We start from the raw sequence: 144,179 nt of genomic DNA, 5'->3' as shown, positions 1-144,179 counted from the left end.
CATTAATTTGTAGGATCCTTTACTATAGATAATTTAGCTGATCTGTAACAATAACATCTTCATGCCTTATATATCATGTACTGTAGTACGCCGCTAGATTAAAACTGACGAGGAAAGGTAACACACGGCCAGCGAAAGCTCTTTTTTGAGAGCCCAGGTGGTCGTGTGGTCTAGCGGGACGGCTGCAGTGCAGGCGATTTGGTGTCACGATATCACAGTAGCATGTGTTCGAATCCCGGCGAGGGAAGAACCAAAAATTTGCGAACGCAAATTTACAGATCTAACATGGTTGGGTTGATGTTTAGACGAGTTGTATATACATTATGTACACAGCCATGTATCACCATCATTGATGGCGATCCGATGGATACATCTGTTGTAGAGTTGTCACTGACTCAGACGTACTTATAAATATAATTATTTTCTGTGACTGTATATTACATTAATTTGTAGGATCCTTTACTATAGATAATTTAGCTGATCTGTAACAATAACATCTTCATGCCTTATATATCATGTACTGTAGTACGCCGCTAGATTAAAACTGACGAGGAAAGGTAACACACGGCCAGCGAAAGCTCTTTTTAGAGAGCCCAGGTGGTCGTGTGGTCTAGCGGGACGGCTGCAGTGCAGGCGATTTGGTGTCACGATATCACAGTAGCATGTGTTCGAATCCCGGCGAGGGAAGAACCAAAAATTTGCGAAAGCAAATTTACAGATCTAACATTGTTGGGTTGATGTTTAGACGAGTTGTATATACATTATGTACACAGCCATGTATCACCATCATTGATGGCGATCCGATGGATACATCTGTTGTAGAGTTGTCACTGACTCAGACGTACTTATAAATATAATTATTTTCTGTGACTGTATATTACATTAATTTGTAGGATCCTTTACTATAGATAATTTAGCTGATCTGTAACAATAACATCTTCATGCCTTATATATCATGTACTGTAGTACGCCGCTAGATTAAAACTGACGAGGAAAGGTAACACACGGCCACCGAAAGCTCTTTTTAGAGAGCCCAGGTGGTCGTGTGGTCTAGCGGGACGGCTGCAGTGCAGGCGATTTGGTGTCCCGATATCACAGTAGCATGTGTTCGAATCCCGGCGAGGGAAGAACCAAAAATTTGCGAAAGCAAATTTACAGATCTAACATTGTTGGGTTGATGTTCAGACGAGTTGTATAAACATTATGTACACAGCCATGTATCACCATCATTGATGGCGATCCGATGGATACATCTGTTGTAGAGTTGTCACTGACTCCGACGTACTTATAAATATAATTATTTTCTGTGACTGTATATTACATTAATTTGTAGGATTCTTTACTATAGATAATTTAGCTGATCTGTAACAATAGCATCTTCATGCCTTATATATCATGTACTGTAGTACGCCGCTAGATTAAAACTGACGAGGAAAGGTAACACACGGCCACCGAAAGCTCTTTTTTGAGAGCCCAGGTGGTCGTGTGGTCTAGCGGGACGGCTGCAGTGCAGGCGATTTGGTGTCACGATATCACAGTAGCATGGGTTCGAATCCCGGCGAGGGAAGAACCAAAAATTTGCGAAAGCAAATTTACAGATCTAACATTGTTGGGTTGATGTTTAGACGAGTTGTATATATATATATATATATATATATATATATATATATATATATACAACTCGTCTATAGATATATATATAGAGTCTATAAGAATCTACCAACCAGTAAACTTAATAGGTATTGGATCATCAAAATTGACAATACAACACAAACAGGAAAAATTATATTATATATATAATTCATCTGTCACTATGCGTAACAAAATATGCCGCCATAATGAATAATTCCTTTTTGACACTATTTCCACACTTGTACATTCTATTCATTACTTTTTTACTACGTCTTGTCATGTTGATGCCGCTTCTATATGTGATTTGTTTCTTGATCTTTTTGATTTGCATTTGTCTTATTGAATGGGAAACGATAATGTGGTTAATTTCCACCATTAAAATAACTCTATAATTCTAACTCATAGCCACCCTATATGAACCTAGAATGAAACAAGCATGCATCCAGTTTTATATCAGTTGTAAGAATGTATGAAAAATGTAAATAGAAGTGTTAGTGACCACTTATCATGAAGAAGAAAGTGTGTATTTCAAGATTTCTGCAGTATTTCGTTTTACACATTTACTTGTGAATTAAAAAGTCTGTCAAGAAAATATGTTTTGGGTATTCTTAGAAGTTTGATTTTTTCAAGTATTCTATAAGACATTATAACAAATTAGTTGGATGTAATCAAATTGAAAACACAACTCAGATTTGAAACTGCTTGACAATAACGGAGTAAAGGTTGTAATGTTGCAGAAATGTCATATACTTATTTGTGTGTGTACATACTGCACTTAATGAAAGGTGTGAAAAATAATAATCTGTATATAACTTTATCCTGATGTTCAGTGGTTGTCGTTTGTTGGTGTTATTCACAAATATTTTTCTCGTTTCTGTTTTTACCTTTATAGATAAGACCTTCAGGTTCCTGTTCGAATGGTTTTACACTAGTCATCTTTGGGGCCCTTTATAGCTTGATTTTCGGTGAGGCCAAGACCAAGACCGTACTTTGACCTATAATGCTTTACTTTTACAATTATGATTTGGATGGAGAGTTGTCTCATTGGCACCCATATCACATATTCTTGTATCTATTATCTACTCTATCATGTACCCTTTGTTTTTAAAAAATAAACAAATTCATCCTTATCTGTCTGTAAGTATTACTTATTAAGGTTAATTCATAAATTACAGCGTTCGACATTCACCGGGGGAATTTATATTTGAGCCTAGGTTAGACAATACGGATATATCGTAACAGATATGTTAAGGTGAAACCAGTTGAGCAAACACCAAAAATATCGATAGAAGCCACGGTTGGGCATCTTGAACTTATGTTTGCTATCATTTTACACAATCAATCAAGGACATCTGAACCTAGTAATGTTTCATCCATGGATTTGCAATTGGTAATAAAAACGAAATTAAAATAAACGAAGCATACTTCCGCCAGGTACTAAGTGAATCGAAATAAATTAAATTTTTACCAATAAAATGTAAATGTTTACTTGTATTTCCCAAGTTTTAAGTGCCTTTATTTGTCAATTAATGAAGTGATTCCTGTTATCAAAGCTATAATGTGAGTTCACTTTATTATTTGAAGGTCTATAATTGTATCTAGACAAAGTGCTTCGCCATCTGCTTTCTGTGATACATTTTCACCAGATAAAAATCTCAACGCATTACAACGAGAGTAGTATGACTGATAGCACAAGTAGAGAATGAAATGCTTACTCCTATGGGACATCATAATTTACCTCCAGTTTTCCTGGGATTAATGTTGCTAAAAATTTAGTCTTTTTGTGTCGTTTTTATGGTCCTGTTGTTTTGTTTATGAAAATCAGATATCAGCTTATACATTTTTAAGTATTCTAAATATTATATAATAGCAACAGTTACAAGAAAAGACATGATAATAATAGACACACCTAGTTGTGTAGCAAGATTCATTACACAAGGGGAAAAAATAGGATGTCTTAATTTTTTTTTTCTTTTTTGAAAAACTTATGAAATTTGAAACGTTTAGTTCCTTTTCAAATTGATTCATTGAGTCCAGCATTATTTAAACTATTTTATTACATTACTATATTTGGTATTTTTTTTATATGATAACAATATGTTTGATGACAAATTATTTGTAAAAGTATGGTTCAAAGTCCGAGAGAACTTTGGCAATCCGACAATTTAACGAGTGTTTCACCAAGTTGAATTGTGTTAATTTTAGCTGTTTACAAATCCTAACTGCCATTTTGCATTTAATGTTATTTCCATTTAAAACTGTTTTTATCTAGCACATTTGTATAATTTTCCAGAATATCTTGTACCGGTGTCTCTTGAATTATTAGTTGATTTGTGTCAAATTTTAGCTGTTTAGAAATCCTAAATGCCATTTTGCATTTAATGTTATTTCATTTTAAACGTTTTTATCTAGCACATTTGTATAATTTTCAAGAATATCTTGTACCGGTGTCTCTTGAATTATTTTCGGTTCAAATAGCAATGCTCCCCTCATACCGGAATCGTGGACTCTTCAGGGAATAAATATACCTCTATCGTTCAAAGAGTTCATCCTTGTAGACTTTTTGAATCAATAATTTTCAATAAAGCAACCGCGAACATGAAGGTCGTCTGTTATTTTGTTTGTTTACCTAGGCCTTGTCTAATGATTGTGTAAAAAAAAAAGAAGTAGACCCGATTTTAATTACGCAAAACGTACGTGCTAAAAGGTCTTGTGATTCCTGTCCGTCTCTTCCTTAATTACAAAATGATAAAAATCAATCGTATATGTTTTCATTTATTGGTCAATTATCATTGAATTGAGATTAGTAGTGGAAGTCAAAGTTAAAAGAAAAAAGATGATTGTAGACTTTTTTATTTTGGTTTTCATATTATTTTTTTACTTCGCCCTAGAAACTATATGCTTGTCTCAAATTGCAGATATGAAAACAAGAAAATTTACTCTAGTGGAGTGCTATATAAAAATATCATTTATTAGAGATATCTACTTTTCTCCCCCAAAAAGTATGGCACACCACCATAAACGACCTAATGTGGTTTGTATTGAGTCAAATTAGGTATATGTATGCTATTTCAAAACTTCAAAGAAAAAATCCGAAGGACTCCAATTAGAAATTTGAGCACCCTATTGTTAGAATAACATCAATTTCAGACATGGTGGAGAGGTAGTTCAAATCGTTTTGATGTCTTTACAGGTTAGTATAATATCATAGCCTTTCAAGACGTCATACTTATTTGTACTAGATGGAGAGAAAAACCCTTCACAACAAAAATATAAACAAAAAAACAAAACAAACCTGTGACACTTTTGCATTGATTGGTACCAAATTTGTTAAATATGAAACCAGTAATTACTCCGCATTTTCTTTCTGAAACACTGAATTTTTATACATAAAAAAAAAAACCCACAATAACATAAAATCCTAGGTAGCGATGTGAATGTATGTGTTAATTAAGAAAGTTGGTATACTTTAGATATCAACATAAAGCTGAGTATTAGGTACAACAAAATGTATAAATATGCAATTGAACGTTTAAGCAAAATTTCATGTTTAAAAAATAATGTAAGAAGATACAGAAAGAGGACAAAAATAAAACATCTGTCCAAACAAAACTTCATAGACACTTATAATTGAGCAAAAAAACCGAGTCCCATTCTAAAATTATCTCAGAATTATATGATAAAAAGCTATAATATTCGACTTCTGCATTCAATTTTATATCTATATATGGTGCAGAATTTTTTAAGGTGTCTTCTATTCCTTCTGACATTTTTTGAGAGAAAGTAAAACCTAAGATTAGAATCATTGTCGAATCTAAAACTACATAATAAAAAATTGTAATTAAAAAAGAACACGACATTGTTTTTTTATTTTATCATCTTTATAGTCCTATTTCGAAAAGGTTATGCATTTATTTTCTTCTATTGTTCTTGGTTGTATCATTCAGTAGCAGTGAATGAATTAAAGTGTAATATTTTTATGATCACGAGTTTCAAGTAGAAAATCTGACACTTGTTAAACTGTCATTTAAACTCGCGTATGGTAAATGTATAAAATATTAAAAAAAAAAAAGAAGATGTGGTATGATTGCCAATGAGACAACTATCCACAAAAGACCAAAATACACAGACATTAACAGCTATAGGTCACCGTACGGCCTTCAACGATTAGCAAAGCCCATACCGCATAGTCAGCTATAAAAGTCCCCGATAAGACAATGTAAAACAATTCAAATGAGAAAACTAACGGCCTTATTTATGTAAAAAAAATGAACGAAAAACAAATATGTAACACAAACAAACAACAACCACTGAATTACAGGCTCCTGACTTGGGACAGGCACATACATAAATAATGTGGCGGGGTTAAACATGTTAGCGGGATCCCAACCCTCCCCTTAACCTGGGACAGTGGTATAACAGTACAACATAAGAAAAAGTTCATTCTTTAATAGGTTGAACAAGATACAAAAACATAAGTTCTATTTTTTTTCTAATTTTAAAACCAATGTCATTTAATTTTCATAACCTGTACAAGAATACTGCTAAATTCATCTCTATTGCCTATGTTTTATAAATGCTGTTATGTGCTTCAGTTTAATTGAGTTAGGGAGCTGACATGTCAGTGAATTCTAATTGTCATTTTCATATTTATGTATCATTGTCATTTTGCTTAGTTTCTTTTGTTACATATATGTCATCGGACTCTGACTTCTCTTTAACTTATTTTAAATGTGCGTGTTGCTATGTGTTTCTTTCCGAGGTGACATTTTGCACTTCTCAGTGTGATGAAACATACCAAATAAAATGAGCAAGTACTAAAACAAACTGACAATGCCATTTCAAAAATCTAAAAACCACCTAAATTTGTATAAATGAAGGTGAGAAATTTAATGAAGATCATCGAACGATTCACATTAGTATATGTTTTGTCTAGATAGTTTGTCATAACAGAAAAAAAATGTTATAGATAAAAAAAAACGAGGCAAAATGATCTTAAACACTTGTTCAATGTCCATAATCACATTGCAAAATCAAATAACAAAACACATCAAAAACAAATGGACAAAAACTGTCGTATTCCTGACTTGGTACATGCATTGTTAAATGTGCCTGTCCCAAGTCAGGAGCTTGTTATTCAGTGGTTGTCGTTTGTTTATGATGTTTTTCGTTCATTTTGTTTTATAAAAATAAGGCCGTTAGTTTTCTCGATTGAATTGTTTTACATTGTCATTTCGGGGCCTTTTATAGCTGACTATGCAGTATGGGCTTTGCTTATTGTTGAAGCCGTACGGTGACCTATAGTTGTTAATTTCTTTGTCATTTTGGTGTCTTGTTGACGGTTGTTTCATTGGCAATCATACAACATCTTTTTTATATGATAAATAAAATAGTCAAAATATGGGTACATCAGTAATCATCGTGTTACAATATTAAAAGGAAAAATTTAACAGAATATAAAAACATCTATCAATGGTGGATTGGACCTGGTTTTATAGCTAGCTAAACCTCTAACTTGTAACTAGTTATAAATGAAAACATTATCGTTTCTTTACATGATACGTTATATGTGGGATTGCTTATTTACCTCGTTTGTACTCTTTGGAACTTCCATGTTTAAAATGTCAAGTTTGAACTTCGAAATGTCAAGTTGGATGTGTGAAAATTCAACTTGAAAGAAAAAAATGTCAAATGTTTTGTTTAAGGTGGTTTTTAGATTTTTTGAAATGGCATTGTCAGTTTGTTTTAGTACTTGCTCATTTTCTTTGGTATGTTTTATCACACTGAGAAGTGCAAAATGTCACCTCGAAAAGAAACACATAGCAACAAGCACAGTTAAACTAAGTTAAAGAGAAGTCAGAGTCCGATGACATATATGTAACAAAAGAAACTAAGCAAAATGACAATGATACATAAATAAAAAAATGACAACTAGAATTCACTGAGGCTTTTATATATAATGTGCGCAATGAGTAATTATCATTGATGAAGGCCGTACGGTGTTATATAATTGTTTACTCTCAACAGTATGTGGTATCTCTTTGGAGATTTGTCTCTTTGATAATATTACCACACCACATCTTTTTTTGATATTGTCTTTCCTAGTCTTTCAAATAGAGTTTTGATAATAACATTTAACATTGGGCAAGTGTATGTGAATTAAAAGCAAGTGATCTACGTTTTATTGCGATGACAGCCGGTTACTGCTAAGAGACCGTTACTAATCCGCTATTGCATGATCAATTACTAGTCAATATATGTCTTATTTGCGTTCTCTTCTTTATAGAAGCACATTTGTAACATGACGGGTTAATAAAGATTTGTGTACCCTTCCGAAGTACATGAGACCACCGTAAGGTCATGGTAGTATTCGTGTTACTCGTTAAATAGTTTTCTCTGTGGTGTTTGAAATCTTGTTCGTCTATTCATCGACTTTTGCACTGGTGTTGTTAATTTCACTCGGCTGATGAATTTTTAATGTCTCATTGGCATCTTTCGTCTTTTGTTTTTAAACAAAATGTAATGCCTGTCTAAGATAACATGTATTGGGGTTTCAGTCGTTTATTGCTTATTAATCAACTTATGTACTATTTAAATAAAGAGATGAAACAACTATCCGTCAGTATTGAATGATTTAGATATATTTATCAACAATATAAGGTCACGATACGGCCTTCAACAATGGGAAAATCCATACAGATTAGATTTATAGAATGCCCGACATGAAAAATCTGAAACTTTTTTCAAAGTCTGAGTAGCAGCTGCAAGCTCTCAAACATGGTATTTGTTGAGATGCCCGACGCTCGAAGATTGTTGATAAGGTGCGGAAGATATATAATTTAAAATGTGTTTCTCATTGATTCTGGTACAAAGATAACGGCTGCGGACAAACTCAATGTACACGTAGATGTAAAATGAGGAGTTGGAAGTTTTACAGGTGTTCTGTTTTTATTCTCTAGAACAGCAATGATCAAGTTTATCTGACCGTCTTGTTTTAACAAGTGTCTGACAAAATTTCGACTCAAAGGAAAATATTAAAAAGTCAACTATGAAAGGCAATTATCTTGTGCCAGAGGAATGCCGACAATCTGCTGAAAATTCTATCACAAACTTCGATAAATACGTTGTAAATGCGAAAATTGAGCATAGTGACCAGTTGCTCTTCTGTGTAGTATGTTTTATCCTCTGTTTTATTCAAAATATGCCTGAATGTATTAAAAAACAATAAACAATATACCTGGTATACAGCTACCTAGATTCATTAGTATAGGAAAATACAAAGCGCTACTCATCCACAAAGACCAAATTGTAGTAAATCCTTATGCTAAATGTAACAAGTGTTTACAGACGGGACACAAACAGGAGTCCTGTGACAATGACTGGGTATGTAACTCCTGTGGCAAATCAGGTCATAAAGCCAAAGAATGTCAACAACCGATGGACGATCCAACAGCAGATCAAGATCAGAATGCTGATTCGATTGTTACTGATAGTGTACCTGAAGCTGCTAACATTGATAACGCTAAAGATGAAACTAAAGATAAGCAACCCACAAGTGAAAGTAGTGATGATTCAAATGATGACAGCGAAGATGATGACCAACAATTGGTAGTCCACAAAGAACCTGAACAAATTACTGCGATCAGTGAGCAGACAAACAAAAGAGACAAAAAGACAAATGGAAAAAAATCAAACAAAAATAAATCAAACAAACAAAATCTTCCCAAGTCAGCTTCTGGACCCTTGGATCACTATATGAACTTTAAAGATCCGAAAACTCCAAGCCAATCAACGGGGAAAAGGCAAGCAACAACGCCGACTGATGAATTACACAAAAGAGTAGTCGAGCCGACAAAACAGAAGACAAATCCCTAACCAGTGTCCTAGTTAACTTTAATGTACAGTAGTGTGATTTTCAATGCACAGTTTTTGTGCTTGTGTATATATGTTAGTAATATTTTTATCTTATCTGAAAAATGTGAAAAAAATAATTCATTGTGTGATACAATATTAGAGTGTATACACTCTGTAAAGAAAAATATATTAAATGTTGATATGAAATATTTTATTTATATGAATATCATGAAAACAAATGAATATGATCAAATAGTTGATTCATTGAAAGTTATTATCATCTTTTTATTAACCATGAATCAATTCAAAACACCTGTAAATCCCAATCTGAATGGTGTCAGTTTGATTGGTAAATTGACTAACTTTAGCTGCCTTCCATATCACTTAGTTGATGAAATCACTTCTTTGAAATATAAAATCCATGTTAATAAATGTGTCAATTCCTCACATACATGTACTAGGAATAACTTTAAAACTGCTCAAGATCTGCCATATACATTATCTCACTTAGTTCACCAGGATACAGATAGTATCAATTTCAACGATTGGCATATTAAAAACACCACTATTGCTTTAGGTATCCAAAAACTGAAAATTAGTTCCTCCTATATAGTTCACATATTTTTTGTACAAGCTACGTCCACATCCATGGTAACTACCACTCTAAAATACCTGAAAAGAATTGATACATATGTAAATAAAAGTTATGTGTTTGTTCTTTTACAAAATAGCTTATATCAAACACTCACATCAATAAACAACTATTTAAGTAGGTCAATCAATGTAATCATTAATGTAAACATGTATCTGCAACTATTTTTAATTGTTCAAAAATACTTTCTCTTTTTAATTTACATTATCGTCATACATGTGACATACCTAACTAAAAACAGTATAACTACAGTTATATTCATATGCATGCTGACCCGATTCCAAAAACCCCTAAATTTCTGGGTTTTCACCGTATCTAAAAATAGATTACTCGATAAAACAATTCAGAGATCAAAGAGAATCATGATAGAATCTTTCCTGATTATTGGAAAAGTGAACAGTGATTTGAATGATACATTTGTATATTTAAATACAATTAGGCTTTGTTATTCCTGTATGAGATACATAGTATTGATATGTAAACAAACAAAATTTAGCTCGAAAAGGGTTAACATAATCAAACCCGTTATTTATGTTATGTTATACTGTTATAATAGTAATTTATTGCAAATATATTTTTTTATAATGATATTTTTATTACTATATTGTGTCTTTGAAAATAAGAAGTTAGCCGTGCATTTAACCTTGTGTATATACAAACATGTAAATAATGTAATAAGACATGTTGTTCTAATAATAGTCTCATTAACATGTACTAATAAGTGGGTTATTACATATTATGAGAACCAGAATTGTACAGCTATATTTAATGTATAAAATTGAATATTCCTTAGGTAAAAACAATGAGTGACAATATACATCTTATATCCTTAAACTGTCAAGGTTTAGGACAGAAAGAGAAAAGAGAGAGATTATATTTATGGAATAAACATCAAAAATGTAATATATTATTTATACAAGAATCCCATCTAATAGAGAAAAATGAACATATTATTAATAGTGAAGTAAAAGGTAAATTTTTTCATAGCTATGGAAGTTCCCAATCAAGAGGCGTTTCAATAATGATTAAAGACAGTTTAAATTATAAACTAATAAATGAAGTTAAAGATAATGATGGCAGAATTATTTTGCTCAACATTGAAGTTAACGATAACATTTTTACCTTAATAAATGTATATGCCCCAAACATTCATACTAACAGAAATAAATTTTTCAAAAAGGTAAATAACATCATAGAAAATAATCGATTAGGTATTTTAATTTTAGGAGGGGACATGAATGAAACCCTATTAAAAATAGATAGGAAATCAAATAGCTCTCATAAATACTATAAACCAGTAAATAGCCTTAAACAGCTCATTAAAAAACACAAATTAATAGATATATGGAGGGAAATAAATCCAAACAAAATTCAATTTACATGGAGAAGGAAAAACAATACGAATATAACAAGCAGAATAGATTTCTTTTTGATCAGTCCAGATATAAGGCCACATGTAATCAATTCTGATATAAGACCTGCTATGATATCATACACTGATCACCAAGCCATTTCGTTAAAAATAAGACAAAATCACCATGGCAGAGGAAGAGGTTTCTTTAAAATAAATAATAGTATTCTAATAGATGATAATTATAAAAACCATATAAACAATCTTATTCTAAAATATAAAGAAAAGGCACTTACCAGAGATTCAAGAGATATATGGGATATCTTCAAATCTGAAGTAAGGGACATAACTGTTATGTATTGTAAATACAAGTCATCTGAAAAGAAAAATAAAATAAAAGAATTAGAAATGAACTTACAAAGATTAAATAATAAAATTAATCCTTCAAAAGAAACTAAAGATGAAATAGAAAAAATTGAAAAGAATCTAGAAAATCTTTATAAAGATAAAGTTAAAGGTGCACAAGTAAGATCTCGAGTCAAATGGTTAGAAGAAGGGGAAAAAAACACAAAATTCTTTTTAGGTTTAGAAAAATCAAGACAAACAAAAAAAAATATTTCGGCATTGAAAGATAAGCAAGACAAAATTATAACAGAACCATCAGAAATTTTAAATTTAGAAAAATGTTACTATGAAAATTTATATAAAAGTACAAATCCAGATGTTAATAATATTAAGCAATATGTTGAAGAAACAAAAATAGATCATAAATTAAGTGATGACGAGAAAAGCTCTCTAGGCGGCAGCATCTCAATAGAAGAATGCACAGAAGCCATTTTTAATATGAAACTAAACAAATCACCAGGTATAGATGGTCTAAGTGTTGAATTCTATCGCACATTCTGGGATAATATAAAAGAACTAGCTGTAGAAGTTTTCAATAGGTGTTACGAGAAAGAAGAATTAACAACATTACAAAAAATAGGAATAGTATCTTTATTGTACAAAAAAAATGACCCACTATCCCTAGACAATTATAGACCTATAACTTTACTAAATGTAGACACCAAATTAATAGCCTATACTTTAGCCCAACGGTTAAAACCTGTTTTATCAAAAATAATAAATAGTGATCAGAATGGATATGTAAAAAATAGGTACATTGGTTTTAATATCCGACAGATTCAAGATATCATAGACTACTCTGAAACTTTTAATATAGATGGTGCTTTGTTATTTATAGATTTTTCAAAAGCTTTTGACTCGTTAGAATGGTCATTTATGTATGAAGCTCTTTTAAAATTTGGTCTCCCGCAGTCGTTTATTAAATGGGTTAAAACTTTATATAATGGTGTCAAAGGTTGTATGCTAAATAATGGGTGGATTTCTGAAACCTATAACATTTTTCGTGGTATTAGACAAGGGTGTCCCTTGAGTTCGATAATTTTTGTTATAGCTGTAGAGATTCTGGCATGTAGAATAAGACAAGATACAGGTATTAAAGGATTTCAAATCAAACTTGATTCTAAAACACATAGTCTTAAAATATCACAACTTGCATTCTTAAATCAAAACAAGAAATAAGCCTGGCATTAAATTTAATTGAAGAATTTGGAACTCTTTCTGGTCTAAAACTTAATAAGTCAAAAACTGAAGGAATATGGCTAGGTAAATTAAAACATTCTAAAGATAAATATGAAAACATTAGTTGGAATAAAAGCCCCATTAAAAGTTTAGGTGTATATTTTGGAACTAATAAAATTGAATGCCATAAATTAAACACAGAAAATATTTTGAGGAAGTCAGAAAAAGCAATTTCAAATTGGAAGAAAAGAAAGCTTACAATGATTGGACGAATAACAGTAATAAAAACATTAATTATACCAAACGTAACCTTTTTAGCATCAGTAACTAATTTATCGAGAGACTTTCTAACACAATTTAAAAAATTAATATTTAACTATATATGGCAAAACAAAAATGAGAAAATCAAGAGATCTACTCTATGTAATGATTATCAGGATGGAGGTTTAAAAATGATTGATATAGATAGTTATATAACATCAATTTATATATCTTGGGTTAAAAGGTTAACAACAGAAGAATTTTCAAATTGGAAGGTTATACCCTTATATTACTTTAACAAATTTGGAGCAAACTTTGCTCTATTTAACATGAACCCTGAAAATATATATGACATACCAAATTTAAAAAAAATTATGCCAGAATTTTATTTTGAAATTTTAAAAAGTTGGTATAAAGTACATAATAGTTCAAAGATAAGCAAGGGGTTAAATTTCAAATGTATAAGACAGCAATTTATTTGGGGTAATCAATCAATTAAATTAAATGGTAAAAGTCTTGTTTTTCCAAACTGGATAGAAAGTGACATTCTTTTTATTAATGATATCATAGATAAACAAGGAAATATCTCCCAAAAAGTAATCTTAAATAAATTGAAAGAAAAATCAAACTGGATAGCAGAACTTTCTAAACTGAAATCTGCAATTAAAAAGGAATGGAAACTCATGTTAAAATCAAATCAATCAATTTCAACTAAAGTTCAAATAGATAGAAATCTTTACTTAGAAACAAAAAACAAAGCCAAATCAATTTGCATTAAAAAATTAAAACCTAAAGATATATATAATTATATCAAAGGTATAGAGAGTGACACACCTATTGGTTTCATAAAATGGAAAAAAAATTTCAATCTAAATTCCTCAAATCAATTACATGATATATTAAACTTTACATTTCACCAGTTAATTGATAACAAACTAAAAATGTTTAGGTGGAAATTGATCAATTATATATTGCCATGTAAGCAACTGCTTCATCAATGGAAAATAATGAAGGATAATCAATGTCATATATGTCACCAAGAAGACAATTATAATCATTTTTTCAAAGAGTGTGAATTTTTACAAGAATTTTGGATTAAAGTTGGGTCATTACTAGATAAAATAAAAATAGGTACACATATTTTATCAATGCAAAATTTAATACTTGGATACAAAATTCATGACAGTTCATATTTTGATATTAATGTGTTGTTAACAATTGTTTTATTTGCTGTTTACAAAAGCAATTATGCATCAGAGTTAAAACACAAGTACATAGATGTATACAGGGTTTTTAAATTAGAATTCTTAGAATGGTATGAAAATAGTATACTCTTAGAAAGAAAATGTAGTAAATTTTTGAAAGAAACATTTAAATATATATAATTCACAACAATGTAATTCAATAGCTGAGGCGTACAAGTATTTATGATTGAGTAGTTGTGTGACAGAGAGTGTGTGTGTGTGTGCTAGTTTTGTGACCAAGTTTGTGTGTAGGCACATGTGTGTGTGTCTGTTTATGTGAAAGTTAAGACATTACACTCCATGTACTCGCAGAGCAATATTATGTTTTTCATTTATGTTTTATGTATACTGTTTCTCTGTTTACACGAAACGATTGTCAATACTTTATACAAAGTATAAAAAAAGTCTCATTCTTTATCCATCATGTCCATGTTTTGACCATGTTAACTTTATACCATCAGAATGTCATCAATGTTTGATACTCATAATAGGCTAATGCATCAAGTTTCTCAGTATTCTGTAGCGCATTCAAGTAATCGTTAAAGAATACAAAACAGTTATTTCATTAAATTTAAAACTTACCAAATTAATTAAGAATATTCCAACATACAAGAATGAATAAAACGCACGTGTTCAAGATACATAATAAACATCTATACCACGTGATATACAATTAAAATAAGTAGAAAAACGTAAACAGAGAGAACGTATGTTTTCCGGATTTTATTGCTATGCAGTTTTTGTAAACTATATAGATTGTAATAATATATTAACCACTTATAATAAGTTTATCTTGTGAATCCCCTGGTTCATTTGATAATTCACACACAGGGATAAACCTATCTGGGATAGTTGTACCTTTTAGGGTATTTGCTAACAACCAATAGTGCAATAAACTGAATAATTATTAAAAAAAAAAAAAAATGGTAGAAATGATATGATTTTAATAGCCTTTTTCAGAGAGTGATTTATATTATGACAAAAGCCGATGGAACATGTTTTGACAGTACTTATTTTGTTAATACTCTTTAAGCATGCATCAATACTGTAATAATACAAAGAATTTTTTTCATATAATGTACCGTAACTTTTTAAAATCTTAACATTATGGACTCTTGTGTTCAAAACCATTTTTTCCTAAGTTGTTAAATCTAACTTTTTTCTGTTATGGGCAATTTACTAGTATCAGTTAATTTTCTTTTATGCTAGCTTACTTGACCCACAACTGGGTTTTTTTTTGTAAAATAATAAAAAATAAATGATTCTGTAATTCAAATTTTTTATTATGATATAATAAAAATCGAAATTATTATTCACGAAACTCAATTTTTATATCATATTATAGGTTCTAAATAGTCATCTTTATCGAAATGTTCTTTATATGAATTTCTTTTTTCTACGTCTGCTGTTGCGTAGTGTACTTCCACATCCGGAATAGTATGGTAGTGCTGTTCCGGTACCAAATAACCTTGGTAATCCAACGTGTCTTCTGATGTATCCATTATCTCTTCATGACGGTTTGCTGTAGGTTGTAAAACGTTTTCAGACAATTCTTTATATCCAGAATCATTCAGCTCTTCGTTAGTATCTTCTATTCCTGTGTAATTTGAAAATTCGGTACCAGGTAACCTTTCATTAACACTCTTTAAAATTTCTTGATACATTCGTATTCTGCAAAAGTATGATTGTAGTAAGTCATTGGTACCTTATTTTATGTTAATTTCCTTAAATAACAACTAGAATGAAGTTAAAAAAAAGTTTTATTTTGATAAACAATGGAAAAGTTGAAATAAAAAAGAAAATACAACTTCACGAATTATAAGGTAGTGATTACTAAACATCAGAAAAATACCATTTAAGTGACACACAACACTGTAAAATAGGGCAAAGATAGCACATGTGTAAGCTTCTCAATATGTAATCCCAGATGAATTATTGTTCGTTTATTAACTTGACATACTTACTTTCGAAATGCTTTGATACTGATTATAATCATTGCAGATATCAGGATAAAAACAAGCAAACTGACTGCTACTATAACTAAAATAAAATAAACATTTTACTTAATAACAGCAATAAATGAAATTATTTTAAAATTTAAACACAAAGTGTTACTCTTTTAGGAATTTTGTTTTGTTGTAATGATAAAAGACTGATTATTGATGAATTTAGCACTACAGTGGGTTTTCTTATTTCTACGTGAAAGCCAATTGTACAATTGTTAAACAAAATGCCTTACACCTATATGGTTAAAAAGTAAAATCACAAAATTACTGATATCCGAGAAAAAGAAAAGTATCTAATCAAATGAACAAATCAAAAGCTCGAACACATAAAACGGATGGATAACAACTCTCACATTCCTGACTACTTGGTACAGATATTTTCTTATGTAGAAAATGGTTGATTGAAACTGGTTTTATAGCTAGCTAAACCTCTCACTTGTATGACAGTCGCATTATATTTACAACGATGCGTGAACAAAACAAAAAGATATAATAGAAGAAAATGTCAACAATATGGGCACAGCAGTCAACATCGTGTTATAAACAATATGAATCATCATTAGTAGAAAACAATAAATTACTGTAGACACCATATTCATACTCATAATTGAGAGCGTTTTTTTTTATTAAAAAATTATATTGGTTTTAAATATATATATTATAGGCTGCTACACTTATCTTCGAAGGCTGCTAAACTTGAATAATAAAAGCAACAGTGGTATACAGTTGCTCAACGTTCGTGAAGATTTGTCTCTTTGGCAATAATACCACATCTTTTCTTTTTATATATTTATAGAAACTAGATGTCTTATCAATTTGCAGAAATCTCCAAAACAATATTGTCAGCGTGTTATAAAAAATAAATTATAATGTAGGTGCTATTTGAACGGTTTGTATTTTATAATACGTTAACAATATTGTTTTCGACATTTCTGCGAATTGATAAGACAAGATAAAGATAAATCTACTCAGGATTGTGACGTCTGATTTGTAGTAACATAGACAGAGATACAATGGCTAGAAGATTGGAGCTTTGAAGCCTTGTTGAGCCCTTCCATCCCGAAAAAACAATAAGAATTAGTCTCTTCTTATGTATTAGCCATTAATATACCACTGGATTCAGTTAATTGGTTTATATGGTTGTTAATTCAATTCTGCCGCTAACGTCTTTTGAAAAAAAATCAAGTTTATTTCTATCATTACACTAACTAGATTTCGTTCTTTTTGAAATCATTTGTTTTGATTTTTTTTTTAGTTATTACTCTTAAACCCAACCAATTAGTTGTTTGCATTGTATTCGATTATGATTCTTTAATCCCCCTTTGCCATTTCGTATACATGTGCATAACAACTTACCAGCTATAGGAAGAGTTATGAAGCGTGGACTTTTATTGAATGTACTGTTCTCGATTGCGTTCCTTTTTTCTAAAAATATAAGAAATACTTTAAAAACACTTAATATACATTTTTCATGGATATAATATATGAAGAATGTTGAGTTCATTAGCTATCTTATATTGTCCATTCTTTACACTAACATCTGTTCCCTTACTTGTGAGTTTAAATCTTATTTTGAACAAATTTCTAATCATATTTCGTGCATTTAATGTTCAATGAAATCCCAAAAGTTATGTATATATTTATGTTTATAAAAAAAAATGTTCCGTTCCACATTATTTTTGTAGATAATTGATGAGAAGCTATTTTTGGGTTATTCAAAGTAACTATTGGTATGCAATAATATAGGGTTATTGCATGAATATTGGGGAATATTGTCCCGAGTAGAATTTTATATTGCACGAGCTTGCGAGTGCAATATATGTTCTACGAGGGACAATATTCACCAATATTCATGCAATAACCCTTTTATTGTATAGCAATATAATATCTAAAAGTAAAAATTGGTTTAAACTAAGATTTTGTCGTTGATGACGTCATGAATTTTGAAGATTTATTGCACTAGTGCAATATTAGAATTTATTGCACGCTAACTTTTGGTTACTTTCTGTGGGAAATATTATATTGCTATACAATAATATGCTTTTTCCTTGTGTATGGGAGATAATTTGCTACTGTCAGTTCAGAAAATGTCATTTACGGTTTCATAAGTTAAGATAGCTTATTTCCCACTGATTCCGAAATTATATGGATTTTATATACTTTTTCTTCAAATAAAGGAGATGAAATGCTACTTCCGGTTTAAAGAAGGCGAAATCCGGTGTTAAGGTTATTGTATGTCTGATTTGAAAAATATATAGTGTATGAGTATTGGTTCCTTGAGTGAGTTCTCTGCCGGTTTAAAATTAAAACCGAGGAAAACAAATCAAATATAAAGAGTCCTCGAGCTCGCGACAAAGTAAAGCTTCATTTTTTGTTTACGAGAATACATAGACATATAACAAGATGTAATATGATTTCCAATGAGACAAATTTCTACAAGAGAACAATTGACACATGTATTAAAACTAAAGGTCAACGTACGGCCTTCTAAAACGCCTGACATGACAAAATGTAACTGTTTTACGGACAGAATAATGAACAAAAAACAAATATTATATAAAGAAACAAACGACAACCACTGACCAATGGTCCTGACTTGGAAAATGCACTTACAGAAGGTTGCGCGAAGTTAAACTAGTTTGAACGCGCCAGCTCTTCCCTAACATTGAATAGTGGTGTAACAGTACAACATAAATACAAACTGTATATAATAATCAGATGAAAATGACTGAACTCATTAATTGGACAAAAAGTAAACATAATTTAATAAAAAAAAAAAAAAAACACACAGAGAGGACGAAGCAAGGTACTTATACATCCCAGCCACAAAAATACACAGAGAGTACTCTCAGTTAAGTTTGAAGCCAATAACAACTAAGAAATTAAAATAAAACATCTCAGACTAAAATATTGATCAGTACACATCCACCATCTAAATGATTTAGTGTAAAGACGGACCATAAATGTGTATGTGTATGGTAATATAATGTATAGTTTGAATTTGATCTACTGATTACAAAAACAATAGTAATAACAAGTTTGTTATTGCTAAAATGTCCCTGATACTTGATCGTAATATTTCTGACATACAATGGTACGACATAATGACCGAAAAAACGTTAGTTTGTATTTGCAAACATTACACTCGTAGAACAGATAAAAAATAAAAGAATTATAATTTTGGACGCTACACGCTGGTTTCGTAGAATCAATTAAAATTAAATGCCAAAACAGTTGTGCAAAAAAGATCTATGTCAATATAGTCCTTGATTAGCAAAAAATTAATGGGTTGAATTATTCAACATTTTGTAAACAATAGATTTACATTAAAGGAATATGTCAACGAAAATTCATGTCAGAACAAACACAAAGTACAGACTACTGAACTGTAATATCCTCTGGCTGAAACGTCTACAAGCAGAATGTTGTTGGGGATACCAATCAACTCACCCTAAATATTTGATATTAGATGAGCTTGGTGTTTTAAAGTCTCAGTGAAATTTGTCTACTTCAACTCCCCCTCCCCCAATTTCTAGGTGTTTTTTTTATAACTAAATACATGCTGTGTACATTAGAATTCTATAATACATTTTAGCAGCAATACATACTTGCAGGAAATACTTCTGTTGAATTTAAATGATTGTTTTATATCCAATATCTCAAATGGATTTCAGTTTCATAAAAAAATTCATTTCGCTAATACAAATACTCTCACACTACTACATAGTCATGATTTACAATTGATATATTTAAGTAAATATCATAAGTATACATAATTGTGAACTTTTTTCTTTATATACATTTAAAGTCATAGAGAATTAAATTAAAAGGAATATAAAAGTCCTGTTCCGTAGAATATCTGCATATTAATTACTGATTTGAATGATTATTTCCAGATACAACACACTTTTATTTTGATTTCGTAAGGGTCATTGCTAGCTTATGGCAGTGTTTAAATGGTTAATTGATGATGAACAAAAAAATAATTAAATAAATTGGATTAGCAGTCCCTAGAAATGGACTACATAAGACTAACAGTAATTACGCTTTACATACAAAAGTGGAGCTTAACATTTCGAAACATGGTAGGAAATTCAAAAAGAACTTACGATTTCCTGAACACAAGAATGGGAACCTAGATGTACAATTTTCCACAGTTAAGTAATTGTTCGTTTCCACTGTCGACACTGCAAGACACGATTCTCTATCTTCTTTGGTAAGTTTACCTGCACATATGAAAATATTATTATCACCGCATTTTTATATGCAATGAGCCACACGACAGATGAGCTATGGAAAAAATAATTATAATCATGATTCCTGTCTTATACTGAACACTCTATTTATGTTATATTCCTTCATATTCACCAGAAAAATATTATCGGTCAGAATGGTGCATTAAATAGTAAAAAGATTAATTTTAATATACTTGAATATCATTGGCATCACAACAACTGTAATAAAAACTAAAAAATTTCCAAAAGATGAATCCAAGAAAATATATTTTCTTATGATAATTAATGGCAGCACTGACAACCATTGGAATATGATTGACAGAAAAATGTCGAAGCGTGATTTGAACATTTTATTCACAATAGATTGAGAAACAAATAACTAATAATTGGTTTGAATTCGTTATCCACAGTAGATTTAGAAAGAACAAGAAAAAAAGAATGATATGCATTGTTTATTCACAGAAGATTGAGAAAGAAAAATACAGAAGAATAATTTGAGTACTTTATTCCCATTGTATTCAAAGGAATAAGTAATCTTAAACATCATGAATGAATCCATCTTATCTTTGTTTGTCAGATTAATTTGTATGTGTGTTTGAATGTTTAAGTTAGTTGTGTTTGTACGTCTATGGTTAAGGCTGCAGATCATAATCAATTCACTCTGTTCGTGGTGTAGAATGATACTTCCTAGGAAATACATGGGATTTTTACTGCCAGAGTTAATTTGTTACTCTTTTTGTTTTTGAAAAGGTGACTGTATAATTTGTGGTCCTGCTCGTTGCATACATATGTAAATAAGTGAAACAAAATTAACTGTTGACAGTGAAAGTAGTGAACTGGCCAGTGGGATGAAATTAGCCGTATTCATTTATTTATGAAACAAATCTGAGAGAAAATGGCGTTATCAGTAAGGCATATGGATTTTTTTCCATTGTGACGTTAATTGATACCGTTTTTCAAAAAAAAATAAAAAATAAGGCATTACGCGAAAACCAGCATATTTTATTATAATTGATATCGTCTATCAGCTGTTTATTTCATGTCTAAACCGGTTTAAAATAAAAAGCAATAGTAGAATATCGTAGTTCAATAGTAATAAAAAAAATCTGGAGTACAAACTTAATTTGAGATAAAAAAAAAATAACTATAAGAGGAAAAAAACGAACAGAAACAATAAAAGTCAAATAAAAAAATACCGATCTCCGAGGAACGGCAACAAATACAAACCATATTCCTGATTTACATGACATTATTTTTTAAATATTAATTTTTCTATAAAGCATAGTAACCAATAAATAAAAAATGAAAAAGGCGCCATATTTACACAGTTTTGGCTGTTGGTTCCTAACTACTTACTTTTTGAAAAGTTTATTTAAATTCTAAATTTCAATGAATCAACTGTAAAAAAAAAAAAACAACAAATCTTGTTGACGTCTTTTTCATATTTATTTGTATGTTTGTTTTAATTTTAAATTTAGTTATGTTTGTTAGTATGTGTATATGCTTAAACAGATTTTGACTGCTTGCTCCCTGTATTTGTCACGTTACCCAAATATGTTCAATTTAGTTGCCCTCCCAAATGTGTGTTTATAACTGAACCATAAACTACTGTCATGAAAGGTTTGGCTAGCTGAAACATGATATATAGCAAACAGGTCAGATTAGAAATAAGTAACTTCCTTAGTAACATATCAGACAATAGTATGCAAGACAAGACAACACATATATAACAAAATTACCAGTAACAACTGTATGTGTTCTAAAAATCGGAGTCCAATAATATGTTTCTGCAGTAGCCTTTTTTGGTAGTGTATCTTTTCTGTACAGTATGAAACTATTCTCTTCCAAACATTTCTCTTGATATGCATACCAAGATAGTTTTATTATTACAACTACAATAAGCATTAAAGAATCAGAAGTATATACAATGTATCAGACTATCAAACAAATTTTAAATGCAATCATATTGATACATTTATTATCAACTCCGTACAAGTTATGATACGATGATGTGCTTTACAAATAATAGTATGTAAGACAGAAACAAAACTTGAGTGCCATATCTTTAAAAACCTATAAAACTGACTCACTAACACTATGTAATACTTTTAATTGAAGGCGCGTTAAGCTGTGTCGCGTATTTATGCACATATACAGATAAATTCCAAATTACACCACATCTATCATGAAACAATTACTTTTAAATGTTACTTACAAATGATATTACCTTGCCATATCCATAAATGAAAATTCGTCAATACAAACTCATCGCATTTAAAATTCTTTTCAGGGTCGTAGTCTAGTCAATTTAGTGATCAACCTGCACCTTATTGCAAAACATATTTTTTCTCTGAAAAACAAGTCTGTTACTATTTATGAACAACATACTAAAACTATATTAAAATATATATTGCGGAAAGTGTTGAAACTCATGTAATAAAAGTAAGGTTATATGAGTTGCCTCCCCTTATTTGAAAAAATTGAAAAAAATTAATTTATACAAAAAATGTTCTGCATTTTTTAAAACTATTGTAGCAATACTATTAGTTACATAGTGTGCTAGTGACCTAATACGGTATATATGGGGTCAGTAAATTCCATATGGGGTGAGAGCGAAGCTCGAATCCCCATATTGAATTTACTGACCCCATATATACCGTATTACGTCACTAGCACATTATGTAACGAATTTATCTTACCGACTATCTAAACGTGTAAAATTTAGACTTGTGATCTATCAAAATGAGGAAGCCAGTCTTCAATACTGTTAGAATTAAGAAACTACTTCCATTGATCCTACAAGAATAGCCAACGATAACAACTTGTTGGGTTAAATCTGTTTAATGAATTTATTTCAATCTTAAAAAATCAATTTCTTCGTCTGTTGAAACCCTTCAGATTTTTCTCAGTTCCGTTTTATATTTATTAAGTGACGTTACACCATTACTAACCGTGTATGAAATAATCCCGAACTTCCTACTACCTAATATGGAATATAAAGGGACGTAACTATAGTACTATCCGTGTATGAAATAAGCCCCGCCTCCCTACTAACTTAAATCAAATATACACGGTCTTCACACGGACGCTTTTAACCAATCACATTCCTAGAAATGTATAGGAGGTAAGATAAAATACAATACATAATTATCTCAACTCAAAAGAATATTATTACAAATGCATCACTTTCCTGTCTTAAAATTTGTATATTTGAATAAAGATATAGACCGAGATTGTGTTCTGCTATTATACAATTCAAGAATTTAATTCTTCCCCACAGTATTGGTAAACATGTAATCTATAAAGCTAAACATTTATATTCTTAAAGCATGAGGTGTATTCTTTTAGATATTTTTCTGTTTTATTTCAAATGAGTTAAGAAGGTCACAGGTGCAAAAAAAATCGGCAAATATTTAAACATTTTTTTTTTTCATTACAACTTTTATTTACTACACTTTTAGTTGTTACTTTATGATATGGTACAAAAAATCAACCAAAAACATCAATTTGATTTGGCCACAGATGATTTTTAAAATGTTTATATCATTGAAAAAGCTCGTAATTATCTGCCTTTGTTGAAAAAATGCCATTATTTTGCATTAAAATGATTTTTTTTTTAACTTATTTGTGACCTAGATTTTTTTTTTCAAACAAGCTGTACTTCAATTAACTATTGTAAAATTTTTGCGATTTCTGTAATTTAGTTCTTTTTTTATTTCGATATTACCTTTTTTCTCCTATTAGTTCAACAGAAAAAAATAATAAACAAAAATGCATGCTTATTTTGAAGGCAGATTGTGAACTTAAATCAACGGTGACCACATATTTTTGTTTTATGTTTCTACTAGTTAGAAGATAAGTTTATTTATAGAAAAAAAAGCGAAATCCTATATGAGAATACTTATACACGCGAGCCCCCTTAAATACAGGCCAGTCAGTACATTCCGTAAACAGAAAACGGCGTCTTTAACATTGATATTTCTTTATTAGAGTATAATTATGAATAAAGAGAGATTTGAGGTTTTCAAAGTCAATGAGAGGGCAACCCAAACTATTAACAAAAACCAGTAGACATAATTTCAAATTAGATAGACTATCTAACCGCTATCTCTAGTCATAAGTCTCCTATTTGTTTACAGTTCTTAGGCTTAAGATGATTACCTTTTATTAAATGTTTTCAATGGGATATCTTAAAATAGTTATCAACGTAACCAGGATTATTAAAGAAGGAACTTGGTAATGCATTTCTTTGTATATAAATGCATATATAACTTTGACCATAATATTTTCATACAGCAGACATCCCAAGTAAGTTCTTTATTATTATCATTTAATAAATGTGTCAGACCACCACATACAGGTTTATAGCATACACACATAAAGTGGTGATACTATCAACACTTCCAACAGAAAGTGATCCCATCAATTATTCAACAGTCTTTAACTTAGTTATCTCATTTTCCACATCCACAATTGGACCACTTTGGTACAATTACTAGTTAAATTCAAGCTCTTAAGAGTTGTTTCATTAACCCTCATACCTCATATTCTTATATCTATATCTTGAGGTAAACTTATCATCATATTGACACAATTTTCCTGGAAACTGTCTTAAACAATATCAGATCTATATTTTATGCTAGTTCAGTGACCTAGTATATGTTCCCAAATTTAAAAACCTTATATATCTGAAATTAAATGTGGAAATTGATAGAGCTTGGTTAATAAAATTGGTCTGTGTAACTGTGGCGTATGCAATTCGAATTTTGATAAAGTAGCTAATGAAAAAATACACAAAAAGGACTACAATCAATGACAATGCAAGGACACTAGAAAAAAACTCTTCTCAGTAATTAACATGACAATTTCAAAGTCAGAAACTAAACTGATGTACAGTTATTTTTTAACACAATCAATTCTTTGGTTATTATATCTAAACGTATAATTACTATACATACATAACAGAAACATAGGATAAAAGAGCAAATGCACTTCTTAAAACTGAGTTTTACTGTGTGTTTATTTATTCTACATTGTCTAGAGAAACTAGCGGAGGGTTGAGTTCTCACACAACATGTTTCAACCCAGCAACATTATTGCACCTATCCCAAGTGAGGAACCTCTACCCGTTGTTTGTCTTGTGTGTTTATTTTATAACTTTGGTTCATTTGTATGTATTTGAGTTTCAAAGATGGTGTCCATTTTGCCGAACTAGTGTACACAATAATTAAGGGGTCAGCTGAAGCCCACCTTTGTTTGCCGGATTTACTTGCTATGTTAAAGACCCATTATAGTGGCTTAATGTTCTCTTGGACATATTCCCTGTTTCCATTCTACATTTTAGGTTTTTATAAATCAGACTGGAACTAACCAAGATTTTTTATGCCCCACTATTAGGGATATTGTGTTTTTCGGTCTGTGCGTCCTTTTCTTCGTCCGTCTGTCCCGCTTCGATTTAAGTTTTTGTTAAAGTTTTTGGTCAAGGTAGATTTCGATGAAGTTGAAGTTTAATCAACCTGCAACTTAGTAAACATGTTCCCTATGATAATTGTAATGCCAAAATTAGAGTTTTTATCCCAATTTCAGTGTCCACTGAACATAGAAAATGATAGTGCGGGTGAGGCATCCGTGTATTATGGACACATTCTTATTTTATAATTAGTTCGTAACATAAAATATTTCACACAACAAATTGGATATTATTGATATCCATAACAAGAGGAATGGTCATATGCATATAGACATAAGATACTATAGTATGACTATAAAGATCCCAACTTAAAAGTTTTGATCATGAATAATCGAGCTGTTTTTTTTCCATTTTCACATTTTTCTCCACAAATCGCATTTTACAAACGAATAACAATTTGGTTAAATACTACTAATTATGTGAATTCTTAAGATAAACATCAGATAGTATTTTATATGTTATATTTAGATCCCGATTCAAAAGTTTTTGATTGAATTTTCTGTCTTAAAACATATATTCAACCAAAATTATTACCCAAATATTAATAATTGATACATACAGGACTTCACAAAATAAACATAAAATAGTTTGTTCTTTTTTCTATATAGATCATATTTCAAAAATTTTAACAATTAACGGAGATTTTCTACGTTTCCAGTTTTGACGTTTTTTCACTAAAAAAAATCACTCAATTCACCTCAAAACTACTTCAATATGAAAAATAATAAGTAGAGGACATCATAATAGTCTTTTAAGATACCATTTCCTGTCTTCAACAAGCTTTAGGTAAAACGAATGTAACATTAAATAACAATTATTCTTCTTTACCAGTTTTCGTCAACTTTTCTCTAAAAACCACATGTTTTACCCCAAAAATAATCGTTACCGCAATTTATATCAATGTGCAGTTTAAGTATGTTGTTAGTATACGTCTATATTATAATTTGCACCAAAAAAAACTTGTGTCATAATTTATTGGATGTTGAGTAATTTTAGAGCTAAATTGACTAGGCTGTCGATCAAAACACAATATTTGATGTCAAAAGACGTATAAAGACAGGGTTTGCCTAACAAATGACGATAGAAAGTATTACTAAGTTCATCGTAGATCAACCTTGAGTAATGAAGTTGGACCTAAGTTTAATAATAGTTTTTCAATTAATCGATAGATAGTTTAGGAAAGGTATGTCATTAACTTTGTAAGTACTGAAGCTCTGACGACTGGTCTAATAATGCAATCGGTGACTTATAGTTCACAAGCACCATAGAGGAGACTGGTATTTTACATTTAAAGGAAAACTTATAAATATGGTGCGTCAAATTTTAATTTACCTTTACCAATAACAATCACAAAAATTTGAAAACCAAGAGTGATCAAGATTCTTGAATACGAAAGGTTATATAACTTAATAATAATAATAAAATAAATCTCACATGTATTGTTGCTACATCCATATAAATAGTTTTCATTGCAGTCACTGACAACATACTTGCTTTTGTCTTGGGTTGTTGTAAGACACTCGTTTTCTATGTACTTTTGTGTTGGGTTCGTGTTTAAATCTGCAAATAAGATAAAACAACATTTAATTATTTTCAAAGGTGTTGTCGATTTTGAGTATCGAGTAAAATTGAGAAAAATTAAAAAGAGTAAAACGGTAATCGAATAGAAGTGATTGCTATGCAACTTCAATCATATTGATGTTTACCTTCAACAAATGTAAACACCAGGGCTGACCGACCGGAACTACAAGGAGTGTGGCTGGCGTTGGTACATGGCCTCCTGCAGTCATTTATATCACCGTTGATTTCAGGTTTATAAGTAAGGCAGTAGCAGGTAGTGTCCTAAAAAACAATGTTTTAACTTACAAACTCAAATGTAACCCAATCGTTGTGAAAGAAAGAAAATAATGACTTCGGAAAGTCATAAAAATGGATAAACGATCGATACTACTCTTAAAAAGTAAACAGTTACTAGTAACAAATTACGTTTAGCCTACAGATTGGGCGATTTATCCAAAATTAATCTGCGAAGCGTTTGATATATATTAAACAGTGACCAATTGTCATTTTAAATGTTGTTCTTCAATAGCTATTCATATTTTTAATATATATATATTTTTTAATCTAAGCATTGAAACGGCATATATCATGCAGTTGATTACATGTGCTCTTATATTCACAAGATAGAATAAATAAAGGCAACAGTAGTATACCGCTGTTCGAAACACATAAATCGATAGAAAATAACAAATCCGGTTACAAGCTAAAACTGACGGAAACGCATTAAATATAAGAGGAGAACAATTACACAACATTAAAATGTAACACACATAGAAACGAAGTAAGCATTAGGCAAAATTCGATGAGAATAACAAATATAATATCAGAACTAAATACATGAATAACTGTATTTAGAAATGGTCACTTATTATTCCAGATGGGGTTTTAAATATACTATAAACAGCAGCAGTTGCCCTTTTCTAGATTTCGACATTTTAATTTCTAAAGGGAAACTCCATACTAAATTGTACTACAAAAGAGACGATTTTTCATTCCCTATTGTTAATTTTCCTTTTTTAGACGGCGATGTGCCTTTAGCTCCAACATACGGTGTTTATATATCCAAACTCGTTCGGTATGCCCGTGTGTGTAGTGATGTCACAGATTTTAACTCCATACTAAAACTGGTACATTATTAGGTCAGGGATTTCGTAACCATCAATTACTTAAAACTTTCACTAAATTCTTTCATAGATACAAAGAGTATGTAAATTTGGCGGTACTGGTAGAAACTCATAAAAAATGGTATTTCACATCCTAAATTTTACGGTAATATTGTACTTAAAGCGCGAAAATCACAATGTGATCCATGTAAACTTATAGAACCTTTAAACAAACTTATTAGTAAGGGCTATCGTACCAATATTGTAATTAGATCTCTGAATATAGTTAACATTGCCACAAATATCGATTTTGTCATTAGCAAATTAAAACATAACTTAATTGAATTTTCTTTTCAAACGGGATGTATAGAGACACACACACGTTCATACGTGTTTCTCATTTTATATAGATTAGACCGTTGGTTTTCCCGTTTGAATGGTTTTACATTAGTATTTTTTTTAGCCCTTTATAGCTTGCTGTTCTGTGTTAGCCATTGCTCCGTGTTGAAAGGCGTACCTGGACCTATAATTGGTCATTTTTATAAATTGTTATTTGGATTGAGAGTTGTCTCATTGACACTCATACCACGTCTTCCTATATCTATATAATTTTCCATCATACATAAAAAGTACTGTGCAGCACAAAAAAACACACTATGTTCATATTCCTATCAACGTTCTTTCCCTTTTTTTTGCATTTACTTATAACGAACCTTTATGATAAAGTGTGTAGCAGTTATATAGTCAGAACAGAGTCGTAAGCAATCTTCAGCCGTTTTTACACTTATCCCAAAATCCATATGCGAAAGACTTCTGCCACATCCTGTCAATTAAAGAAATAAAGTAATTCACCTAGTTGTTTACTATGTTTTGTCTCTAATTGGCATTGCAAACCAATATACAGTGCAACCTGCCTAATCCGACACCTGAGTATTCCGACACCCTTCTTAATCCGATATTTTTTTCAGGTCCCTAAGTGTGTCGGATAACACTGGTTTCACTGTACTCGGAAGGGAACTATAAAATCAGTTAGAAGCTACAGAGTGCTGATCATACATCTATATATCTTTTTTTGTAATTTATATATATAATTTGCTGATAGTAGGAAGATACTAAACCAAACTTTTTTAAAGTTGAACTAGATAATACTTTGAATATTTAATGGACATCATAGTGATTTTGTTAACAGTTACGTTATATTTGTACCACTTGGGCTGGAGGACTTTTTCACTTTATTCTTGAATTATTATGCTGAGGACATTTGTTCGTCTTCATACTTCGACAAAGCGAGACACACAGTTCGTTTACATAGGAATGACGAAAATTTGTTGATAAAGTCTACCTTCAAGTTCAACAAATAGGTTGTCAAAAGGTTAATCCAATATACTTATCAATTGTTCCTCTGTGTAGCATGTTTTACATTTTTTGTTCTCTATTAACAATATAAACCGTATGGTATGCCAAATTAATTAATTTATAGCGCATGCTATCATTTTTAGGTCGAAAATCATTACGGATTATGTTTTTAGACCATTATTTTTCAATTTCACATTTGCAATGGTGGTATACAGAGATGACAGAGTTGAACATGAAGATGAGCCAGCAACGTACCGTTGTTTGTACAGAATTTTGTGAGGCTTATAATTCTCAAGGATCAGATTAAAACAAGCAAAACCCTCCAATTTGCTGTTCAGTAGAAATGTGTTAAATGAAGCCATGAAGGACATATAATTCGCTAAATATTCATCATTGTCAAATGATATGTTTCGTATGTGGATTACCTGAGTGCTTATTTATTATAATTTTTTTACAAGACACCCTTAATAGAGTAGAACGATTTACATATATTTATAAAAAATTTGTCCTTCTTAAAGCAATAAATTTATTTTTTCAAATAATCATTCTAAAATTGTATATATGGTAAATCAACAAACAATGTATTTGTAAGATATAAGTCACAAGCCTGAGAGGATAGATAAAAAGTTGGGAAAATCTTTTCGGAAGCTATTTTTTAATTTGCATTAAGCCCCGGTCACAACAGGGCGTACGAGTTTTTGTCGTGGAAGATCTATAAAATAGTTGTCGTGGCATTGTCGTGCAAAATGTCCAAAATGGTCAAATCAGCTACGACATGTCCACTTATTACGGGAAACGTTTAACGGCTATCGTACTGTTCAAGATTGGTAACACTGATTTTCCAAGAACTTATTTGGACAGATTTAAAATGTTTACAATTCTTGGTTCCACATATATTTTTTTTAATCCATGACTGCTACAATTCGGACACGAGACAAACCTATAAATGCAGCCCATCTTGTGTGTTTAACCACTGTTCCTGTCCAAGACTTTTCTACTCCCTTATAAACCATATAGTCTGATGATTTATTAAAAACATCATCGGTGTTTATCATTTCTATCCCTGGAAGTGAGCACACCTGGGAACTCGTTGTCCAACTGCTTTCTGGGAGTCCGATGAAGAATGAACATCCTGCCAGTAAACATGATGATATACAACGTAATGAATACCATACATTGATAGAAATGCATTTAAATAATCAAAAGTAACTGATTTAATAGTTTGTTTAGATTAAAAAGGATTACATTTCTATTTCAAAATAAATGAGATACCTTTACTAATTGATCACCTTTGTGGTGCAGAATTTGAGCAATATTTTAGCAGCATCTATATTTTGGTGACTTGCAACAATTTTACTTCCGTCGTTGTTAAGAATTCGAAGGGTACACTCAGGGATCTCCATGGCCTGTTTAACGATGGCGCCCCGCCATCGTTCAAATGTCTTGCGCCATCGTCAAATGACTCGCCCCATCGTTAAATTGTTTTGCGCCATCGTTAAATTGTCTTCCGCCATCGTTCAAAACTTCATCATTTTTTGTAGCCCGACGCCATTTTTTTATCAATTATAATCAAATGCATGTAATTGCATAACCCTTAGGCTTTTTATGTTATAATCCAACACAGTTCTAACGCCTGAGGGATATCCGGATTAAGATCGCTAATCACTTGTACCTGAGCTTGTACAGGTACATGTAGATCAACAAACCAGACAGGAGAATACTATCTGAGGATAGACGATCCATTTGTCGAATTAATCAACTAAGTTTCAGCAAATGATTATGATAATTTAGATTAAATAAATAAATTAATAATCCAGTTACAAAGAAAACAGTTTAACAAGTCGAACACGTGCTTTATTTTGACTTACGCAATCAGCATCCCCCTTTTTAAGAAGAACAAAATAAGACGCAAAACAGTAAATATTATTTCATCGCAAATAACTCGAGTACTGCTGTAACGATAATTTAGAATTACTTTAAAAGTTTAAAAGTAAAAACTTATTATAAATATTTCCTGTAAAGAAATATCGTATCGTAATTCCAAATTCATTTCGTATATATTACAATCAAATTGATACATCCGCGTTTCCGGTTTCTATTCAGACTCGAAAGATGCATGTTGCACAGCATCAATTTGTCAGATAAAGTCATTAGAAACCTTTTCATTTGCTTTACAAATCTCTTTAACCTTTTACATAACCCGTACGAATCGTTTTGTTGTTGCTGCAAATCAGCCATACCGGTAATGGGTTCTGAATTTGACAGTGTCCATGGAAAATAAGCTCCACATCATATGATTTGTAAACCCCATAACAATTACCAAAAATACAAGAAATCTACATGGGGACTTTCATGACAGCTTTTGGTCATTCTCGACTAAGGGGGGACCATGAAGACTTGGCATTTGAATGGTTAAAAACGGCAATAAATGAACATATTGATACTTCTAATTCTATAATGAAAATTCAAATAAATATAATTTAAATAAACAATGAATTAGCATGTTCACCATTCCTTGTATGGAGGGATAAAATACTTCCGATCGCGCTACACTGTACAGCGTAGACATGGTTTGTAATGGTGAAAGTTCCTCCATGGTTCAATTTTCATCCATGGAGATCCCTGACACTAGTAAAAAACTTGGAACTGCTACTCTTTTGGAGAAACAAGCTGCTTGGTCGGATTCCTGATGTTTTATAATTTATATACTATTTTGTGTTATGTGGACATTTCTTATTTGTTTTTGTGGTCAATTTGTGCTCTGTTGTTGGTGTTTTTATCGAAAAAAACCAACTGCCACTAACAGCAATATTATCCAAAATAAAATTTGTAAATGTAAATAATATTTTATCTTTTTACATACAAAACAAAGTAATTTAATAAATAACTTACCAGAAAATGAGATTAAAATGAACAAAATATACAACTGCATTATATCATTCATTTCTATTTCAAAAATATCTATATAATGATTAAATGTATTTTAATTATGTCCTTATATGACTTCATAAATGACCTCATTGTGCCGGAAAAAAAGTAATTTCAACTAAATTTGGTCATGCTAAAGAGTGACAAAGAAGGGGGTTTGATTTTATTCATTATTTTTTGTACAATCCGTAATGTATATGGTTTCTTTTAGTCATTAATTTCTGAATTAGTCCTTTGTGGTTAAGATATTTTATCATTTAGATATTGTGTCAAACATAATTAACTACGTGTTGATCGGTGTTGCCTGTGGTGGACTGTTATCAATATTGAATAGTCTTCAAGTAGTCAATGCCACTGCTGGTGGAGATTTATCACAAGCCCAGTAGTCAACACTTTTTGTGCTGACATGAATTATCATTGATTTGGTTATATTTATAGATTAACTGTTTACAAAATTTAATAGAATTTTTGAAATACTAAAGCTTTTCTACCTAAGGAATAGATTACCTTAGCTGTATTTGGCAAAACTTTTAGGAATTTTGGTCCTTAGTGCTTTATTGGCCTTTTTTTCACTTTTTTGGATTCGAGAGTCTTTTGTAGACGAACCGCGCGTCTGGCGGATATACAAAATTTAGTCCTGATATCTATGATGAGTTTATTCACATGATTCAAGTAATAAATTGTAATCGTTCAACCTTCAGTTTCTTGCTGATAGTGATTATGGAGACGAGTCTCTGTAGGATAGGTTAACCAAAATATTGAGATGATGTTAGGATTCCTCCTCAAGGACAACTACTTCCTAATAATATTGTCACTAGATAACCCATTGTTTTGTAAGTGCTTTTATCACAATTATTCGTGATTTGCCATTGATTTTTAGTTTTCAATGTAGGTTTGCTTTAACTTTTGATTGTATAAAAAAAACCTTATTAAGTAAATGTTAAAGACTTCATCAACGTGTATGTACCATTAACATATTTTAAAAAGAATTCCATAATGGGTAACACTTGTGAATCGAAAATAGTTCACATAAACATCTTACTTTTTGCAAAGATGGTTTTTTATTCCTCCGCCGTAGCGGAGGGGGCTTTAAGTTTTACCTTTGTCCGTCTGTACGTACGTCGGTTTCCGTTCTCTAACTTTAGTTTGCCATGTTATGAAATATTTATAAAAGGTACCAGGATTATGATTTAATACGCCAGACGCGCATTTCATCTACATCAGACTCATCTTATACACAATGATTATCACCACTAAACACATATAAGGTTTTAATTTTGATTGTGTCTCTTTAATCGTTATAGAGGTATGCCCCTTTACAAAGGAAAAATGCTAAATTTTTCGTTTCCGTTCTCTAACTTAAGTTTGCCATAACCAAATCGTATGAAACTTATACACAATGCTTATTACTACAATATACAGATCCAGTTTGATTTTTGGTGCCGTCACTTTTACTGTACTAGAGTTATGCCCTTTAAAAATGGAAAAATTGCTGAAAATTTCAAAAATGTCAATCAATAAAAAAAAAAAAAATTGGAATTATTTTCCTTTGTCCATGATTATAATTGAGTCAATTTCAATCAATGCTTTTTAAAATCTTCTTTGAAATTTGGAGTTATCTTTCTTTGTCCAGAATGGTATTTGAATCAACTAAAACCAATGCGTTATACAATGCAATATTCCTTTACTACCGATAAATAAAAGCAATCTTTACCATTCTATGCTTACAAGCACTTAGATTACAATTCTAGGGTTAGGCCCTTTACAAATGGAAAAATTTCTGATTTTTTTTCATTTCTGTTCATGTAACTTAAGTTTGTCTCGACTTAATTTAATGATGCTTATTACCACTAAACTCGGTTCAAGTTCAAATTTTGGCAGCTTCACTTCTACAGTTCTTTAACTATGTCCCTTTGTAACATTATATGCTAGCGGGGGCATCATTTGTGTCGCTATGGACACATTCCCCATTTATTTTTTCTAACCTCTGTTAAAGTTATTGTGACATGTTTGTAGCTGCTTACATGTACAAATGTAGATTTAAAGGTACAAAACAACACTTTAAGATAGACGACCATTGATATGTCCAAACTAAAACAAACAAAATGTTCAGCAACAAGTCCTTCAAGCACTTCTATGAAAACTGCATTTGAAACAAAATACATCATTGGTGTTTAAATTAAAATATTCAGGTCAAACGAAAATTAAGAACATATCAATCATTCAATCAATCATTTTTAGTCCAGACTATTTCAATATAAGTAAAGAATGAATGCATACATTTAACTAAATAACTGGTGGCTAGTAAGTCCTCACACAGTCGGCTTTAATTTTAATGTAAATGTATCTGCTTTATACACACTTGGCTAATCCGCGTTTGAAGAAATAATAAAGTAAAATTAGATTAAAAAGGAAAATAAGATTAAAATTATCAACATCTATAACTGCATTGAAACATACATTTTTAATAAATGATTGATATATAAAATCTTATTCTGATATATATCAAGTATTTTCTCGTATGAACTCGGCACTTAGGAAATGTTATCTCCGCTAAATCCTGGTTATTTCTGAATTGTTATTGTGACTACAGATTTTGAATAACTTGGGTTTCTGATAGTTTTCTCGATATTTTTATCCATGTTGTCTCCTAAATGCTGTTTTACTTATAAAATACACAAGGAATAAAATAAAAATAATCGTTATATTGTCTGAAATTGTGTTTTTATTTAATTTTATATATGACTAGATTGAAATCGAAGTTTTGAATTGCAACAGGCCACTTTGGACCACCTTTGTCAATATGGGTAAAGCAATATCGCCGTCATCGAAACCAACAAGAAACATTTCTAACGAAAAATGATATTAAGACATTTTAACGGAGTGAGAGCAAGGCGAATCTTTTGACATCAATGCAGAACCTCACCGAATACATGTCTTTGATATAAAAGGGCACAAGCTACGAAATATATAACAAAAATATAATCATTAATGAAAGTGAAATAGTGAACTAATATTTCGTTTTTATAAGCCAGTATGGTTCTTTTTTTTTTCAAAATAGGCCCAGAGACATTGATGATGAATTATTCACTTGCAAGTGAATAATTTGACCTCATTGAATCCATATCCATGTGACCCCTAAGTCGGAGATTGATTACGCGTGAATTATACGTGTTCAGTTATTAAAAGGACAAGAACTAAAACATTGAAAGTGAAACAGAGGTTAATGATTTGAAAGACTGATCCGATCCACAAAAACTCGTTCTTGTACAGGTAAAAACGATGATTTACATATACATGTATTTCTACCTTTAATATGAAATTAGACAGCCATGCAAAAATTCCATTGCACGAGTTTGCATTCTATTTATATATATATTTATGTTTATATTGTTTATATGACCGTCGGCAGTCTTCGGACGACAACTCGATAGTTAATTAATAGATGGTGTCTAGAATAAAATAATAAGAAACGTTAATAAATATTATCGAGCCCATTTCTTTTTTATTTGAATAAACGTTAAGTATTTTATAAATCAAAGATGATCGGTGACATAAATTTGACAGCCAATGCCTTTTTAAAACTACTAAAATTAAATAGCGTCTTACTGAACCTACTCCTTTATTTTATGTAAGAGAATGATTATTCCTTTCATCGTGATTAAGTACAAGAGTTAGGGAGTACTTTTAAAAGAGTAAGGAATGATAATTATTCTACTTATTCCTAGAATTTCTTTATTATGATTAGGAGATTTCCTGGTATATCTCATTTTGCATATAAAACGTAGATGAAATTGTCTGTTGGAAGAATACAATTAATTGATTTTTTCTTCAAGTTTAATTTAAGCATTTGGATAGAACAAAACAAAATACCTTATAACAACAATTCCTTTGGATTCAAGCAACTAGGAAATCAAAGATCTTAGATAAGAAACTTTTTGATTGTAAAATAAGAAACTTTTAAATTTTAACTGATTAAATGATATTATGTTTCTTGCTCTTCCTTACAGACAATTCAGACAGTGTTTGAATGTGCCAAATGATGATTGTCAGATAGAACCTCAACAAGTTTTGTCTTTGTTTTAAGGAATCTTTTGTTTTATAGCTACATGAATAGACTATTTGCTAATTCCCGTAATTGACCCTGTCATTAGAGATTCCTTTTTGAGTTGTCTCCTTTATGAGAGACCTTACTTCTTATTTACAATGGAGAGCTACCAGAAAGAGCAGATTTACTTGTGCGTGATGTGAGTAGTCTTTAAGGTTTTCAAATATTTCGATAACATTAATCTGTTGTTAATCTAAAAACTTCTGATATCAGAAAATATTTTTTATGAAAAATTGATTAAACCGTCGATACATCACTTTCAATTCATCATGCTTTGCATTTGCGAACGCCAATTTTGTCCGATATGGAACCAGTCTACGATTGGCAAACGGAAGTTATTTGTTTAAAAAGTGTGTAATAAAAAAAAATCAAATCGGTAATTGACAAATTGACTATTGATACATGATATTTCGCTGTTAGAGAAAAATCCCTAAAGCAACTAACACAGATACGTTTCGGTGGCGTCAATTGATATTTTTAACAGGAAGGATAAATGTGTGTACGTCTACCAGATAACTCATCGGGTTAAACGACCTGTTGCGTCCACTAGTAGTATTCTTAGCATTGCCTTTTCCACGTTATTTTTCCATAGCGATGCAGACTATTTGGTTGCCTATAATTGCTTACATCTACTTCATTCAATTTTCAAGTTTGGTAGGTAGCTGTCCCATATCGGTCATACCACATCTCTATTTTTATGCCAGTCACGATGAAATGTTGCATTTCATACTTGTCTTATTTTATGCGTATAGACTGCTTAGTTGTTTAGTTGTTTTTAGTTATCGAATTCAATCGAAATTAATATGACTCCGGTATATATTGTTTGCTATAGTCGATCGTTTAGTTCTGTTATTTTGTGAACTATCCACTTTTTAATCTTACTTGGAGTGCATACTTTTTGTATTGATACATCATATTCTTTCTTATATTTTTACAACTAAAATTTAAATCTGAATCTGCTTTCCATGATATACAATCACCTAATATCAATCTTCAACGCATTGTAACAGGAAGAGCTCGGTAATGTCACTAGTAGTGCAGATACTGCTGACCCCCGAATCATCAGATAGTACCCCTTCATTCCTTTGGATAGTGTTTCTACATCTTTAGTATGCTTTGTCGTGTTTAATAGTAGAAATGTGATAATAATGGCAGCTTGGACATTTTTAAATATTAAAGAATATCATATATTTAATAAAAATCAGAACTTACCATTAAGAGACGTAGAATGTATCAAAACAGCAAGTTGTACAGCAAGGTTCATTTCTCAAAGACAACTTAGATGTTATGATGTACAATTCTTTTTGCAATAAAAGTGTTAACTTTTGAAATTTGAAATACTTATTTTCTTTTTCCCTTGAATCATTCCAGCCTTTGTATTATTTAAACTATTTTATGACTATATTTGGTTAGTATTGTTTGAATTTACTTTTTTCTATGGCCAAATTTTTTAATCGTTGGCGTATCAAAGTTCGAAAAAGCTTCAACAATCTGACAATTTAACGAGTGTTTCCTGAACAAAGATTAATTATGTCAAGTTTACTTGTTGGAAAGTTTGGTTTTTTTTTTGTCTTTTTTATGTCAATAATGTATCGTGTTCACTAGTTTTTTGCCGGAAATATCGTATTAAAAAAAGTAATATTAAAATAATATGATGAAGTATGATTTCAAGTGATAAATTTCCATTATAGACCAAACGAATAGCGTATAAGAAATAAACCTTCTTCATTGTTCTTAGAATGAACACATCTGCAGAAATAAAATGTACATCTACTGAAGTAATAATTATCTCCGGCCAACAATAACATTTTGTCGTAACCAATACCCGTTGTGGAATCAAAATGTTGTGCCCATATTTATTTGAGGGATCACATATATATAAGGTTGGATGTCAATTACTGTTTTAAAAAAAAAGCTCGTCAAATAATGTAAAAAAAAAACACTTATCGGCGGGATAGCAAAATGTACATGTGATTATATATATTTTGACAAAAAAACACAATAACATATCAAAATATTGTCAATATCATAATATTCATTACTTGCATACTGTTCATATTGACACAAGAAAAATATGTATTTACACAAATAATAATAAATTAGGAAAATGAATATTAAATAGCCATTATCCCATTAGAAATTACACAGCTAAAAATTAAGAAAGGGTCCGATATTTCTATTTATAAAGGAGCAATATAGAAAGTTGTCTCGAACAAATTTTTTTAATTTGATGTTTATTATAGTCGTGTGAAGTAGATTCATTTTCAATTTTTAAAGTCTCCAATTTGACCCGTCAGTGTATGTAATTTCAGGGAAATCAAAATTTGAAAAAATAGCATTCTCCCAAAATATGAATAGTCAGCGCTGTATATAATCATTGCTTTATTCCTATTGTTATTTACGATTAACAAACAAGTTAACTTGGATGCAGTTGATACCAGGGGTCGATACTTTGAGAATATAAGAGAACATTTGAACAAATCATAAATCTAAATACATAAAAAAAAATTAAGTTGGCTAGTATGTTTGTAATATTCATATCAATATTTATTTCTAGGATGTCCATTTGAATTTACATACACACATATATTTCAATTAAATAATCTACACTAAGGAAGGTGTTTGTATATAAATTTTCATATAATTATAAGTTAATCAACATTTTCTAACCAAATAACCAGATGATTTTGTTTTTACTGTTCATATGATTGAAATAAGAATTACATTAAGCAATACTAGCTTACAACAAATAAAACAATTATAAATTTTACAACGTAAAGTATTTCACATGAAATTCATATAAGACACCTGATATATTGATATAAAGAGATACAGGTTGTTATATGCTAAGACTAAATAAAAAGTGTTTAAGAGCTGCTACTCCATCCGTAGATGTGACAAAAGTTCCCTCACTTGATATTATATGCAGTTGATTTCATTTTTTGTTTTTTGCTTGACAAAAAGAAAAATATGATTGATTGAGTAGCTGCAAAAGGTACCATGGAACTGTTATTAGATGATTGTACGCTTAATATCTGCAGTAATAGGTATTGACTTCTGCTGGTGTCTGTTCTATGGCCGGGTTGTTGTCTCTTTGACACATTCCCCATTTCCATTCTCAATTTTAGTTGAGAATATTGTAAGGATTTTTTTCTGTGACAGAAGCTATGTTATTTACACAGTCATCGTCTTGTCTGAAGCAGACACGAAATCCACACCATTCACAATTTTTGGAAATAATTTACCAGCAGCAGTTAGAATTGACTTAGGTTCTGAAGTCTTAGAAAATTTTGGCAATTTTTAGTTATTTCTTGAATAAGATAAATGTTGTCGTCAATTATAGAAATCGAAAATGATTATCATTTACTTATCTTCATAGTAACAACGAGTACAAATACTGTCATTCAGAAGAAAATTCTGGTTCTTTCGGACTAAGTTCTTAAATGGTGTGATGAAATTTTGTGATGGTAAAGCTATGGGATTTATTTCTCGGATCTTTCACGAAATGACTTTAAAGAACCATAACAAAATAATTTTTTTTGTATAAAAATATAATGTAATGTTACATAAGAATATTTGAGAAGAGAAATCTGGAATCAAGCCAATGCATAGTGCACGTTCACTCCGGAATTGTATGGTAGTGCTGTTCAGGTACCAGATAACCTTGAAAATCTAACGTTTTATCTGATGTTTCTTAAATCTTTTTATGATGTTTTATTGTAAGTTGTGGGGAGATGTCGGACAATTCATTATACGCTGAGCCATCTATCTCTTCATTTGATTTATCTATTCCGGTGTAATTCGAAAATTCTGTACCAGGTAACCTTTCATTAACTCGCTTTAGGTTTTCTTCATGCATACGCATTCTGTAATATTAAAAATGATAATTCTTTACGGTTGTGCATGGTACTAAAAACGAATAAAAACAACAACCAAATAAACTGGTTTGAATACATAAATACAAGTACAATATCTAAGAGTAGCCTCTCATCAGCTCTAAAGACTGTTTTGTACGTAATATATTTTATTTTGACAGTAGAGGAGAAAGTGGTTTTCATTTCTGAGGCGTTACAAGTTAGACATGTTCTTTGGTCTCAATCTTATGCTTTTAGTTAAGTCAATGATTTATTCGACTACAGATTTTCTATAAAATGTCAAAAATAGTATTATTATATTAGATAGATAAAAAAAAATGAAGGATTATTCTCTAACTGTACTAATAATATAATTTAGATACCTGAAATTTTTCAATTATTTGTAAATTATTCCTTAAAGTTCACTTAACTGCAAATTATACAAGGAAAACGTTTATAACCATCTTTCCCGCATATAGTATCAAAGACATGACTTTCATACTTTTCTTGGCATACTCACCCTCTAGAAGATTTAATACAGATTATAACAATCAATATAATCAGGATTAGAATAACCACGAGGTCTGCTACAACTACTATAATAAAAGAATATTTTAAGCAAAAAAATAATGACGAAAACACATATTTACTGTTGTATATTACTTTATTGGTAACTAGGGTAAAGCAAAGATAAAATAAATCTCCAGGAAACTTCGAATAGTTTTAATGCGATTTTGCAGTTATGCCGAAATTTTAGAGTGGGGATTTTTAAGTTGTCTTTGATTGTGATAGTTATATCCAAACTCATTCAAAAGAGCGTCTTGAGAACATTAAAACTGATGGCAAACTGTAACTATTAAAATACATCTTAAGCCCTAGTCCCACTAGACCACGATCGCATTACGCTCACCGCTATCTAAAATAAGTTCAGATCGTGGTGAGGTCGCGGTATGAGCGGCATGAAAATGTAAATTTTCGTTGCTTTCACCATGCTACTACGTCCTCATTCCGCTTCGATTATAACACGTTCTTATTCTGCGACCTCACTACGCTTATCAAGATCTTGCATCATGTTCTCACTACGACCATACCACGAGTTATCCGATTGCAACACGATCTTACCACAATTTTACTGCGATTATTGTACCTTCTTATCACGATTATACTACTTTCATACCGCAATCTTACTACGTTATCGGTAATAACGTCAACATCGTGTTCCATATCAACACAATTCCATTCCTTCTATTTCTGATTAATACATAGATCTCTCGGAAACAATACAGTCATGCTACCAAAATCTTCTAAAACACGTGGGCGTGGTGGTAGAGGTTGATGTAGAGGTATAGGAAGTTCTGATAGTAACGAATACTGATCCAACAGAGATTTCGGACCGACCAACCAAACCTAAATTACAGCCTTTTGATGGTCCATCAAGCTCAAATGGCGATAGTTTATAAGTGAATGTTAGCAGAGATGACACATATGTGTCAATAGATATAGGAATATGTGGTATGAGTGCCAATGAGACAACCATCCTTTCAATTAACAATCTATAAAAGTAAACCATTATAGGCCAAGGTTCATCCTTCAACGCGGAGCCTTGGCTCACACCGAACAGCAAGCTTTAAAGGGCCCCAAAAATTACTAGTGTAAAACCATTCAAACGGGAAAACTAACGGTTTAATCAAAATAAACGAGAAGCATGGTTGAGCCGTTAGAGAAAATGGACAAGAACTACACACAGACAAACAAGACCTGGAGATATATAATATATTTTATGTGAAAATGTTAATGAGAATAATGGTCGTAGTATGAACGTAGTCAAGTCGTAAGAAGAGCGTGATGAGGACAGCAAGGGCATGATAGAATCGTACTATGGTCTTGAACAGCGTGGTGTAAATGTGGTATAGTCGTAGTGGAAGCGTAGTTAGGTCGCAGTGAGAACGTGATGGTCGTAGTGAGGTCGTAATAACGTCGCTGTGAGATCGTAGTGCAGTCTCTCTGAATAGAATACTAGTAAAACTTTCGCTACGCTCTCGCTACGATGGTACAGCGCCCTTTGCGATCTAACTACGACCTTCGTTTGCTCTTACTACGCTTCTACTACGACCTAATTTCTCCACGACCGCAACACGATTGTTTTGAACATGTTCAAAGTTGGCCACGCTCATCATGATCTTGAAGACCTCACCACGACCGTGATGCGACCTTACTGTGATCTACACGATCGTACTACGATTATCAAAATTTGCATTATTTTTACAGATCGTAGTGCGATCGTGGCCTAGTGGGACTGCGGTATTATACCGCAGTCCCACTAGGCCACGATCGCACTACGATCTGTGAAAAAAATGAAAATTTTGACGATCGTTGTGCGATCGTGCAGACCGCAGTAAGGTCGCAGTACGGTCGTGGCGAGGTCTTCATGATTGTGATGAGCTTGACCAACTATGAACACAAAAAAAATCGTGGTGCGGTCATGTTGAAGTCAGCTCGTAGTAAAAGCGTAGTGAGAGCGCAGTAAGGTCGTGGTAAGATCGCAAAGGTCGCTTTACCATCGTAGCGACAGCGCATTTCTAATCGGGGAGACTGAGCTACGATCTCACAGCGACTTTACTACGACCTTACTACGATCATGACATTCTTATCGCGACTTAAACACGCTTCAACTACGACGATACCACGTTTATACCACGCTGTTCACGACCATAGTACCATTTAATCAGGCCCACACCGTTCTCATCACGCTGTTCTTACGACCCCACTACGTTCATACTACGATCATCATGCTCATTGTCATTGTCATATAAAAAAATTTAAAGCTCTCCAGCTTTTGTTTGTCTATATGTATTTTGGACCTCTTGTCCTTTATCTCCAAGGGCTCAATCATTCTTGACACATCTGTGTCATCCATACAATAGTTCACTAAAAAATCGTTATCAGATCCTGATGGACCAGCAGTAAGTTGTGATTCAGGTTGGAAATGGCGGTCCGGCATATATCTTCTGGATCATTATTCGTTACTATCAGATCTTCCTCTGCCTCTACCTCTTCCCTTACCCTTAAGCTTGGGTCACACATTCATGATTTTACTGTCGTCTTTGACAGGATCATTCCCGATTAAAATTTGTCAAAAGTCTGATCAAGATCCTGTGAATCGTGGATGAGAATTTAAACTTTAATTAAAATTTGTAAAACAAATAATTTAATAACGACAACAATCAGATATTGTTCAGGAAGCGTCGATATTCAACCGTTTCCAAGGGAATTTATCCCGATAATCCCGTTCACAATCCGCTTCTAATCCAATTGTATCTTTCACCAGGTAAAATTCGACCGAGTCTGTTACGACTGCGTCCCGATTCTACCGATGAAATCCGACAGAGATCAGACAGTGACCAGACAGTGAACCGACGCTGGCGGAAGTTATCCGTTCGAAAACTGTCGGCATAATCGGGATGAGCAGGTACTATCGCATCGCAAACGGCTTTTTCTGGTCTCAGTCGTATTGAATTTGGTTATTGTCGGGACTCTGACGTGGGTATTAACGGGACTGTTCCGGAACTGTTTTGGCAAAAACGGTTCGCAATCCTAACAAGATCTGGATGCAATCTGGACTTAATTGGCAGAAAAACAGCAATGAAAGATTTCTCCAGATCATTCCCGTTCCACAGGACACCGTCCAGAATACACAGAACATTGTTAGGATTTTGATCCGAAACAGCAGAATCTGTCACGACATAGGCACGATTGTAATCCGACTAGACTAAATCGGCTGAGTTCCCCCGAATGTTACGGGACGCACCTAATATGGGGTTCACACATTGCCGATTATTGCTCCCGTTTGAGATCAGAAGGCGATACGACACGAAAAGTGAAAAAGTCGGATTACTATCCTCACTTATCTGAAATGTCCTATCATTGTCTGAACGCAGTCGTTTCATTTTCATTATGTATATCTTTTATATTCATTTGATAAAATTTACTGTTTGCAATAGCATTAATTGTTCTAAATAATAAGGATATTCTTATCCCAAGCATAAAAACATAGCCGTATTTGACACAACCTTTTTCAACTTTTGATCTTCAGTGCTGTACAACTTTGTACTTTTTTTCACTTTCGATCTTTTATATCTGGGCGTCACTGGTGAGTCTTGCGTGGACGAGGCGCGTTTTTGGCGTATTGGATTTTAAACCTGATACTTTTTGTTATCTATTAATCATGTGTTTCTTTGTCTAATACGCTCTCCTATTCATTTGTTTTGTAGGTGTCAGACCACCAATTAAAAATCACTATCTGTTCAACCAAATTTTGCAATTTTCACAGCTTTCTAAATATTTTACCTTAAGTTTAACTTCAAGGAAACCAGGTATATCCTGAATTGTACATGTATCACCTTCCTACATGCCAATTTTCAACCAATGTTTAAAGTCTTGTAACAAATTTCTGATTTTGAAAAGACAGGTACTACCAAAATAACTCCCGGTTTTCTGGAAATCTTAAATTAGTGTACTATGTAGCGCATTAATCCTGAATTTTTAATGCAAACTCATAGACAAGTGAATTTTGGCTCAAAATGGTCTAAATATATTTCCCTTTCACCAAAAGTTTCATTTCTGCAAATTTGTTGGTTAGTTTAAGTAAACAATGACATCAAAAGCACTATTTTGTGTCAAAGTAGGACTAAACTACTAAACGTTCTAAACTGAAGGGAGTAATTGGTGGTCTGACACCTGCCATTAAAGTGCGAGGTTTGGCATGCCACAAAACCAGGTTCAACCCACCATTTTTTCATTTAAAAATGTCCTGTACCAAGTCAGGAATATGGCCATTGTTATGTTATTGTTCGTTTCTCTGTGTGTTACATTTTAACGTTGCGTCGTTTGTTTTCTCTTATTTTTGAGTGTAAATTCACATTGCGATAAGACGTATCACGGTACTTGTCTATCCCAAATTCATGTATTTGGTTTTGATGTTATATTTGGTATTCTGGTGGGATTTTGTCTGATGCTTGGTCCGTTTCTGTGTGTGTTACATTTTAGTGTTGTGTCGTTGTTCTCCTCTAATATTTAATGCGTTTCCCTCGGTTTTAGTTTGTTACCCCGATTTTGTTTTTTGTCCATGGATTTATGAGTTTTGAACAGCGGTATACAAATGTACTACTGCTGCCTTTATTCAAGTTCGTAATAGGTTCCTACAGGTCGGGAAGGGTCCGAAGGGTCCGAATGTTACGGGACGCACCTTACCCGACAGTAAGGTGCGTCCCGTAACATTCGGGGAAACTCAGCCGATTTTGTCTAGTCGGATTATAATCGTGTCTATGCCTTGGCAGATTCTGCTGTATCGGATCAAAATCATAACATCGTTCTGTGTATTCTGTACGGTGTCCTGTGGAACGGGAATGATCTGGAGAAATTTTTCATTGCTGTTTATCTGCCGATTGAGTCCAGATTGCATCCAGATCTTGTCGATTGCGAACCGGTTTTGCCGAAACCGTTCCGGAACAGTTCCGTTATTAATACGAAATTCGCCAATGATACCAACGTCAGTGTCCCGACAATAACAGAATACAATACGACTGAGACCAGACAAAGCCGTTTACAATGCGATAGAGCGGACCGTGATAGGATTACGTTCCGACAGTACCTGAGCATTCAAAGTATGTCGACAGTTTTCGAACGGATAACTTACCGTCAGCGTCGGTTCACTGTCTGGTCACTGGCTGATCTCTGTCGGATTACATTCGGTAGAATCGGGACGCAATCGTGACAGACTCGGTCAAATTTTACCTGGCGAAAGATACAAATTGGATTAGAAACGGATTGAGAACGGGATTATCGGGATAAATTCGCTTGGAAACGGTTGAATATCGAAGCTTCATGAACAATATCTGATTGTTGTCGTGATTAAATTATTTGTTTTACAAATTTTAATTAAAGTTTGAATTTTCATCCACGATTCACAGGATCTTGATCAGACTTTTGACTTTTAATCGGGAATGGTCCTGTCAAGGACGGCAGTAAAAATCGAGAATGTGTGACCCCAGCTTACTGTCGTGGTGCTTCGCTGAACTATTCGGACCCTTCACGACCCGTAGGAAGCTGTTTCGAACTTAAACGACTGCGTTCAGATAATGATAGGACATTTCAGATAATTGAGGATAGTAATCCGACTTTTTCACTTTTCGTTTCGTTTTCGCCGTCTGGTCTCAAACGGTAGTAATAATCGGCAATGTGTGAACCCCGCATTATGTAGATTTTGGTTACATGACTGCATTGTTTTTGAAGAATTGTACGTTTCAATTAAGGAATGACTGTTATATTTTTTCTGACTATGAAGAAATAACATAAAAATGTGGTGCACACTGAATAACGCTCGAAGCGGGTTATTTAACACTGTGCACCACATTTTTTATGTTATTTCGAATAGACAGAAAAAATATGACAGTAATTTCTTATAATTTAATTTTAAATTCCATTTTAAACCGTAGAAAAAACGTTGATCACGTCTAGGTCACATGACTAAATTATGTCTATGGGCTGAGAACAAAATAACGTCGGCCAATCAAAGGATGTGTTACATCCAAAATTAAATTATTGAGAAATAGAACGAATGATATATGGAACACGACGTTGACGTTATTGATGGGAGTGCATACATATAGTAAGATCGTGGTATTATCGTAGTATGGTCGTGGTAAGAGCGTGTTATAATCGCAGTAGAAGCGTGGAAAGATCGTGCTGCAATCGGATAAATCGTGATATGGTCGTGGTGGGGACGTGATGAGCGTAAATGATCGTGATAATCGTAGTGAGGTCGCAGAATAGAGGTTTCCCGATTTGCTACGATACCAACCGTAGTACGAACTGTGAGCCGTCATTGAACTTTTGAAATTAATTCATATATGCCTTTATGTCTATGTATGTTTCATGAATCATTATTTAACGTATTTAGATGATTTTTTGCTACAACTTGGTATAAAATTCATATAGATATATTACCTGTTGGTCATATCAAACTATATTTCGTGTACTCGATTATGCTTTCAACAAACCGTTGCAAGTAACCGTTGCAACGAAAGGTTGTAAATTTAGAATTATTTCCCCTAAAAATGCATCTGGAAAAAGAAGCTTAACAAAACGTACAATCATACTTCATCTTATGTTTGCCTGTTAGACTGATATAATAGTCTAAAATAAAAAAAAATTTCGGGGGCTAGCTTTTAGAATAAAATAATTAAAGAGAGCTATTTTGAAATACAAAATTGACCTTATTGAAAATGTATAATCTTAACGCTAAAAAAAATTGTTCGTTACTTTTGACGTCCACTAATTACATGGCGTTTTCAAATCTTTCAGTATAATATATGAACAAAAACACGGCGTAGGACCTCTGTAGCAAGATATTTAGATGAGATACGAGACTTAACAATCAAATCTACAACCCACGAAGGGCATCATTCCACAACAATATGCACAATATCATTGGAAAAATAAAAACAAAACCCTAAAATATTTCTATCATGTTATGGACAGGATCAGAGCCTCATGTGTCTCATATAACTATTACAACATATCTCATAATAATCAAATATCATTTACATACTTTGTTTCCTTTTAGATGTCATATCTACACACTGAAAATATCATTTCCTAGGCACTTAAAAGTTGGTAAATGCTCACAGCCAGACATATGTTTCATCATTGGTTAATTCTTTACAATTAGTACTCAAACTGTTTACTATATCCAAAAATAATTCTCTCTGTTCGTTATATAAAGGACAACTTACTAAAATGGGACTCATCTTCAATAGATTTTGATCTTTTTGATAAGTAGATAGCATAAAAAATCGGAGATCAACTTACTTGTTTGTAAAACATAATCAGGAGGAATTCTTTGCATTCTATGATATAATTTAGTATTGTAGGTTTATTTTAGTTGTTAGAATTCATTATCTATAATCCAATTCTTATATTTTTCTGAAATTCGTCTTAAAACGTCATTCACACGTATGAGAAATTTTACTAACGTTAAAGGTACGAATAAGGGATCAAATAATAGATACACTAATCAGTCCCAAGACAGAAGCCTTTGTTAATCTTGTATTTTTTTTAATTTTAGTTCACTAATATGTTTTAGAGTATATATCGTATGACGTCCATTTTCACTGAACTAGTACATTTTTTTCGGGGGGAAGCTGATGTCCACCTCCGAATGCGGGATTGTCTCACTGCATTGAATACCCTTTGGTGACCTTCTGGTGCTATTTGCTCTTAGGTCGGTTGTTGTCTCTTTGACATGTTCCCAATTTCCATTTTATTTTTTTCTAATAAAATATTCATTGGACACAAATGTCAGTTCAATTATATTTTAGTAAGTCGTTAGTATAATCATATGAAAATTATTCTAGTCAATTACATTCATTGATTCAAGGAAAGATTGTTTCATATTGGCAACCGAATAGTGAATACTGATTAATCATTTTTTTTTCAATTTTACTTTCTAGAAAGAAAAAAATATGACGAAAAATTCCAATTTATCACTCAATATGAAATCTCAGCTCCCTTATTCTAGCATAAAAAAACCTTCTGCTGCGATTATCGAAATAAATTAATTGAATAATACAACTAATTTCAAAATCATTCAAGAACTAATTATAATATGAAAACTACGCAAATTTTACACGTTAACAAATATAACCAACATCAGTATCATGTGTTATAGAAAGTAGACTATAGTTATTATGTTAATTATTCCAAAGTCTCACTCTGTAAGAAAACAATCTCTAAGAGAAACGCAAATCTATATTTAGAATCTATAAGTCCGTTTTTACCCAGTTCGTCAAAAGGTCTGTTTGATTAATGCACTTGTGCATAATCAAGTCATCCCATAAATGATCATCAACAAAGAGTTCTTGAAACGTTGAAATCGTTATCAAATAAATCATTAAGCTAGTTTTTTTGGTGATACGCATTTCAATTCTTTTGATTTTATCATGATGAATAAAATAAGTTCATTCTTAAAATGATACCTCCAAAACAGCACTAACGGTTGCTTTACGTACCAACCGTACCTGATATGTCGCAAATCTACTAGAGGTTTCCCGATTTGCTACCGTACCAACCGTAGTACGAACTAGGAGCCGTCATTGGTTTTTGAAATTAATTCATATATGTCCTTAATGTCAATGTATTTTTTATGAATCATTATAATAGTATTTGGATGATTTTAAGCTACAACTTGGTATAATTTTTATGTAGATATGTTACCTATTCATAACAAACAATATTGTGTGTACTCGATTATGCTTTCAACAAACCGTCGCCAGTAACCGTTCCAACGAACGGTTTGTAATTAAGATTTATTTCCCCTGAAATTTCACAGGCAAAAACAATCTATATATAGCACATTCATAATTTATCTTATGTTTGACTGTAATATTAAAGTAACAGTATAAAATGGAAAAGTAAGCATATTTTAGGGGTAATTTTGAGAAAAGATAATAGAATAACAGCTATTTTAACATTCAAAATTGACCCCATTCAAAATGTAAAATTTTAAAGATAAATACAAAACCTGTTTCGATATTGAGGTCGCTAAATGATTTTTTAGAAAGAGTCTACAAGGTACTGCATAATACACAGTGAATAAATACAAACACGACTGAAATTTTGATGATGTAACTTGTTTTTGATAAATTATCTTCTCATATAATTTCAAATTGTAGGTTATTTTATTTGTTCAAGTTTATTATCTTTAATACCATTCTTATATTTTTCTGCAAGTTGCAAAAATCATCATTCAGACGTATGAAAACGTTCTACCAAAAGTTAAAAGTACGAATAAAGTATCAAGTAAAAGATACACACATAAAATATTCAAAGAACACAAGTGTCAGTACAATTGTATTTTAGTCATAACAGCGGCGGATCCAGAGATTTTCATAAGTTGGGGACCACTGACTGCCTAAAAGGGGGCCCGCTCCAGTCATGCTTCCCTATATTATTAATCTTTTTTTTCCAGAAAAGGGGGCGGACCCCCTTCCCCCTGCCTTATGCCCCCCCCCCCCCCTAATATCCGCCTCTGTATAATGATATGTCATTGAAATTTGATGATTCAAGAAATGTGTTTTTTTTTTTATTGGCAATCGAATAGTAAATACTGATTTTTCAATATTTTTCATTTTACTTTCTAGAATCTTTTCTAGAAAAAAAAATATTCTCACTCAAAATGAAATCTCAGCTCCCTCGTTCTCTCAAACTAAAAATATTGTGTAATGATTGAATTAGATAATTTTAATAATATAAACTAAATTCAAAATCATGCAACAACTATTTTAAAAGATGCGAAAACTACGCAATTTTGACACGTTAACAAATATAACCAACACCAGTATCATGTGTTTTAGAAAGCAGTTATAGTTATTATTTTGATTATAAATCATTTGTCTGTATGAAAACAATCTTTTTTCTATAAAAAAAAAACCCGAACCAAAACAAATACCTAAAACAAACAGAAACACAAATCTATATTTAGAATCTAAAGGTCGTGCCAATTTCAACTCAGTTCGTTAAATGTCTGTTTTATTCAACCACTTGTGCATAACAAAGTTATTCCATAAAGAATCATAAACAAAGTGTTCTAGAAACGTTAAAATCGCTATCAAAAAATCGTTAAGCTAGTTTTTTAGTGATACGCAAATCAATTCTTCAAATTTCATCGTGATTAATAAGATAATTTCATGCGTTAAATGTTACCTCCAAAACAGCACCAACGTTTGTGTTACGTACCAATCGTACCTGATACGTAGCAAATCGGGAAACCTCTACTAAACGTGGTGAGAATGTGGTATTATCGTAGCGGGGTCGTTGAAGAAGCGTAATATGGACGTAGTAGCATCGTGAATGCAACGAAAATTCATATTTTCATGCCGCTCATACCGCGACCTCACCACGATCTGAATGTATTTTAGATTGCAGTGAGCGTGGTGTGATCGTGGTCTAGTGGGACTGGGGCTTAATACTCGTATAAACACACTGCTTTTCTGCTTTGAGTTAATCCACGGCCGACACTCGGCTAACCGAGAGATTGGTCTGTTAATCTATATTGAGTATGCGGCTATATCGGCGGTTGGTCTGATAATCGGGTTGGCTAAAGTCTGTTAATCATGTGTTATCGAGAAAATCATTGACAGTTCAGCATGTTTCATAGTATAACTTTCTAAATATATTTTCATCATAAAAAGTATTCATGTCTAACAAAACAATTCAATGTACTGAATTCAGTGGTGTAATTATTATTTTTCTAGCTTCGATGTACGATCTATAAAATGAAAAGGCGGGTTACTGATCAATAAATTTATACACATTTTACACACATAAAATGTACACAAAATGACACATTGGTTAAATTTACTTGCATTCAATATTTTGAACATCGAAAAAAGAAAGGCATTATGTTGTTAACCATATTGATATCATTGTGTGAAAAATCTACACGAAAATCTGTATTTTGGTGACATAAATCAATCTTTATTTAAAACCTGGTCTGTTAATGGGTCGGATGTATAAAACTCGGTCTGTTAATTGGTCTGTTAAGAGTTATGAATGGCAATAAAAGTATAATTCTATTGCTATATGGGGTGTTATCGGATCAAATGAGTAGGCTCAAGACGAGAGGCTAAAATATACGAAAACACCACATGAGCAATGAAACTTGCATATACGGAAACAACACATGAAATTGAAAATTGATAAAAATGGTTTCGAAAAGTGTAATATTAAAGTAATATTAATTTCATCCAAGAATGATCGCATATATCATGTTGATTCTGCTTAATTGTCATGCATGACACAAATTTGTCATCTACATGGGTAACCAATATATATAAATCAGAGATAAACGTCGTAATGTTACTAAACATCAGTAAGTAAAATATATTGGGATGACAAAATATGAAAAGAAAGAAAGAATAATGAGTAAGATAAACAAAATGTAGAAAAAAATGACATACACGAGAATCTGGATGGAAACGCAGAATATAGAATAATATATAAGGACAGTAGAGAGTGATACATTGCTTAAAACGAGAGAAAAATAATACTTGTTTAAGAATACACACATGAAACACCGATGGCTGTTGAAACAGTAACGGATTGCGATGTACTTATATTGGTGACAAATTCTAGAAGTTTACATGAGGACAACTATGGTGGAAGGTTAATGCCATTTTGCGTTTTAGCGGTTTAGCGTTTTCGCCTTACATATTCTATATGGCGGAAACGCGAAATTGCGAAGTCGAAAACGCGAAAATGCAAAACCGATTTCTTTTCGACTTCGCGTTTTCGCGTTTTCGACTTTGCGATTTCGCCTTTTCGCTATTTCGCGTTTTCGCCCTATAGAATATGAAAGGCGAAATCGCGAAAACGCGAAATAGACTTCACCGGCCACCATAGACAACTGTAGTTCTCCTCTGCACTTATGTAGAAAGGAACTAAACGGAATAAAATTAATTGAAACTTAAAATAACCAAATGTAGCTGCATTCGCTCCTTTCCGTTTACTTCTTTAGAGAGATTTGTAAACAAATTTGATTAAGTAATAGAAGAAAAGAACCAATTGGATGATGCTGACGAATTAGGGTTTAACGTCCAGTGACAAATATCATGTTCATATGTGAACGAGAACACGTTTTATTACATTGGTTGCAATGAATTACATTGATTTCCCAGTTAGATAAAAACCGATAATTTCACATGTGAAATAAACGTGGTTATTTCACTCTCTGACGTCATACAACAATAGGCGTTGTCAAGACGTCGATAACGTCGGATCAAAACAAATTGTCAATGCGTAGGAAAAAGATATAGTTCCTTACATTTTCTACATTAATTTCATAAAAAAAACCATTTGCCAATGTAATAAAAAGAATAACTAATCGCCGTATTTCAATATCAAAAATAAGACAACTTGTGACCGAACGCCGCTATGGATTAAACTCGTGCTGCGCACTCGTTTAATCCATGCGTCGTTCGGTCACGCGTTGTCTTTTTTTTATATTCAAATACGGCGATTAGTTATACTATAAATATGTACCCTGTGTTGTATTAGAAAGACACTTTCAGTCGGAATTGAGAACGTGCTACTTCAAACAGACACAAAAATTAAGGCTGATTGAAAACGTCAATAAAAAATTCATGCATATTCCAGAGGCCAATACATATCACGTTATATTGAAGTGACACACCCTTCAATAAAATGCAAAGAAAGTCAAAATAAAAATGCTCTTTCTAGGATACTGTGGCACCGTATTGTCATTTGTGTTTACTCAGGAACATCTCATTCTTAAATTTGTCGTGGCTAAATAACTCTTAACTGACACAATTTCAATTGTCCAACCCATTAACAGACTGTATTCCCATAATTTTCACTAAAACGTGGTATTATTCACGTTATTTTACAATTATGAAATATTTACTAATGTCAATTTATTTTTTAGAACCACAGTACTATTTTTTGTCCTTTAAATGATATCTAAATTTGTTTGTTTCGCCTTTTATTAAAAAAAATTGCTATGCGTATAAGCATAAATACTACATACTTGCGCAGACTAAGAAATGTTTTTACAAGTGCAAAATGTTCTATGATAGATATCATTTTGTCAGACACTTTTCTTTTTTTGATTTGGTTCTTATAACATGCCAAAAATCTGTATATTTAATAGAGTTTAACATTAAATTAAGCGTTTTACTCTTAACAGACGTATAACCAACCCGATTAACAGACCAATCGCCCATATAGCCGCATACTCAATACAGATTAACCGACCAATCTCTCGGTTAGCCGAGTGTCGGCCGTGTAATCACATATATATGTAATCGATTATCTATTGTTTGTCATACGGTGTGAAAGCTCTACAGATTTGACAGACCGAAAATATTTCAATATATTAGTTTTATGAGAATCTCAAATATTAATGGAGAAATTGTATAATGCCCTGAGGATAGTGGCATATTTTCAAAACATTGCGCTACAATCCTGATATAAAATAAGGAGATATTTTATGATTTTAATGATAAAACTATACACCAAAATAATCAATATGTATACACACACAGGCTAGAGTGTAATACACACTTAACTTGTGTGTTTGTCATCTCTTTTTAATAATAGTGAATGTGGACTCGTATGGCTATTGATGCATGCATAGCAGTGGATTTTCGTTCCTCTTATACCCCAGTCCCACTAGGCCACGATCGCAAGTTACGATCTGTGAAAAAAATGCAAATTTTGATGATCGTGGTAGGATCGTGTAGGTCGCAGTAAGGTCGTACCACGGTCGTGGTGAGGTCTTCAAGATCGTGAAGAGCGTGGCCAACTTTGAACATGTTCAAAACAATCGTGGTGTGGTCGTGGCGAAATAAAGTCGTAGTAGAAGCGTAGTTACAGCGCACTAAGATCGTAGTAAGATCGCAAAGGTCGCTGTACAATCGTAGCGAGAGCGTAGCGAGAGCGTAGCGAAAGCGTCGCGAAAGCGTGATTCTATTCGGAGAGATTGCGCTACGATCTCACAGCGACGTTATCACGACCTTACTACGACCATCACGTTCTCACCGCGACCCAACTACGCTTCCACTACGACTTTACCACGCTGTTCACGACCATAGTACGATTCTAGCACGCCCTTGACGTCCTCATCACGCTCTTCTCACGACCTTACTACGTTCACACTACGACCATCATTTTATTGTCATTTTCACATAAAATATATTAAAAAAAACTCCCTAGATTTTGTTTGTCTGAATGTATTTATCAATTTGCTCTAACGGCTCAACCATGCTTCTCGTTTTTATATGGATTAGAACGTTGGTTTTTTCCGTTTAAATGGTTTAAAATTAGTATTTTTTTGGGCCCTTTAGGTAGCAATAAACAGTTAGGAAAAAATACTAAAGTTTGCCCTTATGAATTTTACCATCCCCTTTTCATTGCTTTCTTGCAATATCAAGCTTACTGTTTGTGTCATATATGGGCATATGTATGTAATCAGAATCTTCCATAGATTTTATATCCAGTATATAAAATGGTAAAATATAATTTCTTTTTGGTGTATCCATGGCAACAATCTGCATTTATTTGTTATAAAATATTGCAAAAAGGGGGGGGAAAGATGTCACATATTTCCCAAAAATTTGGCTAAAAGTAGAATTTCAATCGCTTGAAGTAATACCTTTTCTGAAACTGTGTACATATATCATTCAGCAAATCCAATGAAAATCATATGTCTTTCGTCTCATTTTTTTGTAAAATTGCGTCAAAAACTTCGTGTAGAAAAAGAGTGTTTGTAAACAGTACATTAATTTCTGGACCGATGGCCGGTCTAGCTATGAAAATACGGATTGTCAAACAGAAAACAGCCCATAAAACATGTAAAAAATAATCTTGATGCACTTATAAACCATCTTTGAAGGCTAAATTAGCACTCATCTGTCTAAAAATGAATTTTATTACACAATAACTTTCCTATTTGAAAAATCCACCGGGGCCAAAATGCGAAACTAAACTCCTAACTGTGTATTGCTACCTTATAGCGTGCTGTTCGGTGTGAGCCAAAGCTCCGTATTGAAGGCCATACCTTTGCCTATAATGGTTTACTTTTATAGATTTTTACGTTGATGGAGAGTTGGTCTCATTGGCACTCATACCACATATTCCTATATATATTGACACATCTGTGTCATCTCTGCTATAGTTCACTAAAATATCGTCATTTGAGCTTTATGGACCAGCAATAGGTTGTAATTTACATTTCGGTTTGATTGGCTGACAAGTATTATACTACTTATGTGTATAGTATCAGTTTAATTGAAGTCTGGAGCTGGCATGTCAGTTAACTACTAGTAGTCTGTTGTTATTTATGTATTATTGTCATTTTGTTTATTTTCTTTAGTCACATCTTCTGACATCAGACTCGGACTTCTCTTGAACTGAATTTTAATGTGCGTATTGTTATGCGTTTACTTTTCTTCATTGGCTATAGGTATAGGGGAAGGGTTGAGATCTCACAAACATGTTTACCCCACTATTTTTGCGCCTGTCCCAAGTCAGGAGCCTCTGGCCTTTGTTAGTCTTGTACTATTTTTGATTTTAGTTTCTTGTGTATTATTTGGAGTTTAGTATGACGTTCATACTTTGCTCCCTCTGCATCTACATCAACCCCTACCACCACGACCACGTGTTCTAGTAGATTTTGGTGGCATGACTGTATTGTTTCCGAGAAATCTCCATTTTAATCAGAAATAGAAGGAATGGAACTATATTGATATGAAATACGATATTGACGGTATTGCTGAGAACGTAGTAAGATCGCGGTATGAACGTAGTACAATCGTGGTAAGAACGTGCTATAATCGCAGTAAGATCGTGTTGCAATCGGATAACTCGTGGTATGGTCGTAGTGAGAACTTGAAGAGCGTAGAAAGGTCTTTATAAGCGTAGTGAGGTCGCAGAATAAGCGCAGTGAGAACGTGGTTTAATCGTAGCGGGATCGTTGTAGAAGCGTAATTAGGGCGTAGTAGCATCGTGAAAGCAACGAAAATTAACATTTTCATGCCGCTCATACCGCGACCTCACCACGATCTAAATTTATTTTAGATCGCGGTGAGCGTGGTGCGATCGTGGTCTAGTGGGACTGGGGCTTACATAGAGTTCATCCTATTTGCTAGGTTTTTGTTATTTTACTTATTTTTGAAATTTCTTATACGTTTATTTGAACATATGTTATGTAAAAGAAATATATTTATATTTCTTTCTTGAAATCGTTTTGTGTTGTACCATATTTTCGTATATTGGTATACTTTACAATTTCAACAACTTGCCACTCAGATACTTACGCTCTGCTCAATTATTGTATAAGTATAGTCAGCCTAGGCAAGAATGTCAAAATATTTGATTGTTAATTTATACTCAGATTTTTCACAGCTTTATTTCAGGGACGAAATATGTGTCGGTTTGCTACATGCGATTAAAATTTTTAAAATTTTGTTACAAATCAGATTAAATAAAGAGCTGCGCTATAAGCTCATGATACGCCTGTTGCCCTTTTAGCTTGTCTTTATGCGATAAATAATTTTTCAACGAATAAATTTCCTTGGTCGTTTCCGACATTTTTTGCAAGAAGAAAAAATCCACAATTGTACAGCATCAAATCAGAAATTATATATATAAAAAAAGGGGCACTTAGTTCAATAGATATAAACAAGTCACCATATAGGTTTCATCATAAACTGCTGAAAGCATCTTTGATTTATTATCCGAAAAATTGGGCAAAGCCTCATTCTTTTTTAAGAATAAGACTGCAAAAAACAAAAAAATTTAAATCTGAAATGTATACAAATCAAAAGGGATCTTAAATCAATAGATATAAACATTTTCATCAAAGTTTCAAAAAAGTTGGTGAAAGCGTTTTTGAGTTATTGTCCAAAATTTGGAAAAATCAATAACTGAAAAACGTAAAATTTGAAATTTATAAAAATTGAAAGTAAGCTCAGGTCGATAGATATAAACAATTCTCCAAATTTTCATAAAATTTCATGAAAGTGTTTATGAGTGATTGTCCGAAAACTGGAAAAATCCCCCCTTTTTTAATTCTTAGACGGGCGTATAAAAAATAATACAAAAGCGAAATAGGAAGTTAAAAGGGACAATTAACTTCCACATCAGTTTTACTTGTTAATAATGCTGCATTTGGCAACATTGTTTTATTAGTTTAAAAAATAGAAAAATAACTTACCAGATGTAGGAAGAGTTATAACATGTGGAAATTGTTCATTTCGTGTAATGTCGTCGATTGTTTTCTTCTTTCCTAAAGTCGTAATGATATAAAAATTATATTGTATCTACGCTATATTTTAAAATGCTTAAGTTGTACGTTTTTCTGAAAATGTTTAAAGGTGCATTAGCTACGAATTCGACTAAAAATGTAAAATAATATTTCGATATAAGTAATTGTTTGGTTCAATTTCGTCTTAATAAGATGATTCGGCCCACAAAAATCATCCTTGTAGAGATAAAACGATAATAATTATACATTAATCAAATCAAATCAAATCAAATATTTTATTAATACTAGAACATTATATAAAACAGACCAAGACAATACAATTGCACGTGCCAGCAACTATTTTATTTCGATATTTGTGTTTACATAAAGATATGGCCGTCAGCAATCTTTGGGGGTCATCTCGATTGATAATCAGATTGCTTCTAGTCTAAAATTCGTACCAGATGTTGATACAATTAAAAAAAAAAAGTTGTGTTTTGAACGTCAACATTTTGGAAATTATACACATATTGCTACATAGGTCAATACCATCGTACATACTTAGAGTGTTTTTTTCTAAGACATCAAGCTGATATCCCTTCTTTTCATAATTATTTAAGAGCCAGTGTATGTGTCAAATATTCTAGAAATTGCTAGTAATATAACTTTTAATACATATTGTTTTCAGAGTGAGGCTCATCTATCATTTTTGCAAAAATAGGAGATCAAATAGTGTACGTTATCTTTATTGCTTTTGTGCCTTTTTCTCTATTATTTATGAGATATTTAAAATGTATGGGTTTTTTTTTATTCTTTGGTTTTAATTGAATTATGATAAATCGAAGCAGAATATATAAAATATGTTTGCATTGCCAATAGAAATGGAGGAGAAAATTGCACACTTACTTGATTCGGAACACAGGAATGGAAACTTTGTTGAACATTCTTCCACAGTAAATTTAGTTGTTTCTGCTTTCTGTATTGCAACACACAAATATTTCCCTGAATATTTTCCTTTCAACAAATAAGGTCATCTTATATTTCAAATAATTTTAGAACCATTCATAAGTTGAAATAACGTAACGTCAATGAGACATCTACCCAACAAAACACACAAAATACTATGGACGTTAACTTACATTTATCGTTTATGGTAGTATCTGCTCTTAAAATGTTGTATTAGGTTTTTGTTTTTTCTCATATTTTTGCCTCGACTATCACTTAAAACTTTAAATATCCAGAAATGTATATGGTGTAGTAATATTGGTACGGATGGTTTAATTACTACCGCTAGGTCGATATATCTACTGGAATACTATTAGCTTAGGGTATCACCAGCCTTATACTGGTTTTACACTATTACATTTAGATGTATTTATCAATGTAGCTATGAAGTCAATTTTGACAAAACTCATATCAGAGGAGCATTAAGTGTTATAACTCCTAAAACTATACCGAATTCCCCTTAAATTGAACTATAAAACAAGAACTGCAACTATATTCAAGCATTTAAACAAATGTATGCAGCGGATTTCTCCGGAAACAGTATTAATGGTTAATGAATATTTGGTTACAACAGAAATTAGTCGTTTAAAGAAGAATATTCCGAATAGTTTAAACAGTAGTAGTAAGAAGGCAATAAGCTGTTCATATACCATAAAAAAAAATATCGATCAATTCCATTTGCGTTTAGCAAATACTCATTGTCGAACATGTGTTATTAAAAAAAGTACAGTGAAAGTGTATCTACCAATAATATGGAAAAAAGAGAAAACAAAATTACTACATTTACCTGAAACAACTGTATGGGATCTGAAAATCGGAGTCCAGAAAACTTCCTTTTCTTTAGCGCCTTTTCCTGTAGTATTTCTGTTATATAATACAAAACTTCCATCCTTCAAACATCGTTCTTGGTAATCGTACCATGATATTCTTGAAAACACAGCTACAATAATCAATATTAGGATAATTATATATATACCGGCTCAATCAATTTTTGAAAAATCTTTGGATTTTCAAACCTCTTGGACTCGAGAGCATCAATGACAATTCCCTAATTGTCGAAATGATTAAAAGATGGACGAAAGATACCAGACGGACAGTCAAACTCATAGACTGAAAATTACACTGACAACGCCATGGCTAAAAATAAAAAGTCCAACAGACAAATTATATAGTACAGAAGAAACAACATAGTAAAACTAAAGACTAAGCAACACGACCATCCACCAAAAACTGGGGGTGATCATGTAACGGTTTATTTCTTCCTCTGTGATATGTTATCCTGGGGATAATTTGTCACGGTAATTTTATTCCAGATATGGTATTTCACAGGTAGATTTTTTCCAGATGAGTGAAAATCTATCTGTGTTATAATGCGGATATTATGTTACAGTATATATTTTCCGTTCCATATTTCACAGAACCTTGTGAAATAGAGTCCCATTAACTACTATGTAAGTTACTCGCAATCAAAATATACCTGACCATAATTATAAATGTTTCACAAAGGTAGAACAAATTTGCATAATTTATCAATCAAAGGGAGGTAATTATGAGCAATTTATATTTCAAAGATATTAATATTATATTCCTGAATCTATTTCATAGTCAAATTTTTCCTTGAATCTTATGTTTTATATTCATTTATATTAAAAGATGACTTAAAACATGATTTAATAAGACAGATAATTATTTCAAGGTAAATACAATCCAGCTGTTGAAATTGCGTGTGTTCCAATATATTGTTATGCTATGATTTATCTGATTTCCGTATCATTATCAACTTCATCTTTGTCCCCAGACAAAACTATCATCATTCTCAAATTCTTCCATTACTGTTTACAGTAGTAATGCAACTATATTTCTACCTTTACCTTTTAATTCATATTTGTACTGAGATCTGAAAACAACTCACTTTTACCTTTATTTCACTTAGTAATATGGGGACGAAGTCCCCAATTACGGTAGAAAAATCAATAAAAAAAAAAAAAAAAAAAAAATCGGGAAAATTTCCCGAATTTTTCATTCTACTAATGAACTCAAAATCGTTAACCTTTTTTTTCAGATCGAGTTCCTGTTCCGGTTTTCCCCGCATTTGCGCAGAAATCTGTCTTGTTTGCATGAGACTTTGAAAAAAAAAATTATATTCATCAGTCTAGTAAAATATAAGATTGGAACTCAATACAGTTTCATTTTTAATAATTGTTTGATTTGAAAAAAAAACGTTACCTGATGGAAGCGTTTCTTTTGTTTACATTGAATATGACGTCATAACTTAAAGAACGTCACAGCTAAATCCCTAACAACAGAACCAAAATCGGGAACGTTACGGTATATTTCCGTATCCTTTATTAACATGTTTGAAGTAAAAAAATAATACATATACAGACTTCGTCCCCATTCACAGGTTATGCCTGCCTCATATTATGGGGACGGAGTCCCCAATAACAGTAGAAAATTCAATAAAAAAAAAAATACGGGAAAATTTCCCGAATTTTTCATTGTACTAATGAACTCAAAATCGTTCAAATTTTTTTTGCCGTGTTTTGAAATCCCGGACCTGCGCAGAAATGTACAATGTACTTCCTTTTCCGGTCTCGTTTGTATGAAACTTTGAGTAAAATATATATATCAGTCTAGTATAAAATAGGAAGGAACGCGCAATACCAATTTTATTTTTAATAATTCCTTGATATAAAAAAACGTTACCTGATGATAGCGTTTCTTTGTTTACATTGCATATGACGTCATAATTTAAATAACGTCACAACTAAATTCCTAACAACAGAACCAAAATCGGAAACGTTACGGTATTTCCGTTTCTTTTTTTTTAAACAAATATTTAAGTTACAAAAAAATAATTCATACAGACTTCGTCCCCATTTACAGGTAATGCCTGCCTCATATTACCTTATTTTATATATATTAAATTAATCATGATAGAATGAAATTCAAAACAGTGTGGCTGTGGCCATTGATTGACACATTAAATTCATCCATTGACTAGGACAATTTAGGTGAACGTTTGTATGTAACGACCACTTCTCACTATGCACCTTAATAAAGTAATTCGAAAAATTAATAAGAAATAACGCGATGTTTTGATTTATATCAATTATATAAATCAAAACATAAAGGTAATTCCTGATTAATTTTTCGAATTATTTTATAATTAAAGACGTTAAGAAACCTTTGGTGACCCCACAGTTTAAATGTCTATCGTAGGTACGTCGTGAACAGTGGTCGGACTCGTTATAGACAAACGTTCACGTAAATTGTCCCAGTCAATGGATGAATTTAATGTGTCAATCAATGGCCACAGCCACACTGTTTTGAATTTCATTCTATTATTTCACAATTATGATCTTTGAAATTACTTCTGGGTTTCTTTCATATGTTTCATGATAATTGTCTTTTTAAAAGAATGATATTTACTTGAATATTTCAGGACATTATTTTCAATGATAATTTGTGAAATTATTTTCCATTATAATACATTTTTTTTTAACAATTTAGCTTTAATTCAAATACACTATTATTATTTCGTAGTATTTGTTAAGATTAAGTTGTTTTTTTTAATAACTATTCATAAGTTTAACTTCCCAGATATAGTTTCACGGCAAAGGAAAAAATATCCTAGGAAATATTTTCCTCCGGATAAAAAAATAACAACTGCTGTGACATTTTTTCCACCGGATCAAATTTCACCCGGATATAATTTTGCTTTATAATCACAGACGATCCGGAAGGGTAAGCAAATCCTTCTCCACAATTAAATTGAGCACAAAAATGAAAAATAACAAATCACTTATCGAAACGTTGTTTTTTTAAATTATCACACTACCAATGGAAGCATGACATTTTCTTGTTGTATATTATAAAAATCTTACATGATGATGTGTTCTTACATCCGTATAAATATTTTGCATTGCAGTCTCTGATAGTAAACATGTTTTTGTCTTTGTTTGTTGTTACACATTCTTGTTCTATATACGTATTTTCTGTTGTCATGCTGATATCTGTAAAAAAACAAAAACATAGTATTGCTAGAAATGAACAGGATAAATATAAATAGCATGTGTTGTTCAGCACAGATTAAAAATAAGAGGCTATCAGATTGACTGACAGCAAACCAGATATTACTGCATAGAGATACTATTTGCAAAAGGACCCACAAACAAGATATAGCCAAAAAAAAAGGATTTTTGTCGGATTCATAAATGGTTATACCAAAATCAATCTAAGTATCATGTTTCGTTACTTAAAGGTCTAACTCAACAACGATAATAGCAAAATTCGGTTGAATTAAATATGACCTTTAGTAATAGGAATTAAGATATCTTAATTTGAATTTGAATCGGGTTTTCAAGATATAGACAACGCTCTAAGTACCATTTTTCACTACTTTTAAAGATCTACTCGACAATTATAAAAGCCAAAATCATGAAAATTAAATTGACCTTTGTTCAGTCAGAGATAAAGCATATCTAAATTAAGATCGACTTCGTCAAAGCGTTTTCAATTTATTGCACGGAAACTGTTTGTGAATCCCCTTTTTAGTCACGGCCGCTGCCACCCGCCGCACATAATCAAATCAATAACCAATATTGTCTTTGGGAAATCAAGGTAACATAAAGTTATCTGAAATCAGTGAAATCGAAGAATGTTACCTACAGTAACTAACAAAATATCTATACCTTTAACAAAAGTAAACACCAGAGCTGACCGACCGGAACCACAGGGAGTGTCGATAGTGTTGGTACATTCTGCCCTGCAGTCATTTATATCATCACTGATATCAGGTACACCAGAAAGACAGTAGCACCTTGAACTCTGAATATTCAAAAGCATATCAATACAAGTAAAACAAAATGTTTGAAACTCATACGACAATGAAATATACAACATATAAAAAAAACAACGTGTGAACTGATAAAAATATATCGTACAATTAGACGGAAGTAACAGCACTGGAAACAGAAGAAGGAAAAGCACAAAGGAATGCATTATATCATTTATTGAAATATCAAACGGTCGTGGAATGAAAATCTAACTTTCATGTTCATTTCCAAATTGTAGATCTTGCTGATCATTTTGCAATTTAATGTTTCTCTTCATCGGTTATAGTTATCAACAAAATGAACCAAAAAACGGAGTCAATTTGACAAAACGTAAAACGTGGTTGCATCCAAGATATCTCTATTTATCGCTATTTTGTGCATTTTTCCTTTGATCTTTTTTTGTGATAATTTTCATATCATGCTTCTCGCTTGAGATGGAAAAATTATCGCTAGAAACTAAGGAGGCCACGTGGCGTTGCTAACGAAATTGACATGAAATTGACAACGTCGACATAGGTAAAATAGCGATAAACAGATTATCATTGGTCATCTCAACTCGATCGCTTTTCTCACTTTCGCTGTACCAGCTCAAGCGAGAAAATCAATCTCGTTGAGATGATCAACGATAATCTATAAATATAATACACATAGACAAACTGACACACAAACGTTAGCGCGATATTCGTATGTTAAACAGTCCTTTCAAGATTTGTACGTCACTGATGGAGTACAAAATTTAAACTTGGTACCTATTATGAGTTTATTCCCTCTAATGTCCTCATTTGACAAAACTTACCTTCATGACGAAATACGAAGCAGATGAATAATCTGAGCAATGTCGTAAACAATCCTTAACGGATTTTACATTTCTTCCAGAATCGATAGGTGAATACTTTCTTCCACAACCTGTAAAATAAGGCATCGAATCATCATTTCTATAGTATGTTTTGACACCAGCGTCACATTTAAAAGACTATAAAAGCGAACCAGAGGCATTAATGAGTCTATGTCGCTCACCTTGAACTACGAACATTTTCAACAATGGCCACTATCCAAAATCGTTGACTAAAATATACTTCTCGACGCAATTATTTTTATACGACCGCAAAATTTGAAAAATTTTTCGTCGTATATTGCTATCACGTTGGCGTCGGCGTCGTCGTCGTCGTCGTCGTCGTCGTCGTCGTCGTCGTCGTCCGGCGTCCGAATACTTTTAGTTTTCGCACTCTAACTTTAGTAAAAGTGAATGGAAATCTATGAAATTTTAACACAAGGTTTATGACCACAAAAGGAAGGTTGGTATAGATTATGGGAGTTTTGGTCCCAACATTTTAGGAATTAGGGGCCAAAAAGGGCCCAAATAAGCATTTTCTTGGTTTTCACACTATAACTTTAGTTTAAGTTAATAGAAATCTATGAAATTTTGACACAAGGTTTATGACCACAAAAGAAAGGTTGGGATTGATTTTGGGAGTTTTGGTTCCAACAGTTTAGGAATTGGGGGCAAAAAAAGGGCCCAAATAAGCATTATTCTAGGTTTTCGCACAATAACTTTAGTTTAAGTAAATAGAAATCAATGAAATTTAAACACAATGTTTATGACCACAAAAGGAAGGTTGGTATTGATTTTGGGAGTTTTGGTCCTAACAGTTTAGGAATAAGGGGCCCAAAGGGTCCAAAATTGAACTTTGTGTGATTTCATCAAAAATTGAATAATTGGGGTTCTTTGATATGCCGAATCTAACTATGTATGTAGATTCTTAACTTTTGGTCCCGTTTTCAAATTGGTCTACATTAAGGTCCAAAGGGTCCAAAATTAAACTTAGTTTGATTTTAACCAAAATTGAATCCTTGGGGTTCTTTGATATGCTGAATTTAAAAATGTACTTAGATTTTTAATTATTGGCCTAGTTTTCAAGTTGGTCCAAATGGGGGTCTAAAATTAAACTTTGTTTGATTTCATCAAAAATTGAATAAATGGGTTCTTTGATATGCAAAATCTAACTGTGTATGTAGATTCTTAATTTTTGGTCCAGTTTTCAAATTGGTCTACATTAAGGTCCAAAGGGTCCAAAATTAAACTAAGTTTGATTTTAACAAAAATTAAATTCTTGGGCTTATTTGATATGCTTTATCTAAATATGTACTTTGATTTTTGATTATGGGCCCAGTTTTCAAGTTGGTCCAAATCAGGATTCCATATGAAATATTGTGCAATAGCAAGAAATTTTCAATTGCACAGTATTGCACAATAGCAAGAAATATCTAATTGCACAATATTGTGTAATAGCAATTAATTTTCAATTGGAGTTATCTTTCTTTGTATAGAATAGTAGTTGATAATATATGTTGGAAATTTGCCAGACATGACTGATGTCATTTTCTATTTTTATTTGCCAATAACTTTATGTAAATGACTTCATTGGAAATTTGCCAATATAAAATGTTGCTGATGAAGCTTTTTTTCCTTATCTTATCTAAAATGTTTTTAGATAATGTATGTTGGACATTTGCCAGACATGACTATGATGTCATTTTCTATTTTTATTTGCCAATAACTTTATGTAAATAACTTCATTGGAAATTTGCCAATATAAAATGTTGCTGATGAAGTTTTTTTTATTGTTTTATACAATAAACAATGTATATTCACTTTTACTACCAACCAATCTTTACCATTCAGTGATAACAAGCACTTTATTTTACATTTTAATATTTTATGATGTATTTAAAAGAGTAGTTATTGTTGCAAACTCCATTAGAAATTTGAATTGATATCAGTTTTGGAAAAAGGGAAACGGGGATGTGAAAAAAAGGGGGGGGGGGTTAAATTTTTCTCATTTCAGATTTCATAAATAAAAAGAAAATTTCTTCAAACATTTTTTTGAGAGGATTAATATTCAACAGCATAGTGAATTGCTCAAAGGCAAAAAAAAACTTTTAAGTTCATTAGACCACATTCGTTCTGTGTCAGAAACCTATGCTGTGTCATGATCAACTATTTAATTTTAGATTTAAAAAGTTTGAAGAAGAAATCTTTAATTGATTTGTAAAATCTTGACATTTGTTTTGTGTAAAAAAAAAACATGTAATGTCAAAAATTTGATCACAATCCAAATTCAGAGCTGTATCACGCTTGAATGTTTTGTCCATACTTGCCCCAACTGTTCAGGGTTCGACCTCTGCGGTCGTATAAAGCTGCGCCCTGCGGAGCACCTGGTTGCTATTACCTTGTTGATCATTTTAGCTGCTTACATTTTTTTCTTTATTTGCAATTGTTTCGGCAAATGTGCAAACATTGAATAAAATTATCATTGAAACGACAGTAACTCATAAAATGAGTCAATTGACGATTTCTGTCATTGTGATATATATATATATAGGCGTAAAAAATAATTTTCACATGTGCAGATATATATATTCATTAAATAAAATAAGTAAAAAGTTAACAGTTCCATTGTATCGATAGAATGGAACTGTTAACTTTTTACTTATTTTATTATTTTATTTAATGAATATATGTATATATATATACAACTCGTCTAAACATCAACCCAAAAATGTTAGATCTTAAAATTTGCTTTTGCAAATATTTTGTTCTTCCCTCTCCGGGATTCGAACCTATGCTACTGAGATATCGTGACACCAAATCGCCTGCACTGTAGCCGTCCCTCTAGACCACACGACCACCTGGGCTTCAAAGGTTAAGCTTTCGGTGGCCGGGTGTTACCCTTCCATGTCAGTTTTAATCTAGCGTCGTACAACAGTACAGATGGATAAATCTGTTGTAGAGTTGTCACTGGCTGAGACGTACTTATATATATATATATATATATATACAACTCGTCTAAACATCAACCCAACAATGTTAGATCTGTAAATTTGCTTTCGCAAATTTTTGGTTCTTCCCTCGCCGGGATTCGAACCCATGCTACTGTGATATCGTGACACCAAATCGTCTGCACTGCAGCCGTCCCGCTAGACCACACGACCACCTGGGCTCTCAAAAAAAGAGCTTTCGGTGGGCATGTGTTACCTTTCCACGTCAGTTTTAATCTAGCGGCGTACTACAGTACATGATATATAAGGCATGAAGATGTTATTGTTACAGATATATATTACTTTAATTTTCACTTTTTTGGTCTTTTGGAAAATGTTGTTTGTGCTGTTTTTAGACCTTTCTACAACGAAATTTGTTTTACATGCACACGTATAAAAATTGCGGTTTTTATCCAACGCAATCATAGGTTTGAACGTAGTTTTCAATTTAGACTCGTTTATATATATATCTCCGCCTATGTGTAGTGACAACTGCAAATTATACCTTGTCCATCTAAAAAGAATACTTCGTGTATTGTATCAGAGATCCTTGTTTAATTCCTACGACAAGGTAACACCTCCCGAAACAAAAGCTTATTTTTATAAGCTAGAGTTAGAGGAGGGGATAAGGTCTCTGCGCAATGCTAGGCGGTGTTGTCGTAGAAGTTAGAAATAAAAAGTACAGGTTCCAGCCCCGGCGCCGGGGAGGAAGTTACGAATCAAATCTACTCTAACATCGTTAGGTTGATTTTCTAGGCACTTTATACATATTCTAACGCCTGGTATTTCTTAATCATAAGAAATCCGATTGACAAGGTATAATTTGCAGTTGTCACTACACATAGGCAGAGATATACATATATTAATTTACAGTGATTGTATGCTTCTAAAAATAGATAAGCATCCTGTAATTATACTAGAGAGATGAGTAGATGATCATTTCTGTACACTAAAAAGAATTATACTTCGTTTATTGTATCAGAGATCCTTGTTTAATTCCTACGACAAGGTAACACCTCCCGAAACGAAAGCTTATTTTCATAAGCTAGAGGAGGGGATAAGGTCTCTGCGCAATGCTAGGCGGTATTGTCGTAGAAGTTGCGAGGCAGTTACGAATCAAGTCTACTCTAACATCGTTAGGTTGATTTTCTAGGCACTTTATATATATATATAGCCTAGCCTACATAGCTAATCAAGAGCATGAGGTAAATTGCAAGTTTTGTCTTTTATCACGAAATGCAACTGATATAGCAAGAGAAATTTTGATAGTAGCAGAACGTTGAGATTTACCTTTTGTCTATCTATAACGAAACTGCTTTGTCTGACTAGTATCTTGAAAACTTTAATAAAGTGAAACTATTTAGAGAAAATAATCAGCAAGACAAATGCTTGATCGACTCTTTTAAAGTTTAACATATATATGTCTTTTTGGCAATTTGTTATGTTTACAATTTTCATCAATTATATTTTTTGGCAAATACATGTATTCAAAAGTCGGCAAAATCACAATTTAAGGAGCAAGACCTCCTTTAAAAGAGTCGATCAAGCATTTGTCTTGCTGATTATTTTTCTCTAAATAGTTTCACTTTATTAAAGTTTTCAAGATACTAGTCAGACAAAGCAGTTTCGTTATAGATAGACAAAAGGTAAATCTCAACGTTCTGCTACTATCAAAATTTCTCTTGCTATATCAGTTGCATTTCGTGATAAAAGACAAAACTTGCAATTTACCTCATGCTCTTGATTAGCTATGTAGGCTAGGCAGGATCATCACATATTTTTTTTAACTAGATACGCTTAGTGTGAATATGTTTTAATTTATTGTAAATAAAGTTTAGGAGCTTGGTCGCGTTCAATATCGTAGCGGCTACGTAGTGCTATGTAGATTTTTGTCCATTGCACGAGTAGCTAGCCTAGCTGCTATTTATATCTATGTAGCAGCTATGCTAGCTACACGTTCAATAGTAAAAAAAAATCTACGTAGCCCTATGTAGCCGCTATGACATTGAACGCAACACTGGAGATTTTTGTAAAATTAAACGGACGACTTGCGATGACGGCAACTGGATGTCAACTGAAGCAAATATACCACTGTGCCCTTTAGCCTTTAGGAATTAAATATAAAATCAGTAGCGAAATAGATATTATAACTTGGACTGGTATAGCATTTAGGGATTATTGCGTCCAAAGCTTGTGTACTAACTTTTTTTTTCTTACATGCATCTTACATTTACAAATTTAACAGCGTCATCTGCATGTACTTCTGCTGACAACAATTATTTTCTAGCTTGTTTTTGTTTGATTACGATGTATTTAGTGTCAATCCCCCTTGAAACGTCAATCAAGATAAATTACTGAATTTTAATTCTATTAAATTTAAATCATCATTGGGAATTTCCTTATATAACAGGATAGGAATCAAGGTAAGTGTGTTCTTTACGTAAATTAAGCAGCAGACTAAAAACTACAAGTAAAACAAATATTAAAACCAATATAGCGGTCAGGATATTTGTCAGAATGATAGAAGATATCATTATGAAAAAAGTAAAATCACAAAAATACCGAAATCTGAGGAAGATTCAAAACGGAAATTCCCTAGTCAAATGGCAAAATCAAAAGTTCGAAAACATCAAACACATCAAACGAATGAATAATAACTTATATTCTTGACTCGGTTCAAGCATTTGTGTTATAGCTATCTAAACCTTTCATTTGTATAGCAGTTGCATACATTCTGTTATATTGACAACGATGTGTGAACAAAACAAACAAACATAACACGTAAAAATGTCAAAATAGGGGTACAAAAAAATCAACATTGTGTTATAATCTTAATCACTATAAAAGCAAACAAATATGTAATACGTAGTACTGAAAAATAAAATATCTTCATTATTTTAAGTACATTGTCCTTTTTTTGCAGTGACAATATTGCTACCAACCTTCCAAAATATAATATGAATCATACCAATAGTATTTCCTCATTCCCCTGACCACACTGTTAGAAGCCATTTATAGACATATATTAATACAATGTCTTTCTTCAGCCTCACAATGGTAGATTTGTAAATTTGCGGAAGATTCTTTTTTGTTTTTCCCTGGCCGGGATTCAAATTAATGCATGCTACTGAGATATCGTTGTCCATATCGCCTTGTAATAATCCCGACGCCTTGTTCTATTCAAGACGCGCTAGACCAATAACGCTTTCTGTGGTCGGGTGTTACCTTTCCTCGTCAGTGTTTATCTAGTGTCGTAATACAGTACAAAATATATATGGCATGAAGATGGAATTTTTATCTTTATGTGGGTATTTCATAGATGCGTAACTTACTTTCTTAATTACTGTACTTATTATCTGGTAAAATCACACACAAGTAACTTTCAAATATTTGTAAGAGTATTAGCCCATACCCGACAGATTCCTCTTACTGTCTAACATGTCATAATATGAACGTATGACCAATAATAGTGATACACGTGACAAACCTATAAAAGCTGCAAACTTCGTGTATCTAATCACTGTTCCAGTCCAAGCTTTTCCATTATGCTTAAATAGAAGACTCTCTGATGACCGAAACGATATGTCAGTGGTGTTGATGTTTTCTATCTCTGGTAATAAGCATACCTTGGAACTCGTTGTCCAGTTACTTTCTGGAAGTCCGATAAAGATTGTGCACCCTAGAAACAATTTCAATTTGGAATTATACTAACCGAGCAGAACAGAAACATATATACCATATGATAACATCATATATTTGTTACCCTACAAATAACAAGAGACGCATACATATGAAAAATAAACAAGCTGTACTCCTATTGCGGAATAACTGAATATTATCGAATTTAATTTACTGCATAATTCAATACAGGTCTATCCACTAAGTTTTTTTTAAAGAAGAATATAAAAAAATATTATATATAGATCTTTATGTTTTTCAATAAGCAAAAGAGACAACAAATGATATACTACGGTAGTTAATGGTAGAATCAAAAGTAATAAAAAATAAATCTTAATGGTTTTACATTATTCAAATTAGAGGCGTCAGTAAATTACCAATCAAATCTCGTAAATCCCCTTATAATAAAAAATCAGGTAAAAACAAAACTTGTGTTTTCTGCCATGTATGCATGTTCTCCCAACGTTCATATTCATGAATTTTTTTTCATGGTTATCGTTACCCTGTGTTGTTCCGATCTTAGTTGTTCTTCTCCATAACTCAAATGCCTTTTGGGGGACATTCTATCAAAAAGCATTTGCGCAGTGTATCGATTTCGATATTTAATAGCCATACGATAGGACAACAATTGTATATTAATACTGAGAAATAGTCAGTTTACAATGAGAGCTGATGTAATTATATTTGTCATAGGTCTTACTTTGCAATTGTACATCGGTTTCAAGTAGAAGCTCACTAGATGTGTAGCACACCGTATAGTTTTGTAAGTAAGTTTTGTTGTTTTAACTTCACTGGGACATATGAAATGCAAGCAATGGCTAGAATCCTAGGTATTTGGTGACAAGACATAATTAAGACATCTGAACTTGAAATTAAGGAACTTGGCAAAATAATTTGTTTTGTCTTTAAGGAGTTTTTGTATGAATTATGTATCATAAGGAAAATTATGGAGATGTAGAATGGTTTTCAATGAAACAACTATCACCCACAGTTCAAATGAAATGAATGTATGCTTATTAACAGCTGCATGGTCTTCAAAAATGACAAAAATCCATATCACATAGCTGGCTATAGGTAAGAGGCCCGGACATAAAAAAAAATAAAACAACTCAACTGAGAAAAATAACAGTCAAAGCTATAACAAAACATTTTACAAAAAACGAATATGACAGGCATACATGTACTAACTATTACCACTAAACTACATGCTCCTGACTTGGAAAGGCACTGCACATAGAGAATATGACTACTAGAAAGCAAGTTGATCAATAGAGACGCAAAATTAGTACCCCTTAAAATATCAACTATTTGTTGAAATATTTAACTTACGAATTCAACGAGGTTATTGACAATCAATAATAGTTCGGGTTAAAATATCTTCTTTGTATCTTTAAACAGAGGAAAAACTACCAAAGGGCCTCTTTATTATTCCAATGAATTCGAAAATAAAAAAAAATTAATGCACCAATAAGATATTTGAAAATATCAGTCTGTCGAATTTTGTCTTACATATTGGCATAAAGGCTTCAAAACGGTATTCGAATGGTGGTAGCCGATGCTCAATTTTGTATATTTATTAAGCAGGCTTTGATACAAAAATCTGATTTAGGAACATTGGTTCTTCGGAAGGTACTCAAACGTAAATCATAAATAATCTGTGTCATTTTATCGATGATAGAAGATGTTCTTGACATTTTGGTGTATGTTAAGTTTGACAACACGATACGTGGAAACTTAACTATCATTTACAATTAGTTGTATTTGGGCGTCTTTTGTAAGAATTATAACTGTATTTATGTTTGGATTGTGTATTTCAGTTAAATTTGCATATCTATGATGCATGAGCACACACAATTGTATATGTCGGATCCCAACTATTGCCACGTTAACCAAATATGTATGTTTTGGGTAACCCATTCAATATATTTTATTACAACGAAACTACATATCAGTAGGAGTTTAAGCTAGCTATACAGCCTAGTTGAACAATCCATTTTCTTTGGGAATTTCCTGTACCAATTTAGAAATATGATAACTTTACTCCAGTTGTTCCTTCTGTTGTTTTTGTAGAGCGTTTCGTTTTGTCGGGTTTGTGAACCTCCCTTATCAGCTTTACCTTGAAGGTCGTTTTTTCTGTTATAACTGTTTTTCAAAACCTTTTACATTTAATGCAAAAATCAAAAATACCTTAATGGGAAAGCTTTTTCTGAAAAAGATAATTTACCACTAAATATATTTTACAAAGATTTTAGGCCGTGTTCACACTTAACGCCGTGTACAGTAAACATGTTTACTTATAGGTAAGACAATACTTGGTCATTTTTTATGAAGATTTAAGCCCAAGGCGAAGCCGAGGGCTTAAATCTTCATAAAACATGATCAAGTATTGTCTGACCAATTTAGAACATATTCACACTTTCGAGTGACCTTACAAAACTATCCTTTCCCATTGTAATATTCAAGCCTAAATAAGAGTTCACTTTTTATAATGAACTAAATATAAAACATAGGTAATGATCATTTCAGTGAATGAAATGAAATAGCACGGACATAGTTAGTGAAGGATAAATTGTTTTTCTTCTGCTTCAGGTCAATTTTAAAACTCATATATCTTTACATTTTTTTTTTTATTTTAAAAAGCAACACAATGTTATATAAATCCCCTTTTTGGAATTTGATTTTTTTATAGATATAAAACTCTCTGTATGAATATTTGAATTCAGACCATTCAACATTAAATGCTTACTTTTTATTGATAAATTTAAATGTATTGCGTTTCTCCGACAACAACCCTTTGCTTTATATATCAGCAGTCTGGCATTGTGTTTTTTTGATGGAAAGAAAAATAATTCCCTCAAATGTAAGGTATATATAAATTAAATGAATATCATTTTATTTTTCCTTACCATTTTTTTTTGTGTATTCTATTAGGTGTACCATTAGAAAATGCATGAAATTTTGCAAAATTCAAAATGTTTTTATTTTAATCTTTTCTTTTTCATCTTTAATCAGTAGGCTATTTTCCCATGGAAAATGCCTTAGGGGATTGTACACTTCGTTAGTGCAGTTATTAAGAGTTCACTTTCATAATTAACTGACAATGAAAAGTCATTCATGTATAGCATTTCATAGTGCATGGAAAACCATGTACTATGAAAATTAGAGGGCAAAAAACTGACTTTTCATTGGACGAGAAGGGGTGAGTATGTTCTAAAATTAGTTTAATGTAATAGTCACTGGTTTCACATTAAATTTGTTCACATCTATACACCTTGTTTAATTACTTGTGTGCAAGATTTGTTCACACTTGTAAACTATATGTCATTTAAATATTCATAACCTAGAACCGAATGCCAAGTTTTCGGAAAACTTTTCTAGCAGTAAGGGAACGACCATTTGAATTCAAAAAGGAAGGATGAAAATATTCCGATCCCCAATTGGATAAAAAAAAAAAAATCTGGTCATACACATGATAAAAAAGATATTCTGAATCAAGAGTTTCCCTATAATACATTATAGTGTTAAGAATTGAGAAAAAAGGATTTGATCACCAGCATCGAAAAAAAGACTCGAAATAAAACGTTCGCTCGAAAAACAAATCTGACTCAGATAAAAAATTCCCCCACCCCCTTTTTTGAAGTTAAGTTGTTGCTCCTTTATGAAAGCCATTTCGATGATTTGCAGTAGTTTGAATATACTAGAGATGTCTCGATTACGCATTAGTAAACGTAAGCTGCAGCAGCGTGCTTACAGACGAAGAAAAATGATCGAGATATAAGGGATCACTACATTTTTATCTTTTCTGTTGTTTTCAAATGGTATTTCTTGTCTCCAAGGAGTATTTAGTAAAGTGATAGGGTACCGATTTTTTTCAGGAGAAATTTGAATGACAAGTCGAAATCAATTTTAGCATTATATAAAGTGGCAGCTGACGGTGAAACAAACAAATTTTTTTTCAGGGTCAAAAACATTTTTTTTCTCCACTGAAAAACTGGAAACATTTTTTTTTTCCAAAAAAAATCTATAGATCTATATATATTTTGACCAAAACATATGGCCAGTATAGGTTAAAGACAAATCATGTGCATGTTGGTGATGTTTCTCCACTTAAATTCAAGAAACAATGAAATTGGTTTAATCATCAATTACATTCAAATAACTTTGAAAGTCTTACATAAGTTTATATCTGAGACAATTCCCCACAATAAAACAAATGACACATAAATAAACAGCTATATGTCATTTAAATTAACAATTTGAAGGACCAGTAATGCCTTCTATTATATATTCACCTTTCATTGATCATTGATTATGTATTTTTCATGACTTATTTTTCGTTTTTGATGTGGTCAGCCATTACACTTAATTTTATGAGACACACTATGCATTAAGGTAGATTTCTTCTTCTTTTCCCAATATCTATCCTTTCAAAGTACCCTTCCTTTACATTTTAAACTGTTATGTCTGTGTAATTTGGTCATACATCGTTTTCAATATAATGGAATTTGATGCCACTGTCATACAAGTGAGAGGTTTAGCTAGCTGTAAAACCAGGTTTAATCCAGGATTTTCTACATAAGAAAATACCTGTACCTAGTCAGGAATATGACTGTTGTTATCCATTCGTTTGATGTGTTTGAGCACCAGATTTTTCTATTTGATTAGGGACTTTTCGTTGTAATTTTACTTTTTTTTTTTACAAAAACTGTAATCTTTAACAATAAGAAAGTGTTTGTTATATGTAAAAAAAATTCTTGAATAAAATCAGCGTAGCTATTGTATTAATGTATAAAATTTAATCTAAGTAGCTCACTTGCTCTCATACGGTATTATCCTGTTGAACTTACTTTAAATAAAGCTAATACTAACAATGACCACTGCCCTTTCCTCGATCTTGATATCTATATCACTAACGGAAAGCTGAATACTAAAATTTATGATAAAAGGGATGATTTTTCATTTCCTATCGCTAATTATCCATTTTTAGATGGTGACGTTCCCTTGTCACCATCTTACGGTGTTTATATATCTCAACTTGTACGATTCGCTCGTGTATGTAACAATGTTTTAGATTTTAACGAGAGAAATTTATTTATTTAATTGACTGAAAAATTATTACACCAGGGTTTTCGATATCACAAACTAGTCAAAACATTTACTAAATTTTATCATCGGTATAAGGACATCATTCGTAAATATAGCTCATCATGCAGACTTCTTATACGTTCAGGTATTTCACATCCAATTTTTTATGGAAATATTCTTTATAAAGCACAAAGGTGTCAGTATTCACCTCAAAAACTAACAAAACCTTTGAATAGACTTATTAAGAAGGGATATAGTTACGATACTGTTGTCAGGTCATTAAAGATTGCATATTTTGGCGTTAATATTGATTCACTTATAGGGTCTTTGCATCGGAACTAAACACATTTATTCAAAAACCAGTTGTTGGCATGCTACGGGTTATGTTCTTCTCATATATGTTAGGTAGCAATACACAGTTAGAAGTTTAGTTTCGCATTATGGCCCCTGTGAATTTTTTAAATATGAAAGTTTTTGTACAATAAAATTGATTTTTAGATACTTGAAGAATAATATAGCCTTCTTATTGGGTTTATATGAACATTTAGATTGTTTTTAACATGTTTTATAGGCCATTTATATGATTGACAGTCCGTATTTTCCTATCCGTACCGTCCATAGGTACATAAATTATTGTAGTGTTTATCAACAAAGATTTTGCGCTCGATCTTTTCAATTCAATTTTATGGAAAAACGAGCAGATAAGCATATGATTTTTTTTGACCACTTGAAAGATATATACCTATGGCTTCAGGAAAGGTATCACTGTAATTGATTGAAATTTTCCTTTAGACCAAATTTTAGAGACTTTTGTGACATGTTCACCCCCTTTTTTTGCTATATTTTGTATCTAAGAAATGCAGATTGTTGCCATGGTTACACCAAAAAGGGATTATATTTCACCTTTATGACCATTAGAAATCCAATCTATGGAAGATTCTCTTTCTATAAGTATATACATGCATAACACACATATAAAGCCTTCTTTGTTAGACAGGAGGGAAAAGAGGGTGTTTAAAAATTATGAGTGTCAATTTTGAGTTTTTTTCCTAACTGTGTATTGCTACCTTATGGCATTTGACAAAGCAAAGAATTGCTTTTTTTTAGACAAATCATACCACAAATCTATTGATATTTAGGTTATAGATACAATACTGAGGGAGAAACAACCTTTAGTAAGACAATATATGTTAGTTTTGTTGCTTATTGTCCTTAGCAACCAATATAGACATTTTGACACAAAGAATTGGTTCCGTCATAAATTGATACTTTATTGGCTACCCTTATGAAAAAGAAGATTGCGCGTTATGTAGAAACCTCAGAAGGGAACGCTTTATATTTTTTCATGCGACTAAATCAAATTTATTATTTTAGCAAGTATAAAGTCACAATTTAGCATGAATTAAGCCTAAATTTTTTCCCGCTGTTATAAATAAATTCAGTATTTTCTCAATTTTAACCAAGGCTTTGGTATGGTAATACACAACAAAATTGACATTCTAGAGCTTTAAAATAGCTTTAACTTGTAAAATTTGTCTACTGTTAAGGTTAATTTAAGTTTTTAAACAAGAAAAGACAGGCTTAGAAGGTATAGTTTTAGAAATTTGACTAAAAAAGGAGAAAATGCACTCTGACATGGCATGTTTCATAAAATCATTTTTTTTTTGTTGCATTTCAGTGTCAACTGCTAACCTTCATAAAATATTTATTTCTGAACCGATTTTCAAAACTAGCAGGCCAATTTGCTCGTTTTAGCTAGTAGAAAACAGAAATCCATTTAAAGTGGAATTGGGAAAAAAAATGTTAATCCTTAAGGTAGCAATACACAGTTAGAAGTTTAGTTTCGCATTATGGCTCCTGTGAATTTTTTAAATAGAACGAAATTCATAACAGTGTGGTCGACAGTAAGACGTTTATTAGTAATTGTACTGAAAAGTTTACCTTTAACTTGTATGTCGTGGGCGATGATTTTATGCTCACTCAGTCTATCGGAGGCCTTCAAGTGGGGATTTAAATAATCATTTGTTACAAATTCTGATACATAAAATGACACTTTCTTTTCACAAATCATTTAAGGAATTTATTTTAAATAATTGTTATGCCATCACTTACAACAGTTTCACTTTTAAGAATATTAATGTCCAGAGCTGATATCAATAAATAATAATAATAAAAAAAGTTTATTCATGGTAAAAAAAACCAAAAAAACTTTTAAGTTAATAGGGACCCGCGTTATTTCAGAAAATATCTTATTGATTAAGAGAACAAAAACTTCTACGTTGTGATCATTTAAGAGTGGCCTTGTATTTATTCAATGCTAACCATGTGGGCTTTGTTTTTTTTTATATACCATACATCGATTCGTTCATTCAGATATTTGTCAGTTTGCCTTGGCTCTTCAAGTCCAACACACAACTTCTCACGAAATTGGTATTTTTCTTAAAAAAATTACATCCATGTGATGTATTCTTTTCATGGAGAATGAATGTTGCACCTTATTTTATTTGTTATCGTGTTTTTTTGTGTGTATCATTGACGTATAAGACTACCTGAATCTTCTTTATTCAAATTTAAATCATACGAGATGGCAATTATGACACAAAATAACTAAATTAAACTTACAGCAGAAGAAAGATAATGAACATCGCTTTTATAGTCTTCTAAATATCGAAGACGCGTGGTCTTTTTAAAAATGATGTAAATTTATAAAGGAAACAACAAACAAAATAGTTCGAATATTTATATTGGAAAAAGTAACGGTGTGTAAATCATAACAATTATTTTATTTCAATGAAAATCAAACTGTTGAATTTTTTCCGCTGCGAGCAAATTTTTAATTTTGGTCGCATTTTGAAATCAATGAATCTTGTATTCTTGTTGGAAGCTGCACTGTTTATACCCGTTTTTTTCAATGCATGGGTAGGCATTATATTCGTGATTATTTTTGCCCGAGCGATATCGAAAAACTATTATAAAAAGTGTCCTAGTTCAGTGAAAATGTACGTCATACTTATTTCCTAAACAAACAAATAAACAAACATTAATTAACATACAACACTACCAAAGACCAGAGACTCCTTACTTGTATGATTTTGTAAAAAAATGCATCTTTTTAAAACATTCGAAAACAAAATTGTCTGTCCAATGGAAAAGTCGAAGCCCAAAAAAGATGAACAGTGCATTATAGAAACATAGAAGCTGGTTGCAAAAGTTGACGACAAGATCTATTTTATAACTTGAGTATGGCCTAATACTATTAACCTGAAATAAATATATTTATAGCAATTCCCTTGATACGAAAGATCTACATGTTGCCTTGGGCTTTTTTTTACTTTTTTGTTGCTCTTTGGTTGGGTTTTTGCCTTAATGACAATTCAATTTTCATTCTTATCATAGATATAAATGCATGTTAAAATAAGAATATGAAGTGTGATAGACAATCAGACACATTCTTTCCAGGGACCAACAGGCGTTATCAAGCTATAGGTCCCCGTATGGCCTTCGACCATTAGCAAAATACACACTTTATAGAATGAAAGCTCCAAGAGGTCTTTGGATGAAAAAAACAAACATAAAAGATGAGCGAGAAAAAAAATAGGGATACCGCATGGAAATTGGAAAATGGTCCGCAACATTAATTTAGTCAACTCACTTAGTTGAAATTAAAGACCTGGCGAATTTTAGCCTTTTGCAATGGATGTGATGTATGTTTAAAAAAAATCATGGTTAGTTTGGACATTTTTATAAATCAAGTCTTGTTTTTAAATTATTTACAAGTAAGTTTTAAGTCATGAACAAATAATCACTCACAGAAAGACGTCAAATCCATCAACAAAAGAAAAAAAAATAGACGACCGACAACGCACAGAATATCATGTATGTGTTCCGGACCAAATGAGTATTTGGACCATATGCATATATCATGACCATAAGGGTATACTAATATGGTCCAACCATACACGTATGGTCCAAATACTCATAAGGTCCGGAACATATCTTATTTGCGATCACAAATGCACGAAGACGTCCATTTCTATGTAAATTGGGTCGATTTTTTTTATATAGATAAAATGAATGCGTTTCTGTTGCCAAGTGTTTTTCACAAGTATAGTAGCAGTATAGCAGAACGGTTTAAGTTTCCTATATACACCAAATGATACATTTTGCCAATACAATAACGTAAATGCATGCAAATTTCACAAGGTTTAATCCAAATAGCTTTCTTACTATCCAATAACTTTCAAGTACGAAAAAGACAGGGCAGAAGTATATTTTGTCTTTATGTTTCGTATTTGCACAACTTTTGAAAGTGGATTATGCATTCGTTCTAAAATAAAATTAGACCAGATAAAAGTTAAAAGATTACATAACTCGACAATCGAAATTGTTAAATCCGAAAAAGATAATCAATCAATACATGCATTCAGTAAGTCATTCTTTTTTCTGAAAGAACATTGCTTTGCGATATCTTATTATGAAAATGGATTGTCGAAACATAACAAAAACACAAGTAAAGGACGTTTAATTAATCAATATAAATCAAAACACAAATTCCTGATTAGTATTTCGAATTATTTTATATAGGCGTTGAGAACCTTTGGTGACCCCATGGTTTAAATGTTTATATTAAGGACGTCGTGAGCAATGAGCGTTCTAGACGATCGTTCATCTAATCTGTCCCAGTCAATGGGATATTAAAGTGCGCCAATCAATGTCCATAGCCACACTGTTATGAATTCGATACTATGAAAGTTTTTGTACAATAAAATTGATTTTTAGATACTTGAAGAATAATATAGCCTTCTTATTGGGTTTATATGAACATTTAGATTGTTTTTAACATGTTTTATAGGCCATTTATATGATTGACAGTCCGTATTTTCCTATCCGTACCGTCCATAGGTACATAAATTATTGTAGTGTTTATCAACAAAGATTTTGCGCTCGATCTTTTCAATTCAATTTTATGGAAAAACGAGCAGATAATCATATGATTTTTTTTGACCACTTGAAAGATATAAACCTATGGCTTCAGGAAAGGTATCACTGTAATTGATTGAAATTTTCCTTTAGACCAAATTTTGGAGACTTTTGTGACATGTTCACCCCCTTTTGTTGCTATATTTTGTATCTAAGAAATGCAGATTGTTGCCATGGTTACACCAAAAAGGGATTATATTTCACCTTTATGACCATTAGAAATCCAATCTATGGAAGATTCTCTTTCTATAAGTATATACATGCATAACACACATATAAAGCCTTCTTTGTTAGACAGGAGGGAAAAGAGGGTGTTTAAAAATTATGAGTGTCAATTTTGAGTTTTTTTCCTAACTGTGTATTGCTACCTTATGGCATTTGACAAAGCAAAGAATTGCTTTTTTTTTAGACAAATCATACCACAAATCTATTGATATTTAGGTTATAGATACAATACTGAGGGAGAAACAACCTTTAGTAAGACAATATATGTTAGTTTTGTTGCTTATTGTCCTTAGCAACCAATATAGACATTTTGACACAAAGAATTGGTTCCGTCATAAATTGATACTTTATTGGCTACCCTTATGAAAAAGAAGATTGCGCGTTATGTAGAAACCTCAGAAGGGAACGCTTTATATTTTTTCATGCGACTAAATCAAATTTATTATTTTAGCAAGTATAAAGTCACAATTTAGCATGAATTAAGCCTAAATTTTTTCCCGCTGTTATAAATAAATTCAGTATTTTCTCAATTTTAACCAAGGCTTTGGTATGGTAATACACAACAAAATTGACATTCTAGAGCTTTAAAATAGCTTTAACTTGTAAAATTTGTCTACTGTTAAGGTTAATTTAAGTTTTTAAACAAGAAAAGACAGGCTTAGAAGGTATAGTTTTAGAAATTTGACTAAAAAAGGAGAAAATGCACTCTGACATGGCATGTTTCATAAAATCATTTTTTTTGTTGCATTTCAGTGTCAACTGCTAACCTTCATAAAATATTTATTTCTGAACCGATTTTCAAAACTAGCAGGCCAATTTGCTCGTTTTAGCTAGTAGAAAACAGAAATCCATTTAAAGTGGAATTGGGAAAAAAAATGTTAATCCTTAAGGTAGCAATACACAGTTAGAAGTTTAGTTTCGCATTATGGCTCCTGTGAATTTTTTAAATAGAACGAAATTCATAACAGTGTGGTCGACAGTAAGACGTTTATTAGTAATTGTACTGAAAAGTTTACCTTTAACTTGTATGTCGTGGGCGATGATTTTATGCTCACTCAGTCTATCGGAGGCCTTCAAGTGGGGATTTAAATAATCATTTGTTACAAATTCTGATACATAAAATGACACTTTCTTTTCACAAATCATTTAAGGAATTTATTTTAAATAATTGTTATACCATCACTTACAACAGTTTCACTTTTAAGAATATTAATGTCCAGAGCTGATATCAATAAATAATAATAATAAAAAAAGTTTATTCATGGTAAAAAAAACCAAAAAAACTTTTAAGTTAATAGGGACCCGCGTTATTTCAGAAAATATCTTATTGAATAAGAGAACAAAAACTTCTACGTTGTGATCATTTAAGAGTGGCCTTGTATTTATTCAATGCTAACCATGTGGGCTTTGTTTTTTTTTATATACCATACATCGATTCGTTCATTCAGATATTTGTCAGTTTGCCTTGGCTCTTCAAGTCCAACACACAACTTCTCACGAAATTGGTATTTTTCTTACAAAAATTACATCCATGTGAAGTATTCTTTTCATGGAGAATGAATGTTGCACCTTATTTTATTTGTTATCGTGTTTCTTTGTGTGTATCATTGACGTATAAGACTACCTGAATCTTCTTTATTCAAATTTAAATCATACGAGATGGCAATTATGACACAAAATAACTAAATTAAACTTACAGCAGAAGAAAGATAATGAACATCGCTTTTATAGTCTTCTAAATATCGAAGACGCGTGGTCTTTTTAAAAATGATGTAAATTTATAAAGGAAACAACAAACAAAATAGTTCGAATATTTATATTGGAAAAAGTAACGGTGTGTAAATCATAACAATTATTTTATTTCAATGAAAATCAAACTGTTGAATTTTTTCCGCTGCGAGCAAATTTTTAATTTTGGTCGCATTTTGAAATCAATAAATCTTGTATTCTTGTTGGAAGCTGCACTGTTTATACCCGTTTTTTTCAATGCATGGGTAGGCATTATATTCGTGATTATTTTTGCCCGAGCGATATCGAAAAACTATTATAAAAAGTGTCCTAGTTCAGTGAAAATGTACGTCATACTTATTTCCTAAACAAATAAATAAACAAACATTAATTAACATACAACACTACCAAAGACCAGAGACTCCTTACTTGTATGATTTTGTAAAAAAATGCATCTTTTTAAAACAGTCGAAAACAAAATTGTCTGTCCAATGGAAAAGTCGAAGCCCAAAAAAGATGAACAGTGCATTATAGAAACATAGAAGCTGGTTGCAAAAGTTGACGACAAGATCTTTTTTATAACTTGAGTATGGCCTAATACTATTAACCTGAAATAAATATATTTATAGCAATTCCCTTGATACGAAAGATCTACATGTTGCCTTGGGCTTTTTTTTACTTTTTTTTTTGCTCTTTGGTTGGGTTTTTGCCTTAATGACAATTCAATTTTCATTCTTATCATAGATATAACTGCATGTTAAAATAAGAATATGAAGTGTGATAGACAATCAGACACATTCTTTCCAGGGACCAACAGGCGTTATCAAGCTATAGGTCCCCGTATGGCCTTCGACCATTAGCAAAATACACACTTTATAGAATGAAAGCTCCAAGAGGTCTTTGGATGAAAAAAACAAACATAAAAGATGAGCGAGAAAAAAAATAGGGATACCGCATGGAAATTGGAAAATGGTCCGCAACATTAATTTAGTCAACTCACTTAGTTGAAATTAAAGACCTGGCGAATTTTAGCCTTTTGCAATGGATGTGATGTATGTTTAAAAAAAATCATGGTTTGTTTGGACATTTTTATAAATCAAGTCTTGTTTTTAAATTATTTGCAAGTAAGTTTTAAGTCATGAACAAATAATCACTCACAGAAAGACGTCAAATCCATCAACAAAAGAAAAAAAAATAGACGACCGACAACGCACAGAATATCATGTATGTGTTCCGGACCAAATGAGTATTTGGACCATATGCATATATCATGACCATAAGGGTATACTAATATGGTCCAACCATACACGTATGGTCCAAATACTCATAAGGTCCGGAACATATCTTATTTGCGATCACAAATGCACGAAGACGTCCATTTCTATGTAAATTGGGTCGATTTTTTTTATATAGATAAAATGAATGCGTTTCTGTTGCCAAGTGTTTTTCACAAGTATAGTAGCAGTATAGCAGAACGGTTTAAGTTTCCTATGTACACCAAATGATACATTTTGCCAATACAATAACGTAAATGCATGCAAATTTCACAAGGTTTAATCCAAATAGCTTTCTTACTATCCAATAACTTTCAAGTACGAAAAAGACAGGGCAGAAGTATATTTTGTCTTTATGTTTCGTATTTGCACAACTTTTGAAAGTGGATTATGCATTCGTTCTAAAATAAAATTAGACCAGATAAAAGTTAAAAGATTACATAACTCGACAATCGAAATTGTTAAATCCGAAAAAGATAATCAATCAATACATGCATTCAGTAAGTCATTCCTTTTTCTGAGCGATATCTTATTATGAAAATGGATTGTCGAAACATAACAAAAACACAAGTAAAGGACGTTTAATTAATCAATATAAATCAAAACACAAATTCCTGATTAGTATTTCGAATTATTTTATATAGGCGTTGAGAACCTTTGGTGACCCCATGGTTTAAAGGTTTATATTAAGGACGTCGTGAGCAATGGGCGTTATAGACGATCGTTCATCTAATCTGTCCCAGTCAATGGGATATTAAAGTGCGCCAATCAATGTCCATAGCCACACTGTTATGAATTCGATACTATGAAAGTTTTTGTACAATAAAATTGATTTTTAGATACTTGAAGAATAATATAGCCTTCTTATTGGGTTTATATGAACATTTAGATTGTTTTTAACATGTTTTATAGGCCATTTATATGATTGACAGTCCGTATTTTCCTATCCGTACCGTCCATAGGTACATAAATTATTGTAGTGTTTATCAACAAAGATTTTGCGCTCGATCTTTTCAATTCAATTTTATGGAAAAACGAGCAGATAATCATATGATTTTTTTTGACCACTTGAAAGATATATACCTATGGCTTCAGGAAAGGTATCACTGTAATTGATTGAAATTTTCCTTTAGACCAAATTTTGGAGACTTTTGTGACATGTTCACCCCCTTTTTTTGCTATATTTTGTATCTAAGAAATGCAGATTGTTGCCATGGTTACACCAAAAAGGGATTATATTTCACCTTTATGACCATTAGAAATCCAATCTATGGAAGATTCTCTTTCTATAAGTATATACATGCATAACACACATATAAAGCCTTCTTTGTTAGACAGGAGGGAAAAGAGGGTGTTTAAAAATTATGAGTGTCAATTTTGAGTTTTTTTCCTAACTGTGTATTGCTACCTTATGGCATTTGACAAAGCAAAGAATTGCTTTTTTTTAGACAAATCATACCACAAATCTATTGATATTTAGGTTATAGATACAATACTGAGGGAGAAACAACCTTTAGTAAGACAATATATGTTAGTTTTGTTGCTTATTGTCCTTAGCAACCAATATAGACATTTTGACACAAAGAATTGGTTCCGTCATAAATTGATACTTTATTGGCTACCCTTATGAAAAAGAAGATTGCGCGTTATGTAGAAACCTCAGAAGGGAACGCTTTATATTTTTTCATGCGACTAAATCAAATTCATTATTTTAGCAAGTATAAAGTCACAATTTAGCATGAATTAAGCCTAAATTTTTTCCCGCTGTTATAAATAAATTCAGTATTTTCTCAATTTTAACCAAGGCTTTGGTATGGTAATACACAACAAAATTGACATTCTAGAGCTTTAAAATAGCTTTAACTTGTAAAATTTGTCTACTGTTAAGGTTAATTTAAGTTTTTAAACAAGAAAAGACAGGCTTAGAAGGTATAGTTTTAGAAATTTGACTAAAAAAGGAGAAAATGCACTCTGACATGGCATTCATAAAATCATTTTTTTTGTTGCATTTCAGTGTCAACTGCTAACCTTCATAAAATATTTATTTCTGAACCGATTTTCAAAACTAGCAGGCCAATTTGCTCGTTTTAGCTAGTAGAAAACAGAAATCCATTTAAAGTGGAATTGGGAAAAAAAATGTTAATCCTTAAGGTAGCAATACACAGTTAGAAGTTTAGTTTCGCATTATGGCTCCTGTGAATTTTTTAAATAGAACGAAATTCATAACAGTGTGGTCGACAGTAAGACGTTTATTAGTAATTGTACTGAAAAGTTTACCTTTAACTTGTATGTCGTGGGCGATGATTTTATGCTCACTCAGTCTATCGGAGGCCTTCAAGTGGGGATTTAAATAATCATTTGTTACAAATTCTGATACATAAAATGACACTTTCTTTTCACAAATCATTTAAGGAATTTATTTTAAATAATTGTTATACCATCACTTACAACAGTTTCACTTTTAAGAATATTAATGTCCAGAGCTGATATCAATAAATAATAATAATAAAAAAAGTTTATTCATGGTAAAAAAAAACAAAAAAACTTTTAAGTTAATAGGGACCCGCGTTATTTCAGAAAATATCTTATTGAATAAGAGAACAAAAACTTCTACGTTGTGATCATTTAAGAGTGGCCTTGTATTTATTCAATGCTAACCATGTGGGCTTTGTTTTTTTTTTATATACCATACATCGATTCGTTCATTCAGATATTTGTCAGTTTGCCTTGGCTCTTCAAGTCCAACACACAACTTCTCACGAAATTGGTATTTTTCTTACAAAAATTACATCCATGTGAAGTATTCTTTTCATGGAGAATGAATGTTGCACCTTATTTTATTTGTTATCGTGTTTTTTTGTGTGTATCATTGACGTATAAGACTACCTGAATCTTCTTTATTCAAATTTAAATCATACGAGATGGCAATTATGACACAAAATAACTAAATTAAACTTACAGCAGAAGAAAGATAATGAACATCGTCTTCTAAATATCGAAGACGCGTGGTCTTTTTAAAAATGATGTAAATTTATAAAGGAAACAACAAACAAAATAGTTCGAATATTTATATTGGAAAAAGTAACGGTGTGTAAATCATAACAATTATTTTATTTCAATGAAAATCAAACTGTTGAATTTTTTCCGCTGCGAGCAAATTTTTAATTTTGGTCGCATTTTGAAATCAATGAATCTTGTATTCTTGTTGGAAGCTGCACTGTTTATACCCGTTTTTTTCAATGCATGGGTAGGCATTATATTCGTGATTATTTTTGCCCGAGCGATATCGAAAAACTATTATAAAAAGTGTCCTAGTTCAGTGAAAATGTACGTCATACTTATTTCCTAAACAAATAAATAAACAAACATTAATTAACATACAACACTACCAAAGACCAGAGACTCCTTACTTGTATGATTTTGTAAAAAAATGCATCTTTTTAAAACAGTCGAAAACAAAATTGTCTGTCCAATGGAAAAGTCGAAGCCCAAAAAAGATGAACAGTGCATTATAGAAACATAGAAGCTGGTTGCAAAAGTTGACGACAAGATCTATTTTATAACTTGAGTATGGCCTAATACTATTAACCTGAAATAAATATATTTATAGCAATTCCCTTGATACGAAAGATCTACATGTTGCCTTGGGCTTTTTTTTACTTTTTTGTTGCTCTTTGGTTGGGTTTTTGCCTTAATGACAATTCAATTTTCATTCTTATCATAGATATAACTGCATGTTAAAATAAGAATATGAAGTGTGATAGACAATCAGACACATTCTTTCCAGGGACCAACAGGCGTTATCAAGCTATAGGTCCCCGTATGGCCTTCGACCATTAGCAAAATACACACTTTATAGAATGAAAGCTCCAAGAGGTCTTTGGATGAAAAAAACAAACATAAAAGATGAGCGAGAAAAAAAATAGGGATACCGCATGGAAATTGGAAAATGGTCCGCAACATTAATTTAGTCAACTCACTTAGTTGAAATTAAAGACCTGGCGAATTTTAGCCTTTTGCAATGGATGTGATGTATGTTTAAAAAAAATCATGGTTTGTTTGGACATTTTTATAAGTCAAGTCTTGTTTTTAAATTATTTGCAAGTAAGTTTTAAGTCATGAACAAATAATCACTCACAGAAAGACGTCAAATCCATCAACAAAAGAAAAAAAATAATAGACGACCGACAACGCACAGAATATCATGTATGTGTTCCGGACCAAATGAGTATTTGGACCATATGCATATATCATGACCATAAGGGTATACTAATATGGTCCAACCATACACGTATGGTCCAAATACTCATAAGGTCCGGAACATATCTTATTTGCGATCACAAATGCACGAAGACGTCCATTTCTATGTAAATTGGGTCGATTTTTTTATATAGATAAGATGAATGCGTTTCTGTTGCCAAGTGTTTTTCACAAGTATAGTAGCAGTATAGCAGAACGGTTTAAGTTTCCTATATACACCAAATGATACATTTTGCCAATACAATAACGTAAATGCATGCAAATTTCACAAGGTTTAATCCAAATAGCTTTCTTACTATCCAATAACTTTCAAGTACGAAAAAAACAGGGCAGAAGTATATTTTGTCTTTATGTTTCGTATTTGCACAACTTTTGAAAGTGGATTATGCATTCGTTCTAAAATAAAATTAGACCAGATAAAAGTTAAAAGATTACATAACTCGACAATCGAAATTGTTAAATCCGAAAAAGATAATCAATCAATACATGCATTCAGTAAGTCATTCTTTTTTCTGAAAGAACATGGCTTTGCGATATCTTATTATGAAAATGGATTGTCGAAACATAACAAAAACACAAGTAAAGGACGTTTAATTAATCAATATAAATCAAAACACAAATTCCTGATTAGTATTTCGAATTATTTTATATAGGCGTTGAGAACCTTTGGTGACCCCATGGTTTAAATGTTTATATTAAGGACGTCGTGAGCAATGGGCGTTATAGACGATCGTTCACCTAATCTGTCCCAGTCAATGGGATATTAAAGTGCGCCAATCAATGTCCATAGCCACACTGTTATGAATTCGATACTATGAAAGTTTTTGTACAATAAAATTGATTTTTAGATACTTGAAGAATAATATAGCCTTCTTATTGGGTTTATATGAACATTTAGATTGTTTTTAACATGTTTTATAGGCCATTTATATGATTGACAGTCCGTATTTTCCTATCCGTACCGTCCATAGGTACATAAATTATTGTAGTGTTTATCAACAAAGATTTTGCGCTCGATCTTTTCAATTCAATTTTATGGAAAAACGAGCAGATAAGCATATGATTTTTTTTGACCACTTGAAAGATATAAACCTATGGCTTCAGGAAAGGTATCACTGTAATTGATTGAAATTTTCCTTTAGACCAAATTTTGGAGACTTTTGTGACATGTTCACCCCCTTTTTTTGCTATATTTTGTATCTAAGAAATACAGATTGTTGCCATGGTTACACCAAAAAGGGATTATATTTCACCTTTATGACCATTAGAAATCCAATCTATGGAAGATTCTCTTTCTATAAGTATATACATGCATAACACACATATAAAGCCTTCTTTGTTAGACAGGAGGGAAAAGAGGGTGTTTAAAAATTATGAGTGTCAATTTTGAGTTTTTTTCCTAACTGTGTATTGCTACCTTATGGCATTTGACAAAGCAAAGAATTGCTTTTTTTTAGACAAATCATACCACAAATCTATTGATATTTAGGTTATAGATACAATACTGAGGGAGAAACAACCTTTAGTAAGACAATATATGTTAGTTTTGTTGCTTATTGTCCTTAGCAACCAATATAGACATTTTGACACAAAGAATTGGTTCCGTCATAAATTGATACTTTATTGGCTATCCTTATGAAAAAGAAGATTGCGCGTTATGTAGAAACCTCAGAAGGGAACGCTTTATATTTTTTCATGCGACTAAATCAAATTTATTATTTTAGCAAGTATAAAGTCACAATTTAGCATGAATTAAGCCTAAATTTTTTCCCGCTGTTATAAATAAATTCAGTATTTTCTCAATTTTAACCAAGGCTTTGGTATGGTAATACACAACAAAATTGACATTCTAGAGCTTTAAAATAGCTTTAACTTGTAAAATTTGTCTACTGTTAAGGTTAATTTAAGTTTTTAAACAAGAAAAGACAGGCTTAGAAGGTATAGTTTTAGAAATTTGACTAAAAAAGGAGAAAATGCACTCTGACATGGCATGTTTCATAAAATCATTTTTTTTGTTGCATTTCAGTGTCAACTGCTAACCTTCATAAAATATTTATTTCTGAACCGATTTTCAAAACTAGCAGGCCAATTTGCTCGTTTTAGCTAGTAGAAAACAGAAATCCATTTAAAGTGGAATTGGGAAAACAAATGTTAATCCTTAAGGTAGCAATACACAGTTAGAAGTTTAGTTTCGCATTATGGCCCCTGTGAATTTTTTAAATAGAACGAAATTCATAACAGTGTGGTCGACAGTAAGACGTTTATTAGTAATTGTACTGAAAAGTTTACCTTTAACTTGTATGTCGTGGGCGATGATTTTATGCTCACTCAGTCTATCGGAGGCCTTCAAGTGGGGATTTAAATAATCATTTGTTACAAATTCTGATACATAAAATGAAACTTTCTTTTCACAAATCATTTAAGGAATTTATTTTAAATAATTGTTATACCATCACTTACAACAGTTTCACTTTTAAGAATATTAATGTCCAGAGCTGATATCAATAAATAATAATAATAAAAAAAGTTTATTCATGGTAAAAAAAAAACAAAAAAACTTTTAAGTTAATAGGGACCCGCGTTATTTCAGAAAATATCTTATTGATTAAGAGAACAAAAACTTCTACGTTGTGATCATTTAAGAGTGGCCTTGTATTTATTCAATGCTAACCATGTGGGCTTTGTTTTTTTTTATATACCATACATCGATTCGTTCATTCAGATATTTGTCAGTTTGCCTTGGCTCTTCAAGTCCAACACACAACTTCTCACGAAATTGGTATTTTTCTTACAAAAATTACATCCATGTGATGTATTCTTTTCATGGAGAATGAATGTTGCACCTTATTTTATTTGTTATCGTGTTTTTTTGTGTGTATTATTGACGTATAAGACTACCTGAATCTTCTTTATTCAAATTTAAATCATACGAGATGGCAATTATGACACAAAATAACTAAATTAAACTTACAGCAGAAGAAAGATAATGAACATCGCTTTTATAGTCTTCTAAATATCGAAGACGCGTGGTCTTTTTAAAAATGATGTAAATTTATAAAGGAAACAACAAACAAAATAGTTCGAATATTTATATTGGAAAAAGTAACGGTGTGTAAATCATAACAATTATTTTATTTCAATGAAAATCAAACTGTTGAATTTTTTCCGCTGCGAGCAAATTTTTAATTTTGGTCGCATTTTGAAATCAATAAATCTTGTATTCTTGTTGGAAGCTGCACTGTTTATACCCGTTTTTTTCAATGCATGGGTAGGCATTATATTCGTGATTATTTTTGCCCGAGCGATATCGAAAAACTATTATAAAAAGTGTCCTAGTTCAGTGAAAATGTACGTCATACTTATTTCCTAAACAAATAAATAAACAAACATTAATTAACATACAACACTACCAAAGACCAGAGACTCCTTACTTGTATGATTTTGTAAAAAAATGCATCTTTTTAAAACAGTCGAAAACAAAATTGTCTGTCCAATGGAAAAGTCGAAGCCCAAAAAAGATGAACAGTGCATTATAGAAACATAGAAGCTGGTTGCAAAAGTTGACGACAAGATCTATTTTATAACTTGAGTATGGCCTAATACTATTAACCTGAAATAAATATATTTATAGCAATTCCCTTGATACGAAAGATCTACATGTTGCCTTGGGCTTTTTTTTACTTTTTTTTTGCTCTTTGGTTGGGTTTTTGCCTTAATGACAATTCAATTTTCATTCTTATCATAGATATAACTGCATGTTAAAATAAGAATATGAAGTGTGATAGACAATCAGACACATTCTTTCCAGGGACCAACAGACGTTATCAAGCTATAGGTCCCCGTATGGCCTTCGACCATTAGCAAAATACACACTTTATAGAATGAAAGCTCCAAGAGGTCTTTGGATGAAAAAAACAAACATAAAAGATGAGCGAGAAAAAAAAAATAGGGATACCGCATGGAAATTGGAAAATGGTCCGCAACATTAATTTAGTCAACTCACTTAGTTGAAATTAAAGACCTGGCGAATTTTAGCCTTTTGCAATGGATGTGATGTATGTTTAAAAAAAATCATGGTTTGTTTGGACATTTTTATAAATCAAGTCTTGTTTTTAAATTATTTGCAAGTAAGTTTTAAGTCATGAACAAATAATCACTCACAGAAAGACGTCAAATCCATCAACAAAAGAAAAAAAATAATAGACGACCGACAACGCACAGAATATCATGTATGTGTTCCGGACCAAATGAGTATTTGGACCATATGCATATATCATGACCATAAGGGTATACTAATATGGTCCAACCATACACGTATGGTCCAAATACTCATAAGGTCCGGAACATATCTTATTTGCGATCACAAATGCACGAAGACGTCCATTTCTATGTAAATTGGGTCGATTTTTTTTTATATAGATAAGATGAATGCGTTTCTGTTGCCAAGTGTTTTTCACAAGTATAGTAGCAGTATAGCAGAACGGTTTAAATTTCCTATATACACCAAATGATACATTTTGCTAATACAATAACGTAAATGCATGCAAATTTCACAAGGTTTAATCCAAATAGCTTTCTTACTATCCAATAACTTTCAAGTACGAAAAAGACAGGGCAGAAGTATATTTTGTCTTTATGTTTCGTATTTGCACAACTTTTGAAAGTGGATTATGCATTCGTTCTAAAATAAAATTAGACCAGATAAAAGTTAAAAGATAACATAACTCGACAATCGAAATTGTTAAATCCGAAAAAGATAATCAATCAATACATGCATTCAGTAAGTCATTCTTTTTTCTGAAAGAACATGGCTTTGCGATATCTTATTATGAAAATGGATTGACGAAACATAACAAAAACACAAGTAAAGGACGTTTAATTAATCAATATAAATCAAAACACAAATTCCTGATTAGTATTTCGAATTATTTTATATAGGCGTTGAGAACCTTTGGTGACCCCATGGTTTAAATGTTTATATTAAGGACGTCGTGAGCAATGGGCGTTATAGACGATCGTTCACCTAATCTGTCCCAGTCAATGGGATATTAAAGGGCGCCAATCAATGTCCATAGCCACACTGTTATGAATTCGATACTATGAAAGTTTTTGTACAATAAAATTGATTTTTAGATACTTGAAGAATAATATAGCCTTCTTATTGGGTTTATATGAACATTTAGATTGTTTTTAACATGTTTTATAGGCCATTTATATGATTGACAGTCCGTATTTTCCTATCCGTACCGTCCATAGGTACATAAATTATTGTAGTGTTTATCAACAAAGATTTTGCGCTCGATCTTTTCAATTCAATTTTATGGAAAAACGAGCAGATAAGCATATGATTTTTTTTTGACCACTTGAAAGATATAAACCTATGGCTTCAGGAAAGGTATCACTGTAATTGATTGAAATTTTCCTTTAGACCAAATTTTGGAGACTTTTGTGACATGTTCACCCCCCTTTTTTGCTATATTTTGTATCTAAGAAATGCAGATTGTTGCCATGGTTACACCCAAAAGGGATTATATTTCACCTTTATGACCACTAGAAATCCAATCTATGGAAGATTCTCTTTCTATAAGTATATACATGCATAACACACATATAAAGCCTTCTTTGTTAGACAGGAGGGAAAAGAGGGTGTTTAAAAATTATGAGTGTCAATTTTGAGTTTTTTTTCCTAACTGTGTATTGCTACCTTATGATGGTATATACTAAACCCCTAACGGGAAGGATCGTGCCTGATGTTCATATAATGAAATCATAATCTTTCAGTCAGTTTAATTGAAGTCTGCAGCTGGCATGTCAGTTAACTGCTAGTAGTCTGTTGTTATTTATGTTTTATTGTCATTTTGTTTATTTTCTTTGGTTACATCTTCTGACATCAGACTCGGACTTCTCTTGAACTGAATTTTAATGTGCGTATTGTTATGCGTTTACTTTTCTACATTGGCTAGAGGTATAGGGGGAGGGTTGAGATCTCACAAACATGTTTAACCCCGCCGCATTTGTGCGCCTGTCCCAAGTCAGGAGCCTCTGGCCTTTGTTAGTCTTGTATTATTTTAATTTTAGTTTCTTGTGTACAATTGGAAATTAGTATGGCGTTCATTATCACTGAACAGGTATATATTTGATTAGGGGCCAGTTGAAGGACGCCTCCGGGTGCGGGAATTTCTCGCTACATTGAAGACCTGTTGGTGACCTTCTGCTGTTGTATTTTTTCTATGGTCGGGTTGTTGTATCTTTGGCACATTCCCCATTTCCATTCTCAATTTTATTGATTGCATTTTAACTTTACGAATAAGAGGCAATAGTAATGTATCGATATTCAAATCTTAAAAATCCATAAGAAGAAAACATTCACAAAGGTTAGAATAAAATAATCGAGGAAATCGAATGAAATCCAAAAGAATCGAGATTGGCTTTGTCGGCATGACAAGCATATAAAAGAGTCTACGTAAATTTGACTATTTATATGCAAGACGCATTAATTCTACATAGTACCTATTGCCAATTACTTATTTTGCTGCAGTTCGAATTCAACCCTTCAGACTAATTACTATGTGTTGATTGTAGCCCAATATTAGAGAAAGATTGCTAGCTTGCTGCGGGTTAGTTCAGTATTGTGGCAAATTAATATCATAATCGTAAATAAATATTTCAACGTTTTTATACTATAAGCGTATTTATTGTCTTCTGATATGCAAACACTTAAAACAGTTAAATAGTTAGTTTTTTTTTTTTTAAGTTTACATTATTTTGATAAAAATTGCGATTCACTAACAAAATGAATGTTCAAATTCAGGACGAATAATTATATGAAACCGAAAATAACGAAATAGATAACTTACCAGTAAAAGAAATCAAAATTAACAAAACACATAATTGCATTTTACCATTATGTTTCATAACCAAATTTTGAAAAAATGATTATTGCAATCATGTCCTTATATAAACTCATTACACCGGAAGAAAAAATAATTAATTGAATTTGGCATTTCATATTTGATCATATTTGATACTGGGTGTGTGAGTTTAAAGGAATCATGTGATGTTCGAAAGAAAAAAAAACCTGATTTATTTGATTTTAATCTAAATTACTTTGGGTTTAAATAATCTATTTTAGCGATTCTCAGTTTATAGACTATGTAACTGTAAGAAAATTAAAGAAGTTCAACGAACAGATTCAAAAAGACAACTGTTACGGGACAAACTATAAATCATTTCAAGATCCAAACTTTTTCTCAATCTTTTGTATTTGTTTAATATTTTCTCGAATTACGCTCATATAAAGAGTCATAAATCCACCAAGAACAAAACAATTAAGACAAAAAAAAAGAACTGAATAAAAAGAACCTGAAAGAAATCACATGAACTGTAAAAGTCACTAAAATGGTTGAGCCGTTAAAAATAGAATAACAAAACAAAAAGAATTCCAAGGAAAATCCAAAACAGAAAGATCCTAAGCAAATGGCAAAACTTAAAGCCCAAGCACATTAAACGAAGGAATAACAAATGTTATATTTCTGACTTGGTACGGGTATTTTTTAGTTCGAAAATATTGGATGAAATATAGTTTTAAAGCTAGCTAAACTTGTCACTTGTATGTCAGTCACATAATATTGCATTACATTGACAACGATGTTTGAACAAAACAAACAGCTATGTTGTGAATGTACACTATTGCTTCAGGTAAGGATGGAGGTTGGTATCGTTTCAAACCTGCTGCATTTGTTTGCACCTGATTTAAGTCCATTACCTGATGTTTAGTTGTTGTCGTTAATTGGCGGGAATCATAAGTGAATCTCGTTTAATATTTTATATAGATAAGACCGTTGGTTTTCCCTTTTGAATGATTTTACACTAGTCATATTTTGGTGCCCTTTATAGCTTGCTGTTCGGTGTGAGCCAAGGCTACGTGTTCTAGACCGCAATTTGACCTATAATGGTTCACTTATACAAGTTGTGAATTGGATGGAAAGTTGTTTCATTTGCACTCATACCACATCTTCTTATATCAATATACATGATATTAATTAAAAATGTCAAAAATATGGTCACAGCAGTCCGCATTGTGTTATAATCCCAATCCCTATAAAAACAAACGGAAATGTATTTTTCTTAATGGAAACAGTGAATATATTCATACACACTTTAAAATAATTAAATAAATGATTTCAATTTTTTATTTAATATATTTTCTATTATCTGTTTAGCCTATTCCTATAAAGTCGTAGTAAAGGCCTCTGTTAAATGGCCAGGGTTTGATATATTCTCACAAATTTATCTTGGCTAAAGTTCCACGCTGTCAGAAGATATGTATACACTATGATAATTAGTAGAGCAAGGAACTACTGATCCCTCTAACGAGCCTAGGTTTACTCCCTATTTTACTGAGGTTATTGGTGGTTAATCTTTAGTTTCAATGGTATGTCGTTTTGTATTATAGTTATCTTAAACTTTACTGCAGCTTATCCCGGGTTCAGTTGCGGTTCGTATATACGGCGCAGTCTCTAGTTTGATATATTGTGTTTTTCCATATTTGTTAAAAAATATTTAAAATATCAAAGACTTTTACAAAAAGCATGATTCAACAGCAAGATGTATTGCAAGAATCATTTGTCGAAGGAACATTTATTGTATTTTTTTTTATTTTTCAAATATTTTTTTGAAAGTCTAACTTTGAAATAAAGAACATTTATTTCCTTTTCTCCATGATTTATTTTAGTCGTTGCATTATCAAACTTTATTTCGTGAATATATTTGGTAAGTATTGTATAATTTTTTATGACATTATACAGAGAGTTTTCAAAATCCACGAAACATTGGCAATCTGACAATTTAAAGAGTGTTTCCGAAACAATGTTGAATTGTGTCAAGGTGACCTTATGGGATGTCCTTATTTTTATTTTGTATGTCAATGTACTATCATGTTTATGATTTTATGTTACGGCAAGTCTATATATTCAGCAAGGAATATCGTTTTTAGAATAATATATAAACCATCTTTAAAAGTGAGACGAAAGATACCAAAGGAAATATAGAGTAAATAAAAATACAACAGACAATGCTATGAAAAAACAAAATGACATCAAGCCAAGTATTTCTTGCAAGGTGATATTGTACACTACCAACTTGACATTTGTATATGACGGTTTGACATTCCAAATGAGCAAGGCTAAGAAGCGACTCAGAATTGAACTGATTCATCATAAGATGATTGATGCCGTTTTTCATATTCATTATTTCTAAAAGAGTAGTCCCATCTGCAACTCAACACGTTGGAAGGGATGATAATTTCAGACTTTTAAACGATTGTTGCATAACAGTCCTTTTAAAATTTTGTTTAGAAGTAGTCTACTTGGGGAATATTAGAACATAAAATATATATTAGCTCTTGTCTAGCAACGACAACCGTGAACTGGCTCTAGTTTGTCGACAGTATTTCTTCTTGGTAAAGGTATTTTCTGCAGAAAATGGTCGGTAAATCTGGTTTAAAGCTAGTTAAATTTCCAACTTGTATAACATTGCTACTGTTCGGTTATATTGGCAATTGTGATTGCACAAATAAATAAACATAATTGGTTATCATAATCAGCCATAACTGTGTAAACATATAAAACAGGCATACAGACAAAACTGTTTTAAAATGGTTAAAACATACAAATAAAAAAGACGTCAACAACAAAAAAGATTTTTATTGTTTGATAGTCTATACAGTATTGTAAAACATTACTTCATATACATTTGTAATTGGAAGTACATGCAGAATATGTAGCAAACCATAATTTCATATCCTTTTTGCAAGTACAAATAAAGTAAAAAAAATTACAACAAATACAAGGATAATCAAAATAAAAACACGATTACAAAACCCTCATGTGTCCAGATTGTACATATGGACCAATCAGCATCAGAAAGTCTAAAAACAAAAGCTAGAAAGCGGGATGCATAAATATTCAATACTGAGTGACATCAATTGTCATACAGACGAAGTTCCTTTAACAAAACCATGACTTCTCATTTTTTTTCCCAGACACAAGTGACGTTTTACATAATCTAATAAGTAACTACAAGTTCTTGTATATCGTATGAGTAGAAACATATATATACTCCATACACGTATGGAGACTAAATATTGCTACTAAGGTGAGGAAAATAGATAATTTCAGAATTAATTCCGTATCTCATGAAAAAGGAAATGTCGGCAAAAAGAGACTCACAGGTTTTTTTTAATAAGAATTCATACAACCGGTTCGAAAATACTACTACAAAGTTCAATAATTATGTTGTCAATGACAAATCAAACACACAGATCATTTGTTCTTCTTTGTAGCCTGTTTTATTCTTAAATTCAAATAAAAACTTAAAGGCAGAATTATATCACAAAAACAATACATTTGTAGCATATGGTAGTCGTTTTGTGGAAAAAAAACATTTGTATTATTTTTAAAAAACTGCTTATCATCTTTTTTCATGTGATATGGTAGTTAAACGATAGAAAAATCAAAGGTTTTGATTAGAGTTATATCAGAGAATGACAGAGAATTCAAGCAGTTGGAAAAGAGGGACAAAAGATACCAAAGGGACAGTCAAACTCATAAATCGAAAATAAACTGACAACGCCTAGTTAAATATGAAAGAAGACAAACAGAAAAACAATAGAACACATGACATAACATAGAAAACTAAAGAATAAGCAACACGAACCCCAACAAAAACTATGTGTGATCTCAGGTGTTCCGGAAGGGTAAGCAGATCCTGCTCCACATGTGGCACCCGTCGTGTTGCTTATGGGATAACAAATCCGGTAAATAGTCTAATTCGGTAGGTCACATTCATGAAAGGGAAGGGGATTGTACTTAAAACGTAAGGAACATATCCGATGTCATTTGTGAAACGGTTATTCCATAACGGTCAACCAACTCGTGATGGCGTCCGTAAAATTTACGAAGGGATGTTTTCAACTCCACCATTTGGAACTTTTGGTGGAACATATTGATATTACTACTGATTCACGCTTTTGTTGAACGCATTAAGAGTATATAAAAAAAAGTGTATCAGTACTGTAGAACTCAACAATAAATTTTCATTATGTAAGGATTCTCACACAAAATCTTAGCATTCTGAACTCTTATGTACAACAACATTTTATTCGATTAACTTTATTACACTAAATTTGAATTATACATAAAATACAAATTTGTTTGGGTAATGAAAGAAAGGTAGTTTTTTTGTTCATTTTTCATGTAAGCATCAGTTTAGCGTTTGTACATTCCAACTTGTTTGATTTTAATTTCAAAATTAAATGATAATGAATTCTGTACATTTCTTGATATATTATATAATGCGCATTTCCATTCACGGTTCACACCAACAATGTCATATAACAGGTTCTAAATAGTCATCATTATGGAGACTTTTACTGTCGGAATTTCGTTCTTCTTTGTCTGCTGATGCATAATGTACTTCTACTTCTGGGATTGTGTGGTAATGCTGTTCTAGTATCAGATCACCTTGGTCATCTACAGTGTCTTCTTGTTCATTTATTCCCATGTCCTGATTGCTTGCTCTTACGTTGTCAGACATTTCGTTATATCCAAAATCCTTTTCATCTTCGTTAGATACTTCTATTCCGGTATAATTTGAAAATTCTGTACCAGGTAATCTTTCGTTTACTCTCTTAAGCTTTCCTTGATACATGCGAATTCTGCAATAATAAGTTGTTCGAAGTGATCAATGGCTACTTAATGTAGGTCAATTTCTCCAGTTAGACGATAGATTAAAAGTTATATACATTGGTTGGCAAAGTTGTCTCTCAATAACAGTAACGCTTTTGAACAAGAAATCATTAAAAAAATATTACTGCATCAATAGCTCAATGTGTCAAAACAGAAGTTTATAAGCAGTTTATCCAAATATGAAATCAAAACAACATGAAAAAATATTTTAATAAACTAACCGTCTGTATGATTTTATACTGATAATAAAAATCAGAAATATCAGGAAAATAACAAACAGTATAACAACTGCTATTGCAGCTGAAAGAAAAAAAAACAAGAATGTGTCCATAGAACACGGATGCCCCACTCGCACTATCATTTTCTATGTTTAGTGGATCGTGAAATTGGGGTCAAAACTCTAATTTGGAATTAAAATTAGAAAGATCATATCATAGGGCACATGTGTACTAAGTATCAAGTTGGTTGGACTTCAAATTCATCATAAACTACCTTGACCAAAAACTTTAACCTGAAACTTGCACTATCATTTTCTATGTTCAGTGGACCGTGAAATTGGGGTCAAAAGTCTAATTTGGCATTGAAATTAGAAAGATCATATCATAGGACACATGTGTACTAAGTTTCAAGTTGATTGGACTTCAACTTCATCAAAAACTACATCGACCAAAAACTTTACCCTGAAGTGGGACGAACGGACGAACGGACGAACATACGGTACAACGTACAGACGAATGGACGTACAGACTAGAAAACTTAATGCCCCTCTACTATCGTAGGTGGGGCATCAAAACATTCTACATTTGTCACAACAACAGTTGTTTTAATGGGAAAACTTTTAAGCAAAAACAAGGTTTGACTCTAGTAACTTTGCCTCATTTTTTATCTGAATGTCCGGAGCCTGTAGTACAGAGGTTGTCGTTGGTTTCATATTATATTTTTAGTAAAATTGTTTTGTTATGAAAAAGGCTGTTAGTTTCCTCTTTCGAATTGTTTCACATCTCTCATTCCGGGCCTTTTTTGCGGCTATACCTAAACGGTATGGTTTTTTTCTCAATGTTAAATGCCGTACGGGGGCAAATAATTGCTTACTACCGCTTTATTTTAAATCTTGTGGAAAGTTGTTTTAATGACAATCATATCATATCCCAATGCTCCGTGTTGAAGGTCTTACTTTGGCCTATAATGGTTTATCTTTATAAAAAAATATTAACAAAATAACAGGAATGTTGGAACAGACAAGAAAAATAAGTGGTGACGTTTAGATATTAACTAAATAACCTTATTTTTTATATGTTGTTAATATCATTTTCTTGTAATAACTTTATTATAAAGTAAATACATCATTTATCTCATTCAAATCAACTTTAAAGTATGAATTTGTTATATACATCAGAGTTATCTAGATATCTAGATATCTTTAGATTTAAGACTTTATGGATATAGATATAGGAAGATGTGGTGTGAGTGCCAATGAGACAACTCTCCATACAAATAACAATTTAAAAAGTAAACCATTATAGGTTAAAGTACGGCCTTCAACACGGAGCCTTAGCTCACACCGAACAACAAGCTATAAAGGGCCTGTTTATCCTGATATCTATAAATGTTTCGGACGTGTCTTAATTAACCGCTTACATTCGGTATTCAAGAGCTTGCAGCTACTCAAACTTTGCTTTACGTCGCCAGTGTCTGAGCAGAAAGTTGATCAAGCTGGGTAATGTCAAAGAAAGTTTCGTATTTTTACTATAAAACTTCATCGGAAGATACCGTGACCTTGTTGATAAAAATTCCATATTAACTTCGCAAAGACTACACGATGGTCTTGGAGTATATATGCTAGGTACTGACGTTGTTTATCATCTTAATTACGTGTTATAGTGTTCCTTTTAAATTATTTGTCTTTGTAAATTATTACTTTTACAGTTTAGCCTATGATTATTAATATATTTCACGTGGTTCGGTATTTTTACATCCCGTCATTATGTTGATGTGCTGAGTATGACTATTATCAACCATTCGTTATTTGATTAAAGACTTTCAGTTTTGAAATTTAGTCGGAGTTCGGTATTTTTGTTGTTTTAATGTTTTAAATTAGAGTTCACTATTCAGCATTCAATTTCACAAACAGACGTGTGCCGAAAAACTGGGTAAATTTGTTTCAAAACTATTTTCAAATCTTAATCTTAAGCTTATAACCTATTCATGATCTTTTTTAAATTATGTTACGGGCACCTTTTTTATTTGGAGTTGTGTCCATGTCAACATGCGATTATAATTTGTAAATTAACTTAACTATTTACAAATCTTTGAATTTTTGATATACTAAGGTTTTTCTACCTCGGGAATAGATTTCGTAATCTGTAATTGACAAAAATTTAAGGAATTTCTGGTCCTATGCTCTTTAACTTTGTACTTTATTTCAACTTTTTATTATTCGAGCGTCACTGATGAGTCTTTTCTAGACGTAACGCGCCTCTTGCTCAAATACAAATTTCAATCATGATATGTATGATTTGTTTATTAACTCCTTTTTATCACATGTAATATGTCACCAAATATATTGATTTTTTTTCTCTTCAGTTTAGTGTGCTGTTAAACTCTTGACTTGTAGATATTTCAAGTTGATTGGACTTCAACTTCATCAAAAACTCGACCTCGACCAAAAACTTTGAAGCGAGACATACGGACGGACGGAAGAACGAACGAACGAACGAACGGACATACCGACCAGAAAACATAATGCCCATTAATGGGGCATAAAAAAATAATTACCAGTTACCACTGTATGTGACCTAAAAATCGGAGTCCAGACATTTTGATCTACATAAACGCCTTCTTTGATATCTTTGTTATACAGTACATAGTATCCCCTTTTCAAACATATTTCTTGATAATCATACCATGATTTGGGTATTAACTTATCTACAATAATTATAAAAAATATTTTTCATGAACAATGTCTTATCATCAACCCAGTTCATATATAAATTATATCCATATATTTATCATTAAGAATCAATTAAGAACAAATTGACTATACATTGTTTTGTGATTTGATGCTTGAATCATAGATATAATGCTTATATATCTATGATTGAACTACTTATTAATAGTTTAAAGGATTTGAACATAAAATTGAGAATGGAAATGGGGAATGTGTCAAAGAGACAACAACCCGACCAAATAAAAAACAACAGCAGAGGGTCACCAACAAGTCTTCAATGTAGCGAGAAATTCCCGCACCCGGAGGCGTCCTTCAGCTGGCCCCTAAACAAATATATACTAGTCCAGTGATAATAAACGCCATACTAATTTCCAAATTGCACACAAGAAACTAAAATTAAAATAATACAAGACTAACAAAGGCCAGAGGCTCCTGACTTGGGACAGGCGCAAAAATGCGGCGGGGTTAAACATGTTTGTGAGATCTCAACCCTCCCCCTATACCTCTAACCAATGTAGTAAAGTAAACGCATAACAATACGCACATTAAAATTCAGTTCAAGAGAAATTCGAGTCTGATGTCAGAAGATGTAACCAAAGAAAATAAACAAAATGACAATAATACATAAATAACAACAGACTACTAGCAGTTAACTGACATGCCAGCTCCAGACTTCAATTAAACTGACTGAAAGATTATGATTTCATCATATGAACATCAGGCACAATCCTTCCCGTTTTTTATTTTATTATCTCACAGTTTTTCAATTGTTAAAGTGACATCTTGTAATGTTACATCATTTACTTTGTTTGAATGAATGTAATCCATGCAAAAACAAAAACAAAATAACACAAATGAAACCTCTTTAACATAACGTTTACTTGTAATGCTACATTACCAAAATTATTTGATTTAATCATTCAACTGTCTGTTAAAAGTAAAAACCTTACTTGACGTATTGGTACATCCATATAAATGTTCTTCATTGCAGTGACTGATGGTTAATCTGGTTTTGTTCTTGTTGGTTGTCATGAGACACCCTTTCTCTATAAACGTATTTGATTTCTCTATGTAGAAATCTTTGAAAGAAAATAAAACTAAAAACTAGAAAGGAAACTGGTAAATAACTTAATTCAATATCACATATACTGTTTTAAGCATCGAATATAAAATAAGAAAAAATAAAACTGAAGTAGATAAAAATCTACCATAATATTAATGTGAACCTTCAATAACTGCATGTTCATTTTCAAAAGATTATTTGGCAAAAGTGTAACATCTTCTAACAAAACTCAATTTAAAAAAAAAAACGAATACTAAAAATTTTATCATGGATATTATTTAACCTATTTATCGACAGTTTTAACTTTTTGAATTTTTAAGCCCTACCATATGTTTCAGAGTATTACAACTGAATTTTTTTTTATTTTTTTCCCCATTATTTTCTATAATTTAAAAAAAAATGCTGAGTATTTTTCAAGAATGCTTTGTTGAAGTTTGGACGGTAACATATAATTGCAACAGCCAGTATGAAATCTGAAGAAAATATTTCATAACTTTTACAAATGTAAACACAAGAGCTGACTGACCGGAACTACAAGGAGTGTGGATGGCGTTTGTACATTCTTTTCTGCAATCACTGTTATCATCATTAATTTCAGGTTTATTGACAATGCAGTAGCATGTTGTATTCTGAAAATGTTAAAATCTACAGAAGCAGATATAATAAACAAAATTCAATTGACTAGATAAAATTATTTCAATTATTACACACATTTGAAAGGTTCACAGAAGGTAGTGAACGGAAAAAAATCAAAATACGGAAATCAATAGTACAAATTATCATCGAAATCTCATTTAAAAGTTAACGAAAAATAGTGACGCCCAAAATGAAAAAAAAAAGATATATTTGGAATTCACTACATGTACCTTATTATCGATTTGTCTTAAATGAATTTTTTATTTAGTGCAAAATGGCATATCATGTAAGGTGACATATGATTTGAGTTTTCGCTAGATATATTTATTGCAATTTTAACCTATATTTGGCGATAGAAGCATCCATTTTTAATCACATGAGTCGGTTTAACAATACATATATTATATGAGGCAGCTGAATTTGAATTTCTATTTATTTTATTTTTAAATAACAAACCCACTTTTTTAAAGTCCTTTTTTGTCTGTATTTAATAAAACTTACCTTAACGACAAAGTGGGTAGCAGATGAGTGATCAGAACAATGCTTTAAACAATCCTCCGCCGTCTTTACACCTATCCCTAAATCCAGGGGTGAAAAACTCCTTCCACATCCAGTTATAGCGTTTGTTTTGAATGAATTGGTGTTTTGCTATCTTTACATGTGGTCACCAGTTGTTCATACGAATGTCTTAATCACTGGTGGCTATTGGTGAAACATATTGGGAAGACAGGCTAAAAACATCTTAAGGATGTACACCTCTGAGGAGCCAAACATTTCTAGAATTAAACTTTTTTTCTTAACCTGATTTTTGGGTTTATAAGACTGTAACAAAATAATTGGTGAAAAAAAAAATCATATGGTGGTGCACTTCTTTTTTTTTGCTACGGCTCTTTGAAAATGCCACATTTTGATGATTTTCCCATTTTTCATCGATTTTTACCTATTTTTGAGCTATTATCATGAAAAAAATGACAGTTCCACAATTAAACTTTTTCTCATACTTTCTATAAATATGAAGTGGACCAATCTGAATAAATTTTACTTACAAAAACTTTAGGTAGGTGTTAATATAAGAAAGTTTTATCATATTGTGAAGCTTTTTTTGTGTAAAATTTACCATGCTGTCAATTTTGTATTTTTGTGATTTTTTTCAGTTTTAAAAACAAAATGCATATAATTTCACTTTTTTGTTATAAATGAATGAAAAAAAGACATATCTAAGACATTTGAAAAGACCAAAATGATATGGGATGTTTATGAATCATTAATACAATTTAACAGGAGTTACATGCTCACAGGAACTCCTTGGTTTTTCTCTGTAGGTTTTTTTTACTTTATTGTCACTTTTCTGTGGAAAGACCTATTATATTTGTTCTGATTATAAATATTTTCTTTCGCCAACTTTTGTTTTGACGTGTTTTTTTTGTTTCGCAGTATGTCTCTAAGATATTTTTTATATAGTATCATACAGTTTATGTGTTTTTTATTTTCACCAAAACTAAGCCGAACAATTTTATTTGTAAGAGTTATCTCCCCGACCGCTGTTTTCCTTGTGACCACATCTCTTCCATAACCGTAAACGAAAGCGACAAAATATTTTTTTAAAATTGCTCGTTATATTCTTCGCATGATTTGTCCTATTTTGAACGAAGCGATATGAACACTCCATATGAGATTTATTTCCCCTTATGCATTTGGTATAAGGGATATGCATTTTATCTTGTAAACAATAAGAAATAGAGACCTAGGATCTTTTGATTTGAGGTCCTCGATCCAAAAAAAGAAAATTAGGTTAATGTCAGAGGTCAAGGGCATATTTCAAATTTTGATTTTGGCTTTATTTTCAATACTTTTTAAAAACTGTATAAGATGTCGACAACATATTTTTACTAACTTGTAAATTGCGACATGTCGTCACACACGAAGTTTGGTAGAAAGTGTACGCTAACATTATATTTGGGTTTTCTCCCCTCTTATATTAAAAATTAGGCATATAGTGATATAACTCATTAACCATATATAATAAAGACCTATGGTCTTTTGATTTGAAGCCCTTGGTTTATGACCTTGAAATTGAACTCAAGGTCATAGGTAAAATAGACGTTCTAGATTTTGACCTTTGCTTTTACCTAATATGTATACATGACAAAGCCATGGGACTATTTGCATTACGTTGCAAGACACTTAACCACGAAAAAGCCAACCGGAAGTAACCTTGTGTAAACCGGAAGTAGCTATTTTGTATACTTATTAAATGTAAAAGTATATTGAACAATATATTTTATGAATCAGTATCAAATAAACGATCAAATAAATCTGAGAGTGACATATTTAAAATCGGAAGTAACAATTTATCTCCCTTATTTAGAACAAAAAATGCATAGAAACCATACATTTTTGGATTCAGTGTACAATAAGCTATTATTTGACGCAGGATATTTTATTTCAAAGTGAATTTTCATAGTTCTATCAAGATTGATCTTTATGGGTCGAAAGACCTTCAATTGTTCTTTGAACAATTGGGTTTTAATTATATATGTGACTGTATTTCCATTTTTTGTTTGTACAGATTTGGTTTTGATCTGAGAGCTTCTGTTACCGATGCAAAACTAGACCGTTGTTAAAACATTTATGTTCTGCATTGTCCCCTTGGTGTTTTTGTTATTGCAGTCCTAATTGGATATAAAAAAAAATGTTGTGCATGTTTTGAACGAAATATAGAATGATATTTATATAAATCAAATTGACAGTTTTAGCTGCATGCATGTCAACTACAATAGGTAGATAGATAAGCGGCAATGAAACACCATAGTCCACAGAAGACGATAAATACTATTGACTAATGAAAAAAGACGAAACAATACATTAAACACCACTCTAAACAATCGTCATCTGAGTGAATGAATGAAATGCATTACTTACCATATAACGAAATAAAAAAGCTCAAAATATATAATTGTATCAAAACATTAATGTTTGCTGATTGAATAGATTTATATGTTTTCTGGTGAAGTGTTATTTTTTATTTCCTCGTATGGACTCGTCACTTAAGAAACATTATTACCACTTAATCTTGTACTTCCTTTACTTCTATTGTTTTACACCAAAGCGCTATGGCAGTATTCCTGATATTTTATTCATTGCGTGTTGTTAATGTTGTCTTAATTATATTACACACACTTTATACAGTTAAGTCGGCCTCAAATCTTGACTTACATCTAGCAATTGACAATGAGGGTCGGTTGAAAACAAAGATTTACGACAAAAAGAGATGATTTCAGCTCACGAACTGTGGATTTTCCATTTCTATCTAGCAATATTCCAGCAGCACCTACATACGGAGTATATACATATCTCCCAATTAATACGATATTCCCGTGCTTGTATTGCTGATCATGATTTCTTTGATAGAGGGTTGTTGCTCACAAAGAAGCTATTAAACCAAGAATGTCAAATGGGAAGTTGGAAATATTCCTTCGTATTTTTTACGGACGCTATCACCAGATCAACTATCCGTTTTACAGATGATATCGAATATATTATTAATGTCGCAACTACAATCCCGTTCCCTTTTAATGAATATGATCCACTGAATAACACTATTTACCAATTTTGTAATAAAAATACCCTTATAGATCGCCCCCAGTTTTAATTGGGGTTTGTGTTGCTTATTCTATGTTGTGTCATGTGTACTATTGTGTGTCTGTTTGTCATTTCCTTTTTCAGCTATGGCGTTGTCAGTTTATTTTTCGATCAATGAGTGTGATTGTCCCTCTGGTATCTTTCGCCTCTCTTTTATAGAATCGGTTGAAATTCAGGAAATTGATTGCAGTTAATATCAATATTAACGATGCATGTAGACCTTAATTACTCCTCAAAAGCAAACCAAAACTGAATGCGTCAAGATGGGCAGACTGATCCTGTATTTCAATATATTACAGGAAACTGTACGATATACAGTTTATAAAAATATCTATGAACAATGTAATTATTAAAGCACAAAATACCCTTCCAAGATATTAATATGCTCAATCTACCTGCTTTGGAAAAAACCACGACACGTGCTTGAAGATAAAATATTTATAATTCTTTCTTATTGTGTTTCTCATTTCATTATACTAGCCGTAGTTTAAGACATATCAAATGGCATCATATATTATTACATTATTTTTTAAGGGCAAACGTAATAGAATTAAAGGGAATGGTTTATTTTTTCACGATGCAAAAACACTACGCGCGAACTTACAAAACATTGACAACAAAAAAAATTGTTTTGGGAATCAATTATCTAAAAGTCTCACAACTATAATCTTAATATATACAAATTACAAAGTAACAGAGACAATAAGTATCTAAAATATTCGATAGTGCAACTTTCAGAGCATGTTGTAACATTAGAAACACTTTTCATGTCATCTCTTCCGGCTTGTAGTAATCTTTGGACAATGGCCCGTTTATTGACCTTTGCAATAACAGATAAAAATACCAAATATCAGTCAAATACCATTAAATCTACTTAAATGCAAAATAAGAACAGATTTCTGACTGCTTCACATGGATATTTGATACTCACTGCTTTCCCAATTATATATTATATACCAGAAAAGTTCAGCAACCTCTCGTATTCGAAATCTGAATCTTTTTTAAATTTTTATATCGGTTGTTTTCTGTCCAGTTAACGAATATCTGTTTAAAGAGGGTCTACTTTTTTGAGTATTTCAAACACTGTTGTCTTGTTGAGAAACATTTATACTTTAATATGAGAATATAACTAATAGTTCATAACATGGTATGTAAATGTTATCACAAATGAACCAAAAATTACATTATGTCTTTTTCAGGCAATCTGTGAAAGATGCGTTGCATATCAGAAAAAATCACGTGATCTCGGTAAAGTGTAAGCAAGTAATAGTCCATCATACATTGTAACTCATTGATTTGACAGGACAAAGGTAAAACCTAATTTATTAATAGTACTATGTAAACAAAAAAATATATTCGCAGGAACTTCAGTTCTGAGTTGATATTTTGCTTTCAATAATTAACAAATGTTCCAAATAAGGAAAAAGATACCAAAAACCATCGAAATCAAATTTACAATGCCATGACAAAACACATAAAACAAACTAAAGACAAACAATAGTATTTGCATTTATTTGGACATTTCCTTCCTTTGTCAGTGATACACAGATTTCGTTTATTGAGTTTAAAACATCACTTCAGAAACGGTCATAGTAAACCAGTTTCGAAAACAACACACATCGTACGAAGCATAATAAAATGTGGCTGCCGACTTTACTGGTATTTACATGGATTTCCACCTTCATCGTTTGGTACACTGTTATACTCTTAGTCTAACTAAAAAGTGTTTTTCTGTTATAGCCAGCTTAAAGGCATAGAAAAAAAAATCTTCTAGAATATGATTCCTAGGTTTTGATATATAATATAAGCATGGGTGTTCTGTTAACTTGGTTTGGTAGTTTTATACTTTGTTTTCGATAAAGAAACTTAAAAACAGTCACGAGCTTGATATACAAGAATTGTTGTATATTTTAAGTTCCATTTTCCACCGAGTAGACTACTTGTAAACAAACCGTCCTATTTGTAAAATTCTCTTTTGAGTATGTTACATGTAAGTTCCATGTGAGATTGCAAGCAGAAAGGGCTTTTAACATCTGAGTATAATCAAGTCACATGTTCTATTGATGTAGGCTCTTAAACGATCCCTCGTTTGAAACCTCAACCTGGGACTTAGCAATGTCGTGTTGGTAGTGTGAAATGCTAAAATGTTTACTTGCAACTTAGAAATGTCCAGTTGAAACAAACAAACTATTGTGTGTCTTTTGGTCGTTTGTTATCCATTCGTTTGATGAGTTTGAGCTTTTGGTTTTGCCATTTAATTAAGGATATTCCACTTTGAATTTTTCTAGGAGTTCAGTAATTTTTGTGACTTTACTTTTTTAGTGTTTTCCATGGCATTGTTGATTTGATATTCTAATCATAAGAAATTCAAAAACAAGCCAAAGATCGATATTTTTTTTTAAAACAAATAGACCCATCTTTAAAACGTGGCTGCTGGCATCATTGGTTTATAAATTGATTTACAACTTTCAAAACTCACCTAAATGTAAAATTTTGAAGGAGGTGCTAGTATATTAAAATAAAGATTTTTGGAACATTCGCGTTTTCTTCATTTTTTTTTTTATCTATAAAGTTGGCTGCTGAAAAAAAGTGGCTGCTATCTTAATTGGCTGTTGAATGTGGCTGACAGCTTCAGTCTGGTCCAAAAAACTGGAAATACTAAAGCAACACAGACAACTTTTCTTCTTTCGAAAGACTGTTCTACTCTTAATAAGAACCCTTATCTAGTATATCCTATTATATAGCTTAAAGTTAAAGAAACAAAAAAACATCTTACAGAGTATGAATTCAAGATTTTGACGTATTTTCTATTACTATTATATTAGTATCAGTGTTCTATTAACTTGGTTTGATAATTTTATATTCTTTTCCTGAAACTATAAGTGCTTAATATTGATTTCTTTATGTTTTTACCAATGTTAAATGTTATACATGTAAATCTTTACTACAAGACACCCGACACAGCCAATACTATGCAACAGGTACTAAATAACCACCGTTGCCAATATGCTCTTTGTCGCCATAAATTTCTGCTACGTTTGCCTCTGCATAATGCACTTCAACTTCCGGTATTGTGTGGTAATGTTGTTCAGACATCAGATAACCTTGGCTATAAACATTGTCCTTTGGTGGTTCAAATTCCGATTCATTATGTTGTGTCGAGTCATCGGACAATTCGTTATATCCTGGGCTATTACCCTCTTCGTTAGAATCTTCTATTCCGGTATAGTTTGAAAATTCTGTACCAGGTAACCGTTCGTTTACCTGCTTTAGTTGTTCTTCGTAAATACGTAGTCTGTAAAATTATGTATGTTGTTAGAAATTGTTTCCTACGACTAGCAGACGGATAAAATTAAAAGGTATCGTTATGTGCAAAGTTTCTCATCAATAAAGATCGAATTCAATGAAAACTAAATTAGTAAACACATGAAAAATCAAATGAACTCATGAAATAACTAATAAATATGATATTAAGTAAACTCTATATGTTATAGAAAGTTTTCAAATGTTGATAAATTAAGACAACAGTAGTTTACCGCTGTATATCTAGAGTAGAAAGAAGCAAATCGAGTCAACAATAAAAATGAGGGACTTGCTTGTACTATAGATAGAGCGATACCGGTTGTGTCGACTGGGTACGTGTCTCCTGCGATGCATGCCTCTACTGTCAAAGTGTCATTATCGAAAATCTGACAGAGACGACTATATTAGTGTTTAAATCTGAAATCACCACGTTTGTCATAGGTTCTTGTTTCATGAAGTCAATTAGTGTCAATATCACAAAAAAAGATTTGAAATAGACATTCAGATATCGATATTTGTTTTAATCTTAAAATCACTATAATATTTGAGAAGAAAGCAAATTGGAATATAGAGTGACAAAACATCTTTAATATACTTATTCTAAAACTGTAATAATAAAAGTATGCAAACTGCTGATTCTTATTTCATGTTCTAGGTGATTTTGCTTTCTTTAAGTACAAAAATAAGACAGCCGCTAGTGAGGCACAATTAGTGCTCATTGGAAATCCAGATGTCCGCTATAATATTGGCATACCAAACTCAACTAATATGTTGTCGAACAAAAAGTCCAGCATTTTGATGGTATCATCTTCGTTGTACTTGTTGTGGAAATCAAATTGTTTTTTCAAGAAGTAAGATTTGTCAGGACGTAAAAAGCAATTATATTTAAGTTACCTGAAGATTTCTTAAAACGCATGGTATATTTACCGTTTATATGATTTAAAACTGATAACAACTACCAGAAATACCAGGATAATAATTACTACAAGTTCTACCGCTGCGACTAAAATAAACAATAAAAACATAGCAAAGGTTATCTTATAATATCATAAAAAAGTAAGTCGGTTTTCTTTAATAAAACTTCTAAAACAAATAAAAGTATCATTCATGGGACCAGAATTACGTTGTTATTGCAAAATACTTTCATTATGTAGAAATCATTATGGTTGATTTGAATTTTCTTTGTTCGTGATACTAGAAGTTATATGCAAAGTTATTACTAACCAGGTTTTTGGAGGAGTATTTCAGAATAAGGAAGAATCTGTTGATCTCCTAAAACATGCTTCAGAGAGTGGCGAATCAAAAACCCTGCATGCATTTTGATTATCACAGAATTAATAATCTTATCCGGGATAGGAAGAATCATGAGGTGAGTATTATCATAAACACACCCACACACCCAAACAAATATATATTTATATTTTCCTGTTTTAACTTACACTAATAATCAAATGTCACAAAGAAATCACTAACGGGGTTAGGCAGGTTAGGCAAGTTGTCACCATTTATATGAATACAAAAGATTAAGGACCTTGAAATGTGACTTTTAAGATAAATCCGCTATATTTGTTTGACTTTAATTGGGTATCAGTGCTACATAAAAACATATTTGTTTTTTTCGTCATTTAGGTTTATTTGCGTACTTTTGAACACACCCATGTCAAAGGTATCGTAAAAACGTGTCGAAACATTTTTACAAAATTTAAGAGAGTATGAAGTAGAAAGAAGCTAGAAAAAATGACGGTACTAAAAAATCGTCAATTTCTTGACCCATACGATTGTGAACAAATAAACTCATAAAGATACTAAATTTTGTGGTCATTTTTATAAATTTCCTGTTTACAAAATTTTAAATTTTTCGAAAAACTAAGGATTTTCTTATCACAGGAATAGATTACCTTAGCCGTATTTGACTCATTTTTGGGGAATTTTGGATCCTCAATGCTCTTCAACTTCGTACTTGTTTGGCTTGATAAATATTTTGATATGAGCGTCACTGGTGAGTCTTGTGTAGACGAAACGCGCGTCCTGCGTACTAAATTATAATCATGGTACCTTTGATAACTATTTACACCACTGGGTTGATGCCATTGCTGGTGGACGTTTCGTCCCCGAGGGTATCAACAGCCCAATAGTCATCACTTCGGTGTTGACATGAATATAGATTTTGTGGTCATTTTGTTTTTTAATTTCCTGTTTACAAAACTTTAATTTTTTCGAAAAACTAAGGATTTTCTAATCCCAGGAATAGATTACCTTATTTGCACAGCTTTTTGGAATTTTGGATCCTCGGTGCTCTTCAACTTCGTCCTTGTTTGGCTTGATAAATATTTTGATATGATCGTCACTGATGAGTCTTATGTAGACGAAACGCGCGACTGGCGTACTTAATTATAATCCTGGTACCTTTGATAACTATTTACATCACTGGGTCGATGCCACTGCTGGTGGACGTTTCGTCCCCGTTGGTATCAACAGCCCAGTAGTCAGCTCTTCGGTGTTGACATAAATATAAATTTTGTGGTCATTTTTATAAATTTCCTGTTTTCAAAACTTTAAATTTTTTCGAAAAACTAAGGATTTTCTTATCCAAGGAGAAGTTTACCTAAGACGTATTTGGCACAACTTTTTGGAATTTTGGATCCTCAATGCTCTTCAACTTCTTACTTGTTTAGCTTGATAAATATTTTGATATGAGCGTCACTGGTGTGTCTTATGTAGACGAAACGCGCGTCTGGCGTACTAAATTACAATCCTGGTACCTTTGACTATACCAGGACTTAATTTTGTGTATACGCCAGACGCGCGTTTCGTATACAATAGACTTATCAGTGACGCGCGAATCCAAAAAAGTTGAAAAGGCCAAATAAAGTTCGAAGTTTCTTTCATTACGAATTTAGAAATCATAAACCCAATATTATTTTGACACAACATTGCGAAAGTCAATGGTATTCCAAAAGCACCCTGCAGTAGTGGTGCTTACCATGATATTCATAATTGCCAAGCATTGATAGTTTTCCTGTCGAAGGTCAATTGTTATGTCAGGGCACTCCTGCTTCCTTTGCCAATAAAAACTGACCGTCACGATAAAGGTTTATGGCGCTGAAATTGATGTCAAACATCAATCAATCAATCCGTTCGTTTTAGATTATAGAGTTTGATTATCTCTTTGAAATTTTTCGCCTCTCTTTAACTAAAGAGGAAACTGTTGTGTGGTTTGTTGTATTTCGAATATAACAGAATGACTTCACAATTATTCATAAAATCAAACCAACTTACTCGATGCAGGAAATGTCACAATATGTGGACTGTAAGCGATCTTATTCCTCGATACTGAAACATATAAATAGAAACAGATTTTCTACACTAGTGAATTCGGATTTTGATAAAATACATAAATACGCTTTTTTTAGCTCACCTGACCTGACTTTTGTCTGTTAACTTTTACAACAAGAATGTGTCCAAAGTACACGGATGTCCCACTCGCATTATCATTTTCAATGTTCAATGGACCGTGAAACTGGGTAAAAAATCTAATTTGGCCTTAAAAAAAAAGTAAATTGATCAACCAAAAGGGAACATGTGTACTAAGTTTCAAGTTGATTGGACTTTAACTTCATTGAAAACTACCTTGACCAAAAACTTTAACCTGAAACTCACACTTTTAATTTCTATGTTCAGTGGACCATGAAAATGGGGTCAAAAGATTAATTTTGTTTTAAATTAAGAAAGATCATATCATAAGGAACATGTGTACTAAGTTTCAAGTTGATTGGACTTTAGCTTCTTCAAAAACTACCTTGACCAAAAACTTAAACCTGAAATGGGACGGACGGACGAACAGACGCAGAGACGGAAGGACGCACGGAAGGACGCACGGACCAGAAAACATAATGCCCCTCTACTTCGGTAGGTGGGGCATAAAAATCGCCTTCTCTGAAACTAATGGCCCAAATTTAATCAAACTTTGCCATAATCATCACTAGTGTATGTAGTTTAAAAATGAGCCCGATGACCCCGTTTTCCAACCATCATGGCCAACATGGTCAAAAATAGAACATAGGGTAAAATGCAGTTTTTGGTTAATATCTCTGAAACTAAAGCAATTAGAGCAAATCTGACGATGGCAAAAATGTTCATCAGATTTGGAATTTTCTGCTCTGCACTTTTCAGACAAATCCGACAACCCCTGCTGCCCCTGAGTAAGTAAATTTACGTAAATTTTGCAGCTTTTTGTTATTATCTTAGACATCATTATAATATATAATATCTAATACTATTAATTTTGATTTTAACCTTATTTAACATGATTTCCAAAGCATCAGTGAATACAGGTGAGCGACACAGGCTCTTCAGAGCGTCTAGTTTATTTTTATTCTAGGGTCAGGGATTTTTCAAAATAATTGCTCTTCAGAATTACAATTGTTATACTTAAAAAAGTGAGTGATGCTTTTTTTTTAATATCATTTTCATTTTCTTAAAAAAAAAAAAAGGAGGGTTGGACGTATTCTTCTTCATTGAAAATAATCAATATAAGAAATATAGTCGCTAGAAGGAAGATTTGAAATTGCACACTAACTTGACCGGGAACAGAGGAATGGAAACTTTCTTGAACATTCTTCCACAGTAAATTCATTTGTCTTTCCTTTCTTTACGGCAACACAAAATTTTGTTCCTGAATGTTTTCCTGCAAATGAATTAGTTTTCATATATTTGATCTGCTTACTACCACGACACGACTAGATTTAAAATGGCTCAACAAAACAGACGGGGAGGAATACAAAAAAAATATTAAATTAATAGTGTCAATGAAATTAATATTCAAACATAAATCGGCACATCAAATGATAAAACAATATCTAACAAAACAAACTGTATACACAGCTGTGTACGGGTGATACGTAATACAAACGGCAAATATGTGCGACCTGAACCTGGGTCGGAATTCCGAAAGTTTAGATAAAAGGCAAAATCCGTAGCTCCATAGTCCGCAAATTGTCCAAAATTTCAGAAGGACCTATGAGTTACGGTTCCGAGGCAAAGTTCATCTGAGATTGTGCTTTTGACTTGTCTCATTTGCATATTATTTTTACGATTGACATTTCATCTTTCCTTTGTCCATATGTTCCTTGTTTCCTATTGTAAATTAACATTGAATATGCCACAATATTTATACAAAACATAGCAAATGGTAATACAGAATTATCGAACATTTGGTAGCAGACTAGCAGTGTAATAATTACCTGAAACCAATGCATGTGACCTAAAAATTGGAGTCCAGAATTTTCCATTATTTTTGGCCCGCCTTCCTATAGTATTTCTGTTAAACAATACAAAACTTCCCTCTTTTAAACATCTTTCTTGATAATTATGCCATGATTGTCTTATAAGCTCAGCTAAAATTGGTATTAAATCAATATGCTATTTATTAAAAATGATTCATTTATAAATATATCATCTTCAAATATAAGGATACAAAAATATGATATATATTTACATGTCAAGCAAATACGAATTAAAACTTGATGCTGTAATTCATAATTTTGTGGAAAAAATAGATGAACACTTCTAATCTTTTATCGATTTGGTACTTTTAAATGTTACACTACGAATCGATTTATGATTATTCCTTTCTATAAATAATGACAATCTTACTTGATGTATTCCTACATCCGTATAAATATTTTGCATTGCAGTCACTGACAGTAAATCGGTTTTGGTCTCTATTTGTTGTAACACATTCTTGTTCTATATACGTATTTGTTGTCGTGATTTTGATATCTGTAAAAGAATGAAATGATAAAATGCTGCAAATGAATACGATGGATAACATGATTTAAATGTCAATTGTGTGATAGACTTCTAGTTTCGCATACAATATATAAAAAAAAATGGTTTGAAATTGATATATCCAATCTAACACCATATTAATATTACCTTCAACAAATGAGAATACCAGAGCTGACCGACCGGAACTACAAGGAGTGTAGCTGGCATTGGTGCATACTGTTCTGCAGTCATTTATGTCACCATTAATTGTAGGTTTATTTTTAAGGCAGTAGCATTTAGAACTCTAAAATACACAGAAGCGCATCATAACAATTAAACAACGAGACAGGACGAAACACATTGTATTTTTTTTAGAATTTATAACTCAATAGAACGAAAGTAACTATAATGCTTTGCGAGAATAAAATGTCAAAAGCGTATACTAAAAGGCAAAGTCAATACCAAATTCAACAGGATAATAAGGTTAAGGCAATAATTTTAGCAGTGTATACCAAGTGAGAACAAATTCCAGTATGAAATTGAAATGAAACAAAGATTAATATATGCCTTATTTTATAGTTAGACACTAATATTAGAAGAACTATAAACTATATCGGGTTCAAACTGTGAACGACAAAATTATTGTATATCTACCTTTGTGACTTTTACATTCTGATCAAGTTATATGTTCGTCAAACGCGCGATTCTACGTCAAATTTAGTGTTAATCTAAACATCAGCCTGTCGGGTAAGGATTCTGTCAAAGTACTTAAATAAAGGCAGCAGTGGTATACCGCTGTTCAAACTCATAAATCCATGGACAAAAAACAAAATCGGGGTAACAAACTAAAACTGAGGGAAGCGCATTAAATATAAGAGGAGAACAATGACACAACACTACAATGTAACACACACAGAAACGGACCAAGCATCAGACAAAATCCCACGAGAATAATAAATATAACATCAAAACCAAATACATGAATTTGGGATAGACAAGTACCGTGACACGTCTTATCGCAATGTCAATTTACACTCAAAAATAAGAGAAAGCAAACGACGCAACGTTAACGAACGATAATATAACAATGGCCATATTCCTGACTTGGTACAGGACATTTTAAAGGAAAAAATGGTGGGTTGAACCTGGTTTTGTGGCATGCCAAACCTCCCCTTTTATAGACATGTGAAATATAACATTAAAATGACAACTCAACACCACAGGACTACAATATAAATAAATTGGAGCACACAATTGACAAAGAAACACACGAACAACAGCCAACAAAAGGCAACAAGTTCAAAATTTTAATACGCCAGAAGTGCATTTTGTCCACTCAAGATCTAATAGTGACGCCCAGATACAAAAGTTTGAAAGCCGAAACAAGCACGAAGTCGAATAGCATCGAGGACCAAAATATCAAAAAAGGTTATGCCAAAAACGGCCAGGGTTTTCTGTTAGTTAGCAGAGCATCCCTATTATTTAGAATAATTTATTTTTTTGCAAACAGTAAATTTATAAAATTACTATACAATTTTGATTTACAAATAAGATTTACATGATGAAACTGAAGTATTAACTAATTACAGGAAACAACTGAAATACATTACATAACCAGACATTTGCAACACAAAATGTAGACACATCCGAATAAGTTTAAACCTCAACGCCAAGTGACGTCATATTTGAAATTGTAAAAAATGACAAAAAAATTACGTCATTTGAATTTGTAAAACAGATCACTAAAAAATGAAAAATGACGTCACATTTGAATGAATAAGATAGAATTAGGATTGATTTTAGATTATATTTGAACTAAATACTGATATTGCATTTTTAGTCACGTTTGGTAATTAAAAAATTAAACAACATAATGACAAACCACAATATATCATGTGGTAAAAATGTCCTTAGCTAGTTTGGTCAAAGTGACATCGTATGGATCCACCAATTCGTGATGGTGTCCATAAAATTTACGGAGTGTCAATTTTAATCTGTCCTCCTCATAACTTTGTTGGAGCAGTTTCTGAGTAAGGAGCACACTCCTGTATCTGAAGTCCGTATAGTGTGAACAAGCACGAGAATAACGTATCAATTGTGATATGTAAACACCATACGAAGGGGCAGAGGGTATGTTACTGCTGAGAAATGGGAAATTGATAATTGGGAAGTTGAAATCGTCCCGTTTATCATAGATTTTCGTGTGAAGTCGTCCATCTACGTCAATGTTGAGGAAAAGATCAAGGTATGAAGCAGTCCTTCTAGTATCAGTAGTATCCTTTATTTCAAATATGTCAATCATGAATGAGTGGATTTAACATACATAAATGAAATACAAAAAATAAGAAAGCAATGAATGAGGTTGTTGAATTTGATATATTCCTTTTTGTGCTTCTTTGTTAAATATTTGTTTGCTTTATTGGGATTAAGATTATAACTCAATGATGACTGCTTAACCCCTATTTTTGACATTTTTACCTAATATGTCAGAGCGTTTTGTTCATGCATCATTGTCAATATAATAAAATTTTATGCGACTTTCATACAAGTGAGAGGTTTAGTAAGCTATGTAACACCTGGTTCAATTCATCATTTTCTGCATAAGAAAATACCTGTACCAAGTCAGGAATATGACAGTTGTTATTCATTCGTTTGATGTGTTTGAGCTTTTGATATTGCTACTATCACTACAAAGTGTTAAATTCACAAAATACAAGTTGTTGAATTCACAGTAACTTACCTTGAGTACGAAGTACGAAGCAAATGAATAATCAGAACAATGTTGTAAACAATCTTCCACAGTTTGTACATTTTTGCCAGAATCAATAGGTGAATAACTTCTTCCACATCCTGGTAATTAAAACATTCAAATTATTTTATTGTTGGCCTTCAATTGTTTCTGCCGGGTTGTGTCTCTGACACATTCCCCGGGTCCATTACCTTTTCTATTATTACCTATTTCTACAATATTATTTAGAAAAGGATGATTTTTTTTAATGTTTATGTTTGAATTCCAAGGGGAAATTCAAAAACAAACGCTCGTAACATACTATTGGTTTATTATGTGTGTTTCATTGTTCTGATTTGTACTCTCAGCGTGTTTCCTTTTATGTTTAATATGTAATGTGTAGAATGTATAAATGGTATTGTACTAAACTAGATCGTTTGTCAACCATTAATGAAATTGTTAGTGAGACACGTAACATACCTATAAAAGCAGCAAATTTGGTGTATTTTATCACAGTTCCAGTCCAAGCTTTGTCACCTTCCTTGAAGGTCGTGTTCTCTGATAAATTACTAAATGTGTCTGTGGTGTTGATGTTGTTAACTTCTTGTAAAGAGCATACCTGGGAACTTGTTGTCCAGTTACTTATGGGAAATCCGATAAAGATTAAACACTCTAAAAAAAAAACATAAAAGTTTTATTTCTAACTTGCATAACCATATTGAAATTCGTGAAATCCCCTTTTCTTTTTATATTTTTTGAGAATCCTTCCTCAGCCAGAAACCCAACGGTGAATAGTTATTTTTGCATTAAGACAAATTATACACACTTGTTTGATTTCAAATAATGCCTCAAAACCTTAAAAGATTATGCTTCATAATTTTAAAACCCCTTTTCACTGTTTCTTATCAAATTAATGAAAAGTATGCTTCTCAACATTAAGTAATCGTCATGTGTGAAAGAAAACCAAATGCATAACTTACCGGAAAACGTTATGCAAATTGTCAAAATGAAGAGCTGCATTGTCGCGTGTATGTCTCCTATATGAATCAATTAATTTATTAATTTTGGTAAAGTATAGTTTTAATTATTTCCTCGTATCAAATTGTCACTTAGGAAAAATTATTTCAACTACGTTTTTTTAATTCCTATATTTGTATTGCTTTTGATTGCTAAGGGACGATCACAGTATTCTCAACATAATCAACCGTTTATGTTGTGATTAGTTCCCGTTTTAATTTTTTTCCTTACGTTACATGGAATGTATATATTCGAGTGTCTCTTGTAGTGATACTTGAGGCAACAGTGAAGGTGAAAGTTCAAGACCTGTTTCAAACATTGAAGAGATAACAAACTCAAAAAGGACCAAAATGTAAAGCAAATGAACATGAAAAAATCTAAACTGATTGGCGTCCTTAGTCATGTGTTCAGTTATTTTAACAGCCAAAATCATAATGTTGTCATACTGTTCCTTTAGCTTTAGACAACAATTCCCTGCTATTTTCAGAAACCGGGAAAAAATCTATTATTTTTTTCATGTATCAAAACCTGTAAGGGGTGTGTATACATTCAAGCTACTTTAGTATAACCCTTTTTTACATTTTGTTGTGTTGCTGTTTCAAGGTAAAAAAAATAAACAAGCATGCAACATATATACTAAAATTTGTAATAATGATTAATGTATGAGACAAGTAAACTAAGTAAATTAAACTTCAAAAATAAAATTACCACAGAGATTAACTAATCAAATAACTCGTCTGTCTCGGGGGATTTTTTGTTCATTAAATTTTGAGACTTTCTGAATAACATAATCTAGCACACTAACCTGTGAATAAAATACTCTTTAGTAAACTAAATTGATTTTTCTTTTCTTCAACTTTATTATAAAACCTTTATATATAACAAAATAAACATTATCATATTCAGTTGGATTCAATTAACTATTAATCCAAGAACTCAAATTAAAAACTACTTTGTCAGTTACCGAGTAAATTTGTTTAGGTTCCTCTTCCCTCTTGTAGATACTATTCGTACATGCAAAATGATTTGCATATAATGTACTTAAAAGGAAGATTGGTATTAAGAGGAACATTAAACTATCAATCTAATAAAACCTTGAATAGCTTTTTTATATTCTTTAAATCATTTTATATATCAATAGCTACAGGCGGTTTCAAAGCTAGGAATAAGCACTTAACAGGAATATCATTGATATGGCCATAACTATACATTAACTTTTTACAAAACGTTTAAGGAATCTCTGCAATATTAACCTAGTTGTATAAATTGGCAAAACCTTTTTGCACTTGGGTCCTCAATTATTTTAAAGTTTTACTTTATTTTGTCTATAAAAGCTTTAGATTTGAAAGTCACTGATCAATTGTTTGTAGGGGGAACGTGCGTCTGGTGACCAATTTTTATCCTATGTTGAGTTCATTAATCTACATGTATGTTGTTTTATCCGTAAGAGTTCAGAATTAGGATTAATAAAAAATAATAACCAAATTAATACAGAAACGTACAGAGAGCCGTCGTGGTGTAGTGATTAGTGCATCGGACTACTAACACAAAGGTTCCCGGTTCGAACCCCGCTCCGTTAAGAAATTTTCAAGACTGAATTATCGTCTCTCCATTGACACCATTTGCGAGTATGGTCTTGAGGAAATGATGATAGTCCGTCGTAAGGGGACGATAGTTAGCTGACCCGTGTTAAGAGAGAACCATATCACTTGCACATCAACGACACCCTCGTGGTTTTCGAAAAAGAGCAGGCTAATATCAACGCTACAAGGCAGCAATCTCACCCGCATAGTGGAAAGGAATTAATATAAGTTGCAATAACTTGTTTCCCAATCTACTATAAATAAATATGTTAAGACTAATTTAGAAACGTAAGAGTAATGTCAGATGGGCACACGCCGGCGAGTTGTTCGTCATTTCATGAGCATTATGATTGAAAGACATGTTTGTATGTCCCTATTTATGTTTATGATTATTTTTTTTTTATCTAATTGGGCTTCACTATATGCGTAACTTGTTATTTATCAATTCATTAAAATAGTTGCGTCCAATTTTTGTAATAACCTCTTGCGCTGCATTTTAAGTGAAAATTAGTTTATGGAGAAAGGACCTCGTCATAACGAAAATCTGTATTTGCCAACAAATCTAATGTTATGTATAGAAAAAAATCATTGTATTGCAGCTGTTTTTAATGGATAAAGGCAACAGTAGTATACCGCTGTTCGAAATTCATATATCGATTAAGAGAAAAACACCGAGTTAGAAACTAAATCTAAGGGAAGCACATCAAATATAAAAGGAGAACCACGACACAGCAGAAACACAACACTAAAATGCAACACACACAGAAACGACCTATAATATAACAATGGCCATGTTCCTACTTGTTGTGACATTTTAATTAAAATTAAAACATTAGAATGACAACATTACATGACAGGACTACAATACAAGTAAATGGGAGAACATACAGGACAGAGAAACACACTAATAATAGCTACCAAAAGGTGACAGGCTTATAACTTAATACGCCAGACGCGCGTTTCGTCTACATAAGACTTATCAGTGGCGCTCAGATAAAAAAAGTCGAGAGCCAGAATAAAAACAAAGTTGAAGAGCATTGATGACCAAAAGTTCCAAAAAAGTGGTGCTAAATACAGCTTGGTTATATGCCTGGGATAAGAAAATCCCTACTATTTAGAATAATTCATACTTTTGCAAACAGTAAATTTATAAAATGATTATATTATATCTTTTCCCTCCTATAAATAGAGTCTTATTTTGCAACATAAGAACGAGTTTTGCCCACTCATCATGTTTCGTCAAATATCAATGGGAATTTTATCCAATACAGGGTAAACGTGACATACTTCTCCAAGGACTAATACGCAGGAAAACATTACTTGAATATGGAACAATAAAAACTTATTTCCTGAAAGAGTTAATTGTCTTTTTTGACCAATTAATTAATTGTTTCCTCACAAAACAAATATGATGAAAGTTTTCATTATCATTTGTATGACTAAAATAGAAACATTTAGATATCTTTCTATGTTTTTGAAATTGACTAGTGTAGTAGGTATTGTTGATTCCTAATAAGTGTATCCCGACTTTACTTTGCTTAATGTTGTTTAATTTTTGATTATGTGTAGTGTTGTATAGTCTTGGTGTAGTCTTTATATTTATTTCTTTTACTTGTTTTGAAACTTACATATGTTATCTTTTAGGAATGTCATTTTTTCGTAGACATCAATAATAACCATAAAAAGACGAACAATGTATTAAAATAGCAACTTGTATAGCAAAGTTCATTTCTCGAACAAAAATTTGATGATCGGATGTATTAAAACAATTTTACAATTATTTTCAAGGAATAAGATTCATTTACTTTCTCCTTGATTCATTTGAGCCGTTATATTATTGATTAAATTTTCTGGTTGTAGTTGGTAATGATTGTATGGCCTTTATGATTACTATGACCAGCATATGTGTTTCTTGATAGTGCCAAATACCTTACACAATCCGACAATTTTAACGATTGATTCTCATACAAAGTTAAATTATGTCAAGGTTAGCTGTTAGGATATCCTATTTGTAATTTTGTATGTCAATGCATTATCATATTCCATAGTGACACATTTCAGCTTTGTATGAGAATTACTCGAAAAATTGTCGGATTTAAAAGCTTTCCTTGTCGCACTTTCCAAAACCTATGTTAGTCATAGTAAGCCTATGCAATGCTAGTGAAATAGTATTCTGAAATTTGATTAAACCATCTTTCACCTAACACATCTGTAAAAACGAAAAAACTAAAATAAGTGCTAAAAAATGTACAAAACGGTTCCAGGAGTAGATTACCTTAGCCGTATTTGGCACAACTTTTAGGAATTTTTGGGTCCTCAATGCTCTTCAACTTTGTATTTGTTTGGCATTTTAACTGTTTTGATCTGAGCGTCACTGATGAGTCTTATGTAGACGAAACGCGCGTCTGGCGTATTAAATTATAATCCTGGTACCTTTGATAACTATTTCCACAATGATTTGTTATACCGACGGTTTAAAAGTCTAAGTATAATACTGAAAAAATTAAAAATGGTCTTCGTAGGCTATCACTTGATTATTAATAAGCTTCTTTTCAAGTTTTGTATCATTCCATGACATTTTTACAAAGTTATTGATGTCTTAAAAGATCAAAGCCAGACTTTATGTAAATGTTAGTTTATTTTGCGAAATGCAGGAAAACGAAATTTATTTTCTTCTAAATTGTGAGGATGCATATAACTATGGGTAACCATAGAGACAGCTTAAATGGAGAAAAATCATACCCAGGCATCAAAAACGTAAAACTGTCTGATGTATGCTTACACGATGTACAAACAAAAAACATTGTAACAAATAAGAGTACTGGAAGCTATTGCAATGCTTAGTTTACCATATAAAATTTAAAACAGCATGATATCTTAAACAAACAAAAAAACACTCTTACGGCTGTTATGTTAATTCTTATTGTTAACTATTAAACCATATTTGATTTTGATTTTTTTCATAAAATCACTGCATATACATCTTCTTAAGTACTGTCTCAAATTGTGATTTATATATTAATCTAGCGGTGTATGAGAAAAGTAAAATCACAAAAATGCTGAACACAAATTCAAAACGGAAAGTCCCTAATCAAATGACAAAATCAAATGATAAAACACATTAACTGAATGGAAAACAACTGTCACGTTCCTGACTTGATACAGACATTTTCAAATGAAGAGAATGGTGGATTGAACTTGGTGTTATATCGCTAAACATCTCAATTGTACGACAGTCGCATAAAGTTCCATTATATTGACAATGATGCGTGAACAAAATGCCACAAATAGTGAAACAAAACAACACGGACCCATCCAAAGTCTAGGCTAGATTTCGGTGCTTCGGAAGGGGAAGCAAATCCTGCTCAAAATGTGGCACTCGTCGTGTTGATCATGTTATTACAAAGCCGGTAAATAGTCTTATTTGGTAGGTCACATTCGTCAAAAAGCGAGGTCATTGACATTAGGAACACATCCGATATCAATTGTATAACGAATATTCCATAAAGGTTAACCAACTGTGATGGTGTCTGTATTATATACGAAGGGATGATTACAACTTCATCATTTGGATCCCTAGGTTTAAAATAAATAGATCACAATTGGAAACCTGAAATCTTCTCATTTGTCATAAAGTTTTGTTATTACCGACCCTTATAGTCAATTTCTAAATATAAGTCCTTATCATATGGGAAAATCAAAAGCTCAAACACATCAAACGGATGGATAACAACTGTCGGAGGATTGTTGCATACATATATATACATGCACAGTGTATTGAGTGACACATGAAAGAAAATAGTGAATACAGACGGAGCAGCAACATTTATGAGTCCTATATAAATAAAGGCAACAGTAGTATACCGCTGTTCAAAATTCATAAATCGATAGAGAAAAAAAGAAATCCGGGTTACAAACTAAAACTGAGGGAAACGTATCAAATATAAGAGAACTACGACACAACAGAGACAAAACACCGAAACGTAACACACAGAGAAACGAACTATAATGTAACAATGGCCATTTTCCAGACTTGGTACAGGGCATTTTATGAAAAATGGTTGGTTGAACCTGGTTTTGTGGCACGCCAAACCTCGCGCTTTAATGGCTTTATTTCCCCAAAACGCATTCACATTTACATCGTGCAAATCTGCAGTTAATGTACCCTTGGCATTTCATCAAATCATTGAAATCTGAACAAAATGTTTGAAGAAACACATAGATTGTTATTTTCTAAACGGCCTGTGACAACTATTTTATACAGTATGTAGGTCCTGTAATCCTTTACAGTAGACCTGTCAGAATTAGGTCTAGGTTAGAACTGTCCACATTGTTTTATTGTAGAACATTGAACCCGATTGTGGGCATGTTTTGACAGGACTGAAGGAAGAGGACAATCTATCACCAGTGTAATTCAGATAATAAAAGAATGCAAATAAGTATTACAATCATATACAGCCAAAACTAAAACAGGTGTAGAAATACAAACGGCATAGATGATCTTTTATGAGATACAAGTAGGTTAACAGGTAGCTGAATATGACTGTGTGTGTGTGTGTGTATGTTGCTTTCTTTTTCATTCGACAGTTAGGTTTTCAGTCTTTATTTCTCTTGCGTCTATATATTCTTATAAAAAAAAGCACAAAGCCATCAGGATGACCATCATATAACTAGTTTACTAAACCCATTGATGTTTTTTTTTTCTTTTAAAAACCCGTCTCAGCGTAATGCAAGTTTTCTGTGATGGTTTGATAATGTTGTTCAGGTACCAAGTAACCTTGGTGATCGAGTTGGTCTCTTGATGTATGCGCATGACGTATTGTTGAACGCTGTTGCATTCTAGGAGACAGTTCTCTATAACCAGATTCGTTTCCCTCTACATATGATTCATCTAAACCAGTATATTCTGAAAACTCTGTACCTTGTAACCTTTCATTTACTTTTTGTAACTTTTCTTTATAGAATCTCAATCTATAAAATATGTAGAGATATACATGTATTTGTTTATACATGTTCCCATATCAATCTAGATTTTCTTAAAAGGGAAATAATAGCATAGGTTTCTAAGTTCAGCAATATAGATCTTCGGTTATACATGTATGGGGTAGTTTATAGTTAACAAACATCTATAAAGCTTTGAATGCACCATATAATAGCGTGTTATCGATAATGTATGAAATATGAAGCAGGTTCTACCCATGAATTTCTGAAGGTTATTTGTTTTATGCATCATCTTACTTTTCGGCAACTAAATTTTCTTTAAAGTAAGGTCTTCAGTTACAAATGTGTGGGAAAACGTATGCTGAGCCTAATTTGTGTGTTTTAACGAAAATGCTCTATGTTGTCGGTTCCAGTCAATTGAGGTTCTTTCATTGCAAAAGTAACATAGACCCAAATCAACCCTATTTACCATGTATGCTCCTTCGGGGGCAAATGGATATGAGGCAGGTGCTACCTAAAAAGTTTCCGAAGGTAGTTGGTTCATGGTTTTTTTTATCGTCATACTGATACACAGGTATTTCATGCATGCTCATGTTGATGATATGATCGAAATAAAAGTAGAAAGACCAATGCACATTTTCAAATTATTCTTGATTTGGAAAGTTAGCGTAACCAAAATCTTGAGAAGAATTAGATTTGTTCAGTACGGTCCCTAAGCAATATTAATCATCGGCCGATTATGTCGAAACATATAACTTACAATAAATGATAAACTTACCTTCCTAGTGCTCTAGAGCTGATCATAATCATCAGAAATATCAATAAAATGATTATCAAAGCAGCTGCTATAATAACTTAAATAGATAAAATAAATAAAAATAGATAAGTATAGACTAAGTGATTACACTTAATAAAAACAATTTCAAGGAAACATTACCCAAATATTTGCCTTGAGAGTTCGTGACGAAGGTAAATCAAGTCAAGTGTTTCAAACGCAAACAAAAAAATAATAATAGTAAACAAAACATTCATAGTTCTTTTTAAAAAAATAGAGTAAAAAAGATTCAACTTTATTTGATGTGAAGCGTGTTTGATGATTTTATGCATTTTGGTAGAAACATTCAAATACATGAACGAAAGAATAAAATATAATTTTGTGTTTGAGCTTTTGATTTCGCCATTTGATTAAGGACTTTCCATTTTAAATTTTCCTCGGAGTTCAGTATTTTTGTGATTTTACTTTTTAGACGAAAGGAAAATCAATCGAATCGAAATCCGCTCTATAATTTAAGCAATATACTTAAACCAGTGAGAATTAACAATATTATCAATGTGATTCATCAGAAAACAAATCTTTTCAGATTTTATTAGACAGGTTTGGTCATATTATAGCTGTATTTTGGTCATAAGATTCAAAATATTTTATTGTTGAAAATGACAAACGGATCCGAACGTCAAAACCCGAAAAAATATACATTTATTAAAACACGCATAAAAAAAATTGTTATCCTTACAAATAATTTAAGTATAGAGACAAGAAAAGAGAAGGAAACTTTAAAACGAGATGGATTTTAATCGAGTCATTTAGGAGTTTTGCAGTTATTTTTTAACTATTTTCATACAAGTGAGAGGTTTGACTAACTAAAGAACCAGGTTTAGTCCTTCCTTTTCTACATAAGTCAGGAATATGACAGTTGTTTTCCATTGGTGTGTTGGAGCTGTTGTTGAGCATTTTGATAAGGGATTTTTCCTATATAAATTTTCCTTGGATTTATTTTTTTCTTATTTTACTTTTTTATGTTTTTTCTTCGGATTTACAGTTTTAATAAATAGTTCTAACTCTATTCTTTTTTTCAATCCAAATTTACATAGTGCAAAAAAGTGAAATCACAAAAAAATACTAAACTCAAAACAGAAAGTCCCTACTCAAATGGCAAAATCAAAAGATAATAGTTATCAAAGGTAGCAGGATTATAATTTAAGGATGTTCGCTGCTCAGTTTCAAAATAAATAACTATTCATAAAACTAGTATGTATTGATAGGGAATAAATTGAGGAAGCAAAAAAGCAAAAAAATAGGGGTCAATGTGCTTGTTTTCGGGATATTAGCCATAGGAATTTTGGCGGGAAAATGTTCTCTCTTGATTTTTGATAGCTTTATCATTGACCAGTTAAAGTTCTCAAATACTATTAAAAAATAAATAAAATTTTATAAGACTTTTACAAATGATTTATAATTATACATTTATAAAATGAAAAATGGGGGTTCATGGGGAATTTTTTTTAAGGCGTTCAAATGAATAAAACCAGAGGATTCTGAAAATCTGACAAAAATTCCAAAACATGACAAGCAGACATCCTTAATACGCCAGACGCGCGTTTCTTCTGCATCAGACTCGTCAGTGACGCTCAGATCAAAATAGTTATAAAGCCAAACAAGTTCAAAGTTGAAGAGCATTGAGGACCCAAAATTCCAAAAGTTGTGCCAAATACGGATACGGGTAATCTATTCATGGGATAAAAAAAATCCTTAGTTTTTCGAAAAATTCATAGTTTTGTAACAGGAAATTTATAAAAATTCCCATATAATTGATATTCATGTCAACACCGAAGTGCTGACTACTGGTCTGGTGATACCCTCAGGGACGAAACGTCCACCAGCAGTGGCATCGACCCAGAAGTGTAAATAGTTATCAAAGGTACCAGGATTATAATTTAATACGCCAGACGCGCGTTTCGTCTACATCAGACTCATCAATGACGCTCAGATCAAAATATTTATAAAGCGAAACAAGTACAGAGTTGAAGAGCATTAAGGACCCAAAATTCCAAAAAGTTGTGCCAAATACGGCTAAGGTAATCTATTCCTGGGATAAGAAAACACATCAAACCTTAATTAAACCAAACTATGTTTAACTTTAAAAAAGCATAAATTTACTTATGATATGCATAGCAGAAAACTTACCTGATGTAAGAATTGCCATCTCATGATAGTGCCTAATGTTCGATTCACTTTCTAAATATAAAAGTTAATATATATATACAAATAGTATGAATTCATATACATATGCAATATAATGCACCATGGTCTTTAACGTTTACATTGGATAAGTTTATACTTATACGCGGGGATAGACATAGCTTTGCTTCTACTGTGGAAAAGTTCCAGTTTATCATCAATTGGGCCATATTTTCATTTAACGTTGTTAAAATTGACATCAATTGCGGACCGAAACCAATCAATGACATCTTTGTCTTTGTCTTGAATCCACAACTTCAGCATAAAGCAATTAAAATGCAACAAAGCTTTAATTTAATCTGCAACTTCTTTCTCATTAATGTAGTTCAAACGAAGAAACAAACCTAATCAATCTGTTCATATCAGGCATAAGAATAAAATAGGTTAAAAACTAAGATTTTGAAGAAATTTTCATGTTTCCATGCGACCAATTCTCTAGCTAAAATTCCTCGTCCAGAATGACACTGTGCCTTCGTCTACGTGTTTTGTAATATAACCAAGCAATATATAGTTATCAAAGGTACCAGAATTATAATTTCATGTGCCAAGCGTAAGTTTCGTCTACGTAAGACTTATCAGTGACGTTCAAATCAAAATAATTATAAAGCCAAAACCGCACAAAGCTGTAGAGCATTGGGGACCCAAAATTCAAATTATCAAATCACGTACCGGACGAATCAAATGAGGAAAGGAGTGCAATCAAACTCCACTACATGAAACAAACCTAAAACCACAAAAAAGTTACCTAGTGTATTCCTTTATAGTACTTAGGTCCTTTTACACTAGTGGCACCCGTTGTGTTGCCTAGGTAAAAAACAAGACTATTTACAAAAGTCACAATTGCTGATTTTCAGAGATGGAACGAATTGTGAGTATGACAAAACGAGCATATTTGTGCTCATTTTTGACATTGATATTTCACAATAAACAATTAAAACATGATGGCGTCGGTTCATACAACTTTCAATGAAGTTTCTTCAATTTAAACATTTTCATTAGTTATCTTGTTGGCTTAATAGGAAGCGCAAACCCTGAGTTATCAATCAACAGCGAGATATATGTTTATCGCTTGCACACTTTTTTTATTATTTTCAATACAAGAAATGAAATATCCACACTTACTTGATTTTGTACACAGAAAAGGCAAAAGAGTTGAACAATGTTCTATTGTAAAATATCTGGTCTCGACATTTGACAATGCAATACAAAAATCTTTCTCTTTAGCAATTTCTGCAAATTAAATAAGTTAAACCCGTCATTGAAGACTCACTTGCTAAATCATTAAATTTCGTCACAAAAATTTTATTGAAAATAATGAAAATATTTTTCTTAGTAGAAATTTTAAACATCAACTACGACATCTTATTCATCGTTCCATAAAACCACATTTTCTTATTTTATCAACAAAATGAATTTAATAAAAATGTATAAAATCAATTCTATATTTAAGTTAAATAGTAAAACCTCAAAAATGATAAAAAAAAATATTGTAATCCAAGATAACAGGGTGGAGAAAAGATTAAACCAGGAACGACTTTAAAAACATATGAACTTGCAAATTTTACCAGAAGACACGGTATGGGACCTAAAGATCGGAGTCCAGTATGTTTCATTTGTCTGAGGGTAGGATCTGAGTGTGTTATTGTTGTACAGAACAAAGTTTCCTTGTTTCAAACAGTCCTCTTGGTAATCGTACCATGTTTTTCTTGTGAACTGTGCTGCAAATATAAGGAATATATTTGTTATCCCAATAAAGAAATAAGAGTATATGGTATGAAGACAGTGTGACAAATGACAAGGATGTACACACATACAGTTCACAAACAGTGTTTACATTGCAAAGAAAATTCCACGAACTTTGAAGCTTAATTCTGATTCGGATGTGAACATTCTTGATGAGGTATTATTTAGAAAACCGCATCGGACGTATGATATTAATAACATATTGTTTCATATTTTTACCACACTGGGTCAATACCTCTGTTGGTAGACTATCAATCCCCGAAGGTATCATCAGATCAATTGTCAGTACTTAGGTACATTTAGTACTGAACTACTTTATAACAAACCCTTCCTAAAATCTTTTGGATATATAACTCTTCAAATTTCTCGATCCTTATGCATCCTTGGCTTTCAAATAGTTGTCTGTTAGCGTTCCTGGTGAAGATAAATCCAGAAAAACGCTTCAGACGCATGAAATTAATAACGTGTTGTTTTCTTTTATTTCATTCTATTTAATTACTTTCACGATCAAATAAGAGATCGTAGCAGTCCGATCGCAATACTTGACAACCATTACTTATTCTCACAAGAACAATTTTCTCGAGATACCGAATGACAGCCGTGCATGATTTCAACTATGAATGCTTCTTCAATGTTAATCCAAGAAATGTTCACATTATGAAAGTTGAACTCGTCTCTTTATGTCGTGACGATTCTACAAAATATAAATGTAAGTCAACCAGCTTTAGACATGAAGTCGTCAATTTTGATATCCTGCATTTTGTATGTTAGATGAGTATGTATTTTATTATATAGTTATTGAAGATGATTATAACAGTTTTGGTCTTTGAATTGGAAATTCAAGATTTGACTGACATGTTGAGTCTTTGGTCGGCTTTATCCAAGATGATAGCTACATGTCAATAAGTCCTAGTTGGTTGAAGTTAGAATTAGTAGAATGTCATACTTTTCGGGGAGTAAGGGGTTAATATACAAATGAAACCTTACATGACGTGTTTCTGCATACAAAAACATGTTTCTCGTTGCAGTCTTTTACAATCAATAATTTGTTGTGGTTGCCTGTTGAAATGCACTCGTTTTCAATATACCGATTTGGTAACTGTATATTGGAATCTGCATAATAAAAAATTAAGATATTATATAATACTAGTATATTATGGACAAGAACAATATATCAATGTAAAATATTAAAATTGTAATATATTACGACTTATAACTGTACCTTCAACAAATGCGAATACTAAAGCTGAATTTCCATAATGACATGGTGTGTTGGAAGAGTTTGTACATATCACTCGACAGTCATTGATGTCATCATAAAATTCAGGTTTGTCAGACAAACAACTGCATGTGGAACTCTTAAAGAAGAATATCATAATAGTATATTAGTATGATATACAGAATAGTCACCTCCCTTCACTTTATTTGCAATAATCAACTGAAGTAAATGGCAGATCACTAATAAAGTTTACAAAGTAAGATGATTATGAAGGAACGTTGGGAGCGTGTGTTCATATCAAATTGACTATTCATGTGTGCCATGGGTGGTAAGATGTGTTCTGTTACCTGTGACATTCAGTTATGATTACTGCATGTAGACTACCGTTCGGATAGTCGGTTGGTAGATTCATTGATCTCATTTAGATTTTAACGTAGATTTGTCTATTGGGTGTATTCTTTGAAGAAAATGTTGTGAGTTGGTTTTTTTGTAAGTTATTTTAAAACTCCCATCTTGATGATAAAATAGAGTTAATGCCAGATAAATCGATGACGTATGTGTCGTTATAATACTTTTCTAGTTGTTTTTTTTTATTATTATTTATGAACACTGACTTACCTTGATAACAAAGTATAAAGAGGACAAATAACCAGAACAATATTGTAAACACTCTTCAATTGTTTTGATACTTCTCCCAGAACCAATGGATGAATATCTGCTTCCGCAACCTGTAATCAAGCATTTACACAAAAATAAATTATTTGTGATGAACAAAAAGATGTAAAGAATACTTAAATGAGAAAGCAGATCTGAAAAGTGCTCACATGTTGCACATTTACAAAAACATTTCGGTTGTCAAGCTTCCGACCAAACATGAATTCATTCTGTTCTGTAGTTTTTAAGAAAAGTTTAACGCAAATATTTGTTAGAACGGACGAGTGAACCGACATACGGACAAAGTAAATGTAATATAGACCCACTTTAAGAGTAGCGTATAACCAAGAAAAACAAATAACATATATTACCTTGTGGTTAATTTTATTGTAATCATCCTATTGTTCATTAATCTTGTCAATGTTTTACTCTAAATGTTTGATTTTTTTCAGCTGTTGAGGTGAGTGATTCACAATTAGCAAAAGGTATACATGCTGATGGGTAATTAACAAAAAACTAACAGTCATTATCAATTTTAACATAAGGAAATTTTAAATGTTATCAATAAAAAGAGTAAAATCACAAAAAAACTGAACTCCGAAGAAAATTCAAAACGGAAAGTGCTTAATCAATGACAAAATCACAAGATAAGACACATCAAACGAATGAATAACCACTGTTATATTCCTGACGTGGTACAGGCATTTTCTTATGTGGAAAATGGTGGATTAAACCTTGTTTTAAAGCTAGCTAAACCTCTCACTGGTATGACAGTCGTATCAAATTCCATTATATTGACAACGATGTGTGAACAAAACAAACAGATCCTGCTCTACATGTGAATTTACGAAGTTATGATTTAAACTTCACCATATGGAACTCTTGGTTTAAAAATGAAAAATATCACAATTGGGAATTTTGTATTCAAACGACCCTCATAGTCAATTTCTAGATATAAGTCCTGATCAAATCGCAAAATTAAAAGAAATATTCAAGATGTGTGTAAAGCTCTCGTGCATTTGAATGCACGAATTTTGAATCCCAATAATGAAACAAAACAATCAAATGAAGTACGGCAAAACGTAAGCAGTCCGTAACAAACATGAATTTATCATTTAAAGTGTGTTAAGGCTTTTAGTGTTCGAGATATAAGTCAAACCTATGAACGCAGCCCATTTTGTATATTTAACAGTTGTTCCTGTCCAAGCTTTTCCCACTTTATTTATCCCCGATGATTCATTAAATATATCAATGTTGTTGATTTCTTCTATCCCTGCAAGTGAACACATCTGGAAACTCCTTGTCCAGTTACTTTCAGGAAGTCCAATGAAGAAAGACCCTGCTTTAAAGTGCAGATTGACTTATTATATTCAGAATAAGCACAAATTAATAGACAGTTTCTCGTTTCTCGTTTTTTATATAGATTAGACCGTTGGTTTTCCCGTTTGAATAGTTTTACACTAGTAATTTTTTGGAGCCCTTTATAGCTTGCTGTTATGTGTGAGCCAATGCTCCATGTTGAAGACCGTACCTTGGCCTATAAAGTTTTAATTTTATAAATTGTGACTTGGTTGTAGAGTTGTCTCATTGGTATTCATACCACATCTTCCTATATCTATGATACATGTGTATTCATTATTGTGTTAGTAAAATGAATCAAAATTCTAGAATTTCTTTATCTATTTCGGTTTTGAATATTTTCTAAGAGTTATGTTCCTCTTATCATAGAACGCTGATTAATTCAAGGCGGATTATTATTTGTTGGTGTGTAATGCCACTTGCAGCAACCTTGTATATTTTATGGCGCCATTTGTCAATGCTGTAAGAAGTCGGGGTACCAAACGAGAACTACCGACCTTCGACAGAATAACTTGGATTTATAATGAATCATGTGCAATGTACGTAAAATGAACTTTGGCAGTTAATTCAGTCAGAACACTTAAACTTCGAGGCACTGAACTTTATTAATCTATTATAAGTAACATTAGTTCGAAACTTATCTATAAGGAAACATTTCTACTTTTATCTGACCTACATATGATTGTATCTTTTCTTTTCATAAAGCTTGTCCTTAGATGTATGTCATTATAAGTTTCAAGCTATGTAACAAACCCTTTTCACAATAATGTACAAGCATAAACATACCAATTGATGGCAAAACAGTGTCCTGTAAATATCGTGTTTTACATGTTTTTTTAAGAAACAACTTGCCAAACCTGATTATTTTATTATTGTTATTTATTAACAATCAGATCCACTTGTTTCTCTGTATTTGTTTTCCATATGTTTCCATATGTTTCCTAGAGAATTCGTTTGACATTTTTCAAATTTAATATGCTGATCTTATATAGTTAAATGTTGCTTTAGAACATTTTTAATGTATCTACTATAATAACGGATTTTTTGTTTTCATTTCTCGTCTTTCATATATTCAAATAGCTCGAAAAACATAATACAATGTTTACCAAACAGACATTACTGGAAAAAAAAGAGTACAACTTACCAGAAAAAGTCACAAAAAGGCTCAATACAACAAAATGCATTGCAATTCTCATCTGTTCCCTAGTGAAGTATTGTATGTTATTGTTTTACTAAATTTAAATTATTTCCTTGGAGGAATAATTTGCACTATATTTAAACCAACTAATGGCTATAGTTGGTTTTGAGAAAGTCAAACTAAGTTGGTTTACAGTATGTAGACATAGAATAATAATGATTGAGACAAAAGAAATATAGCAAGGTTTACAAGGGTACATAGGAAAAAATGACACGCTTTTACAGTCATGTTTTTATGTACAGGGAATTGGGAATTAGGGATCAAAACTCCAGTTTGACATTTAACGTGAAAATTGTGAACATGTGATGTTCCAATTTGATGAGACCTCAACTTCTTTGTAAATTACTTTAACCGAAAACTTTAATGATATGGGAAATCGAGAAAACATAAAACCCCTCCACTAAATAAGAATCATAAACACATACATTTTATTTAGAACAAACAACACAATTGATAGCGTTGTCGTTAATGTAGGGAGGGCATGGCAAAGAACCACATTTAGTTGTAGTTACATAGAGTAAACTTCCATCATTATTCACTTGTCCGCCAGGAACATATTCTGGATCTTTGTCCATACATAGGTACGATGAAGCACTGTATGCAAGATGACCAGAGACAACTAGACCTTGATATTCTTTTTGCCACCCAGAATAGCAAGACTTTCTACCTGGAATCATTAATGTGTTTTGGGTCTTTGTGTTTCTGCAGACTGCACATGGAACATCTTCGTCGTGAGCATCAGGTTTAAGTATATTTTCCTGATACTCTGCGCCATATAATAGGCTGGTACCATTTCCAGTTATATCTGTAAGTTCAGGATCACCTGGCATGCACAGTAAATTAGAAGGACCTCCATGTCGATTAGTGTATGATGAGTGTAAATAGAGCTGTCCTGCAGCATAACCTGAAACAAAGTTAAAAAAGTAGGTGTTAGGTTTATATTTAAATTCATTATCATGAACTGCCAAATTAGCTCTTCCATTCTTAGATAAATGAATGAATTTAAATGTCAAATTTTTCAATTTTGTCTTAAACCGTCATTTCTTTGTTGACAGCTCTTGCTATAACAAAACTTCAATTTTACACAATGACAAATATGTAAGCCTAAGTTTGTCATTTGCAGCATATAAATATTCTAATATTTTTATGATACTGACAGAGAGGTAAGGAAAATGTGAGGTGTCTTTCATAATTAAACATTTACAGTGGTCTAATATGATAATTCCCTCAACTACAGTCACCTGGGAGAAATATTTAGGAACAGAAGATCTACACAAAGGTCATTAAGTTTCACCGTCAATATAGAACAATATTCTAGATCATGATTGCGTCAGGTAAAATGATTCTTGTTTTAGTTGTTGTCGAGTTGTTCTCGATTAAGGAGGCACAATATGATTCGTTTTCTTCTACACCAATAGAAAGCCATATCATTAGTTTTAGGCGGGTAGGAATTTTATAAGTAAAGCCCAAGTCCCACTAAACTACGATCGCACCACGCTAACCGCGATCTAATATAAATTCAGTTCGTGGTGAGGTCGCGGTATGAGCGGCATGAAAATGTAAAGTTTTCGTTGCTTTCACGATGCTACTACGTCCTTATTACGCTTCTACAACGATTCCGCTACGATTATACCACGTTCTCACCGCGCCTATTCTGCGACCTCACTACGTGTATCAAGATCTTTCTACGCTCATCACGTTCTTACTGCGACCATTCCACGAGTTATTCGATTGTAACACGATCTTACCACGCTTCTACTGCGATTATAGCACGTTCTTACCACGATTATACCACGTTCATACCGCGATCTTACTACGCTCTCAGCAATAACGTCAACGTATTGTTCCATATCAATACAGTGCCATTCCTTCTATTTCTGATTAATAAGTAGATTTCTCAGAAACAATACAGTCATGCCACCAAAATCTACTAGAACACGTGGGCGTCGTAGTAGCCTCACTAGGGGTAAATGTGGAGCTCTGATAGTAACGAATCCTGATCAAGCAGAGATGTCGGACCGACCAATCCAACCTAAATTACAAACCTATTGCTGGTCCATAAAGCTCTAATGACGAAATTTGAGTGAATGATAGCAGAGATGACATAGATGTGTCAATAGATATAGGAAGATATGGCATGAGTGCCATTGGGACAACTCTCCATCCAAGTAACCATTTATAAAAATAACAAATTATAGGCCAAGGTACGGCCTTCAACAGGAAGCCTGTGCTCACACCAAACAGCAAGCTATAAAGGCCCAAACAATTACTAGTGTAAACCCATTTAAACGGGAAAACCAACGGTCTAATCTGTAAAACAAACGAGAAGCATGGGTGAGCCGTTATTGAAAATAGACAAGAAGTCCTAATTAAATACAAACAAAACCTGGAGAGATTTAATATATTTTATGTGAAAATGACAATGAGAATGATGGTCGTAGTATGAACGCAGTCAGGTCGTAAGAAGATCGTGATGAGGACGGCAAGGGCGTGCTAGAATCGTACTATGGTCGTGAACAGCGTGGTATAGTCGTAGTGGAACTGTGGAGGCGTAGTTGGGTCGCGGTGAGAACGTGATGGTCGTAGTGAGGTCGTAATAACGTCGCTGTGAGATCGTAGTGCAGTCTCTCCGAATAGAAAAAGACTTTCGCTACGCTCTCGCTACGATGGTACAGCGACCTTTGCGAACTGCGCTCTCACCACGCTTCTACTACGACCTGATTTCGCCACGACCGCACCACGATTGTTTTGAACATGTTCAAAGAACTGCGCTCTCACCACGCTTCTTCTACGACCTGATTTCGCCACGACCGCGCCACGATTGTTTTGAACATGTTCAAAGTTGGCCACGCTCACCACGATCTTGAAGACCTCACCACGACCGTGATACGACCTTACTGCGATCTACACGATCGTACTACGATCATTAAAATTTGCATTTTTTTCACAAATCGTAGTGCGATCGTGGCCTAGAGGGACTGCGGTATAAGTTGGGCATTTCCCTCATCTAATTCTAAATTTAAAAACAATTGTGATTACTACTTGAAAATGAGATAAGCAAGTAATATGTATACAATTTACCAATGGACCCATCTAAAGAGCGTTTCTGGAATTTAGTATCGAGCAGAGAATTTAACACTTCTTTGACTTGTGCCTTTTAATCATCTCACTGAATGTAACTACTAACATTATACTGGATATCTCTCCCATTATTTTTGCTGTCCAACGGATAGAAGTCTATGTTGCTATAATGTTGTTATATCCCCATTTTTCGTATTCTTGTATATATATAGATCCAGCATATACCTGATTACACCAATTCTGTGTTATCTCAAGAACAGATGGACCTTCCCTAGCGTACATTAGAATATCCAGCACATATCTGATTACACTAACTCGGTGTTATCTCCAAAACAGATTAACGTTTCCAGCGTACAATTGCAGATCCAACACGTACTTGAGTACACTAACTCTGTGTTATCTCCATAACAAGTTGACATTCCCAATTGCACATCTGTAAATCAAGCACCTGTCTGAGTACACTGATTCTGTACATGTGTTATCTCCATAATAGGTTGGTCTTCCCCAGCGTACATATGTAGATCGAGCACTTACCTGAGTACACTAAGTCTGTGTTATCTCTAGAACAGATTGACCTTCTCCAGCGTACATATAGAGATCGAGTACCTACCCGAGTACACTAGTTCTGTGTTATCTCATGAACAGATGGACCATCCCTAATGTACATTAGAATATCCAGCACCTACATGATTACACTAACTCGGTGTTATCTCCAGAACAGGTTATCATTCCCAGCGTACAAATGCAGTTCCTACACATACTTGAGTACACTAACTCTGTGTTATCTCCATAACAAGTTGAGATTCCCAATTGCACATCTGTAAATCAAGCACTTACCTGAGTACACTAACTTTGTTTTGTCTCCATAACAAGTTGACATTCCCAATTGCACATCTGTAAATCAAGCACCTACCTTAGTACACTAGTTCTGTGTTATCTCCAGAACATATTGACCTTCCCCAGCGTACATATGTAAATCAAGCACCTACCTGAGTACACTAATTTTGTGTTATCTCCAGAACATATTGACCTATCTTCCTGAGTACACTTGTTCTGTGTTATCTCCAGAACATATTGACCTTCCCAAGCGTACATCTGTAAATCAAGCACCTACCCGAGTACACTAATTCTGTGTTATCTCCAGAACATATTGACCTTCCCCAGCGTACATATGTAAATTAAGCACCTACGTACCTGAGTACACTAATTCTGTGTTATCTCCAGAACATATTGACCTACCAACCTGAGTACACTAACTCGGTGTTATCTCCAGAACATAATGACCTTCCCCAGCGGACATATGTAGATCCAGCCCCTACAATTTAAATTAATATAATTCAGCATTTATTGAAGCCTCTCTCAATTGTATTGTATTGACTTATGGAAGTTATTCCTTTTTAATGTTATAGTGCTTTATCTTCAAATCATGGAAGAAAAATGCTGTACGTTGTTAGTCCTTCAAATGTATGTGGTTGCATGCAATTAGGAAAATTAGAAGATGTATTATTGCCAATGATAACATTTAATAGTTGTTAATAAGTGAAGGCTTACCTGAGTTGTTTTCTAGTTGAGAAAGCTGTTGAGTAAGTTTTTGAATCGTAATTTCCATTTGAGCGAATCGTGTTGCCACATCTGGGTCATCTAGTAAAAGTCTTTTTGAATTTTCCCCTATAACAACCGAGTGTATCAACCAAATTAGATAAAATGCTTGCTTCATCACTTCAAGGTTATGCTAGTCTTTATGACCATGTAAATATTCAAGTACGTTATAAGTTTAATATAAAGATAAGAAACTAGTTCAACGTTCATGTAAACCAGAAGGTAAAATAAAGTTCATTAATTTACAGACTATACTTTGACCTATAATGGTTTTTCTTTTACAAATTGTGACTTGGCTGGACAGTTGTCTCATTGGCACTCATATCACATCTTCTTATACTATCAGATTGTATAGAGAATCACTGAAGCATGTCCGGAGAGGGCAGTCAGTGGGCCTTCATTTAAAAAAAAATCTGGATCCGCAATACATTTTCGAAAACTGAAAAACGTGCAGTGATGGTAAAAATTATTATTATAGCATTTTATAAATATTGAAGATTTGTCTGGATTAACCTTAATGAGGAACTCTCAAATTCAAACATTTTTTAAAAAATCCAGGGATGTATAATAAATACATAGAAAAGTATGCAGCTATAGTATAAGCATGTCAGTATAAAAGCACATACTAATTAGGTGATAATATGTGGAAGTTGATTTCTTTGCCAATAAATGATATTTTTTCCCTTTCACAGTATGATGTGATTTTTATTGACAATATCTTACCTTATTTGACAAATTAATACAACAAAAGGATAATTGCTGATTTTTCAAATAAATATTTCCTTGACAAAAGGGCTTTGAATAAAAACTTCGGAATGGGCAACCAAAGGAAAGTATAATATTATACTTCGCCTTGTACATTTTGAGCTTGAAAGTTATATCGAGTCCACAACTGCAGGTTTAAACCAATTTCATCTGAAAACAATGAGAAAATCAATCCAAATTTGAAATACTACAAATACTTGAGTTGTCTATACCTCAACACAGCCGTCTGCCATACTCCTCATTGACGTAAGTGGT

General features: G+C 32.1%; 5 protein-coding genes and 1 long non-coding RNA gene across 6 annotated transcripts; all 6 read right to left on the bottom strand.

Moving 5' to 3' along the window:
• Positions 1 to 15,949: 15,949 nt before the first annotated feature.
• Positions 15,950 to 16,624, bottom strand: LOC139488013 (uncharacterized). The gene is made up of 2 exons (XR_011655910.1): positions 16,543 to 16,624; positions 15,950 to 16,249 (listed from the first exon to the last, which is right to left on the bottom strand). It is a non-coding gene; the product is annotated as an uncharacterized lncRNA (long non-coding RNA).
• A 1,092-nt stretch (positions 16,625 to 17,716) lies between these two features.
• LOC139489900 (uncharacterized) lies at positions 17,717 to 33,272 on the bottom strand. The gene is made up of 9 exons (XM_071276747.1): positions 33,201 to 33,272; positions 31,249 to 31,440; positions 29,666 to 29,775; positions 27,996 to 28,131; positions 27,724 to 27,849; positions 22,559 to 22,711; positions 20,694 to 20,810; positions 17,941 to 18,009; positions 17,717 to 17,751 (listed from the first exon to the last, which is right to left on the bottom strand). The coding sequence occupies exons 1-9, from the start codon at positions 33,250 to 33,252 to the stop codon at positions 17,717 to 17,719; spliced, it is 990 nt and encodes a 329-aa protein (XP_071132848.1). The 5' UTR covers positions 33,253 to 33,272.
• A 5,616-nt stretch (positions 33,273 to 38,888) lies between these two features.
• Positions 38,889 to 96,860, bottom strand: LOC139488011 (uncharacterized). The gene is made up of 10 exons (XM_071273319.1): positions 96,769 to 96,860; positions 72,169 to 72,360; positions 65,659 to 65,768; positions 64,719 to 64,854; positions 63,912 to 64,040; positions 60,812 to 60,964; positions 59,926 to 60,033; positions 58,990 to 59,061; positions 41,719 to 41,794; positions 38,889 to 41,210 (listed from the first exon to the last, which is right to left on the bottom strand). The coding sequence occupies exons 1-10, from the start codon at positions 96,824 to 96,826 to the stop codon at positions 41,039 to 41,041; spliced, it is 1,206 nt and encodes a 401-aa protein (XP_071129420.1). The 5' UTR covers positions 96,827 to 96,860; the 3' UTR covers positions 38,889 to 41,038.
• Positions 96,861 to 109,320: 12,460 nt separating this feature from the next.
• LOC139489899 (uncharacterized) lies at positions 109,321 to 122,773 on the bottom strand. The gene is made up of 10 exons (XM_071276744.1): positions 122,727 to 122,773; positions 122,227 to 122,418; positions 121,759 to 121,868; positions 119,187 to 119,322; positions 118,905 to 119,030; positions 118,493 to 118,645; positions 117,829 to 117,936; positions 116,529 to 116,582; positions 114,177 to 114,252; positions 109,321 to 113,241 (listed from the first exon to the last, which is right to left on the bottom strand). Exons 1-10 carry the CDS (start codon positions 122,764 to 122,766, stop codon positions 112,917 to 112,919), a joined length of 1,320 nt encoding a protein of 439 aa, XP_071132845.1. The 5' UTR covers positions 122,767 to 122,773; the 3' UTR covers positions 109,321 to 112,916.
• A 6,148-nt stretch (positions 122,774 to 128,921) lies between these two features.
• Positions 128,922 to 138,859, bottom strand: LOC139488010 (uncharacterized). Its single transcript, XM_071273318.1, has 10 exons — positions 138,426 to 138,859; positions 137,082 to 137,264; positions 135,887 to 135,996; positions 135,272 to 135,407; positions 135,037 to 135,162; positions 133,872 to 134,024; positions 133,429 to 133,536; positions 132,253 to 132,303; positions 130,066 to 130,141; positions 128,922 to 129,317 (listed from the first exon to the last, which is right to left on the bottom strand). Exons 1-10 carry the CDS (start codon positions 138,475 to 138,477, stop codon positions 129,053 to 129,055), a joined length of 1,260 nt encoding a protein of 419 aa, XP_071129419.1. The 5' UTR covers positions 138,478 to 138,859; the 3' UTR covers positions 128,922 to 129,052.
• Positions 138,860 to 138,893: 34 nt separating this feature from the next.
• LOC139488012 (uncharacterized) lies at positions 138,894 to 143,406 on the bottom strand. Its single transcript, XM_071273320.1, has 3 exons — positions 143,112 to 143,406; positions 142,804 to 142,875; positions 138,894 to 139,383 (listed from the first exon to the last, which is right to left on the bottom strand). The coding sequence occupies exons 1-3, from the start codon at positions 143,275 to 143,277 to the stop codon at positions 138,908 to 138,910; spliced, it is 714 nt and encodes a 237-aa protein (XP_071129421.1). The 5' UTR covers positions 143,278 to 143,406; the 3' UTR covers positions 138,894 to 138,907.
• Positions 143,407 to 144,179: the final 773 nt, after the last annotated feature.

The sequence above is a fragment of the Mytilus edulis genome, chromosome 9 (genome assembly GCF_963676685.1).
Source record: "Mytilus edulis chromosome 9, xbMytEdul2.2, whole genome shotgun sequence".
In the NCBI taxonomy this organism is placed as follows: Eukaryota; Metazoa; Mollusca; class Bivalvia; order Mytilida; family Mytilidae; genus Mytilus; species Mytilus edulis.
This window is presented reverse-complemented; position numbering and strand designations above follow the sequence as displayed.

What these genes read in the sequence shown, in the direction of transcription:
- LOC139488011 (XM_071273319.1), bottom strand. Translation starts at nt 96,826, where the DNA reads ATGAAACATAATGGTAAAATGCAATTATGTGTTTTGTTAATTTTGATT. An exon ending in AATTTTGATTTCTTTTACTG is followed by an intron (nt 72,361 to 96,768) that starts GTAAGTTATCTA and finishes AATTGTTTCTAG; the next exon opens with GGTGCACAATCTTTATCGGA. An exon ending in ATCCCATACAGTTGTTTCAG is followed by an intron (nt 60,034 to 60,811) that starts GTAAATGTAGTA and finishes ATTTGTTGAAAG; the next exon opens with GAAAATATTCAGGGAAATAT.
- LOC139489899 (XM_071276744.1), bottom strand. Translation starts at nt 122,766, where the DNA reads ATGCAGCTCTTCATTTTGACAATTTGCATAACGTTTTCCG. An exon ending in CAAATTTGCTGCTTTTATAG is followed by an intron (nt 121,869 to 122,226) that starts GTATGTTACGTG and finishes TTTAATTACCAG; the next exon opens with GATGTGGAAGAAGTTATTCA. An exon ending in CTTCGTACTTCGTACTCAAG is followed by an intron (nt 119,323 to 121,758) that starts GTAAGTTACTGT and finishes TGTGTATTTTAG; the next exon opens with AGTTCTAAATGCTACTGCCT.
- LOC139488012 (XM_071273320.1), bottom strand. Translation starts at nt 143,277, where the DNA reads ATGAAGCAAGCATTTTATCTAATTTGGTTGATACACTCGGTTGTTATA. An exon ending in TCAACTAGAAAACAACTCAG is followed by an intron (nt 142,876 to 143,111) that starts GTAAGCCTTCAC and finishes TTTAAATTGTAG; the next exon opens with GGGCTGGATCTACATATGTC. An exon ending in CACCGAGTTAGTGTACTCAG is followed by an intron (nt 139,384 to 142,803) that starts GTTGGTAGGTCA and finishes ACTTTGTTTCAG; the next exon opens with GTTATGCTGCAGGACAGCTC.
- LOC139489900 (XM_071276747.1), bottom strand. Translation starts at nt 33,252, where the DNA reads ATGAATGATATAATGCAGTTGTATATTTTGTTCATTTTAATCTCATTT. An exon ending in CATTTTAATCTCATTTTCTG is followed by an intron (nt 31,441 to 33,200) that starts GTAAGTTATTTA and finishes GTTTACTGGCAG; the next exon opens with GATGTTCATTCTTCATCGGA. An exon ending in ATTCTTGTGTTCAGGAAATC is followed by an intron (nt 18,010 to 20,693) that starts GTAAGTTCTTTT and finishes TTATATTTTTAG; the next exon opens with AAAAAAGGAACGCAATCGAG.
- LOC139488010 (XM_071273318.1), bottom strand. Translation starts at nt 138,477, where the DNA reads ATGAGAATTGCAATGCATTTTGTTGTATTGAGCCTTTTTGTGACTTTT. An exon ending in GTCCCATACCGTGTCTTCTG is followed by an intron (nt 133,537 to 133,871) that starts GTAAAATTTGCA and finishes TTTAATTTGCAG; the next exon opens with AAATTGCTAAAGAGAAAGAT. An exon ending in AGCTCTAGAGCACTAGGAAG is followed by an intron (nt 129,318 to 130,065) that starts GTAAGTTTATCA and finishes CATATTTTATAG; the next exon opens with ATTGAGATTCTATAAAGAAA.